Source organism: Brachyhypopomus gauderio, chromosome 16 (genome assembly GCF_052324685.1).
Source record: "Brachyhypopomus gauderio isolate BG-103 chromosome 16, BGAUD_0.2, whole genome shotgun sequence".
Taxonomy (NCBI): Eukaryota; Metazoa; Chordata; class Actinopteri; order Gymnotiformes; family Hypopomidae; genus Brachyhypopomus; species Brachyhypopomus gauderio.
Genome location: NC_135226.1, coordinates 18,932,736 through 19,070,001, shown reverse-complemented (window position 1 = coordinate 19,070,001; position 137,266 = coordinate 18,932,736). Strand labels below are relative to the sequence as shown.

The 137,266-nt window shown below is 47.1% G+C and overlaps 13 protein-coding genes and 1 long non-coding RNA gene across 33 annotated transcripts in view; 4 read left to right on the top strand and 10 right to left on the bottom strand.

Moving 5' to 3' along the window:
* Window positions 1–10,091, top strand: part of mark4b (MAP/microtubule affinity-regulating kinase 4b) — a 34,779-nt gene extending 24,688 nt beyond the window's left edge. The window contains exons 15-18 of one of the 6 annotated variants that reach the window (XR_013121588.1): window positions 1,509–1,784; window positions 2,794–3,501; window positions 4,279–4,315; window positions 6,563–6,612. Coding sequence is in view for 5 of the 6 variants with exons in the window: in XM_076976288.1 (XP_076832403.1) it covers window positions 1,509–1,784; window positions 2,794–2,876; window positions 4,279–4,315; window positions 6,563–6,896 (730 nt within the window). In the remaining variant the exon portion in view is untranslated. The other 5 variants (XM_076976288.1, XM_076976291.1, XM_076976289.1 and 2 more) reach the window with 5 other exon arrangements.
* On the bottom strand, window positions 9,717–13,353 carry ckmb (creatine kinase, muscle b). Its single transcript, XM_076976306.1, has 7 exons — window positions 13,195–13,353; window positions 11,807–12,016; window positions 11,378–11,532; window positions 11,118–11,250; window positions 10,709–11,004; window positions 10,398–10,587; window positions 9,717–10,239 (listed from the first exon to the last, which is right to left on the bottom strand). The coding sequence occupies exons 2-7, from the start codon at window positions 11,994–11,996 to the stop codon at window positions 10,061–10,063; spliced, it is 1,143 nt and encodes a 380-aa protein (XP_076832421.1). The 5' UTR covers window positions 11,997–12,016; window positions 13,195–13,353; the 3' UTR covers window positions 9,717–10,060.
* Window positions 13,354–17,894: 4,541 nt separating this feature from the next.
* Window positions 17,895–24,694, top strand: klc3 (kinesin light chain 3). Of its 8 annotated transcripts, none has more exons than XM_076976298.1 (13): window positions 17,895–18,246; window positions 19,611–19,837; window positions 20,062–20,292; window positions 20,475–20,550; window positions 20,721–20,949; window positions 21,046–21,133; window positions 21,231–21,332; window positions 21,543–21,716; window positions 21,816–21,915; window positions 22,349–22,398; window positions 22,491–22,621; window positions 22,788–22,854; window positions 23,754–24,694. In XM_076976298.1, the coding sequence occupies exons 1-13, from the start codon at window positions 18,099–18,101 to the stop codon at window positions 23,838–23,840; spliced, it is 1,710 nt and encodes a 569-aa protein (XP_076832413.1). In that variant the 5' UTR covers window positions 17,895–18,098; the 3' UTR covers window positions 23,841–24,694. The 8 variants fall into 8 exon arrangements, with proteins under 8 accessions (XP_076832413.1, XP_076832412.1, XP_076832411.1 ...); XM_076976297.1 differs by having other exon boundaries at window positions 20,718–20,949; XM_076976296.1 differs by having other exon boundaries at window positions 20,472–20,550.
* Window positions 24,695–24,899: 205 nt separating this feature from the next.
* On the bottom strand, window positions 24,900–32,545 carry ercc2 (excision repair cross-complementation group 2). The gene is made up of 23 exons (XM_076976293.1): window positions 32,389–32,545; window positions 32,114–32,213; window positions 31,949–32,026; window positions 31,777–31,839; window positions 31,543–31,656; window positions 31,133–31,249; window positions 30,906–31,022; window positions 30,611–30,734; window positions 30,428–30,524; window positions 30,181–30,314; window positions 29,906–30,074; window positions 29,548–29,666; window positions 29,355–29,424; window positions 29,029–29,098; window positions 28,358–28,459; window positions 28,181–28,244; window positions 27,721–27,842; window positions 27,516–27,608; window positions 27,259–27,331; window positions 27,080–27,150; window positions 26,835–26,978; window positions 26,601–26,744; window positions 24,900–26,240 (listed from the first exon to the last, which is right to left on the bottom strand). Exons 1-23 carry the CDS (start codon window positions 32,391–32,393, stop codon window positions 26,148–26,150), a joined length of 2,283 nt encoding a protein of 760 aa, XP_076832408.1. The 5' UTR covers window positions 32,394–32,545; the 3' UTR covers window positions 24,900–26,147.
* A 627-nt stretch (window positions 32,546–33,172) lies between these two features.
* LOC143477613 (cdc42 effector protein 2) lies at window positions 33,173–37,186 on the bottom strand. Its single transcript, XM_076976307.1, has 2 exons — window positions 36,964–37,186; window positions 33,173–34,979 (listed from the first exon to the last, which is right to left on the bottom strand). The coding sequence occupies exon 2, from the start codon at window positions 34,585–34,587 to the stop codon at window positions 33,790–33,792; it is 798 nt and encodes a 265-aa protein (XP_076832422.1). The 5' UTR covers window positions 34,588–34,979; window positions 36,964–37,186; the 3' UTR covers window positions 33,173–33,789.
* Window positions 37,187–41,383: 4,197 nt separating this feature from the next.
* Window positions 41,384–52,810, bottom strand: zc3h4 (zinc finger CCCH-type containing 4). The gene is made up of 14 exons (XM_076976310.1): window positions 52,530–52,810; window positions 48,525–48,756; window positions 48,310–48,417; window positions 47,894–48,155; window positions 47,612–47,760; window positions 47,397–47,493; window positions 47,172–47,308; window positions 46,698–46,799; window positions 46,388–46,499; window positions 46,089–46,198; window positions 45,528–45,988; window positions 45,069–45,382; window positions 44,658–44,900; window positions 41,384–44,165 (listed from the first exon to the last, which is right to left on the bottom strand). The coding sequence occupies exons 1-14, from the start codon at window positions 52,607–52,609 to the stop codon at window positions 42,559–42,561; spliced, it is 4,014 nt and encodes a 1,337-aa protein (XP_076832425.1). The 5' UTR covers window positions 52,610–52,810; the 3' UTR covers window positions 41,384–42,558.
* Window positions 51,540–62,977, top strand: sae1 (SUMO1 activating enzyme subunit 1). 2 transcript variants are annotated; one of them, XM_076976304.1, is made up of 10 exons: window positions 51,540–52,281; window positions 54,738–54,840; window positions 55,214–55,325; window positions 55,452–55,625; window positions 58,411–58,556; window positions 58,758–58,866; window positions 58,962–59,067; window positions 60,712–60,856; window positions 60,943–61,012; window positions 62,476–62,977. In XM_076976304.1, exons 1-10 carry the CDS (start codon window positions 52,227–52,229, stop codon window positions 62,566–62,568), a joined length of 1,113 nt encoding a protein of 370 aa, XP_076832419.1. In that variant the 5' UTR covers window positions 51,540–52,226; the 3' UTR covers window positions 62,569–62,977. The 2 variants fall into 2 exon arrangements, with proteins under 2 accessions (XP_076832419.1, XP_076832418.1); XM_076976303.1 differs by lacking the exon at window positions 51,540–52,281 and having other exon boundaries at window positions 52,831–54,840.
* Window positions 62,978–64,930: 1,953 nt separating this feature from the next.
* Window positions 64,931–73,899, bottom strand: bbc3 (BCL2 binding component 3). The gene is made up of 4 exons (XM_076976413.1): window positions 73,555–73,899; window positions 72,053–72,305; window positions 70,311–70,474; window positions 64,931–67,079 (listed from the first exon to the last, which is right to left on the bottom strand). Exons 2-4 carry the CDS (start codon window positions 72,291–72,293, stop codon window positions 66,978–66,980), a joined length of 507 nt encoding a protein of 168 aa, XP_076832528.1. The 5' UTR covers window positions 72,294–72,305; window positions 73,555–73,899; the 3' UTR covers window positions 64,931–66,977.
* A 5,807-nt stretch (window positions 73,900–79,706) lies between these two features.
* rad1 (RAD1 homolog (S. pombe)) lies at window positions 79,707–83,689 on the bottom strand. The gene is made up of 6 exons (XM_076977144.1): window positions 83,051–83,689; window positions 82,503–82,718; window positions 82,305–82,413; window positions 81,830–82,088; window positions 81,262–81,360; window positions 79,707–80,950 (listed from the first exon to the last, which is right to left on the bottom strand). Exons 2-6 carry the CDS (start codon window positions 82,695–82,697, stop codon window positions 80,773–80,775), a joined length of 840 nt encoding a protein of 279 aa, XP_076833259.1. The 5' UTR covers window positions 82,698–82,718; window positions 83,051–83,689; the 3' UTR covers window positions 79,707–80,772.
* Window positions 83,690–83,764: 75 nt separating this feature from the next.
* On the top strand, window positions 83,765–86,321 carry ift20 (intraflagellar transport 20 homolog (Chlamydomonas)). Of its 3 annotated transcripts, none has more exons than XM_076976868.1 (5): window positions 83,765–84,125; window positions 84,505–84,636; window positions 84,738–84,823; window positions 84,901–85,004; window positions 85,294–86,321. In XM_076976868.1, exons 2-5 carry the CDS (start codon window positions 84,510–84,512, stop codon window positions 85,415–85,417), a joined length of 441 nt encoding a protein of 146 aa, XP_076832983.1. In that variant the 5' UTR covers window positions 83,765–84,125; window positions 84,505–84,509; the 3' UTR covers window positions 85,418–86,321. The 3 variants fall into 3 exon arrangements, with proteins under 3 accessions (XP_076832983.1, XP_076832982.1, XP_076832984.1); XM_076976867.1 differs by having other exon boundaries at window positions 83,765–84,163; XM_076976869.1 differs by having other exon boundaries at window positions 83,775–84,163; window positions 85,110–86,321.
* On the bottom strand, window positions 86,060–86,823 carry tmem97 (transmembrane protein 97). Its single transcript, XM_076976866.1, has 3 exons — window positions 86,690–86,823; window positions 86,435–86,579; window positions 86,060–86,325 (listed from the first exon to the last, which is right to left on the bottom strand). The coding sequence occupies exons 1-3, from the start codon at window positions 86,801–86,803 to the stop codon at window positions 86,060–86,062; spliced, it is 525 nt and encodes a 174-aa protein (XP_076832981.1). The 5' UTR covers window positions 86,804–86,823.
* Window positions 86,824–87,160: 337 nt separating this feature from the next.
* Window positions 87,161–91,911, bottom strand: LOC143477966 (fibroblast growth factor receptor homolog 1). 2 transcript variants are annotated; one of them, XR_013121670.1, is made up of 12 exons: window positions 91,729–91,911; window positions 90,570–90,664; window positions 89,919–90,018; window positions 89,371–89,572; window positions 89,057–89,195; window positions 88,805–88,903; window positions 88,501–88,661; window positions 88,252–88,389; window positions 88,054–88,165; window positions 87,861–87,956; window positions 87,554–87,653; window positions 87,161–87,300 (listed from the first exon to the last, which is right to left on the bottom strand). XR_013121670.1 is itself a non-coding variant. In XM_076976865.1 (12 exons), exons 1-12 carry the CDS (start codon window positions 91,770–91,772, stop codon window positions 87,250–87,252), a joined length of 1,341 nt encoding a protein of 446 aa, XP_076832980.1. In that variant the 5' UTR covers window positions 91,773–91,911; the 3' UTR covers window positions 87,161–87,249. The 2 variants fall into 2 exon arrangements, 1 of the variants encoding a protein (XP_076832980.1); XM_076976865.1 differs by having other exon boundaries at window positions 87,861–87,960.
* A 741-nt stretch (window positions 91,912–92,652) lies between these two features.
* On the bottom strand, window positions 92,653–125,031 carry usp32 (ubiquitin specific peptidase 32). Of its 4 annotated transcripts, none has more exons than XM_076975771.1 (34): window positions 124,801–125,031; window positions 118,512–118,639; window positions 114,598–114,703; window positions 113,955–114,073; window positions 112,610–112,769; window positions 109,042–109,173; window positions 108,566–108,673; window positions 108,176–108,291; window positions 107,580–107,645; window positions 107,379–107,462; window positions 107,229–107,290; window positions 106,495–106,597; window positions 105,829–106,000; window positions 105,185–105,351; window positions 104,102–104,242; window positions 103,843–104,002; window positions 102,656–102,810; window positions 102,426–102,507; window positions 102,201–102,275; window positions 101,759–101,897; window positions 101,554–101,659; window positions 101,276–101,449; window positions 100,827–101,001; window positions 100,578–100,729; window positions 100,371–100,482; window positions 100,024–100,274; window positions 99,060–99,244; window positions 97,210–97,296; window positions 96,836–96,956; window positions 95,990–96,181; window positions 95,697–95,898; window positions 95,161–95,567; window positions 94,857–94,949; window positions 92,653–94,742 (listed from the first exon to the last, which is right to left on the bottom strand). In XM_076975771.1, the coding sequence occupies exons 1-34, from the start codon at window positions 124,856–124,858 to the stop codon at window positions 94,569–94,571; spliced, it is 4,764 nt and encodes a 1,587-aa protein (XP_076831886.1). In that variant the 5' UTR covers window positions 124,859–125,031; the 3' UTR covers window positions 92,653–94,568. The 4 variants fall into 4 exon arrangements, with proteins under 4 accessions (XP_076831886.1, XP_076831888.1, XP_076831887.1 ...); XM_076975773.1 differs by having other exon boundaries at window positions 103,885–104,002; XM_076975772.1 differs by having other exon boundaries at window positions 107,580–107,642.
* Window positions 125,032–126,893: 1,862 nt separating this feature from the next.
* On the bottom strand, window positions 126,894–130,544 carry LOC143477711 (uncharacterized). Its single transcript, XR_013121624.1, has 8 exons — window positions 130,369–130,544; window positions 129,056–129,225; window positions 128,238–128,498; window positions 127,822–127,872; window positions 127,657–127,699; window positions 127,498–127,562; window positions 127,313–127,421; window positions 126,894–127,204 (listed from the first exon to the last, which is right to left on the bottom strand). It is a non-coding gene; the product is annotated as an uncharacterized LOC143477711 (long non-coding RNA).
* Window positions 130,545–137,266: the final 6,722 nt, after the last annotated feature.

Genomic DNA, 137,266 nt, shown 5'->3' with positions numbered 1-137,266 from the left:
TTGGAAAACAGATGTGATTAAGTAGTTGTCCGTTTTATTGGGGAAAAACTTGTGATGGTGAAAATGTGGGTAGAGATGTAGAGATCACATCTTTTCTGAGATCACATCTTTAGAGATCATTACTGTGTAAACAGGTGTGGCCTCATTATTTTGCTAACTGATGGGTTTATGCTGGCTGTGATTCTGTTCTTTAGGGCCCCAGGATAACGATGCTTGAACATATTACCCCTTATATAGTGGACCGTTCTAAAGTGTAGGGTTTGTTTATATGTATTAACCTTGAAAGGACTCGTTCTTTCTTTTGGGTGCTGTACAAATCCCTGGTTAAAGGGCCACACAATGACCAGACAACTTTAGTTCAAATGTGTTAAATAATGTTCAATGGGAGGACAGACACAGTGTGAAGGTGCAAGCATGCAGTTGCTGGGGAAACAGAACTGGTTTCCAGGGTGCAGTACAGTCGGCACTGCACACGCAGACTGATCTCCGGTGGAGGTTTTTATGGGCCTGTGACTGTTCATGCATCCATGTCTGCGATCGGTCCAAATGTCTGATGCACGCTTGTTTTTTTTTTTGGAATGTGCTAGACCTACATGTCGTGCTTCAAAAATGATTTGAAAAACATTTAAGGTCAATGGTTTATGCTTTATTTTCATTTTTTGAAGCAGGTTATAAAAAAAAGACGAAGTGTCAGCTACTTGCGTGTTTAGTTGTGCAGACAAAAATTTGCTATTTGCAATTTGAGCAGGAACAGATCTCGTCACCAAATATTTCCATAATTTGTAGCTCTTGTGAAATCTAGATTCACTTTTATAAAAACATGACAAGTATAGAGGTGGTTTAACTCTTCTAGTACAAATAAGAGGGCTTTGAGCTCCTCAGAACCCCTCTAGGTGCTATAAAGACATCATTTGTTCTATGGCGGTGGGGGAGCTAAATTAGTAACTATGTTTCTAAGGACAGAAAGAGAAGTATGTTAAGTGTTCTGGTAAAGGGGATGTATTTACTGGACTGTTTGAATAAAGGTCCCTGTAAAAATCCCATAGAAAGAGCCTCTTTTCCTCTCACCATCTCTCACAGTCTTTCTCTATCTCACTTGGTGTGAGTGTCGACATTCACACGGAACCCACCAGAACATCACAGTCTCCTGCTCTCCGGTCCGACGTGCGGGGCCCAGGGCTGATTGTGGCCTGGTACAGAGCTTCCATACAGTGAGAGAAACCGAGAGAATGAGATACAGAAAGTGAAGGAGAGAACGTGAGAGAGAAAGTGAGCCTTCATAACTGAGTGACTCAGCATGCTACATTCACATTTCACAGAAACCAGGCAGCCGGACTCGCTGAGGGCCCCATCTGCTCTGATATCTGATCCCTTCCCTGCAGGCTTGTTATTGCACTCTGCGTGTGATGTACTGTTGACAAAAGTGCTCCCTCCCTCTCTCTCTCTCTCTCTCTCTCTCTCTCTCTCTCTCTCTCTCTCTCTCTCTCTCTCTCTGTCTGTCACTCCAGCTCCATCTCGCACCGTTTACCTCCAGCGTCGCCTTCCACGCACAGCATCAGCGGTGCCAGCGTGGCCACGCCCACCTCGGCCGAGCGCTCACGCCTCACGCGGGGCACCACCGTCCGCAGCACCTTCCACGGCGGCCAGCTCCGCGAGCGTCGCACGCCCACGCACGCCCCGCCCGCCTCCCCCACCCTCTCCCACGACGCCAGCCCCCTGCCCCACGCCCGCACCCGGGCCACCTCCAACCTCTTCAGCAAGCTGACCTCCAAGCTCACGCGCAGGTAACGGGAGAGAACAGAACCCCCACCACCTCCCCCCCCCCCCCCCCGCGGCAGCATGGGGACCCACGCAGAGACACTCAAAGCGCGCAGGCTTTAGCTGATGGACCCGAGACTTGAAATGTGCTTCTGAAAGGCTGTCGTCGGTCTCAGCCGTACTGTATGTGTGTGCCATACGGGACTGTTCATTTCATATAATCCAAGGCCGCGTCTTCCGGGTGTCGTGTCAGCGAGACGTGATAATCAGCGGACACGTTTCCTTCTACCCGTTGCTGAGTGAAATGTAAAAGAACGGGTGTAGAATTTAGCTGAGAGTTTATAGATTTGGGGAAATGTTGACTTGTGTGTAACGTTCTGCTAGATTTGTAGTGAATTCATTCCTGCTCTATTGTCCAAAGCACAAATGCGTCTGAACCCTTGATTGAAGCATTCGTAAACATGAATAGTCCAGGCTCGGTGAGAGACGGCTAAAGATCTCAAGAACTTGACTCAAAATAGCTGCCGATCTGTGGAATTGTATTCAAGTAAAATGCCTGGACAAATGTTGCCTGTTGCCAGTCGATGAAGCTAGGACCTGTTACATAAAATCTAGAGTGATTCTTTGATTTCTTGGAAGAAACCTTTTACGGTTTGATTAAGCATGTCTACAAGATGTCTGCTAGAGTTTGATTATGCATTTCCAAAGCCAACTGATTCAGATACCCTTCATGTAAGAGAGCTTCCTCTGTCTTTTACACTGCAGTAAGTCTTCCTCTAGCGTCTGTATCCGCTAATAGATTCTAACACCCCTTCACACTGGTCCACGTGTCTCTTCTTCTCACACTCGGCTGTGGTTGGTTGGGTGCTCTGTGTCTTTCATTTTTTTGCTTGTTTTTTCTTTAACAAACAGCTGCATCTTATTCCTCTGTCAACTCTCCTGCCTTCTCTCTCTCTCTCTCTCTCTCTCTCTCTTTCTCTCTCTCTCCCTCTCTCTCCTCCTGCTTTTTCTTCCTTTTCCCTCTCCATCTCCCAGGGTCAATCTTGACCCCACTAAGCGTCAGAGCTCAAACAAGTCCGTCTCGGGCTGCCCTCTGCCACACGGATCAAAAGCAGTTAGTAAGTCTTCTTCCCATCTCACACCCCCCGCCCCCTTCTATTCTCTTCCTCCTCCGTCTGTCCCGCCGTCCTGCACTGCTGGAGTTGGGTTGCAGCGCTCCCCCTTGTGGCCATTACGAGAAGCGCTTGCAATTACAACAGGAAATGCATGCGACACGTTGTCCGCTGCACTTTGCAGGGGCTTTGAGCTTTATGTAGATGGCTCGTGTGTGATTACCGAGGGGCTCTCTGCCCAGTGTCCTGCATCCATCTGTTTAATTGAGGTTTATTCATCTTATTCATCTCCACCACATGCGGCTCACTCACAGACCTGTGCCGGTCCAAGCTCGGCCTGCTGCGTGTCATGACTGATCACGTGACTCCTTTGTGAAAAGCCCTATTGAGACATGAATCTGTGATGTCATACCCCTCACTTGCTCTCCCTCTGGGCAGGTCCAGAGGCTTAAGACATCCAGTGACAGGCTTCTAGTGAACGATTTCTATCTGGTGTTATGACACACAATAAATGTGGCACATTTGACAGGAGCGCACAATGTCCAGTGTCCGATTTCAGTCGAGATTAGACTGATGTGAGCAGCTTGCTGCCTTCACAAGGCTCTCGTCCACAGCTTGAGGCTGACAAGAGGTGAGCGTTTGCATCTGCATGAAGGGGTAATCTAAGAGCTTACAGGTGCCGCGACAGAGAAAGGAGAACGCATCATGGCCTGGTGAACAGCCCTTCCACAGGCCGTGATGGTCTTCTGCTTTGTCATGGTCCCTGAAAGTTCGGTAAAGGATTGTGGTTGCTGCTTTGAGCTTTGGCGCCCTCAGGTGGCAGCAGGTGAAAGCGCATCTCGTACAGATCTCCATGTGTAGGGCTTCACTCTGTCGTGTGAACTGTCAGGTCATTTTGAATCAAGTAATAAATGTTTGTGTCTGTTTAGCTCTGATTGTTCATTTGAAATGTTATTCATTTTAGATATTATATAGACCACTAATATTTGGTTCATTTGGGAGAGTCGTTTTCTAAAGTTATGACAAGTCTCAAGCGTACTGCCACTAATCCATAAATTTTGCTGTCAATAGTATGTTCTTACGTAACTGCTTGATTTCATGGTCGTTGTTGTTTTTTCATTTGTTCATTTCATCGTTCTGGCAGGATGCTGTAGTTATGTCCCATTCTTTTAAAAGCATCCCTGATGTCAGCATGTGGTTTCTTGGTTTCCACTGTATGCCGTTTGCTCTGTTGTGATGTGTGTGGACTGCTTTTGTGAGGATGTTATCATGGCCCTTCACCACCTAGGGAGGGTTTACAATGTGAGCTTCCTTGATTGGTGGATTGAGTGGAGTGGGCGTGGCATCCTCTTTCATCCTATCAGCTAATTCCTAATGCAAGCCTTTGTCTTCCTCTTGAGGGTCACAGACGAACCTGAGAGAGGGTGCAGATCTCCGGTCACAAGGTGAGTTCGGGATCCTCAGTTTTCTTCTAATTCGTCCTCTCAGAATTAGAATTAGAATTAAGCAGTGCACCCGTTAGGATAAGACATTTTAACTGTTCATAACTTTAACTTAGATGCTTAAAAGGTAACTGAATCGGTAAAAAAAAAGCTTTTTCCCATAACGTTTATAGATACGAATATATATATACGTATATAGCTTAATAGCTTAACGTATATAGCTTACCTGAAGATGATATAAAATTTTAGCTTTCTCCACACAGGTTTTTTCAAAACCATTTGAAAAACGTTTTTAAAATCTAGAATCTCTATTCATAGTGCTTCTTGATCTTTAGCTACGAACTGTGTGTGCAAAACTGCCTCTAACTATTCAAAGTGATTTTCTCCACCTCCCTTGCAAAGCCCCAGAAGCAAAATATCAGGTTAAAAACACCAGGTAACGTCTGCCTCGTGCTTGGCCTCCGTGCAGCTCGGACGTGACCTGTGCACAAGCATATAGTAGTGTTGACTGTGTGCACTTTACGTGGCGTGCACTAATTAAACTTTAGGATAGACCCCCCTCCCCTCATCTGTCCTGCCCTTTTTAACCTGTAATAGCGTACAGTTCCCCTGCGAGTTACAGGTGTTGCTTGAAATTGAAACCCCGTAGTTTGGACATTCCTTGGAAGACCCGTTCATTTCCATCACCCCCCTTGCGTGTTTTTATTTAAGGACATGCTTGAATTTAATGAACTCATAGTGTCCATCTGTAGTTCCACACTACCTGCCTGCTGGTGTCATGCACTGCACCTTCACCATGTGACTGAGAACAAGCGTGCTTCGGAGTCTGTGCTGTCGACCAAACGTGTTTGTGTTCGTAGATTAAGTCAAATTGAGTTAACGTGCTTAAATGCAGCTACACAAACGCAACACCATGTCTGTGAAGCGTTTGTGGTGCACGGGAGAGAAACGAAGACGTATTGACTGAAGGAGAAGAGAAGCAGTCGAGTGGTTGGAACTCGCTGTCTTAACCTGTTTAGAAATTACTACCTTAACATTAACTAAACGAATTACAGACATGGACAAATGTGTTGAAACCCTTCCATAAGAAAAGAGGAACCTGCAGTTTTCTGAAAGAACTTGACACTGACAAAACTAATTGGTGATTGTTTTTTTACAGCATTTAATCAATTCAGTTGCTTTTTGATTCAACGAAATATTTTAAATAATAAAAATAGGTCAAAAGTGCCATCACCCATAACACATTTTTTTGTAGCGTTTAGAGGCAATCGCTGCAAACTGTAGCACGCGTTGAGATGTGTCTGTCTGTGTTGGGCCGTTCTTGGGTCGTTTGGTCGTTATCCTGTTGGAGAACTCATGAACTGTAGTTGAGACAGAGCTTTCTGGCACTGGGCTGTATGTTTTGCTCAAGAAGGTCTCAATGGTCTTGATATCATTGTGCTCTGCACAGATTCAAAGTGCCCCAGTTTTCCTCTGGCAGCCATGTTCCAAGGTCCCAGGGACCTTACGTTTCTGATGAATATTTGAAACTAGACACGGCAACGTCAGACTGCTTAGGAACGGTCTCATAGCTTTTTAACTCACTTGTCTACAAAGTCCGTACTGATCTCTCAGACAAATCTCCTTTACCTTTAAGATTGAACATCTTTAAAGATATTTATTAAAGAAATATCATGTCTTTATACACCTGTGCAGGCCATTTTCTAATATCTTTGTGGGGAAAGCAAATCTTGGTCTCTTTTTGTACTTTGCTTTATTCTGATATATGGAAGGCATGCAGTTACATTTGAGACAAGGATTCTTTCGTTGAGATATGAGTCCCAACAAATTTGTCCATGTCTGTGCATCTGTAAAACAAATAGTTGAAATCTGAACTTGAAATCATCACACCCAAATTCTGAAGTTAAGTATTTACTTAAATTATCTTACTTAAATTCTCATATAATGATGTTAATGATGACTTAAGCAATACCAAATATTCAGTGGTCATCCACGGGCTCTCAAGAACTCCAGTGCCTGCTATAAGGTATCAAGTAAAAGTGAATTAAGTCTAACCATTAATGTCAGAGCATGTTAGCTTGTTCAATTCTGCTCATAAATATATTCTCATATATATTTCTATCTCCCTTCCTCTCTCCACCCACATACACATCACCTCAAACTGCCCCCCACCCCCTTCGCCTCCCGTCATTTCACGTCCATTGCCCCCTCCCCCCTCCCCCGAATCTCCTCCCTTCTCTTCCTTCGCAGTCGCCATCTACCTGGGCATCAAAAAGCGCCAGAGCCCCGGACCCCCCGATGCGGCTGGGATGTGAGGGTACGGAGCCCGCGGGACCCCGCCGACGTGGTGCTGTCGCTGCGGGAGGCGGCGCAGGGTTGTGGGTGCCAGGTGCACCAGGCCGGGCCCTTCCTCCTCTCCTGCACGCACGGGGCCGCCGGGTCCCGGGTGGCGTTCGAGGCCGAGGTGTGCCACCTGCCCGCCGGCCCCACGGACACCAGCGGCGTCCGCTTCAAGCGCCTGTGGGGGGCGCCGCTCGCCTTCCGGGATATCGCCACCAAAGTGTCCAAAGAGCTGGAACTCTAAGGGTGTCTTGGTGGGAGGGGCTAGGCAGAGGCACGATGATGCAACAATGGGCAGCAGGCAGAGGAAGTGCCCGCCCCTTGAACCTAGGCTCCACCCCTGCCTTCTCTAAGCCTACACAGACACTAAAACACACCCAAACACAAAAGCCTTGTGCCTGCTACAGACAAGTCCTGCTGAGAAAACTCCCTTTCCCGCTGACATTTAGTGGGTGTCTTAGCCAAGTTCTATTCAAGTTTTTTCCAGACATTTGTTTTCTGTACATTGTCCCAGCTCTTTGTGTTTTTTTTTCCTATTAACAGCTGCTATTTAAATCATTTTGGATTCATGTTTTATTTGCAACAAAAACCTACATTTTTTAAGTTTTACCCCCTCCATCTTGAACTCATCAGTTATGAAACAGATGTCCCGAGGGCCTGCACTCTGTGTCTGTGGGTTCTTGTTTTTATTATTATGATTATTAACACTTTCCCGTGTGAAAAGCTGCCTAACCACAGGAGTAACGGCTGTCAAACGGGCGTAAAGTCCGTCTGAGCTGCCGGTGTGGGAGGGAGCGGCTGATCTTCTGAGCCACTAACCTTGTAGCCTTCCTCTGGTGTTTCTCCTGCATTTCTGCAGTTTTTCTTTTTATCCTTCATCGTTGTACAGTAGCACTTTAGGATTGAGTTGGCATCACTTTGAAGTACATTTTCCCTGTCGAATGGTACAGTGCACCCGTCGTGCCAAGTCAGTAACTCTGTTTTTCTTCTGTAAGTATTATGCTGGTAAGGAGCCTCTGTCATTTGGTAAAAACAGGAGCTGCACGGACACAACCGCCATTTTCCACTGATTTGATACGAATCCATTATCTTTAAACACCGCTGCATCTCCCCAGAAGAGCTCTGCACTGTGCATGTTTGGTTAGTACATTTGTATGAAACCCTGGACTGTGCGGACCTCCCTGTAGCTTCGGGGTAATCTGGGAGTCGTAGATGTACTATTTTTGATAATGTGATGAGAAGGGTTGGGGTGCTAAAATATGTCTGCCAAATTAGCCTACGATAAGTTCTCAGTACTGTTCATTGTAAATGACCTTGTTTGTACTCTTAGCTCAAAGTGCCCCTTTAAATTACTGTCATTATTACGTTTTGCTGTGATTGGTCATTTGAGTAATGTCTGAATGTTGGACTGACCACACTGTATCCCTCCGTAAGGACAGCTGTAGCTACCCAGTTCCTGTGAGCACCATTCTACAGTGATTTGAAAAGGCACAAGGGCTATCTGTAGAGATGTATGCGCCATGATTTGATTGAACAGTTTGCAAACCATTGAAAGAGTTATTGTTGTATTGTCTCTCACGACCGTACCAGATCCGATTTTCTTGAGTTACATAAACTTGAATCATTGCTGTATCAGTTTCTGTGTCCCAGTTTGGAAGATCTAAACACTCAACCGATTCTGTCCTTCTGTCTAAAGCACCGTAGTAAAGTCTCCTGGATTCATTCTTCACCAGTGACAGTACTGCTGTCATTGCAGTGACACCACTACAGTTGCACCTGTCACTCTTAAGAGGTCTAGAGAACGATCCCTTGGGTATTTTAATGCTAGAGACAGAATCTCTGTGTTAGCCTTCTTTTCCAGATTGTATGAGGTCACTGATCATCACACTATTCACAGTTCATCTGATTGTAGTCCTTAAAGATCTGTCACCCTGTTGACTCAGAGTATGCCAGTATGAACTATTCGTAGTCACATGTGACCTATGCTGTGTCTTTCTTTATCCTATCATATTCGCAACCCATTAAAACTGAATTTAATTAATGGTTAACAGATTAGCTGCTGTTCTGAACTGTAGAAGAGGTGAGCGTAGTCTTGGCACTCTAGCAGCTGATGGATGCCTGCACGTCCAGGATTTTACAACGCAAATTTAGTCAAATATATATGAAACCGGTAAGCTTCAAGAAAATGAAACAATTGATTTACTACAGAAGAGATTAAAATAACTGCTAATGACCAGTGAACGCCTGATAAAGACACTTTGTACTCCCAGAACATGTGTGTGGGTGTATTAATGTACATGGATGTGTGTGTGATTGTGTGTGTGTCTGTGTGACGGGAGTTTACTGTAGTGTGTCCTCAATCAGATGGTAAAAGGCAGGTTATGCATTTTTGAAAACACTGTGTAGTTTTTGGTCTGTTATTGGTTTAAAATGTTAAGTAGTCTTAGGTGGTTGGAGTCAGTTATTACAATAAATACTTAATCTTCGACTTTGTAAGACATAGATTAGCCTCTCCTGGTCACACAGCAAAACACCATGTCATGACATTGCAGTATAAAGTAGCATTAGACACCCAAAAAGGTTTTTTGTTTTTTTGTGCTGATTTTCCTAAATCTTCACTCCTCAACTACATGCAACATTTCACTATTTATTTTCTCAATATTTATGCAATTTGTGATGGATTGGGGAGGTAAGACCTGGTTAAGATGTCTTGGCTAGTGAGACATCATCGGTTTGCGTTAGCAATCATGCCCCCTTGAGGTCAATAACCACTTCCTGTCTCTCCTCCTGCTAAGATGACTCATTGCTTAAATATGTACAATTGTGTAGAAAAAGTAAATTATGATTGGTTAGTTTTGTTATTTTGAAAGTCTTAGATTGTTTCTGCCTTTAAATGTATAGAAAGGGGAATGTCAGATGAATAAACTCATTGAGTTTAGAAAATGCCTTATCAATTGCATTTTGTGCAGTATTAGAATTTTTACTAACGTTTCATTCTCACTGTGCATGATGACTAAGGGGTTTACAAGAAAACATCCGTGTATCCAGATGAAGTCACACCACCTTGATTGTTACATGGGGCTTTTATTTACTCATTTGTACAACCAAAAAAAATGTTTCGGTGAAGACAGCATAAGCAGAGTTTCCCCAGCTATGCGGCAGTTTGATCCCAGGATGTTACAGAAAGAATGGGAAAAGAAAAGAAAGATGGCAGGGATGACAGGAAAAAGAAATGGAAAAAGGGAAGAAAAAAGGTGACAGGAAAGAGAAAAAGGAAGAGAGGGAGCAGAGTGGAGTGTCTCTTGGAAATGTCAGGCGAGAGCGTTTCTCCTGCTTGCGTTGCATGAAGGGCGAAGGTTACTCGTTAGAACAAATACAAAAAAAAAAAAAAGAAGCGCTACTCCGACTTTACTTCTGGGCGGGGATCATGTCATCGATGGACTCGCCCTTCTCAAGTTTCTTCTCCATCTCGATCATGAGCTTGACGCCATCGACCACCAGCTGCACCTGCTGTACTTCGGAGGAACCCAGGCGGTCAGCGTTGGAGATGTCGAACACGCCGCCGACAGAGGCTGTGTCAACACCACCTGGACGAGACGTGAAAAGTGGAGATGAAGCTACAGGCCTACTCAAGGATCTCTTGAGTATTTGTTAGCACTGAAAACCGGTCCTTCGAGACGTGGAGTAGGACGTGGCTGGTCAGGAAGCGCCGTTCGAGTGGGTATGGCGTTTCGGCGCAACATACCTGTGCCACGCTTCTGTAGACGGAGTCTGGTGAGGATCTCCTCGAACTTGGCGTGTGTGCTGAGTTTGGGCAGCTTGACGTGCACGCCACCGCGCAGGCCTGTGCCGAGGTTTGAGGGGCAGGTCAAGATGAAGCCCAGATGCTCGTTCCACATGAATCCGTGGTTGTGCTTCTTGAAGACCTCCTCAATCTACTCAAGAGTAGGACAAAGAAACTGACTTCTCAGACATTCAGGCTACTATTTAATAAGAATATGCTATTATTATTATTATGTGATAAGTCTTTCAAGGTTTTGAATATCCGGTTCTTACCTTGTTCAGGCCAACACAGAACCTCTTGAAGACCTCCTTCATGTTGCCACCCTTCTGCATGGAGATCACACGCAGATGATCCTCCTCGTTCACCCAGACCAAGAAGGTCTTGTTGTCGTTGTGAAAGATGCCTCTTGCATCGGGCCAGTCACGGGCCATGCCGGACGCCAGCAGCAGAGGGGAGACGGGCTTGTCAAACAGGAAGTGGTCGGCGATCAGCTGATCCTGCTCCTTCTCGGTCATGTCCTTCAGAGGGTAGTACTTGCCCTTGAATTCGCCGTCCAGGGCGGTCATAGCTGTGAGGAGAAGGTGCCACAGTCTGCTTGGATGGCTCGCTGTAGAGCAGCTGGTCTACATGGGTGGGTTTGTCCCATATTTAGCTGGCGGTAGCTGGATGACTTAGACTCACCCTCGATGGACAGTTTCTCCACAGCCCTACGCTCGCCACGGCTGTTGTGGGGGGGGAGGGTGTAGCCCTTGATGCTACGTCCAGTACGCACACGGCTGCTCATGACGTAGTTGGGGTCCAGATCATCACCACCCTAAGAAGAATAAAGGGATGCCTTATCTTACCAAGGATTTTGGGAAAACAAGTTATGTATTTTAGGATCGGTTTGATTCCCCCCCATTACAGCTAAAAAAAAAGATTTTCACAAAGTGCTTCCACACCTTCAGGTTCTCCCAGTTCAGATCAGTGTGGTGCTTGTCAGTGGCCTTGTAACCACCATGACGGTCGGAGATGACTGGATCAAGGAGATCCTTGAAGACCTCATAGGACTCCTCATCACCGGCCACACAGCCCACAGTCATGATGAAAGGATGACCTAGGAACGGGAAGATGCATTTGCAGGTGCCAACGACTCACATAAATGCAGTGGAGTTGAAATGTCACTGAGTGCAGTGCATCCCCTACTGGAATTTACTGCATGTAATAAAAAAAAACCCAAAATAACTTCTACAGCTGAGTATCTTAACTGAATTGTTTGCAAAGCCATTACAGCAATGGTGATTGCTAAGACCAGTTTTGTTTTGTTTTGTTTTTTATTTTGTGTGTGTGTGTGTGTGTGTGTGTGTGTGTGTGCGCATTTTCATTCTTACCAGGGTTGTCCACACCAGTCTGGATGATGTCATCCAGAGTGAAGCCACTTGGGGTGGACTTGCTCCTCAGTTTTTCATAGATTTCCTTGGTCAGGGCCTTGGCCATGTGGTTGTTGTGGAGGGAGAGGTCCGGGTACTCGTCCTCCAGAGTAAACTTCATCTTATAGTCGTTGTGGCAGTTCTTGGTCATGATTGCACCTGTTGATTGATCTGTTCAGAAACAAACCACACCGGAGAACACAGCCATCATGGTGTATTCTTCTGCTACACAGAAAAGTGAAAGGAAAACTATCCCTTTTCTTTAGAAAAAAAAAGAGATTATTATTTGATTCAAAAAGGACATGCCATACTAGTTTTCTGAGCAAAAATGCTGGAAGTAGCTCTGTGCTTCTCTTAACAGTTAGGGCTAGCATGTTTTGTGACTTGTTCAACCCTCGTTTCACTGTAACTAGTGGTCTAACTGTAACATTGGCTTCATATTACCCCATAAAGTGGTGTGAGACAAGATTTGTGTGTGCTTAAAGGTATCGGACAGCACAAGATATTTTTAGCACGCCTGCCAAATCTTCACTCCACATACCATATATACCACTCTGGTTTCCAGAGGGGGGCAGGAGGGGGGGCAACTAGTTGGAACTAGATAGTCTAGTGAGCGAGGCTGTTTTTTTTTTTTTACCCCAAACTGAACCAAACCAACTATGCAATATCAAAAACCTTATCACAGAATGAAAACCTAAATGCTCCTGACAACACAGAATGACCTGAAATGCATAATTAACGTTTATCCCAGTATTCGTGCTCTTTGCTTTATGCTGCACGCATATTGTGTTTCAAAAGAGGATCGTGTGCCTGCACACATTAAAACAGACTCTAAATCAGTCTCACCGTGGTGCCCTTCTTGCTACAACAGCTGACCTTGCAAGCAGGTGTCACACACAGGGCTAATTCCAGCCACATGCAGCACTCTGTTCTACAACCATTGCACAGATTTAGATGAAACCTTTCTACACTCTGTACTCTGTACACCTCTGTACCTGCTTGAAACATTTTATCATTCTCTTCATGAACAAAATGGCTTAGCGTTTTCAAAATCCCAATATTCAAAATTCCAATATTCAAAATTCCAATTTTCAAAATTCCAAGAGAGCAAGTCCAGAAAAAAAAGGCAGACAATTTCAAACCACATTTAAGGTTCCACACTGCAGATGCTGAAGAGAGTTTAACCATTTTGTTGAGGAAAAAAAAAAAACGGAAAGTAACTTCAATTCAAAAACATTTAAAAACTTTCTTTAAATGTACATTTTTGATGCAGAAGCTTTTTATATTTCACCACAATATATTTCCCATTTCCCACCCAATTTGATCTGTAGAGCCACTGTTGCGTTTACCTGCACGAGAGAAAGAGGTAACAGTCCTTGGGATCAGAGCCTGTCCACCAAAGCCAATGTAGGGGTTGCCCAACTTTGCAACACGTCAGACCTTGGCTTATATACTCAGATGCTCAGTGCTCATTGGCTGATCATTGTTTGCAGGCTCTAAGCCCATTGGAGAGTAGCACTTGATGGCAAGTTTAGGTTCTAAAAGGAAAGAACCCACATCACAACACCCGAGACAGGGGGACAGCTGTCCCCTCCCTTTAGCAGTGGCCTGTCCCCTTCTTCTCTGTGGTTGCTCTGGAAACTGAGAGGCTCACAGAGAAACAACAGAGGTGCAAAATCCACTTCCTGTCTGCCAGGTTATGTAAACGTTTACGTGTCTGCGTGGATCCCACTGGTGGATCCTTTAACTGGAGAAGTCTGATTCCTGGAACTGGAATGAATGCATATTCAACCAGCAATCACCACAATCAACCAACATATTAAGTAATCTTTGTGTTTTTCTCAAAAACATAGGAAACATACTGGTAAATGCTAAGAATGCCACACCACTCTATCCTAAGGGAGGTTAATGTATTTATAATGAAAATTCGTAGAAGACATTGGACTGCTGACAAAGCTCTTTTTTAATGGGCCTTCTTACAACATGACGAATTACATCAGTCATATTACAGTGGAAAAACTGTAATAATTCTGCATAACAAATGCATTTCTATGTTAAGTAAAATACCCTGGGCACTTAAGTGCTATTCAGGGTTGGAAGTCAGAGGTGAGGCCTTACACTTACTGTGATCAGGACTGACCTCAGGAGTGCAGCCTCACCCCCTGTTGACCTCTAGTGGATCAGGTCTTCACTCGCTCCATATCATTGCTTAAGATCTCATCTCACTGCTGCATCATGACTGTTTACTGTACCGTGACTTAAAACCTTAGTGGGTATGGAGGGTGTAGAGGGGGTGTGGTGGGTGTGGAGAGTTTGACGGGTGTGGAAGGTGTCAGAGTGTGGAGAGTATGGAGGGTGTAGGTGGTGTAGAGGGTGTGAGGGTGCAGGGAGGGTGTAGAGGGTGTGGGGAGAGTGTGACAGGTGTGCAAGTGTGGAGAGTGTAGAGAGTGTGGGGAGGGTGCAAGGGTGTGGGGAGGGTGTGGGGAAAGTGTGTAGGTGTGGGGAGGGTGTAGAGGCCAGGACTTGTCTAGGCCAGGATCTGCCACCAAAATTAGCAACCAACGGAGCCCAGCTGCCTGGTACTGAGTGAGGACAGTTACATAAGAAACTGTTGCTGTTACACTCAAGGTTGGGAGAGGGTGGCACCTGATTGTGTGGGGGTCACCATCTGTAGCTACACTGCTCCAGTGAAATAGAGGCCATGCATTGTACTGATGACTTTCGAAGATTTATTTTCTCTCTTAGATACTCAGGCACAAACACATAAGCACCACAAATGTGTTGAAGTTGACTATGATTACTCAAAATGCAACATCTTTCCATTTAAATGGATTAATCTCATTCATAAATCTAAAACAAACACAGGGTAATGACCATGCACTGTTATTTTGGGGCTGCAAGTATTTTCTCTTCATCTGTGTTGGCTCTGACGAAATCTGATCATGTGACCAGTGGCACGTCCCATTAAATAAAACTGTTACATGAAGAGTACCTAATTTTTAAACAACTAATTCTTTAAAAAGCAACATTTTTGGACACACTGTCAATGTTATTTTCAGCTTAATCAATTAACAATTAAAATCAATTCAATCTACTTACTTTATGACCTCAAAATAATCATGGGTTTATGACAAAAGTAATGTAGAGAATATTGAAAATTTAATGAATGAACATTAAGTGAAACATATCTTAGAGACCGCTAAACCAACTTTCACCTCAGAGCAGGCTTGCTAACACTCTTACTAAGCTGCTTGGGGTGAAAGTGTCAGAAGGGGGCAGGGATCTCAGCAGAATGTCCCAAGCATGTGACAAGAGCTCTGTGTATGTGCAGAGGGTCATGGCTTGGCTCTGAACTCGCTGGTTATAGTTATTGTTTTAATGTCCAGAGAACTACCATATCTGTCCCACTGAGCTCATTTGATGTTGCTTGTCTACTATTTCCCTATAAAACCACCGTGCAAGGCAAAAAAAAACCCTAGAAAAGTTGTACCTTGTGAGATGAAATTAGAATACCTTCTGACACATGCAGTACACTTGCAGGACAAAACAACTTTTTTTGTCTCTGATACTGTCTGATAAAGTAGCAAAGAAATATATATTTAAAATGTATACTTTTCTGAGGGTTTAGGTTTGACCTCCTGGCTCCAAGGTTGTCCTGTTGTGCCAGTGTAAAGAAAAGTCTCATCTGGGCATAAAAACATTATCATCAGTTACCAGAGAGAGTAGCCTTGAAATGTCAACAAATGTGCATTTACAACATACAATATCTAACACTGCTTGTGCCAGTTCAACCTCATTCTTTGTGGATTTTTAAAGTATGGAATTAAGTCTTTTTTCAGTCCTCTATTAATTTTCATAACATGAACGCTTTTCTTAAGAGTTCAGAGTCCGACCTATATTTAGCATTCTGCAGATGATACCGTACGTCAAATGAGAGCACTTGTGTTTGAGGTTCATTCCTTTTACTGTGTGCTGGGCCTGTATTTTAGTGTCAGAACCAGAAATTCTCAACTAAAGTTCTGACACTGCAGCCTTGTCTGCCAACCCATCATCCAATTTAACAGCTTCTGACACGACTGTAACAAGCAGCGAATATAATAAGACGGGTTTCTGACTACATTTAGTTTGCAGCCATGTTTGTTTTTGTTTCTGTGTTACTTAAGATGCTTGAGATCACATGATACGAAGTATGAACAATATGAGTTTGACATTTCGATTTGTTTCAATTTTCAGCTTTCCTGATTCCAGCAAAATGTTGACAATCACAGTTTGAACTATGTGCACTTACACACACACGTGTCAGTGTTGTTGCATCTACCCATGAAAAAGCATTTATATAGGATGTGAGCATGTGAATGTAGGTTTGGTATAGTAGCCTCTTCCATTGAAACTGGAGCCTGAACACTGCCCTGTGCTGCCCGCGCTAAGTTTAGTGCTGGTCAGTTCCCCCATGCACAGTTGCCTGATTGAATTGCGTTGACTCAGCTCTTGGTCCGTCTACGCGTTTACCCGCCGCTCTTCCAGTGACCCCTGCCACCCCAGAGAGACCAGCTGCATTACCTCTGGAGGCAGTAGTGATCGTGGAGGCACTGCCTCTGAGGGAGGTTTTGGCATGGAGAGATACCATGCTGCCCATGACCTGTGTGGAGGTGATGAGGTATAATGTTTTTCACTGCTAGTGAAAATGCCTTTGACTGTGGTGTAAATGACACGTCACAGGTCATGCACAAACCTTCTGTGCAGATTCTCAGCACACCACCAGTATTTCTCCTGGCACACGAGGTCTCCATGTGCACCAACAGCTGTGTGATGAGTGTCAGCTGGTGCGCTGGGTGGTTTGACGCACATTTGTTGATTGCGTTCCCTGTGTTTAGCGTCTCTTCCACTGCGGCACGAACCTCATAGAATTGGGTGCACCGTGGAAAATGGCATTTTCCTCTTTCAACTCTCTCCTTACTGAAAAGAACCCGTAACGCTGAAGTGTGATTATCAGTTAATAAACCTCTGCTAACTCCACCTAAATCAACCAGTCTGCTACCACTGGGCTTTTAATGGTTAATGGAATTATTCCTATTTATCCTATTTTAATAATACTAATATATATATAGAAGAAGAAGAATGCATATTTCACAGATGGTTGGCACCTCAAGATCTGAGCAATGGAATTAGAGTCATGCAACATAAAAATACCAGCGTATGACCTGAGAATGTCAGTCTGTGACATGAGAACACCAAAGGAGGACATGACAAATGTGAAGCGAGAAAAGAGTGAATCAAACAGCTCAACCACACTTTTCCTTCAGATTCCCTTGTTGTACAACTATCCCCACTGACATTCCTATACTTCATTATAAATTGTTTGTTATATTAATGACTGTAGGCCAGATATAAATGTGAGAGCTGCTTCTGGTATGTCTTCAGACCTGATCAGCTCCCCTGTGTGGGAAGTGCAGTGCTACCCACACACCCCCAACCCAGAGCTGTGCTGGTCTCTCCCCCAGTCAGGCTGTCCTTACAAGGCACGAGTCCTCCGCCCACAGCACCCCTGTCCAGCAGCTGAACCATCAATTAGTTCTGCCTCGTATATCAGTCAGTGTGCAGTTGCTCCCCCGTCATTACGTTGCCACTATCTATGCCCAGTACACACACACCTTCCCAGTCTCCTCTCCAGCAGTGGCAATGTGACCGTTTCCTTGGGCACAAGTCGTTCCTGCTTCTTATTCCTACGGAGACCTGTGTCTATCTTAAATCTTCCTCTTCCTGGCCTCTTGCTTATCCCAGCTGCCAAATGGACTGGATCTGGACTCCTCTGCGCCCCTTACAGCTGTTTGCAAACCTTAAAGATCTCTTTGCAGAGTCATTAAAGTCAGCACTGGATTGTGGCTGCTTTGGCAGGCTGGTTGGTTTCTGCTTGTCAAACTAAGCAGGTCTGACAGCAGCCAGACTAATGTCCCTTATTTCACTAACGCGCGCGAGGCCCCTCCCTAAGCTGCTTTGTTGAACCTTTGCCAGTATGACGTAAATTAAAGACTCCTTCATTTAAATAATCCCTCAACACAGACCCCTCTCTCTGTAGACTGCTATAAACAAAATAACATAATTATTAGTGTCGGTCTACGCACATAGACCAAAATAAAAGGAAATGTGACAATACTAACTTTAGTTTAGTAAAAGTGTCCTGAATAATATACTATAATAAGAAATATCCTTCATGATTGCTCATGACATATCTTAGCAGCTCAGCAATAAATGTATGGCGAAGCAACGACGAGGGAATAATAAAGTCCTGATAAAGACAAAACGTTTATTGTCAGCTGTCGTAGGCTCGAGTAGCGGAAGATACGTGGCTACCGACACAGCAGAGAATACCTCACGTGTGCCTGGCGGGACTGACCGAGCAGGTAAACGGCAGCAGGTGAACGACTGTAACACCAATTTCCAGGATTTATATCTCTCTATTCCCATCATAGCTGCGGTGAAGTTGTTGGGGTTTTGTATTAGAACTTTAATTTATTTCGTTCGCCGTGCTGCACGACTTCCCTGTGGAAGAACTCTCCTCCTCTTCAGGGTGTTCAACAGGTAAACACACCTGTCCAACAAGGACACCTCGCTGACGGTGAAACTCTTACAGTTTGTGTATATTGCGTGGTTATAAATTTGTGTATATTACGTGCTTACTTGGTTATGAGGCAGTTAGTGTTTTACATGTATAATCTTTTTTAAAGCTTCGAGATGTAGTCTTAAGCATTGCTGTTTGTACATACTAATTTCAGGTCCTAGTAACATATAACATTTAAACTAAGCCAAAGTGACAAACGCGACCTTTGTTTTCGTTTTGTATTTTTCACTGTGGGATATTTAAACTGCCACGTAATCACCTGAGACAGGGAGACAGGTGTGTGGGGAAATTGTTTATTTAGACATCAACATGAGGTTTTGTGTCAATGCACCATGCTGCAGACCACTAATAATACGTTGCTTGTAGGAACCCAACAAACTCTACAGGAACTTTTTTAAATGTAGTAGTTTGGATGTTTTCTTTTATGTCTCAGATATTTACTTCTCTACTGATGGTGAATATGTTCTTTGGTATTGCAGTCTTTCCATTGCTCTATAGGGCATGATCTTAACAGCAGTTTGCCAGACCACCATCTCTGCTACACTGTGGTTTACCTGATTACTTCTTTAAGGGTGATATGAAAGTGGAGAGAATGAGGACATGGCAGGTTCTTGTAACTGAATGTTCAGTAATAATGTTTTTGGTAGAGTTTTTTTTTTTTTGTTTGTTTGTTTTTAAGCTGTTCCTCTTAGACAAGATTTTTGGGGAAGTGACACATTAAATAGTTGAAGGCATCACTGGGATGGTCAATGTTCCACTAACACTTGCATTTTGTTCACAACATGATCGTCAGACAGATATTCAGATATAATATTTTGAGATTTAATTCAACTGCCACTGAACAATACCAGCCCTTTCATGCATCCGTTTTAATGGCTTGCAAAAACATTTGCCTATAACATGACTCACACCTCCTGCTGCTGTTATGATGTTATGCTTAGGAGATGAAGACTTTTCTTTCTTTTTCTTCTTACATGGTCAAGTTCTTTATTGCAGTGGGAGGATCCTGTATCACCTATATATGATGTATATGAGAGTCAACCAGCATACTCTGTTTAATCCTCCTGGTTGTTTGGGTTTGTAATTCCTTGCCAAAGGAAGTTTAACGTGAACTCATCTCATGGCAGAGTCTCCTCCCCTCCTCAGAGCAGAGACCATCAGGGATGCTGTCGACGGAGGAGATCTTGTGCAGTACGCAGCAGGTCATCGTGGGGCTGGAGGCCCTGCGTAAAGAGAACCGCACTCTGCTCGACAGCCTGCAGGAGGAGCCGGAGAGGCAGCCGGGCGACGATGGTGGTGCCCTGCGGCAGGAGAAGACCTGCATCGTCTTACAGTGTCTGGAGAAGATCCAGCTCGGCCTGGGCGAGGCGCAGGTGGGCTTTCAGGAACGTCAAACATCTACAGCCTGACGCGGGAAGCTATCCCATCAAGGGTGCCAGTCCAGGAAGTGCAGAGTCCTGCTAAGTTTAGCCGCAATACAACTGACATTCAAATTAAGAGTCCCAACAAAGGCCTCGATTAACAGGGTCGCGTGTGTTAGATTCGAGTTAGAACTAAACCCTGTAGCTGCAGCTGAGCGTTCCGGTGTCGTCATCAGGTGATGATGGCCCTGTCGGCACACCTGGGCTCCCTGGAGGTGGAGAAGCAGAAGTTACGTACCCAGGTGCGACGCCTGTACCAGGAGAACCAGTGGTTACGTGACGAGCTGGCCACCGCCCAGAGAAACCTGCAGGAGTGCGAGCAGGAGGTGGTGGCACTGGAGGAGCAGAACCGACACTTGCTGTTCATGAGCAGCATTCGTAAGCACGACCTGGATGAGGCATCACCGGTGGGTACTACAAGTCCCACAAACCCACCAAACAGGAAGTTTCATGGCCATGTTTAAATGGCTCCGAGTCTGTATGCTTGTATGTTCTATGGATTAATTGGCTGTATAGTTCATAACATATGGAATGAAATTGGATGATACTGAACCTCCGTTTAAATTATTGTTTTATTTATGTCCAGCAGGAGAATATAAACGATTCTTCAACCAAAGAGACCCTTGATTACCTATTCCCCGCTGATGTAGAGGAGCAAGCACAAAGCAAGTGTCTCTGTGAACTATACACCGCAGGCCTGTTAGACTTTATCCTAGCTGGCACGTTTGTAATACCTTTGGCCCCTCGAAATGCCTCCTTGATGACTTCTTTAACGTACAGCAGGTAACGCCAAGGTTCCTTTTTCTCACCAACCTTTTTCCCGCCGCTCTAGCAGTGAGCGGGCCACGTCGCAGCTCGCTAGCTGCCACCGCGCAGCAGGGAGGCTACGAGATCCCCGCCAGGCTCAGAACCATTCACAACCTGGTTATCCAGTACGCCTCGCAGGGCCGCTACGAGGTGGCCGTGCCCCTCTGCAAGCAGGCGCTGGAGGACTTGGAGAGGACCTCGGGACACAGCCATCCAGACGTGGCCACCATGCTCAACATCCTGGCACTGGTGTACAGGTGAGGGAGAGGCTGGGACGTTGTTCGTGCCTGCTACGCGCTCTCTCCCGCTCCCACGAGTGTGTTTTTGGGGCGCTCATGTTTCTTTCTAATCAGGGACCAGAACAAATACAAAGAAGCAGCCAGCCTTCTGAATGACGCGCTGGCCATTCGTGAGAAGACCCTCGGCGTGGACCACCCGGCGGTGCGTGTCTGTGTATCACCATTACTCACACTCCACTCCAACGCTGTTATGGGATACATAAGCACTGCATTCACCTGTTCCTTTGCTAATTCTGCAGGTAGCAGCTACCCTAAATAACCTGTCTGTGCTCTGTGGCAAAAGAGGAAAGTACAAAGAGGCTGAACCTCTGTGCAAGAGAGCTCTGGAGATCAGAGAGAAGGTAGAGCAATCTGTTCAACTCAGTACCCACACGGCTGAAAATACACGCATGTCATGTTTCACACGTCAGCAGGGCTTCTGTTTATTCTGAATGCTTCATGTTCCCTTTCTAAGCGGTAAGGTACCTGGAGACACTCGTAGCAGTAAAAATAAAAAACGCGCTCATCCATTTGGACCACCAGCACCTAAAAGTGGCCCTTTTTCCCTGTAGGTGCTGGGCTCAGACCACCCCGACGTGGCCAAGCAGCTCAACAACCTGGCACTGCTGTGTCAGAACCAGGGAAAGTACCAGGAGGTGGAGGAATACTATGAGAGAGCCCTGCGGATCTACCAGAGTCAGCTGGGCCCGGATGACGCCAACGTGGCCAAGACCAAAAACAACCTGGTGAGGGCCTGGAGAGAACAATCCCACCTTACTTCCCGTGTCCAGCTGTGGGACACATCAGCGTGTCGAGTGTTTTAAGGATGTACCGTGTGTTTACAGGCATCGTGCTATCTCAAGCAGGGCAAATACCGCCAAGCCGAAGCTCTATACAGAGAGATCCTGACGTGTGCCCATGAGAGAGAGTTTGGATCAGTGGAAGGTAAATTCCTGACAGCTCTTCAGCTGATATATGTAGGTGACATGACTCTCCTATCAACACTTATTAGGCTGTATTGAAGGCCCCGTCCTACTTTTCTGAGGTTAGCAGTGCTTTGGTCCTTGTGTGGAAGCGCCGGGTTCCACATCCCGCATCTATAATTAGCTCTGTGTGTTTTTATTAGGAATTAGGGATCTTAAAGAGCCTTGTCATTTATACACAGCTCATAGAGGATGTAGGCAATTTTAAATTGATTGTGTCATTTTTTAAATCTCTAATGAGGTGCAGTCCTGTTTCTTGCAAAGCCGCTGTCTGGGCTTACATATGTGGGTGAGACCCAGCTCAGTTCACAGATTCGCCACGCGTTACATTTTAGTAAAATGTGCTTGTCGTGTTCTGTTGTTTTCTGTATCGCTCCTCTCTCCCTGACCTTCAGGACAGGGACGGGCGACGTGGGTCCAGACGGAGGTGGGCAGCACCAGACTGGTAAGCGCTGCTCTGACCGTCGTTCACCCCTGGGGTGATCATCGTTCGCCCCTGCAGATCACACGCCTCACGTTTCTCCTCTGTGGACGCAGGACGGCATGGCCGCTCTGAGACGCAGCGGTTCCTTCACCAAACTCCGAGACTCCATAAGACGGAGCAGTGAGAAGCTAGTGAAGAAGCTGAAAGGGGTCGGGACACTAGACGTGGCTCCCCGCACACAGGGGTAATGGACGGCCCCGTTACGCTGAACATGTGGGCCTTGCAGTTTGCAATGGGGCTGGGTGGTGCATTTAGACTGTGTTTTAGGGGGGGCAGAGGGCCCCAGAGGAGCTAATGTAGGTCTGAACAAAGCACTGTTTAACCAGCCGGTGACAATGTCTTTGTAACAGAATGAAAAGGACAAACTCCCTGGGCGTGCTGAACGTGGGAGTGAGAGAGAGTGTGGAGGCAGGAAGGGTAAGAGTGCTAACCTGCCCATGGCTACACACTTTGCTAGCATTAAAAAAAAGTAACAACTGAATCATAATTCCTAACCTTCTTGGAGGTTACACAAATCACAACCATTTTCTCCTAACACTACATATTTTTTTCACTTCGTTCTCCAACAAAGTGCTTGTACAACAGCTTATGAATGAATGTTCGATTTATATAGAGCCTTTCCGAATTCCCAAGGCGCTTTACAATTTAATACAAGTAGAAGTCACAAACACACACCGGCGAGAAGCAGCAGCCAATTGCACACAGCGTACTCTCTACCGGAAGCCACAGACTGAATGGGGTGCAGGAAGGAGAGAGAGGACAGACCCTAGTGGCAAAGCACCATCCACCACTGGGCATACAAGCAAACACACACAGTCAGACACTACTTTTTTATTGAACAGACACACACACACTCAGGGAGAATTTGTCAGGGACTGCCAATTTACCTAACCTCCATGTTTTTGGACTGTGGGAGGAAACCCACACAAGCACAGGGAGAACATGCAAACTCCACACAGAGCAGCCCAGACCGAGAATCGAACCCAGACCGCCTCGCTGTGAGGCGACAGTGTTAACCACCACACCACCATGCCGCCCTGAACAGACACACACTCAGGGAGAATTTGTCAGGGACTGCCAATTTACCTAACCTCCATGTTTTTGGACTGTGGGAGGAAACCGGAGATCCCGGAGGAAACCCACGCAGACACGGGGAGAACATGGAAACTCCACTCAGATAGGGACTTGAACCCAAGACCCCAGTGCTGAGAGGCAAACGTGCTAACCACCAAGCCACCGTGTTGCCCAGCTTAGGTGAGCTGATATCCCAGAATGTCTGTTACACTGAGCCAGTTAATTTTTCTTTTGTTTTGCAGACCTGTGGCAGACTGATGGACACCCGCACCCTCAGCTCCAGCACCCAGAGTCTAGCCCGACGGAGCTCTTTGGGTGGGGAAGGCTGACCCGGCTGACCTGCTAGAGTTGGCCACAGCAGCCCTATGCTAGCTGAGCACCTGTGTTAGCGCCAGGCTTCACGGACACCTCCCTCACTCAAACTTCACTTAGCCTTCCTTTACATTGACATGGAGAAAAATTAACACACTCCCTGGTCTAAAGGTACTTACATAAATGCTGTGGCATCTTCTCAAAGAACATTCCCTAACCAGTGCAGTGCAATTATTACATTTATAACATATTAGGATATGTAGATAAGGATAAAGTGGACCATCGTATATTGAAGATTCCTCAGAGGAGTGTCAGTGAAACAACAGATCTGGGTAAAACACACACGGTCATGAGACATATTATTTTTGGCAATAAAGCAGTAGTAGTATTGGCAACTAAGCGATTTTGCCGCTATGTTTAGTAAGTACTAAGACCTTCTCCCTCTTTTTAGGGGATTGTCAATTAGTGACTTTATCATGCCCCTCCCACCTACTGGTTCCAGTCTGGCCCACCCAGTTCAGATGGTCTAGAACCTCCACTGACACACGCACCTTTTTTAAAGCTTTTTTGAATATTCTTCAGATCTTGAAAACCAGTTGCACTATATCTTAACTTATTGCAACCAGCTATAATGCATTTGAATTTCACTCCGTTTTTACAGCATAGTAAGACGTGCTTTGAATGTCAAGCACATTTTAAGTAGTGCATCACAAAATATAAAAAATTGTACATATTCACTTATTTTAAAACTGATATAGCACTCTTCTTGTGCCAGTGACATAAGACTTTTATTTTCATATAGACATTTCAATGTTGTTTATTTACTAAAGTGTAGTAAATTGTCCCAATTGTGAAGTATTATGTGTGTGTGTGTGTGTTTAAGAAAGATCGAAAACTTACTAAGGTACAATGTAAAGCTACTCAAACAAATTTTCTGTCAGGAGGTATAAATATCCTAGCTGTACCTACAGATCAATATGAATCTATTTAATGTTAACTTTATATATTGACTTAATTAATTGATAATTGCGGTACAATAAGACAGAACAACCAAATTAAAGAGTCGTAGTGCTGTGAGTGGACAGAAGTTGGAGCTGCATCAAACTGTCCATGACTGAACAAAGTCGATTAATTCTGTGCGAGTTCACCCTTTACAGAGGGACGTGTGGTAGGGTCCTTCTGCGTGGAAGTCCATCAGTACTGAAAATGGCAAATCACATCAGCAATACACTGGATTTGTAGAAACTATCCGCATTTATTCTTTCCTTTTGTGTTGGAACATGAAAATACAATATCAAAGTATTTATAAAATATATACAGGTGACTAGGCTGTGAGTGGTGTGTTCGACACTCCGGGGTGAGCTCTAGGCTGTGAGTGGTGTGTTCGACGCTCCGGGGTGAGCTCTAGGCTGTGAGTGGTGTGTTCGACGCTCCGGGGTGAGCTCTAGGCTGTGAGTGGTGTGTTCGACGCTCCGGGGTGAGCTCTAGGCTGTGAGTGGTGTGTTCGACGCTCCGGGGTGAGCTCTAGGCTGTGAGTGGTGTGTTCGACGCTCCGGGGTGAGCTCTAGGCTGTGAGTGGTGTGTTCGACGCTCCGGGGTGAGCTCTAGGCTGTGAGTGGTGTGTTCGACGCTCCGGGGTGAGCTCTAGGCTGTGAGTGGTGTGTTTGACGCTCCGGGGTGAGCTCTAGGCTGTGAGTGGTGTGTTCGACGCTCCGGGGTGAGCTCTAGGCTGTGAGTGGTGTGTTCGACGCTCCGGGATGAGCTCTAGGCTGTGAGTGGTGTGTTCGACGCTCCGGGGTGAGCTCTAGGCTGTGAGTGGTGTGTTCGACGCTCCGGGGTGAGCTCTAGGCTGTGAGTGGTGTGTTCGACGCTCCGGGGTGAGCTCTAGGCTGTGAGTGGTGTGTTCGACGCTCCGGGGTGAGCTCTAGGCTGTGAGTGGTGTGTTCGACGCTCCGGGGTGAGCTCTAGGCTGTGAGTGGTGTGTTCGACGCTCCGGGGTGAGCTCTAGGCTGTGAGTGGTGTGTCCGACGCTCCGGGGTGAGCTCTAGGCTGTGAGTGGTGTGTTCGACGCTCCGGGGTGAGCTCTAGGCTGTGAGTGGTGTGTTCGACGCTCCGGGGTGAGCTCTAGGCTGTGAGTGGTGTGTTCGACGCTCCGGGGTGAGCTCTAGGCTGTGAGTGGTGTGTTCGACGCTCCGGGGTGAGCTCTAGGCTGTGAGTGGTGTGTTCGACGCTCCGGGGTGAGCTCTAGGCTGTGAGTGGTGTGTTCGACGCTCCGGGGTGAGCTCTAGGCTGTGAGTGGTGTGTTCGACACTCTGGGGTGAGCTCTAGGCCTGCTGGGCGATCTGAGAGATTTTCTGCAACATCTCGTCTGACTGCAGCTGCTCCAGGGTGAGCAGGGACAGGCCCAGCTGGTCCTCCTGCAACACAAGCCAAGCGAGAAGAACCAAACAGCTGCGTGAGGCACCAGAGAAAGAGAAATCACAGTATTTCAGTATTCACATACGTTCAGGTCTGGTCTGTATGTTTCCCGATTTAGAAATGCACAATTTGAGGTCACGCTCAAGTACGTCAGCGACGTCAGTGCAGTGTGTGTGTGCGCGCTACACAGTCCATGATCACCACACATCCTCTTAGGAGATACCCAACAAGCCCCATTCAGCAGAAAACGCCACTGTCGACTTAATGTGGCCCCGGGGGCAGTGTTTTATCTGGCTGTCTGAGGACGGGTCTGTGCTGCGTTTCTGTTTGGTGTGGGTTCAGCGGGGTACGGGCCATACCCGCCTGAAGGGCTGCGCCATCTGTCGTAGGAAGTGCTTGGAGAGCTGGATGGTTTCATCGATGGTGAGGTTGAGGCTTCCGTCTGTGATGTGCTCCTGGATCCATCGAGGAAGCTTCCCACGCTTGTCAGCTCGAGCATACCGCTGAGGGGGGGAGGGGCCGGGCGAGAGTGACGTAAGACGGGAGCCTCAAGTGGACAAAAACGCTCAGGAACGGTGAGGAGTTGGCCTCACCTTGTCAGCGAAGATCATGAGACCATAGTCGGTCTTGCCTCGGATGGCTCTGCCCACGCACTGGGCCGCATGGCGCATGGCGTCGAAGGTCAGGAAGTCGTTCTCGCGAATCTGAAACTGGTCTCGGAGATACTCCAACCGGGCCTGGTGGGCCCAGAACAAGAGGGAAAAGCAGTCGGTGCTGGTACCGCCATTTGAAAGTGGTTGACGACATAAGGGATGTGATGCAGAAAGAGTCTGCAGACCTTGAGAATTCGGCTCTGGGTGTAGACATAAGGCACTCCAAACATGATCACAGCTCGTCCAAAGTGATGAACTGAGGGTTAGTCAGAGGCAATTTTTTTTAGGTGAGAGTCTTCTAAATCTGATTCACTGTACAAAAAATCTCAGCTAAATGACAAGCAGTTAATTCCAGAATACTCACCAAAATCGATCCCTTCAGACACTTTTCCTCTGGCCACAGACAGCAAGATGGCACCTCTGCCATTTTCACAGGCCTGGACCCATTATGGCAGAAACCCAAAGTCATTAGAAGAAATATTTTTCTATGTAGCCTGATGCTGAAGAATGTCTAGTGCAAAATAAAGAGTCGCTATTCGTCCTGCTCGCTAATCAGGTCAAACCACACAAATATTTCCAGCCACATTACAGAGCTACAACAACATTCAGAGAAGTCCTGACCTCCTGATACTTCTCCAGCGCCATGCTGGTCTCAGCTGCGTCCTGCGTCTCAATGAAGATAAGCTTATTCCTTTGGATATTTTCCAGGATGCCCTACAGGAAGACAGAGCCCGAAAGCACACGAGAGGCTGTGTGAAGGTCCTTAAAAAAGCGTAGATTGTATTTAACTGCAGGAACAGTTCGTTTTTTTTGTGTCTTCACGTACCTGCTCATACCACGAAGCTACAATGTTTTCCATATAAATGTAACTCGTGAAAAAAGCCACGATTCCGTCGGGCACGATGGCGGACATTTCCAGAAGCAGGTTTCCGTAGTTGCGGATCACAGCTGTGGGTTGAAGTGCATAAACAGTCATGGCCTGGTGGTTAGGGAGCTGGTCTTGTGACCGGAGGGTCGTGGGTTCAATTCCCAGACCTGAGGCCATGACTGAGGTGCCCCTGAGCAAGGCCCTTAACCCTCAATTGCTCACTTGTATAAAAATGAGATAAAAATGTAAGTTGCTCTGGATAAGGGCGTCTGCCAAATGCCGTAAAAATGTAAATAAACGTGTCTCTTCACCGCTCAGCTCTGCACTTACAGACCTACTGCCCTGCAACGTTAAGCCCCTCCCCTAACCTCACGTCACACATATGAGAGGGAACCTTACTCAACAAGACTATACTCACCAAAATCTTCCCTGGTCTCAAACTTGGAACTCATTGCCACTTGGTCGTTACCCCGACCGACAATCTGCGAGACGTTTAAATCGACCATGTCAAATATTCACTCAAAGGGCTTTGACGACCTTCCATTCACAGGACGCAAAGGGTGATCCAAACACAAGCGCCCGACCGGACACTCACCAGAGGGCAGAGACAGGTGCGGGCCAGGGTCATCGTAAAGGAAGCCACGGTCACAGGGTGGAAATCGAGGATTCGGGGGTAGATGTCCAGTGGAGAGAGAGTCTTAACGAGAAGAAGTAAACAATATTACACCAAAACCCAGTGGACACTTATCCTGTATATTTGCATGCTTTGCATATTTTTGCATAAAATTTGCATATTTGCTTCTGGCAATCAATCAATCAATCAACCTTTATTTAAACTCGGAGTACATTGAGGGTGGCCCTCATTTACAATGTAGCCGAGGGAATACATGGGGAAGGGATTGTCATAGATAAAAGTATAACATGATTAAAAAGACCCAGCATTATAACAAGATATACAAGATGTACAAGATGTAAAAGATACCATAAGATAAAACAAGAAAAAATTTTTATATCTGATTATTAATTGCCATAAGTATAGAAGAGTAGGTCAGCACTGGTGCAGGCACAGGCAGGGACCATAAGCATGATTACATCCACCTGGATTAAACTGTATCCTGCTTTCTAACTTTGGAGAAAGTGTGTCCAGTACAAATTATTGGATTATACTCTTAGATTAGGGAACAAGGCACGCTTAATCTGATAATCAAATGTCAAACAGGGGTCCTGAGAGAGGGATAGAGGGTGGTAAGAGAGGTGAGGGTTTACCCCTGAGGTAATAATGACTGACTGGAACCGCTCGAACACTGGCTTTATGGCGATGGAGGGGTCCATACAGCTGGAGAAAACACACATAAACCGAAGAATGAAAAACTAGTGTCTTTGATTTGTGTTAGTGTTCAGAAACACTAACTCCGAATGAAGATTACTGAGTGAGAAAACAAAGTTTTTACTCCATAGCATTCTGAACATCCTCGTTGTGTAATTCATACAACATCCCTTAGGACAGATAATTAACATCAAGTGTAGTTCTCAGCATTCATAACCATTTTTTGTCCTTTTTAACCTAAGATGTGGCAATCATTTGAACTCACCTAAAGTGCAGAACAGGATTCGCTATTGTTGGTGTTCTGTCTTCAAAGGGCTCAATGATAATAGTGAAGCCTGGAAGACAAGAGATTTGCTTGCTTTCACACTGAAAGAGATTTAAGGTTGTGGTTTGGTAGTTAAGGTACCAAGCCTGCTTGTTGTTGGCAGTGGAATTAGAAGACAGGGCAGTTCCTTTACCTTTGCTGTAGGTGCTGACGAGAGTGGCAAAGTTTGATATCAGAGTAATGGCAGAGAAATCAGCGATGTCTGCAATCTCCAGGGTTCTGAGTAACGAACGCAGCCTCTCGGCACAGAATCTGTGGAGAGAGAGAGAAAGAAAGAATGTTCCACTCAAACATTTGATGATGGACACAACAAGAAGCTCAAACCTTGGCACACTTCTCTCGGCCTGTCAGTTCATTTAAACATCACTTGGTAAGATCATCTAGTCAAATTAGTTCAAGAAAGTGAAATCGTCCAAGATGACGCTGCTCTTTGCACGATTCGGCGTAGAGAGGCCACCGCGGGACGTACAGGACCGCCGGCCCGGACTCACCTGAGGGGTTTGCGGTCGATGCACACCTTCTCGTAGATGTCTTTGAGGAACTGCGGGGAGCTCTCCTGCACCACGTGGTGCACACGCAGGCGAGCTTTCAGGTACTCCAGGAAGCGTTTCATGAAGCCAATGAAGTGTTCCGCCGTGCGGATGCTGCCCGGGACCGCCTCTGCGGGGGTGGAGCCAACAACGACAGACAGGGCAGGGTTTTAGCATGGCATCGGCATCCTACACAAGAGCAATGAGACCTGATGTTAATAAAGCAGCAGACAGACCTTGGAGCACCTCATCCGGCAGGACGGGATTGGACATGTAGACGTCTGTTTCGCGGGCCACGTTGGCCTCTTTCAGCCCCTCCACCAACTTCCTGTACTCCTCTTGAAGTTTAGCAGCATCCGTTTCCTTTATTCTTCAGAAAAATAAATGGGCAGCCATCTTAGTTCCTCATGAAGACAAGAAAATAATAATGATCTGCATCATGTGACTCTACATTCCCCAATATGTGAATAAAGCCCGGCTGACCTCCGAATGGTGTTCTGTAGGGTGTCAACATTGGCCTGAGTGCGGTCTAGTGTCCTCCTCGTGATGTTGACGCTCATCGAGTCAATGCACACATTATCTGGGGAGCGAAGTTTACACTTAATCAAACACTGATAAATCCATTTTGTTCAAAATGACCAAAAGAACAGCTTGTGTGGTTCTTACCAATGTTGTGCGCTTCATCAAATACAACAACAGATTTTTTTGCAAGCTCTTTCGAAACCAGGTCTGCAATTTTTGGGTCCAGCAGGTAATGGTAGCTGTAAACAACTATATTAGCATGGAGAATCTGAATAAAACAGGAGAAGAGGAGCATGAATTAACAGGCTGCATTCACTTTGAAACGTTTATGTATTTTACAAATTAAAAAGGCAATGTCATCTTCAATAATACAGATACACACTGGATTGTGCTAAATTAAATGGTTCTTTTTGACACATTCTTCTACTAAAATACATACGGAGTAGCGAGCTATGTAGTACGGGCACCAGCCTCTTCGACGGCCAAACTCTTTCAAGTCATCTAGGTTATAAATCCCAGGAGGAATGGGCACCTGTCTGCCCACTGCATCAAACTCCTGCCCAGAAACAATAGGACATTCATAAATTAAAACAAGCAACAAAAATGTATACAATTTATAAAACAGGACACAGATGAAGACAATGCTTGCTTTTTCTGTAGGTTTACCTCAAAGAAGCGGCAGACAGGTTGGCTAGGGTTACTCTGACGCTGGGCTCGAATATACGATGCTGTCATACTGTGACATTTTCCATCCACCTCTTTGCCAAAGCGCAGGGAGCTAACCTGAAAACAGGAACAAGCAGGATCAGTTTCCTGGACAGCTTTCACTAGGACTGAATTACATAATCAGTAGTGAGTCTTTATTAAATTCAAATCAACGGCTTCAGACTTAACTGCATTAAATAATTTGGATCATTAACCAACAAAGACCTTGACTAGACAATCAGACACTGAGTAATAAAATTAGGAATGAATTAAACAGGAAAACGTACTGCAAAAAGACAAAGGTGCAATAGACAAACTGCTATTACAGATACGATTAAACTCTCCCATCACACTTGCGAGACAATATCTACCTCAGGGTGGATGCACAGATTTTTTCTTGAAGACAAGGCTAGTGCCAGGAAGTTATTTTTCTCTCCTGTTTCCTTGGAATAGAAGTCCATCAATTTCCTCAGTTCCTCTACTACCTAAGAAAAAAGGAAGATTCACCATATAAACTCAATTAGCCTTCAAAAACAGATTAACTGTACAACATACTTATACAGTAAATGCATATCATTTAAGCTGCTTAAAGAAAGACTACACACCTTCTCTATCTCAGGCACAGTTCGGGAGCAGTAGATCAACTTGGTGACCTCGAGAGGGTGAGTCTACGTGCCATGGAGGACGCAGAAAAGAAACAGTTTGCTGTAACCAGCTTGCCTGACATGCATCATTCACATGGCACAAGCATTATTGGGATACAACACAGGCACCCACCTTCTGATAAGCAACGATCAGGGACAGGAGCGAGATGGTCTTCCCAGTACCTGAAGGCATCTCCAGGACTCCATGACCCTGGGGACACAGCAGGGAGAAGGTTGTGCTGCCTGAAGGGGTCAGTTAGTGGTCAGTGGGTAGTTATATGGCCAAGCCCACACATACCTTGGCATCCAGGGTCCTCTTGAGCTCAAGCATATAGGAGTACTGCTCTGGGTAGATGTAGTCATACGGGAAATAGACTAACAGTCCGTCGATGTTCAACCTGGGGAAATCATTTGAAACAATACGTGCTGTTAAATGCAATAATATATACAGAACATTTAAGGGACTTTACAGGGACGGATGTGTCGGCAGGTTTGACTAGCGAGGGCTGATTAGCAAACATTGCTAAGACTTTTAAGTTAAAACAACGACTGCAAACCGTTATTGTTGCTCACTTCATTTTTATTGGTGGTGAAACGTTAAAGCGGCGTGCCACCTCCTTTTTAAGTGTTTTCTGTAACTTTGTGAATGTTGGTTACACCGCTAAAGCGACGTCTACTCTCTCAAAACAGACATGAACGCTGGCTGGCTGCTCTGTTTAGCGGCGCGTCGAAAACGCGTAAGTTCTCTTCGGCGACTGTGATTGGTTGGGGGCGTTTTAAACGGATGATTTGATTGGATTGGTTTGTTGCGCTGGAGGAATCGGAAGTGCCAACCCACAAACGCAACAAACAAGACCAAAGTAATCAATCATGAGCGTAGAGCCAGGGCTATGCGCGAGATTGTGGGGTGTGGATGAACTAATTATATAGACCAGTCTGACATCGTAACCACTGTAGATACATTTTTCTTGTTTGTTTGCTGTTTTGCATGCTGCCTTTTCAGCTACAATGTGCAATGCTCGGAAATTGCTGTTTTTATGTACCAGTATAACTTTAACATGCAGATCGATGCAATATATATGATTTAATATACTTGTTCATTGGAGACTGAAAACACAGTGGTTTGTAATATTTTATTTACATGGTAATCGTGATTATTTCGCATCTCACATTATGATAACATCAATAATGAAAAGCACTGTGATGTAATACTAAAAAAATAAAGTAAAAGCAACCTTTGTTAATAATGGTTTTTGGTATTTGAATTTATAGGCATTCTATGAATATGGACATCATTGACTCAGTTCATAAGCTAGTTACACTGATACATTTTTCTTAACCTAGCAAGACCACAGAATGCCAATAATTATTTATTTTGTCCCATTTTAAGATACAGCTCCAAAATACAATCTTCTTAAGGCAGCCAAAATCACAGTCTCTTTATCATCCATGTTGTTTATGTAAGTAAATGTACAAACCAAACAAAAAAGGTTGTTTAAGATTCTGCATCTCCTGTTTAAATCAGTCGTAACATAGTAACAGTTGTTTTTTTTCTTTGTTTATTAACAGTGACATGTCATAATCTCATGGGCCTTATCTTGTTTGTTTATTGTTATCACAGTGCTGGTTTTTTCAACACTCATACAGCAGAATGCTGCATTTTGCAATTACTTTTTTAAATTCTGTTGTGCATTCCAGATTAGTGATCTCTTGGTGATTTAATGAAACGTGTCATTCGCATGATCAAACAAACAACAATTTTTTTGGTCTCCATAAAGCATGTCAACCGTATCACCATAAGGATATTTTTTATAGTATCTTCATCCCGGGCAGTTCTATTGTAAAGATTGCAGTATGCAGTCATTCCATCATGACCCGTTCTTACAGTGTCAGATGTGTATTACCAGTTTGTGTGATCTTAGCAAGTTCAAGGTCATACACAGACCACTATGTTCCCAGAGGCCTTTACTCCACTCACAGCTTCCCCTGCTCCTCAGGGCTCTTGTAACGGTCCATGATCCCAAGAACGTCCTGGAGGATGGATGGCCCCAGGTCCAGATCCAGAGTAGCGAAGAACCCTGAGCATGACGAGGCGGGCGAGAGCGTGGGCGAGAACGCTGGAGGCTCAATGAACTCACAGCGCAGGTCTTCGTTGCTCAGGCCTGCGTCGGAGTCCAGGCTCAATCCTCGGCCCGGATCTGGCGGGCTGCCGCAGTCCGACGTGGAGTCATCGGACGAGGGCTCCGAGAAGGACCCGGTGGACGGCGCGAGGTGTCTCAGGATGGGGATGGAGGCAGACAGGGAGAGGTCCTGGCAGGGCTCCGTGACGTCTGCCTCCGCTTCCTGTTTCTGCTGCCCATGGGAGGGGTTCTCCCCCAAGTGCAGGCGAGGGGGCTTGGGAGGAGCTTGCTCTGGAGAAAGGAAGGAAGGCATGGAGATCGTGCTTTTGAGGAAAGATGAGCTGACACGGGAGGCGTAGCTGTGGTGGAGGCCTTTGGGCTCTGCGTCACACACCCCGTCGGGGCGCCGGCCCATTGCATCTGTCCCAGAATGCAGTGGGGGGGCGAGGGGAGGCAGCATGTCCAGTTTGCCTTGCAGGAAGCCAACGTCCCCAAACATGTCCCCCTCCCCTTCTGGCCCAACGTGGGCGCTGTGCTGCAGGTCCCCCAGCGGGGGGCTAATCATGTTCGCAGAGAGCATGTCCCTCAGTCTCAACGTCTTGCCCCGTTTCGGTGGCGAGGGCTTTAAATACATGGGTGTCTTGGCCGGCATTGTGTTCCCAGCATACAGGGTTATAAATGCTAATAGATGTTGTGATTATAAATCTGTGAGGTCAGGGAGTTATAGAAGGTCGTCTCCTTTTCCTGCCATTGGCCGATTCTTAATTATCCGTCTTTAATCAAACTGAGAAATAATTATATTGAATGTGGTGTGTTCTTTTTAGCCCTTTTGGTCAAAACTCTTATACTATCCCTGATTCTAGAGCTCAGTGTAGTAACACAATGCAGTGGTGATTATAAGCGCTCTAAAAAGTGAAGAGGCCATTTCCGTCTTTTTCAGTTTTGTTTGTATTTTTTGATGCTATAAGAAGATGGCTCTTCCGGCTGCCTGTGTTCCTGTGGGTCCCCGTGGGCCAGGAACTTCTGCACAGCTGTTGTTCGGGCCTATGGGGCACATGGAAAATAAAGGTCAATTTACCTCCAAAATAGTTATGTTGAAAAAGTGAAACTAGTTTATTTGTTTTCTTATATATATATATTTATATATATATATATAAATCATAAATATTGAAATAATGAGATGCAAGTGGATCTATTTAATGAGAAATTTATCTGAAAGCCAAATAAAGTCTTCATATTTTTACAAAAATGTAGAATAAAAAATAAAAAATCATATATCTCTTTTAAGCCTATGACCACATACCCTGTTATCACTGGACTTTGTGGGATAGTCACAAAGAGAGATACTGTTACCATAATATTTAGTTTAGTTTGCACCGTAAGGTGGTGAGAGCCTGATTGATATGCGTTTACTGATCCAGTACAATGTCATGATTGATAGCGCTAGATAAAACCATGTGAATTACTTAAATAAATGAGAGCGAGTTTCTCAGCGAGGTTCAGTGACTGTGCATCTGGGCCACACCTGTGCTTAATTGTAAAGGTCTTCTATGCTCCTTTATTTGAAAAGCCTGTGTTCTGTAATTTATTGACATTATTACGCAATGGAAGACTCCCCTCCTGCTCTAAACATGAGCCATATTCCAGAACAAACACAGAATGCTCTGATTACATTATGCTCTGATTCTTAACTATGTACTGCAGAGGTGAAATATTGCTGTGTAGCACAACAGGTTCTATCCCCAATTCCACCTGCTCACTGATGTGCTGTCTCATGTTAGTCTATAAGCTATGCTTACATCACTGTGCAGAGGCATGCAAACCCAAGATTAAAAGTGCCACTGTTTAGTCTACATTGCTGTTGGGGGTACAATGGGAAAAGTTCAAACACCAAACAGTCAGAAATGAGCTACGTGGAGATTCCCACTCGCAGTCTCTCCTAACAAATACGTGACAACACGACCAGACTGATAAATTGCCGCTCCGCTGTGTGTCTGTCTCCTTTGCCCAGCGAGGCATTTTGGCTGTGGAAAAACACTCAGCTGGAAGCCCGTGGGGGAGCAATTTGTGGTGACCAAGAAGGCCAGACACACCCCAAGGTCGCTGGTAAACTGTGAATGTTTAAGAGTGCTCTCTTCTCCAGTGCACCATGCGTTAAAACCAGCGGTTACTTTTTTATCTCTGTGTTTCTCAGGCCATATGTTTTCGCCATCTGAGCGTGCACACGGAGTAATGTGTGTCTGTTGACTCATGCCTCGTAAGGCTGGAAAAATGTTTCTGAAAGAAAACGAAAAGTGTAGTAAGACCTAGAGGTGGAGATACTGCACAGGCATGCGTTGGCTTAGTGTTGACCTACAACAATTGTCCATCTGAAAGGAAATTTGACTGAATTTTAAGGGGACCCGACTGCCCTCTGTATTTATACCCTACAGGTCACAACTCAGAGCAGTTCAAGTTGTGTTTATGTCACACCAACACACATCTCTTATGTAATAGGGAAACGCAGTTCCTGAGATCATCCAATTCCCGGATTTGAGCCATCAAGTGGATCTACAAACACACCCCAATCCCTACCACGATTAAATGTAATCATTACATGTAATAATTAATTATAATTTAAAAGTGAATCTTTAACATGATATGTATGTAGCTATAGTCTTTATTTAAGCATCTTCTCCCAATATAATAAGTCTATATTATAGATGTCTGTATAATAGAAAAAGTTTTCTCTAATAAAATCACAAAACAGTGTTTACATAACAATTACAGTTACAATTAAAAAGTTTAAATTGTGTTAGCGATCTGTTCCTGATCACAGATGGATAACGGTTTTGAACGGAGTAATCGGTGTTTTTGGAGGGGCAAATGTCCGCATGTTACACTTTTAACAGAACTCGCGACTCTTTAACAGATGTCTTTCATTCTAAGATTTCTTCTTACACTGAAACAGCGAGCAAATTACTATATTTAATATTGTTACACTATAATACATCTGATTAAACATTCACATATATGTAAGTGTACTTGCCTTTATTTATGTGTGTTGCTTTGTTTCAGTAGTCCACGCTTGCATTGGTGTAAGCAGGGCAGGTAAACCGATTAACGGAGATGAGACGTGAGGATCCAGCCACGGGGCGAGGAGAGGGAGCTCTGAGGAGGGCAGAGAAGCTGGACCTGCCCTGGGGGTGGAGAGAGGGGACCCTGTGTGTATAGAAAACGGAGCTGTCATAGGTTTCCCTTAACCAGAAGCTGTCTGTCTACAGTATGTTGGCAATTAGTCTCATTTCAGACTGCTCAGTCGTAGCATTACAAGTGCTTGCATGTTTTTTTTTCCGTTGCTGATACGGCATTGTGGTTATAGCTAATTAAGCACACGACTCCACTCTGCTGTAGGTCTGCTCAGTGAAGTTAGGGCAAATCAAACATGCCTTTTTCATTTATAGACCATACAAAGAGTCTAAAGCAGCGTCTAATAGCAATACGTAAACGTTTATTTGTGTTTAAAACATAATGAGACAAAAAAACTGGTGGTAAACAACCAGGAATTATTTGTAGGCTACAAAGTGCAAACGTGTCATCTGGATTAAAAATTGGACATATACGAGCAAAACCAGACTGAATCTTGGCTACTCATGGTCCTTTACAAACGACCATTAAATATCACCGAAAAAAACAATCAGGTTTTATTGTTTATTATTATCTGCAGAGGTGTCAATTCCAGGTTCAGAAAGTAAAAGTCCTCACCAGGATTCCACCAGGTAAAATTAGTGGAATCAACACAATCCAGGAAGCCTGAGCAAAATCCTGGTGAGGACTTTTACTTTCTGAACCTGGAATTGACACCGCTGATTATCTGAAAGACACACCAATTCATATCATAATAGTATTTCTTTCAAATCTTTACTGATCAGGTGTTGAACAGTGATGTTTATGTCAGATTAATAGTCTACTACAGTCTCATTCTAAAGTCTAAGTTCTAAAATCAAACTTAAGTTTCAACTTCTTAAGATTCATCATGGTATCAATAATAGCCCATAAATTGCGTTGGAGACACAGTAATACTCTTTCTCGCTCGTCAGCCACTAAGCCTAGCTCAAGCTCTCCATTTCCTGTACTGCCAGAATCTGAAGGTCAGATTGGAAACCCAAGGCGACCCGGAGCAGGTCCAGCCGCTGGTCGGCCTTGACGTGGTGGACATCCGCCCCCGTACAACGCTGCCGTGCTGGAATAAAGCCCTCAATAAGGGCCTTTGTCGATTTGACTGCCTTGACGTATACTGGCAACAGAGTATTCAACTGGAGAATCCCAGTAGGACAAGTGACCATGCAGAAGGAGAGTGACCTCACCAGGAGGAATTCTGGGAATTCAGTGAACAGGACCATGTGGTTGGTGTTAGGCCTGAGGCTCAGAACCAGGAGAGGGTGTCACACCATCCAGAGGTGGAAGATAGAATCTGTAACCCCCTTCTGTAGGACTATATAACACACTATAATGTAGGGGGCATAGAACATATTTATTCCTCTAACATTGAAATGAAATGTGCCATATTTTGTCAATTGTGATTTTTTACACCCCAATCGAAATTTGTCCTCCGCTTTTAACCCATCTGTGCAGTCAGAACACACACACACACACTAGTGATTACTAGGGGGCTGTGGATCACACGTGCCCAGAGCAGTGGGCAGCCCTAGCCCGGCGCCCGGGGAGCAGTTGGGGTTAGGTGCCTTGCTCAAGGGCACCTTAGTCATGGCCTGTCTGGGAATCGAACCCACGACCCTCCGGTCACAAGACCAGTTCCCTAACCGCCAGGCCATGACTGCCTGATCACATATTCAAATGTTTCTACATTTCCTCTTCATCTGTCTATTCCGTTTTTAAATGGTGGTAAACTCTTCTTTACAAATTATAATATCGCGGATAATGAGGGATACAATTATTGGTGTGAGGATGCTGTAAACATCTTAACCCCTGGCAGACATGTGATCCCTACACAGACCGTTTCTGACAGAGTTGGATTCTGGGAATTTATCAGACATTCATCCCACAAGCCATCCTTCACCCTTCCTTAGTGCTAAACTCAGCCTTGCTGGGCACCGGATGAGGGTACACAACAAAACACACAGAAATAGAACAACACAATGAGCCGGACAAGAAGGTTAACACAAGGATACACTGAATCCAGCCCACTCACAGATCATACCACTTTGGCTAATAATTGGTTAGAGTCAGCTTGCTCCCCCGAAAGTGCGACTACAGCGTCACAATCACAGAGGACCTGGGAAAAGCCACATCTGAACAGGAAAAGAAACTAGCAGAACTCATGGTCCATTTAACACAGACAGTTCCCAGGAGACAACGTGGTGGGGGGGGGAAGTGAGTCCATATAGTAAGACATATTGTGGGAAAAGGGAATCGTTTTAAATGTCATGTAGCAACTAATAGTTCTTATTCTGCGTTCTCCCCAAGGCTCTGCGCTGGCTAGATCTCCAAGGCTTCTCTACAAAATATGCGCAGTACACTTTAGTAAGTTCTGGTCGCCACCACAATCTTAGTGTCCGACACCTAAAGTGGAGGCCAAAGTACTTAAAACTCTTTTAAACTGTCCTTAAAATCTTATAATCTTTGTTTAAATTATGATATTGGAGAACCTTTACAGTCAGCATTTCACTATTATTTTTTAGTAATTTTCAAGCATGAACATAACATTGCATAAGCTTTCATACATTTGTCCAATTCAATTTGTCATCTCAATGGTGAAATGGGAGCAGACCACCACCTTACATTAAGATAGACTCCACTCAGTGGCCCAGTTCACCGTGTACTGGGGTTTATTCCCACCAAACGAAGCCACGGTTTGTTTTCAGGCTTCCTGAACAGACACGGAGTCTCTGTTCTACTGCTGCAGAAAGGAATCTTCTCAGGAAGGAGGAGAAGGGAGCAGGCAGAGAGGGTGGAACTCCTCAAACAGCAGGAAACGGGGTGGGGAGGGACGGGGGAGGTCAGGGCTGAGGTTGCACGGGAGGCACAAACAGGACGGTTAAAGACATTTGGCAAGATGTACGAGACTGAATTTAGAGACCCAGAGAGCGTTTAGCCCCTGATTACATTTCACCGCTCATGGGAGACCATTTCACCCTTCCTTAGAAAATCGATTTTACTCAGTGATTAGGTTTATCATTTGGGTCCAGAAAACCAGCGCATGTTGCATTATTGTAAATGTATAAAAATCCCAAATCTCCCACACACCGCACTCATCAGGTTTGGTCCAAATGATGCTGTTGTACACAGATACAGGACAGAGAAGCTTCTTTCTAATCCACACTGAGAGTGATGGACATTAGGCACAGAGTGCGTGTTATAAATATTTGGATTTTGTGTCATCACATGGCCCTATAGCACTGAATAAAGTTAATCAAACTTTCAAAGCATCTAAAACAATTTTAGACTCTTTAAAAGCATTCTTTAGAAGGATCTGCAAATCTGGAGATAGATAATTAGCATCAAATGAGAAAAAAGACAGCAACGCTTCTCAAACACTACCACTGTAAGTAAAAGGGGCTGACCCAGTTCAACTGTAAGAAGATCAAGAATGCTAAATATACTCGAGACTTCCCTCTGTGTCACGTTGCCTTAAGAGGATTATGGGTAAAAATAAATACCAGAGAAATCTTGTGAAGGCTCTGCTCAGTACCTTTAAATCAGGAATGAAAGGAAAATACTCAGACTGTGGCACAAGCTCAATTCAGGAAAAAAAAAAGCCTTGCGTGCTAGACAATTACAGTTCTGGAGTTTTGAACAAAGGAAAACAACCAAAACACTTTATATGCTCATAAAACAAATTTAGCTGTTTTTCTTTATTCCAGGCAAATTCCCCTCTGCTTAAAACGATCACTCCCTCATAATCTGAAGCAGGCAAATATAGAGTAGTCCAGGGTGTTGATAGGCTTTGAATACATTAGTATTCAATATATATTGCATGCAAAAGAAACTCAAAACTACTTTGGTTTTTACAACAAACCTTCCTATAGTTAATGATCAAAATATAGACTGACCAGATGCTTTTTGACTGATCTGGCCAATATAAAGTGGCTAGAACTGGGAAGATTTCTCAATCATGGTGTACGAGAAGCAAGTCAAAAGGCGTTTCTTAGCAAATGAATCAATGCCAAAGAAAACTTGATTGAGGAACTTCTTTGTTTTGAAGTCAGATCGGTCATTGTGATTGGTCTTGATGCACAGATTACTGCTGGGAAATTGTGATGGACATGAATAGCATGATGAGTAACCCATGATCCGGATGGGAGAACACATGCCCAGGAAAGTGGAAGATGAGTCATATATGGGTCAAAGAGAGAGGGAGAGAAAACTGTCAGATTAAAGACAGCTACGAGGAATCATCACAACCATTCTTAGCCTTATTACACAAGTATCAGAGTCCCAGGCCTTCCTCGTGTTCAATCTGATGCTGCCTTTATTCAACACTTCACAACCTTACCTACATTGAACGGTTACAAAATGTTACCTCTTGTCAAATATGGACACTTTTCAATATACAAAGCAGTTTTTCCCCCCCAAGGGCAAACCTAAACAAATAAAAACAAAAAAAAAAGTTGATTTGCTTATGTTGTCCTCATGAAAAGTCGCTTGTTCCGGGGCAAGGCGGAAAGAAGTCTTTTTACTGAGAGACAAACGTATTACATAATCATCTCTCACTCTTCAGCTCCCGTATATCAAGTCCATTTACACTGCAGATGGGAAAAAAATATTTATATACTGTACAAATATGTATATAGAATGATTCGTTTCAACTACAATGTGGACAAAGAAAAACCAGATTTCTCATAAGTATAAAAAATAAATTAAAATTTCACGTGACAAACACTTAACAGGGTTTTCGGGTTATACAGTTGTGTTACTCGGAGTAGGACCTGAGAACCCCAAGCACGAGAGAGGTGCCCACGAATGGCCTTTATAAAAGAAAAGAGGAAAAAAATAAACAACAGAAGGGCCTGGACCGACCCGGGCACAGACCACTGGAGAGCTAAAACAGTTTAAAACAAGCAAAATCGCCGACAGGACAAAATGCAGAAACGCGACGTTGCCAACATTGTCCAGTTAAAGCGCAGGGGAGGCAGTGCGTGCTCCCATGGGCTCGTCCTGATGAGAGCTGACCATAGGGGAGAGGGGAACCAACCTGCCCGTGCAAGATGGCTACGCCATTGGGGGTCGCCACAGAGAAGGGCTGGGAGTGCTCTATGGCAGTGTGTACGGGTCACCTTCCAGCTAGATCACTAAACCAGAGCCCACGGCAGCAGGCCGCAGACTAATGAAAACACATGTCCTTTCGAAAGCCCAGATTTATTCTTACACTTTGAGAAGAATTTAAAATGAACACATCTTAAATGTTTTCTCATTTGGTTTTAAAATAGACATATTTTATAGCTATCCCCCCTCCCAAAATCATATATCCTCGTCGTTTTCCTTTCCAACCCGTCCCAAGTCCTTAGAAACGTCTCTGTGAATACTGTGACGCAGGTACGTGGTGTTGCAGTGGGACTCTCCTGGGCATCACTGAGGCAGAGCGATCGCAAAGCCGTACGGCTGCAAAGCTCGATTTCGGAGTTCACTGACAGAAGGGGGAGGCGGTGGGGTCGAAGCCTTTGAAAACGTCCTTGAGCGAGGCACTGTCCTGCTCGGCTGCGTCCGGCTGGGCGGGGCTGCTGCCGCCAAACGGGCTGCCCGTGCCGCCGGGCTTGCCGGCCTGCTTGACCACGCTGAAGAGCGTGGACACGGGGAGGTTGTGGACACCCGCCGGCTGTTCCGCAGAGACGGAGCCGCCCTGGCCAGACTGGGAGGGCGGGCCGGGCGTGGGGGCTCCGGAGGCGGCCACGCCGGGGGACGGCGAGGGCTTGGGTCGAGGCCGGTTGTAGCTGTTGTATCGGTCCGTGGTCTGATCGCCGGTGCCCTTTTCCGGCTCAGGCTGATCCAGCGCGGACTTACGGACGAACAGCGGCTCCTTTGTTTTGGGTTTGGCCGGGGCGGAGGCAGCGTCCGTGGGTTTGGGCTCGGCGGGCGGGGCGGAGGCCTCCGAGCTTTCCGGTTTGTCCGAGCCTTGTGTGCGCGGGTCGTACAGGCTGATGCTGCTCAGAACACTACTGCTGGCACCGGCGCTGCCGCCCCCCACGCCTCGACCGGCCCCTCCTGCCGAAAGCAGCCGCGGGTCGTAGGGCGCGATCGTGGGCGCCGGAGGGGGCGGAGCAGGGGGGCCGGGCGCCGACGCCGAAACCGGCAGAGCCGGAGGTTCCGAGGGTTTCATGGCGGATTTCTGCGGCTGAAGCCGCGGGTCAGCCGCGGCCTTGCGGGTCACGCGGGGGTCCGCAGGCTTCTCGGCGGGGACGGATGCGGGGAGAGCTGGCGCCGGCGTGGACTGAGCGGGGCCCGACGAGGTGGCATTAACGGTCTTGAGGATACGAGAGAGCAGCTCAAAGTCCGGGAGGGAGGAGGAGGATGAGGAGGATTGGCCGGTCTGCTCGGGGGGCGGGGCCGAGGCAGGCATGGCGGTGGGCATGGCCGTGTGGATCTGCTGCTGGGCACGCGACAGCCGCGGGTCTATGGAGGCGACCGGCGGGATGCCGGGCGGCAGCGGGAGGAAGTCCTGCTTGGGGATGGGGACGGGGATGAGGTCTTCGGGACTCCACAACACCACCTTGGCGAAGGAAGGCTTGCTCAGCACCACGTCCTTCTTGATGTGACTGAACTGCTGGAGCTGAGAGCGGGGGTCACGGAGGGCCATGCCCATCAGCGGATCCAGAGGGATGGGCACAGGCTTGTCCCTCAGCATCCTCTCCCCCTCCTCTTCCTCAGTAGGGGCCGAGACCAGAGGGGGGGGCTTGTACACAAGCGGAGGCTCAGGTTTGGGGGGCGCGGCGGCCTGCCGGGCGAGGCGGGGGTCGGCGGGGGCGGATGGGGAGGGCGAGGAAGAGGGGTTGTGCTCGGGGGTCTGAGAGGAGTCTGTGGCACGCGCCAGTCGAGGGTCACGTGCCAGTCTGGGGTCCGCAGGCCTGCTGGGCGTCTGGGCCGGCGAGGCCTTCTGCAGCCGAGGGTCACTGGGGGCACTCTCGGCCTTCAGGGGACCCTGCGTTTGACTCTGCTGCCGTAAGGTTTTCAGGATCGATGTGACGCTGCCACCACCATCCTCATCTTCACTGGAATACCAATTTGCAGAATCACCTGGAATACAAAAGAGGCAACAGAACGCTTAATAAGAATTTGAAGATCCAATTTAAGGCTGTCCATCTAAAACAGAGGCAGCAGCTGCAAGGGCTTCCTGACCAAGAGCAGCCTCTTCAAAACTAAATCAAAAAACGTATTTTTGTGTATATACCAGTTTTTTTGTTAATCACATGTATAATAACAATGTGGACCATAGGTAAACGTTAAAAGTATGTGTGAGGATCAGAAAGCACCAATAATAAGCCAACTCCACTTCAACACGCATGCCTCAAACAGGCTTAAGAGGGAAAATCTTTGATTAAATGTGACGAAATTAACACCCTTTGGGCAACTGAAACATTTTAGGGAGACACGTACGTTGCTGCATACTTTTGTTATGCACTTTTTCAGTCTACAACACCAGCGCTGCTTTAACGGCGTTTGAGGGAGGTTTGACATATCTGCGTAGTATTTTGCATTGTGGTGGGACCTGACGTGGGTTGGCTGTACCTTCGTTATCCCTCTCTGTGCCTCCTTCGGCAAGTCTCCTGGCTCGCTCCTCCTCTTCCTGCTGCTTCTGTTGTATCCTCATGAACAGCACACGTTGAGCTGGGGGCAGGAAGTCTGGGACCGTTATCCCAGACTGGTTCGCCGAGCCCCCATTGGCCGGGCCCTCCATGTTCCCAGAGCTCTGGTTCCCTGAGGACTGATCACTAAAGTTTCCACTAGCTGCCTTGTAGCCTTGTAGTTCACCTATGACCAGAGGCAGAAAGTAAACATCAAATACTGAAGAAATGTACACAGTAAGACTCATCAATTAAACACCCCAGTTTGCACAATGCAACACTTAGCGGTACAGTCAATTTGGAATAAGCAATGGTGCGGTTGTCTGCACGGCTATCCCCCAGAAGATCAGCTCACCCTCTGGGCCTCCCCCTTCCTTTCCGACGCTTTGCTGCTGCTGGTAGAAATTGTCGTAAAAATTGCGACCGGGGCCAGTGCCCGGGGGCATCATGGGCGGGTTGGGAGGCCCCTCTCCTGGGCCAAAGTTCGGCATCATTGTCGGGGGCCCCTGGTTCATGTTCGGTGAACCCATGGGTGGCATGTCATGAGGTCCATTGGGCCCCATGTGTCCAGGTGGCACTGGACCAGGGAAATGAGGGGCACCAGGTGGTCCTGGGGGGGGACCCGAGGGTCCTGCAGTGCCTGCTGCAGCAGCTCCAGTGTTCGGACATCTGCATAGACAACAAATTTGAGTGGTAGGTCATTTTCTAAAAGTGTCGACCAGCAGGAATTTACAAACCACGTATGTACAGGTCACGAAAAAGACGACGAAACGTGCAACTGGCCCAAGGCCGTAAGAAAGGAGCGAGGACCTACCTGACACCCAACTTCTGTGCCAGCTGTCCGGTGGGTTTCACCACAATCTCAAACAGGGACGGGATCTTCTTGCCCATGTTGCCCCCACAGGGAGGTGGAGGACCCAGGGCTTGTGGAGGTGGACCGTTGGGGTTTGGAGATCCCTGGAAGGACCCTCCATCTGGGCAAGGTGCTGGAGGTCCAGGGCAGGGTCCCGGTCCCGGTCCTGGTCCAGGCCCGGGCCCGGGTGGAGGTCCAGAGCCGGGACACAGAGGCCCGTTAGGGGGCATGCTGCCCGGTGGCGGGGGCCCGGTCATGCCAAAGTCCATGGGGGTAGAGGAATCAGGGGGGCCTGGTCTAGGCGGCGTGGGGAGGAGGCCCACCCCAGGCGGGGGTTTGGGTAAGGGATTGATGCCCTGCTTTTTCAGCTCCTCCACTTCCTTCTCGTCCTCGGCACCAGCCTCCGCGTCCTCAGCGAGCATCTACAAAAACAGGGAAGCACTCAGCATGGGGAAGGGGGCAGACACGAGGAACGAGGGCGACACACGCGACGCACGTTCGCCACCAGAGGGGGCGCCTCACCTTGTCCAGGAGTTCTTTTGTGTCGTCTGTGAGAGGCTCGTGGGAGAACATGCAGTCGTCTCCGTTCACACAGTTGCCTGTGGTGTGGAACAGCTTGCATGGGAAGTCCCGTGCTGTCGAGTCAAGGAATATTCTACACCAATCTGAGGGTCAGCTACTGAGACCAGAACCACAAGAGCAACTTACGACATTTTTTTGTTTCATCACTATATCAACGATTTTGGTTAGTCTACTAGCAAATGGTACAGTTCATAATGAGTGAGTGAAATGGTGAATGAAAACCAAACAGGGCAGGATATCATGCATGTAGGGGCAGTTCTCCGCCCGGGCACAGAAGCCAGTGATGTAAAACTTGCACAGTTCTTTCTTCTTGGGCAGCTCGATGTCGTGGCTGAAGTTACAGTGCTCGCCCTGTTGATCACAGGCAACAATAACCACAGTAGTTAGCATCACTGGTAAACACTCATTATTGGGGATTAGTCTAATTGATCTCATTTAATACACTGACCTATATTAGAGTAGAAAGAAACCATTATTTGCCAACAAAGCCCCTGCATAATGAATTTAAAAACGACGATAAAATGACGCGCAGTGTGTCTGAATCCTTACCCATGTGCAGCGGCCCTCGATGTAGTACTTGCAGATGGCTTTGCCCTTCTTGTCCTGGCCGTGCTTATCCTGGTCGTGTTTCCTCTGGCCGCCACACCCATCCTACACAACACACAGGGAGACCGACTCATCACCTGCTGTTCTGAAAGGTGGATGGACTAGAGCAACAGCTGCCACACTGGACTTTAACAGCTGCCACACGAATTTAACTGCTGCCACACTGGACTTTTAACTGCTGCCACACTGGACTTTAAACAGCTGCCCTGCTGTTCACGCACTGCCCTCAACATACACAAGCCAGGCAGCCAGGATAACATTATCTAATCTCAAAAAGAGCAGGAACGGCTTACAAACTCAGAAAGCTGTCTCAGTTTCCAAGTTGAAATGGCATTCAAATGTTCCCACAAACATTTACTGAACTATGCAGTCGAGTGCATCTGCTTTAATGTACTGTGGACCAATTCTGGTTCTTACCGTCGCGTCCATATCACCGTTATTGTCTTCGTCGTGGCATTGGTCTCCTCCGCGGCCCCTCCCTCGATTCCTCCCTCTGCCCCGGTTCATGCCTCTCCCTCCTTTGCCCCGCCCACGACCCCGCCCTCCTTTACCACCTACAAATAGACAAGAGACTTTGAATAAACATGCTCTCTAGAACCAATTCAGCAACTTACTGTTCGGAAATTAATTTTTAAAGCTCACCACGCCCTCGGTCCTTGGATTTCCTATACTGGTTAAGTTCTTTTGAGTAATCATCATAATCATCATCCCCCATGTTGTCATAGTCATCCTCACCATACTGTGAAGTACAATTGCAAATTTCAAAAACCTCGAAATTTGTGAACTTATCAAAGTAAGAATAAAAACAGCCTAAGTCGGTCATCTGTAAACATGTTAATTGGCGAGCTGGAACCAACCTCCATATCATCTCCGTACATGCCATCTCCTTCATCGTTCTCTACTCCCATCTTCCCTCGTCCTCTTCCTCTGTTTCCTCCTCGACCTCCACGACCCCTCATGCCTCCTCTGCCACGCCCCCTCTGGTTCTTCATTCGCCCTTTACCACCTGTGGAGGGGGGGGGGGGGGGTTTAACGTCAAAACAATCAGCACTCAAAACCGCCCGCTTTACCCACAGGAGCTCGTCCTCTGGATGGCACGCGAGAGGCATTCGTGTCTTTCCAGGAGGGCGGATGGTTACCTCTGCCACGCTGGCCGCCCGGTGGCCCTCCACCACCTCCACCACCCTCTTTGGCCTTGCGGTACTGGTTAAGCTCCTTGGCGAAGTCGTCGTAGTCGTCTTCGACCATGTCCTCGTCCTCCTCGCCCTCGTAGTTGTCTTCATCGTACTCGTCGTAGCCGTAGCCCTGTTTGTCCATCTTCATGTAGTTGCCCTTCTTCGGCAGGGGACCCCCATGGCCGGGAGGGGGAGGAGGGGGAGGAGGGGGGTAGCCTCCGTGAGACTGAAACACAAAGATCACCGTCAAGGCCCCAGCCAACTGGAAAGAAGAGGCTTCCGCTGCTTTGACATCTACGACGACTTGACAGGAAAATTTTAAACAATTAAGGGGATTACATTAGTAAAAAAATTAAAAATAAGCAAAGTAGTTGACTCACTGAGGGTGGGTACTGAGGGCTGTATTCACGGTATTTCCTCTTCTCACTGGGACTGTAGTCCGAGTCGTCGCTGAAGTCCGAATGATCATCGCTGGACGAGGCATGCCGCTGTAACACACACAAAACAGACTTTAACAACGCTGCAGACCGACACACACACACATACACAGCGGACCTACTCCAACGCGTGGCGCACCAGCCACCCGGCTCAATACCTTGTGTTTCGATTTGCGCCTCTTTTTGGACCTCCGTTTCTCCTTCTCCCGCTCACGCTCCCTCCTCCTCTTCCTCTTGCGGCGGTGGCTCTTGTCCTCGTCCGAGTCGCTGCCGTGACGCTCCTTGCTCCGCCGGGGCTTCTCCTCCACCTCTGGACCCTCAGCGCTGGGCACCTCCACCTCTCCTCCATCGTCCTCCAGCTCACCCTCTTCCAGCTCCTCTTCATCCCGCCTGGAAGACGCACACACACACACAGCTGGACAATCACTAAACTGAAGCACAACTCTTATAAGAAGAGGGAAAAAGCACATATAAGATATTAAACACTGTCCCAGGAAATAACAGATACCTGAACCATGGACATAAGTGTATTAAAGTGGTTTTGCACACATGATTATGTTTCGGTTAGTTTAAGGGTCTGATTAAGGGTCCTTTTTGTCATACCTGACACGTACTGTAATTTGCATTTTGTCAGCTTGTGCTAACAGGATGTTATTGGGTTGGCTCAGACTACCCTGATGTGATGACTTTTGACTGCGCAAGAACAGGATTTTCCCTGAGTGAAACATTTACTACAAAGTTGTGTGACACTAGTTTACTAAAAGTCCTATTTATCTCACAGTGTAGAGAATCCAGAGCAGTGCCATCACACATTAACAGCCACAAATGCTGGTCCTCTCTCCAAAGACTAGAAGGACTTAATGCTTTACTGAACAATATGCAAAGACCAGACTGACGAGGGCACGTCTCAGATTCCTGAAACGGGATTCGCAGTCTGGAAACCTGTAGAAAATACAACTGCAGCAAAGGTATAGACCCAATAAAAGTAGCAAAGCTATACTACTGGAAACTTTTCCTTCAGCTTTCAGGGCTGCACCAGATTGGCACAGATTTGTAATAGTTCGAAGATCTGTCTGTCCATCTAGTCTGTGTGTTGAATGATGCAATGTACCAGTTTGGTTATGCCACATTGGGAGTGTCCAATATCCTACATGATAACACCCTGAGGAACAGTACATACAAATGTTTCTCTTAAATATAAAGCTAAGAAGTAAAATACAAAAGCATACGTGGTATTGAAAATATTCACACCACCTTAAGCTAATCACAAATCGCAACTGCAGACTATCCTTGTAATACTGATCACCGTTAAACAATCCAGAAGCAAATATGAAAGTGTTTGTCTCGGTAGGAAAGAGTGATCCTGTCACTACAGAATTCGGTCTGATGTGGATATGGACTAGTTCTGTGACACAACTGTGTCATATCACCTCTAAGAAACGTTCAGATAACTTCTGAATAAGCTCAACCATGTCTGCTCTTCTGAAACGTTGGCCTAAATAATACATTACCACGTAGGCACTGAATATCTGCTACACCCAAAACTGATTTCCATTTTATTAACACTAGTCATTCAAGTAAATGTGTCACTGAACTATTATTTGACAGACCTATTAAAGTCTTATCAATAAGAATAACTAGCTCAGTAACGTAGCGGGCAACTAGGACAACAAACAAAAGAAGTAATTCTCAAATACTTAACTTCTATTAACTACAATCCCCTGTCTGTTCACCCTTGTCACTGGGGAGCTGAAGAAACCAGCTTCTTGTATTTTAGAAACTTTTTGTATTTGTCACTGTAGTCAAGGACATGGCAACTTTATACACACACCTCCATTCCTAAGACCTGAAACTTGATACTTTTTACGTCATACAATACTCCAATCAGTCCAATATGCCTTGTTTGAATTACAACTGTATGAAAATGATAAGGTATTCAAACGTTTGCTGCCACAAATAAATCCACACCTCTCCCGATAACTGTCTTTGCCTGTGAGGTTGCCTGTACTGTGCTGATTGTGCCGTCCTATAGCTCTGGCTGCCTAAAGCCTGCTGTGAACTGAACAATTTTAAAGTGTTCGATTTTAAAGTAACTCAAAGGAAATGTTATGAAGATTTAGCTAAATTGTGTGCTTGGTCCTATAGTGAGCTGAAAATCTATACTGTTAGATATTTGAACATAATTGCATTTAACATAAAAATGTCATTGTGACATTAATGTAAGTAATGAGAGGACAATTTAGGATCTCTTATCATGCAGTTAACTCTTGAGTGAGAAGCTTGGAATAAGGTCACCCTAACAAAAAAGTATGAATAATCGATTTAGAGAATTAAGGCATGTTCTGATATAGTACGTTCACATTTTCATGCAATGATAAGAGCAACACTAATCAAACCAGACACAAGGACTACTGCAACTATACAGAGCAACTGAATCTATGGCCTCTACAATTCTAGGAACTGAACATATCCATACTACCTTTCAAAAGCCACAGAACTAAACATTTCTCCATTGTTATGGATCTCATGTTGCAATTAAGGGGTGATAAGTAATGCATTGGGTGTAAAATCACAAGATTTGGGAATCAGTGAAATTGTGAAACTGGTGTTTTTCTTTACTTTTAGGACCTTGAATGCTTTTGAGACTTTGGGAAAGCACTGAACCAAGAGGGTGTTTGTGAAAATACATGCTTCTCCTGAAACTGGAGAAACCGGTCTAACGTAATAGGAGTTTTAAATAGTTTTCAGTTTCCATATAGCTATATATACACAGAAAGATATACAGATATGTGTAACTTAAACGTAACTTGATGTTGAGTTTACATAAAGTAGGGCACCTAAAATACACCACAAGGAAGCACTAGGGAGGGGGAAAAAAGATGGCTAGTTACCTACTTTTTGCTTGTAGGGGAAAAACTTTTTTAGAAATTGAAAAGTAAAAACAAAATGGGGGGAAATATTGTTTGATGATCAATACAACATACAAGATAGCCAATTAATTTTGCTAAAAAAATAAAACTTACTTTTGAATTTAGCTTTGCTTTCGATTGTCTCCATATTATGCAAATATTCTTATTTAAATCTGAACGTTAATGTCTGAAAATACTACGCAAATCAACACTTCTTAGGGCCTTGGCCAGTGGGGGGAAAAATAGTGCGTAACTCATTAGCTACTCGGCTAGCTACTTAGCTTAGCTACGCACTTCGATGGCTAGTTAGCTCGCTAGTTAAATGCTAACGTATAATTTAGCATTAGCACGAGTCGGCCAAATTATATAATGATTAAAAAACTTAAGATTTATCTAAATCAGACTTTACGGTTCGTCCCGGGAAACCGCGACCGTCGGTAACGCGTTTTCGTGGTTAAAGCACCGACGTCTCCTCAAATGAAGAAGTGTGTCGGGCCGAACAAGAAACCCCCCCGGCTACCGTTAGCCACCCACAGGACGCGGCCAGCCGCTCGCTAACGTGGCTAAACCGCACTATTAAAAGAGTCAGAGTCGTTTTGTTGGTTTTTTGTCGTTACTTTGTGCATTTTTTTTGACAAGTCCGTCGGCTAACGTTAGCTTTAGCCCTGGCTACGCGACGCTAGCTCAAGATAGCACACACGACTAACGACACGGCGAGGGGGACTTCACCTCAGCCGCCCCGTGAAAGCTCGTCACGAACTCAAAAAACACTCACACAGGCTGCTGTTCTGAGGGAAGGAAAAAGTAAAAGTGAATTAAATTAAAAGTAACTAAAATTCGATTAATAAACTGTAGCTCGCTGATAGTGGAATGAACTAGCTGGCGTTTTACTCTCACTCTCTCTGTCGACCATTTTTTGGTTCTTGTGAGGAAGACTGAGTTACGTGATCAATGTTCTTTGCACGGTGGCCATTTAGTCCCCCGATGAAGGCAAGAGCTTCGCACCGTGAGTGGTAATTTTTTTTTGGTAAATTCTGGTAACTTTTCAACATGTCCCTGATTCGGGTAATGACCTTCCAGACTGCAACGTCTCAAGATGGCGTTCGTTACCTTGTTTTCCCAGAAAAAAGGAAGTCGACTTTTTAATCCCTTTTGAAAGAAAAAAAGCAAAAGAATACCCATGCTTTTTTGTGTTTAAAAAAAAAGAAGCAAAGGATAAATAAATAGTTGGATAGAAATATGATATTACTCGACCTTTCATCAGTGAGAAGGCTGTTGTGTTCGTGGTTGGCTGTTGGGGAGTTTGGATGGACAGTCATGCTTTCCACAGCCATTTCCTCTAACGTACTACATTCAGTGCGAAAAAATCGACTGGCTTATGCGTTACTTGACTTTGATCTACTTGTTGATTGATTTTTTAGGAAGAGTTTCAGTTCATAGCAGTTAATTCCCATTAACAGTTTTAAAAGAGAAACATGCTGAAACGTTCCTGAAGTTCTCTCCGTCCTTACAGTGGCGATGTGAAATGAAACTCGCTCGCTCAAAATGGCGGCGATTCTTCTCCGAGGAGAAGGGGCGGAGCTACCCGAACGTGACGTCATAGCGGAAAAGGCCGATAAACATTCGAAGGGAACGCAAAAGGGGGTGGCGTCAAATTTAACGCGCTCTAAACGGAGTTGCCTTGGATACGACCAATAAAGCAGGCTATTGTAATTATTCAGACCGTTAGCTACTCATTTTTTCCTTACCCAATTATTTTTAATTATTAATATTTAATATATTATATATATTTTATCATGTGTTAATTTTGAAAGTAATTTGACTAGAAAAGATATTGTAGGTAGTTGTGGAAATACCTGAAAAATCAATAATATAATATTTTGTTTGTTGGAGTCTTGTTGGTTCTGTTTACAAAAAGCTATGTTTGACGGCATGACCTTTTCACAACCCCGTCTCTCACACTGTTCACACATTTACTCAACTCCTCAAACCCGACATTGTTTACTATGCACTTTGCATAAGCTTGTGCACTCTCTGAGGCTATGAAATAAGACATTTGCAGGCTTACTAAGTTATCAAACATTACTAGGTAAACATGTCTAGGTAACCTGAACTGAAAAGATCAGCCCTGCCTCCAGTTGGAGCTGCTTGGAGCAGCTGTAGGGGGCACCTACCAGGGGGGAATTCTTATGAGATGCTAAAATCACCTCAAATAGGTCCTCTCAAGGTTGCGGAGCAGTAGATCTACTCTGGCCGCCCCAGATTTCACAACACCGCACCTTATTGCAAAATTGTACTACCACTGGTATTTGCAACATTGTTCTTTTGGTCACTAAACATATATCATGACCACAGGTGAGGATAGTGAAGTAGACTGACCCAGTACACAGAAAGCTTAGTTCTAGGACTAAGATCCTGCTTCACCACCACAGATTGATTCAGAGACTGCAAACACCATTGCTGCTATCCTGATACATCCAAAGGAGCTGGTCCACTGGTCCATGACTGAGATCTTAAGCCCCACTGTTGAGCAGATCCAGTGTAGACATTTCTTCCTGATGAGTGTGACTGCCTAATAACTGAAGTCCACTATCTCCCCACTATCTTTTTAAAAAATATACTTTCACACCTTTGGCATTGTATCCATGCCTTTGGGCTTCACCTACAGAAATGTTATTAAAACAATCCGATTGTAGTATAAAAGTAATCATATTTGTAGGTATAGTTTGCTTTTCCTGTATTGTCAGGGATATTATAATTTATAACTTTGTTGCTAACTGCCCACATTCCTGTCTGAAGCAATTTGCTGTCCTGTGCCGTGGATGATTGCACAGACGTTTTGAACTTTTTGCGTATTTTGTATTACGGTAATGAATTAAAACGAATTCATCAACTCAAAGTGTGTTCTTGAGTAGGCCTACATTCAAAATATGTACACACACACATTGTATTTTAATCTGTTTGCACCAGAGCGTCACAGGCCTGAATGAGTCAAACGAGAAAGAAAGAAAACAGCTCACTAATGTTTGCTGTCCTGACCACTACATTGGCCAAGAAGTCAACTTAGGGAGAATACTCTAGTTTACAACGTATATAAACACGGTTGTCAACATACCCACGGGTATGCTATTGTTATGACCCAAGGGTGCAGCCTAGACTTTTGAAACGTTATTTCGCAACCCACAAAGGAACATCGGCTAATGGCTGTAAAATGCGAACTAAAAGTAAAGTTTGACTGTGCTTTTGTCATCGTGTCAACCCGGGTTCATGTAACTAAAGCCCTTTGTTGTCCGCGGTCGCGCGCGCGCGCCCTCACGTCATCATCATGCGCCTTTTTGAATCGGACCAAGCGGGACTTTTCTCTTGCTTTGAATGGACGTCGTCAAAATCTGAGGAAGTTCTTTAATACGGCGTTTTTTTCCTGCGGCATTTGTGACGATATATATATTTTAAAATATTTAGAAATGATTGACATGATCGAAAAGGAGGACAATGTTATCACGGAGGAGGAAGCTGCCCAGTATGACCGGCAGATTCGCCTGTGGGGTCTGGACGCACAAAAGAGGTGGGAGCACGATCACGTTAGCCCGATCACGTTAGCCCGCCTGGCCAGCAGGAGTCCGGCCTGCTCATCCATACACACACGATCCCCCCTGTAGCACCGCGTTAACGTACAGTACGACTGTAATAACACACTGATGTGAAATGAATCCACTTAACCGGCTGTGAAGTATCGCTGTGGTCTCTACATGATTGATGGCTGGAGTTAATAAGCTCACCGAGCTGATGGATGAGTTTACTGCCCCTTCACTTGCGTTATATTTAAGATTATTTGTCATAAATGATTTGGAAATCTGTTATAAAACGTATATTTAAATAAGAATATGAAGGTTGTTTGTGTTGCGTATGAATAGTAATACGTAGGTTGTCCATGTCAGGCTGAGGGGGTCCCGAGTCCTTCTTGTTGGACTCAGAGGTCTTGGTGCTGAGGTGGCAAAGAACCTTATTCTGGCTGGAGTGAAGGGATTGACTCTCTTGGACCATGAACAGGTACACGTTCCTAATTCCTCTTCCACTCTTGCACAGTTAAACAATCCCTAGTCCAACAGCAATAAGGAACGTGCATGTGCACAGCTGGGAATATAACCCCTTGTATCCACTTTCCTGCACGTTCAGGTCACTGAGGAATCCAGACGAGCTCAGTTTCTGATCCCGGTGGATGCAGATGGTCAGAATCGGGCCCAAGCGTCCCTGGTGCGGGCGCAGTTCCTCAACCCCATGGTAGATGTGAAGGCAGATACCGATCAAGTGGAGAGCAAGTCCGACGACTTCTTCCTTCAGTTTGATGCGGTGAGTGTCATCGTTTGGGTTTGGCCGCACCAGAGCAGATGTTCTTCTGTCGGTTCGTTGCAGTGATGGTTTGGATGAGCTGTTTTTTAAAGACCTATGCAAGTTCAGAGTCCCTTTTGATGACAGGCTATTGAGCAGAAAACAGTATGCAAAAACGGTACCGATGCTATTTACATGCAGGCACTAGATAAGTGATTCTCCAAGTCAAACAAAGTTATCACATTACATCGAAGGTTTTGGTCCTACGTTTGGTGCTTTACGTTTCATTAAATGGTTTGAAGACATTCAGAGTGAACAAAACATATTTACTAATGGTGTTTTAGGAGGTATGTCATCCATAATGCATGCCTAAAAGTGCATTTCAGGCATAAATTGGCTTAACAGTGACTTAACAATTAAAGTAATAAATGAGTTATTTAAAGACCCAGGATGTGAGGATGGTTTGGAAGTTTTACCTTGCCTTGTTTGGTATTCAGTGGCATCTGTTTCTGTATTTTTAGATTTTGCTAAAACAACACATTATTTTTCCTTTTTTTCATTTCTATTAAGTGCCTGCTGTTTCCTTCCTGACCACTAGGTGGGACACTTATTCCATATTTCTGTTGGTGTTTGTAATAGAGGTTTGGATATGACTGCTTTGTTTTCACAGCTATTATTCACTGTTTGCAAGATGTGTTTCTCCTGAAATTCGAACAGATGTGAAAATATGAGTGTTAAAAACGCAGCGTTTTATATGTTGTAATAGAAGGTGATGAAACAGTGTAGTGTTTAATAACTGAGGAGAGAGAATCGTGGATGTTTTTGTGATATCAGCGTTAAATAGGAATAATGAGCATTACCCTTGTGCAGTTTCAGACACAGTTGGCTGCAGGCCAAGAAACAATGTGGATTTCCTTGGTGTATTGATGCTGTTTTGCTCAAAAACTGGACTTGGGGCCCATTGTTGTTTATGAGTGAATTTATCATCAGTCAGTAAATGTTCAAAGTGCATGTGAGCTGCCTCCCAACCCGTCTGTGTTTGCAAGCCATCAGAAATCTCCCAGTGGGAGTAGCAGGGAGAGTTGAGGCTGGAAAGAGATGTTGTGTGTGTGTGTGTGTGTGTGTGTGTGTGTGTGTGTGTGTGTGTGTGTGTGTGTGGTGGGGGTGGGGTGGGATGGGGTGTCTAGCACCGACAGTTTCGTTCTTTCATCTTCAACCATTGATATGAGAGAGATCCTCGTATGAAGAGAGGTAGGCTGCACTGTGTGTGAAGGGCCGTGCGTTGGTGACGGGGCGTCTGCTGTTTCCCACTGTCTGCCCGTGACTGGCAGCTTTTACTCAAGGGGAAAGTTGTTCATTATGTAGATGAATTCAGTCTCGCGTCTTCAATGGCCACCTGTCTTCAACGGCCGCGGCGCGACGTGTTAAAGCGCCCGAGTCTGTTAGCAAGGAAAGAGGAAGACAGCTCATTAACCTGATGTATTCACGTAGGATGGGACGAGGGAGAGCCTGCCGCCTTCTGTCCTTCCTAGCTATGATTAAATCATAAGCTTCTCCAAGGGCTTTTACATCAGTGCGTTTTTAAGATCATTATCTCCGCTCCTAAGAAAAATGACATGTGGAGCAGGTCATCTCGGAGCGCCTACATATTTATTTTAGTTTCTCTCTTTCTTTATTTAAAAAAAACATTTCCTCTAGATGTCACTGTTTGATTATTGGGATGTGGTTGGGTTATGGCCCAGACCGTGTGACAGAGGAAATGTGTGTGTGTGTGTGTGTGTGTGTGTGTGTGTGTGTGTGTATTTAAGGCCCTGATCCCTGGTTTCCTTTGTTGCGAGCACCCCTGTCCTGTTTGGTCTGCGTTAACGACAGTGGGTTAAATGTCACGTGACACATGTCCTCACAGCCGCCAGAGCATACGTGTTCTTTTCTGAAAAGCATCATCAGAGCTCCTCGTTGGGTTACGTAACATTCCTCCCGTGTGTTTTTTGAATATCTTGATTTTAACGTCCTCGGCGTTCAATGCTTATCAGTTAATAAGGGCCTCACGGGTGTTCAATCTAGAGAAGTAAACAACAATTGTATGACCGTAAACAACCTCCAGCCTCAACTGATAAAATGACGGTGCACTCTGCTCTGCTAGGAGCCAGCGCTGTTCTCTCCATGGCCCAGAGTGTATCAGCATCTCCAGAGTAAATAAAACACCACCCCTCCATGCCAACACGTTCTTATCACCCAGTCAAAGTGGGAGAGGCCTGGCTCGGTGTATGGGATATGGTGGGCCGAGCCCTCTTGTCACATATTCATTATTATATGCACTCTTTTCTCTAAAATATCTGAATTTGATCGACAGGAAAGTACACTGTGGTCCACACACACACACACACACACACACACACACCCCTCCCCTCTGTTGGTACAAGTTATAAACCGGGAGGCGGATTATATCATGAATAGTAGTTCATGTTCTGTCTGGTTTAGAGAGATAACGAAACTTCGACGGGATGGAGCACAGATGATAAGTTCTGAATAAGGATTTGAAACACATTAGCTAACATGCAGTGAGAGAAGAAGTCCTGAAGCTGATAAGGAGAAACTGGTGACCTTAAGAGATCACCAGAGTCGTTAAAAGGTGACCTCTACAGAGGTCACGCTGATCTTACATATTCAATGGAAGCATAAGTCCAAAATCGCACTGAAAACCGATGAGTAAAAACAAACTTCAGAAATATTAAGTAGGGAGGTTGTTTCCTTGTTATAACCTGTTATAACCTGTTGTAATTATTGGGAACTGTGCTGCTTCTAGGTTTGTCTGACGGGCTGTTCCAGAGACCTGATGGTGCGCGTCGACCAGCTTTGCTCGCCTAGAAACATCAAGGTCTTCTGTGGGGACGTCTTTGGTTACCATGGATACATGTTCTCGGACCTTGGCCCGGAGCATCACTATGTGGAGTATGTAACTTTCCGCTTTGGAACGTGTGCTACTGCGTACGAAAACGTGTGCTACTGCGTACGAAAACGTGTGCTACTGCGTATGAAAACGTGTGCTACAGCGTGCGAAAACGTGTGCTACTGCGTGCGAAAACGTGTGCTACAGCGTGCGAAAACGTGTGCTACTGCGTGAGGTGCTGACGTCTCGCCCCTCACATTCAGAGAGAAGCCGAAGATGGTGAAGGAGCCTGATGAGGAAAGTGGACCCAAAGATGGACCCAAAGTGAAGAAACCCAAAGTTGACCCTAACGAGACCACCATGGTGAAAAAGGTATGTTCGGAACGTTCGCCTTCATCGTCGCCCGACGCTCAACTGAGCTCGTGGTCCGTCGTCTCCATTCACGTCTGTTCTCTCCCCGTATGAAGACGGCCAGTTTCTGCTCCCTCAAAGCGGCTCTGGAGGTGGACTGGGTGAGCGAGGAGGACAAGGCCAGCCTGAAGCGGACCCCGCCGGACCTGTTCTTACTGCACGGTACCTGAACCCCCCCCCCCCCCCCCCCACACACACACACACACACTCTGGTCTGGCTCTGTCCAGGAGGAGCAGTGTAGCCCCGCCTACGCGTTTCCATCATCAGCTCTCTGACCAGTTAATCTCCACTGAGAGGGTGCACATGAATTGTCTGTAGACTGTATTCATTACTTCACCAGACACACACACACACACACACACACACACACACACACACACACACACACACACACACACACACTGTAGTCACAGTGGAGTTAGTTAGTGTTGGCTCAGGGATGTGATCAGATGACTGTGTTTTGCATAACCTAATATGTTTATTTGTGGGTTGTTTGTACGTCAGTGATGCACTATGGGTGATGTTATAGCACATTGAGACACATGGCGCTCTTTCTCTCCCTCTCTCTCTCTCCCTCCCTCCCTCCCTCATCCCCTACTCCATATGTCAGGTTTTCTCTCTTTTGTCTAATTATGGAAAACGTCGAAATCCTGTTCAGTGTTTGGTTACACTGGGCATGTTCCACTGACGAGCGTTAACCATTTTCTCTAATGAGTCTTTTTATGCGAGCTTATCTGTCGTCCCCATAGAGGGCATCTCGTTTTCCATCACTTGCTGCCCATGGCCAGTCATGTGCGGTGACTCCGAAAGCGAAAAACACGCCGTCTCCGCCCTCGTCAAAAAGGGCAGCCGCGTTGGCCTCAGACGCACCGGCAGGCCCCTCCTCCTCAGGGCAGTCGTGAATCAGTGGAAAGAAAAACATGTCCTATTTGTGTGCCGAGCAGCGGGCGGTTGGAGACGACATTAGAGCGCCTGTACGTGCGGAGACGCAGCCCGGCAGCTTTTGAGGAAGAAGCGTTTCCTCCGTCCCATCTGGCTGCTTCAGCGGAGGGCAAATCTGCTCCCTCGGGGGGGCAGATATTGTGTCACTAATATGAATCTTTCCTAAACCTCGGTGAACGGTGTTTGATGTAGTTTCCACAGTGTGGGAGAGCTAAAAACTTTTAAAAATAAACATTTTTGTGCAGCGTCTCTTGAGTCTCTCACCACTGACTCTATATTAAAAATATAAGCAGTTGTGAAAAGAGATAAACAGACACCGATACTTATTTGATGTATTGACATATGGATCAGAAGCGCTGGTAACTACAGTATCCTGCCTAAGCTTGTCAGGCAGCTACGACTCTCAGAGGTCAGATATGCAAGCTGTTAGTTCTTGGGGGTGAAACCAGTTGAGAGAACGTCTCTCGAAGAGAAGCGCTTGCCCAGCTGAAGGATTTTTTTGTCTGAAACTTCCTGTTTCTCCAGAAACCACACACACACGCGCACAGACATCCACACACAACATACACATAGTGCCTGTGTTTGTTTTCATGTCTGTGTGTCTGTCTGTCTCTCTCTCTCTCTCTCTCTCTCTCTCTCTCTATATATATATATATATATATATATATATATATATATATATATATATATATATATATATATATATATATAAACAAATATGTAAATGTCATGGGTTAGTGCTTGGTAACATTGCCATCAAAACCATCAAACAAATCCAAATCACAAATCCACCAATGACCAATCAGCATTGTTTCCAACACCCGCCCACTCCAACACCCCTCTCCTCCTTCCTGATCCCACAGTGCTGCTGAAATTCCGGACAGACAAAGGTCGCGACCCTCACCCGGGCAGCTACGCCGAGGACTCCCGCCTGCTCCTCCAGATCCGTGACGACCTCCTGGAGGCCATGGGCGTCAGTCCGGACCTGCTGCCCGACTCCTTTGTCAGGTGCCCCACCGATCCGGCCCGGAGTGGATGCCACCAGCACCGGTGTCCCCAAGCACTGACCTGCTGTGTGCGTTCTGTCTTTACAGCAACTGTTTCTCGGAGATGGCCCCGGTGTGTGCGGTGGTGGGGGGGGTGTTGGGACAGGAGATTGTCAAGGTAAGACCCCACACACCTTCTGCAGCAGGGCCAGTGGCAGGGAGCTGCTACAGGAACACGTGGGGCGTGCACAACGAGACACGCTCATCAACGTTTAGCATCTTTAAGTCTATGTAGTTGATTTTTATTAACTATAACTTTGCTTTTGTTTTCATATAATTTTTTTTACATCGTATATGAGTCAGTCTCATCCCTCAGTAGAAGAATTACTTAGCAGAGAGAAAATTACTATAATAATAATAATTAAAACCCTTGGTTATATTTATGTAGATACAGTATATATCCTTATTATAGATATACTAGAAACATTTATTCACAATTGGTGTAATGTGAGGAGATGGGAAACCCTGTGTTATATGGAGATGGCGTCTCCAGGTGTAGTGGTTGTAGCTGTTTGGTTGCAGCCAGCTGATGATTCGCCAAACACGTAGCCAATCAGGTGAGCTTCGGCCACGGGCACGCGTCCTATCACAGTGGTTCATGGACGGATAAGTGTGTGAGTTAGTTTATATAGGATTTAAGTGTTTGACTTTTTTTATGTTTACAAAGTATATAAAAGTGGGATTTTGTTTAGATTTCTCATTTATGTTTATTTATTTATTTTCACATCATTCTGTGAATTGAGCATTTAAATATCAGCGTAATGAGCCAAGCTCGTATACATTTTTCTATTAGCAGCTAAAGCAGTTTTTTCATCATAAAATGGGGCAAATCATTCTTTTCTCGTGTACAATGGAACGTTCCTGAGATGAAAGTGGCTTTTCTGATCAGGGTCTGTGTGGACCATATGGCATCTGCCCTCGCCGTTGGAGTCTGGGATCTGTCCAGACCTTTTAGCTGCTGACACATTTCAAATGCCAGAATCGAAGAGGTAACATTCTGGTCACTGATGAAATCCAACTCCGGCTGTTTGAAATGTTAGCGCACAAGTCCACACAGGAATCAAAATAGTCTGAGCGAGCCACGCCCAGCGAGCGAGCCGCACACGGGTAGTTGGGTGTGCGGTGGTCGTGTCTGAGGTGGTGTTGAAGCTCGGTGTCGGCCGTGTTCACGCAGGGTGCAGGTGAGGCACCGTCAGCCTCGCGTAGTGCTCTGTAGGTCCCGGCGACCGACGGAGAGTGACCTCATGCCTCAGACCGGGCCGTGCTGGACTGGTTCTGGGGGAGGGAGTGTACAGCGTGGCTTCACGGGCCTGGACAGGCCGTGGACCCACATGGTGGTGGAGTGAAGCCAGTCTGTCTGGCCGTCTTTTTGCATGATGAAACATGTTGCAACTCCTACACGGTGTCCAGCACGTCGGCCGCCATCGTCAAGCCAAGCGCCAGTACCGCCAGTCACACGGGCCACTCTGGCATCTCATCTGGGACACATGAGTCCTCATGACTGCTCTGTGTGTGTGTGTGTGTGTGTGTGTGTGTGTGTGTGTGTGTGTGTGTGTGTGTGTGTGTGTGTGTGTGTTTAAGGCGCTGTCCCAGAGAGATGCCCCACACAGGAACTTCTTCTTCTTTGATGGGCTTAAAGGCAGCGGGGTGGTGGACTACATTGGAACCAAATGAACGCAGAGCAAACCAGGAGACGCGTTTGAAGCGCAGGCCCTCAAAGCACCATGGGAAACGGAGTCCTTTTAAGTGCTGCAAAGAAGCAGAAATTCTGGCTGTTAATGGACTGAAATTTTCAAAACTGTAAGCAAAGCTTTGATGCCAGGAAGATGTCAGGCAGGTGGTCAGAGTTGGGTTCTTTTTTGTGTGTGTGTGTGTGTGTGTGTGTGTGTGTGTGTGTGTGTGTGTGTGTGCGCGCACCCGCGCCCACGTGTGTGTGTGTGTGTGTGTGTTTATATTCTCACAAAACACCCACTTATATCCTTTTTCTCCTCACAGTTGTGACAGTCAACAATTTACATGGCAAATTTTGTGATTTTACATTTTGTAATTAAAAACATCAAATAAATAGTATGCATATGGGTGATCAATGTTTAAAGCGTTATTTAATCATCTGAACTTTTTTTAAAATTTATTTAAGAAGCTGTATGTTTCCTCCTTACTATTATATATATATACACACACACACACAAACACATAAATACATACGTGCATATATACATACATACACGCACATGTACACTCACAGTATGAAGCTTATTCCGCAAGGGAGAGTTTCTGGATGGCACAACAACACGTCACGTGGAAGCCGGCAGGGGAGAGGGGGTAAACACCTAAGGGAGATGAGTTCATTGTTTGTATCAAGAAGACCATTAGCGGTTACATAACTCATTTATGACCTTCACCGAGGTGAATGTGGTGACGCAGATTGGCTGCGTGTGCCTGGTGACTCACCGGCAGCAGAGAAACAATTAGTGTTTTGATTGGGCCGTTTTTCCTCTTAGCCGGCGAGTCCTGCTTCTCTGGTCGGACCTGCTGACATTCCAAGAAGTTTGAGTTGGTCAGTACACATTGGTGTACAGGAGACCAATTTTGCGTGATTGCAAATGGCTTAAAATACAGTGTTGTTTAAATATTAATGGGAAATGTTAATATATGGATTACTGATAATTGTGCAATGTATATGCAAATCGAGTGCACAAGGAGGTCGTTGCTCAGTAAACATGGCCTAAGCGCCAGACAGACATTCAGCCAACCTGTAGCCGACTGGTTAGACGGGTCTGGCCGGTGCCATGGGTGTGTGCTGGTTTCTCTCGCGGGTGAGAGTGACTTCATGCCAGTCTTGGTCAGGTTTCACAAATGTGGCCACAAGTCTGGCCAGCAGTTTTGCTGCCGTGGAGTTTACATGGAATTTGAGCTATTTAGTGTAAAACCTGCTCATGTTAATGCATATGTGAACTGCTGTTTGTAATAGTAATAAGTGCATTTTAGTGAAGGGGCGTCTCACAGTCCTGATAAGTTCTCATTTTCACTTTGGTTTGGTAGTTCCATCTTGTGCAATGCCCAGTTAAAACGCTGCCATTGGCTGTAGCTGCAGGAAGCGTAGGCTGTGATTGGTCCTCGTCCTGCTGGAGTGCAGTAATGAGAACATGTCATTTTTGGACTGGACACCCGTCAGCATGTCGAACTCCTCCACGTACGTGCCGAGCTCTGTCTGTCTGTCTGTGTTGACATGCGTGAAGCAATGTGGGGATTAAATTTGAACTGGGTAGCCGTGAACCAGTAGCAGTGATAGACTTAAGATCGCTCTTGAATGAGGAACTAAACACGTAAAAGTCCCCCGATTCCAAAGAACCAGTTCTACGCCTTGATTTTCTAATGTTCGTCACATGAGTAATACATTGTTGCGCACCAAGCAGGCAGCATATTTTCAGATTATTTAAGATTATGGAAATGTTTGTACCCTTAGGAAATGGAAATACTCCATTAATGGAATTAATTATTAATGAAATTAATAATTCCATTAATGGAAATCTTCACTAATACAGGTTTCAGATAGTCCTGGACTAAACAATTAACAGAATAAATTTAAGTTTTAGTCAAATACTAGGTTATCCTGTACATGAACACGTAAAAAGAATCAATTCACTCATAAATACTTTGAGAATTATATTTATTTTAAAAAGGCAAAAGGGAAAAAAAAACATACCAAAATTCATATTAGAAAATTCACATAGAAAAAAGTCCAAACTGCAAATGTACAAGGTTTGAAAGTGAGGATGACTTGATCTTGAGAGTAGTGTGATGTTCACAGTACACATAAGGCCTTTTCCCCTCAAGCAGGGAGTGTATCAGGGAACACACCTATGCATGAGACATCAGAGTGGCCACGCCCCTTGTGGTCTACACCATAGAGTGGCCACGCCCCCTGTGATCTTCACCACAGAGTGGCCCTGGCCCCTGTGATCTACACCACAGCATTGGTGACACAGGAAGTCATGAGACAGGCAGTCATGAGAAGACCTCATACTCCATATGCTTGGAGATACAGTACCCACATAAAAAAACAACTTTTTAATCTTTTTTTTTTTTTTTTTCATAATTTACCCAGAGATTGTAAAAGTGGTTTGTGAGGGGAAGCTCTTTGAACAAAACCTTTGTCAGATGCACCGTTGACGTCCATGAAGGACTTATGGCAACACACCGGCAGCTCCATAAAAGCCCCCAAAGAGACCACCATCTGAAGGCAGCGGTGAGCCCTTCATATGCAAACCGGAAATACCGTTCTTCAAGTATAGAAGATCAGGCTCAGTTTCTGCAATTGGTACCCTGACTGCACCAAAGTCATGACCATTAATTACATTACAGCAGAACAATTTGGTGTGTTTTGCTCATTCTTTGAGTTTTGCTTAGGGTAGTGGTTACAGATTATATTGTGAAACTGATCATCCAAAAAAATACAGTGTGGTTCCTCAACCAAACAAAACCAAAACCATATCTCCATTCTCACTCTGCCTGATCAGATCTGGGGGAGAGGGACACTTGCTAACAACTCATAAAAAATAACTTCAAACGTTTATTAACATTAAACCAAATATTTCATTTTACCTTCTATTCATTTTCTAAGGACCAAGTGTAGAAATGGACATACAAAATAAATAACTTAACCCATGCTCTCTCAGGCAATGATATATCACATATTTGCTCACTGTCTAAACTTGTTTGTAAATTCGTTTAAAAAAAAAAAAACAAGGTCCAAATTAGATTTCTGTGAACAGTCAATTATCAAATGAATTCGCATACATGTTTATTACCTTTCAGCATTGGTCCAAAAGGTTCCTGAAAACAAACCCGCACTGCTTTTGATCAAGAACAAAAAAACAAAGAACTGTTAAGTACTTAAAGGTTTCGTCAAAATATACACAATACATGAGAATGAGAACGGCCATCTCCTTCCACCTCTCACCAGTCGCCATTTTCTCCCCAAAATATTTACATCCATTTATTACAAATATTAACACTGCTACCCAGCCATGTGGAAAACCCATGGTCTGCCCCACAAAGGCTTCCGGCCCCAGTCCGTGTTCCTCCATTGGAGGTGACCGATCGATCTTTGAAATGAGTGGTAAATTTCATGTTCCAAAGTTTAGATGCACGAGGGAGCTCGCAGGCACTGACCTTTGACCCCACCCCCCCACCCTCACCCTCCCCTGCACACTTTCCAGTGATTGCCCCCGGTGTATGGAGCATGTGCGGGTCTTTTAAAGGGTGGCGTAAGGCACATTCGCTGTAGTTGGGTTCACAACTTGAAATGTCTGCCCTTTTACGCCCAACGGCCTCCTCCGTCATATTACGTGACCCTCTTTCCTCAAGTGGTGTGTGGGGACATGTGTCCTGCGCCCCCCCCGCCCCTTGACCCCTGACCCCCTGCGCAGCAGTATTGCTCTGTAAAGCAGCTAAGAGCATCTCCCATATCACATACAGCATTTCAGTGCCTGAGGAGTTACAACACAACCCGACCTTCTAGTGCTGCCTAACGGCTCGGAGACTCAGAAGTTTGGCGTTGGATGGGAGGCACGTCGGTGCCTCGGCCCTGAAAAGACACGTGGGTACGAATGAGCGCTGGTGAAGTTGCACGGGGTCCGTCGGACGTGTCCTGGGATGTGCCGTGACAGCAGAGCAACGGATGGGAACCACGCGGCCTGCATGGCTGACCCTAGTGAACGGCTGCTGTCCTCCGAGCATCCAGGCAGTTAGGCTCATCTCAGCAGTTCTGCGGACGCAGACCGATTGTGCTTCACAGTTTAAAGATCCAACGAGGCACACGTACGTCGCCCAACACACCCCCCTCCCACCGGGACACACGCTTCAGTCTCATGCTACATGAAAAATCCCAAGAGAGACAGAAAGGAAAAAAAACTCCGTGTACACATGCACAGTGCGAGAAACTACACGGACAAAGAAAAGTCGGGGACCCAGTGCATTCTGGTCCAGCAGAGAGGATCCTGAGCCCAGTGCAGTTCGCTTGGTGGTTGTGCTGGGGAGCGCCAGCGCCCCCCTGTGGTGGTCTCCGGCGACCCTCCCGTTCATCTGAGGCCGTGCTGGTAGAGGGTGCTAATGGTGTCGGCGAGGAAGGCCACCAGGCCGCGGTACACGCCTCTCCAGTTCTGCCACTGTGCCACATCGTTCTGAAACACAGGCAGAGAGAAGGCGGGTGTGAGCGATTGGACGGCTAGTGGTGGTATTGGGCCGAAGCCAGGTGAGACCAGTGCGAGGTGAGACTGGTGAGACCAGCGCCAGGTGAGACCAGCGCCACGTGAGACCAGCACCATGTGAGACCAGTGCCAGGTGAGACCAGCACTAGGTGAGACCAGAGCCACGTGAGACCAGTGCCACGTGAGACCAGTGCCAGGTGAGACCAGTGCCAGGTGAGACCAGTGCCACGTGAGACCAGTGCCAGGTGAGACCAGTGCCACGTGAGACCAGCGCCAGGTGAGACCAGAGCCACGTGAGACCAGTGCGAAGTGAGACCAGTGCCATGTGAGACCAGTGCCAGGTGAGACCAGCACTAGGTGAGACCAGTGCCACGTGAGACCAGTGCCAGGTGAGACCAGCACTAGGTGAGACCAGTGCTATGTGAGACCAGTGCGATGTGAGACCAGTGCCATGTGAGACCAGTGCCATGTGAGACCAGTGCCATGTGAGACCAGCACCAGGTGAGACCAGCACCAGGTGAGACCAGAGCCTGGTAAGACCAGCGCCAGGCGAGACCAGAGCCAGGTAATACCAGCGCCAGGCGAGACCAGAGCCAGGTAAGACCAGCGTCAGGCGAGACCAGAGCATGCGACCGTGTGCTTAACCGCGGCATGAGGAGCTAGCTGTAAAGCCAGCAGCATGTCTGCGTGTGTCCGCCCGCGCTCAAAGCTCTCTTCTCTGCGTCTTCGAGGAACAAACATCTCATCACAAATGGAATGTGCCTAGTGTCATTCACACAGCAGCAGACACATTCTCCACTTCTTAACAACATCACAAGCAACGGCGTTGAGAATGTGCGCACGTTTGTGAGGCTGTCCCGGACAGTCAGTGTCTACCCAACAGTCGGGAGAGCGTTCAACAGCTGCTCTGAGTCATTATCTAAAAATAACTACACTCTACAGCCAGGGAGGGTGGGGGTGAGGGTGGAGGGGGGGTGGGGGAGACAGAACAAGAGGACAGACAGACCAACTGCCACAGAGCGGGTCCCGACACACCTACAACACCACCAAGTATCTAGGGCAGGTAGGGATATCAGGGCGTAGTCAGGAAAACGCACCCGCCCGCACAAGTGTCACATGACCGCCCCCCAAGGCTCACCGTCGCCGCTCGCCAACCATCACCTCCAGCCGAGCTGTCGCACGTCTCCACCCTGAGGCCACCCCACCCCCACTGGCTGGAGATCGCTCTCATCTCAACCAGACGCAGGCACCGAACCGCCTCGACGTGGATGAACTCCGTCTTCTCGACCATTACAGGAAACTGCTGTCACCGGCCGTTAGTGCCCTCACGTCTACGTGCCCTCACGTCTACGTGCCCTCACGTCTACGCCGCCGTTAGTGCCCTCACGTCTACGTGCCCTCACGTCTACGCCGCCGTTAGTGCCCTCACGTTTACGTGCCCTCACGTCTACGCCGCCGTTAGTGCCCTCACGTTTACGTGCCCTCACGTCTACGCCGCCGTTAGTGCCCTCACGTCTACGTGCCCTCACGTCTACGCCGCCGTTAGTGCCCTCACGTTTACGTGCCCTCACGTCTACGCCGCCGTTAGTGCCCTCACGTTTACGTGCCCTCACGTCTACGCCGCTTCCCTCTTCGTATACTGTCTTAAAAAAATACGCTGATCAACAAAATCTCGTGTCGCTTCTGTGTGCTGCCTGTCAAACAATATAACAAAACGTGACTGGTCATACATTGTCTATAAATAACGTTAGACAATGGCTACAGTGACCCACTCGTGACACAGGCCCCGTGCATAAGCTCACTACTGATAGTGGGAAAAGGGGAACCGGTCACAAGGACTTGTTGAACTCTTGACTCCGGATGGTGTCAGAGAGCATGAGACAGTGAGGGCGTTGAGCGAGGGAGAAGGAACTGAACAGTGGTGAAGTGGACAGAACAAACGGAGGAGGTTCTGCTCTGCCGGGCTCACGTGGCTGTAGTGGAAGGGTACTCGCCTACACACACACACACACACACGTGTTACACACCACACACACACACTCGGCTTGAGGAAGTCCCTGCGATTCCTGTGCTGGTTCCAGAGTAAACAACACCCGTGCGCGGTTAGAAACACACGCTATACTTTCCGAGTGCAGCAAGGGGCTACGGATGGCGGTACCAGACACGCTACGCCCACGCTACGCCCAGCTCTGCAAACAGCTGCGGCAGTACGACCCGTCCGACCGCCTCACACACGCCTCGCTGGGGCACCGTCCGGGGGGGGTAGGGGGGGGGGGGGTGTGGGCGTGCGCACGTGCGTGTGCGAGACAGGGGGAAGCAGGTGGGAGACGGGCCGGTCCACCGGGACATGTCCGCGCGCGTGTGCCTGCCGGGGCGCGCTCCGTGCTGCTATGTGTGCGAGGGAGTGTTTGTGAATATCTGAGGCTGTGTGTGTGTGTGTGTGTGTGTGTGTGTGTGTGTGTGTGTTGCTTGTGTGGGCAGGGGCGGGAGCAGTGTGGTGACATCATACGTGTTTGTCTGAGGCGAGGAGGGGGGGGGGGGGGCTGTGGGTTTGCGTGGGGGAGGGAGAGATTAGCCTCTGTTTACTCCCTGCTCTCTCCACAGACTTGAGTCCTCACGCGATACGGCAGGGAGTGCAACAGAGAGAGAGAGAGAGAGAGAGAGAGAGAGAGAGAGAGAGAGGAAGGAAGGGAGGGGGGACAAAGAGAGAGAGATAGAACAAGAGTGCGAGCATGAGAGAAAATGGGAGCGAAAGAGGGAGGAAAACAAGAAAAGGCAGAGAGAGAGACAGAGACAGGGTCAGACAGAGAGAGAGACAGAAAGAGAGGAAGAGAGAGAGAGACAGAGAGAGAGAGACAGAAAGAGAGAGAGAGAGAGAGGTGGGCATCGGGTTCAACCACAATTGGAAACTTGACTCCAGTCACAACACTAGCCATGGTGAATATTGCATTGATCCATTTTCCAGAAAAGTCACTGGAGGGTATAGACTCTCTCTCACACTCTCTCTCACACACATACACACACACACTCTCTCACACTCTCTCTCTCACACACACACACACACACACACACACACACTCTCTCACACACACATTTCCAAAAACACGTGCCTGGTCACACCCATTCCGCCCAGTCACACACATCCCAGGCCCGAGCGCACGGCGTAGCGTGACTACGGTTCGCCCCACACACACAGGCCCTCACCCTTCTCTGTAGGTAAACTGCGTTCATCTCATCTCCTATGGTCCTCAGCTGGATGGCCACGCGGGCCACCGCGCGCTCCTCTGGTGTGGGCTGTTCCTCGGCCGGCAAGACGTCCTGCAGGAGCTGGAGCATCCCGCCCACACAGGACCGCTCCTCCTCGGGACCTGGAGCGGAGGCAGGGGAGATGACATCACCATCCGAAGGTCATAGTTCAAAAAGGCGAAGAGGTTATGATTTCCAGACCGAATCTGGCCAGACGCTGCGGGTCGTTAAGGATGCCGGTGCGTCGAGCCGCCCCCACGGTTACGGGACAGGTGCGGGAATACAGCCAGGACGCTGTTTGTGGGTCGTGCCGCTTCGCGACCCCTGCACGGCCACCACACACACCCGGCTGCACCTCCACCGTCATCTAAACCTCCGAACACCCGCGGGACCGGACACTCGGCTCGCTGACCTGACCGAACGCCCGAATCACAGGGATGGAGCAGACCGACCGTCTAGCGGGGGCCGTTACCATGGCAGCTGCCTGCCAGCTCGGGCGGCCACCCATCCCCCACCCGCAAAAAGTCACATGCTCCCGCTCGAAAGCAAACCCTCAAACGTCCGCCAAGTAACCCCCCCCCCCCCCCCCACCCCCACCCCGGGGTAAAACACACGGGGCACTTCCCCACTACAGCCCTGCCAACACGCTTCTAGATTCTCCTTCGAAGTTTGCGTGTAATCTCTTAATCTGCTTAGCGGGGCCAGAGTGCGTGCGTTTGCGGTTTGTGTTGCACTCTGTGTGGACTCTCTGCCGGTTCTGCTGTCAATAACACTCGGGTCGTTGGGTTTGCCTCTCAGACACTGATCTAATGGTGCTGAATTCTCTTCAGTGGCCCTGGTACTGTAGGACTGCTGGAAGGATACCAGTAAAATATGCTTACGTAATGTCGTGCAATTTCGCGCGTGCAGTAAAGTTTGCGGTTGAACAAGTGCACAGAACACAGTACACAAAATGGACCCCGGTGCGACCTGTGCCACTGATAATACATAGATTAGAAATGCCAAAACAGAGACTATGACTCAGGTGTTTCAGAAATCCTTGCTTGACTTGATCGGGCTGCACAAATAGCTCCACGAGCTCAGGAAGCGCACGGGTGCGGGTCGGGTCTGATCCGTAGGAGGAGGTGACTTAACAGGGCCGGGGAGAGCGGGGCTGCTCTGGCTTGTTGCCAGGGTAACTGTAAGCCGGCGCAGCCCGAGATGGAATTCAGCCATTGGTGGACAGGAACGAAGGGCAGGCAGCGATAGGGTGGACAGCGCGGAGATGGGCGGGACCGGGAGGAGGCAAGCAGCCAAGAGCTTTTAAAAACGGGGGGCGTGGACAGAGAAATACTAGGAGGGTTCAACCGAGGCTACGGAGGAGGAGGTGATGGAGTGATGAAAAGAGATGAGATACAGTGAAAAACAAAATCACTGCTGATACTGAGACACAGAGGGGACTGTGTTGAGTGTGGTGGTACAGGGTGACTGTGGTGAGAAGGTGGCGTTCAGCATGAAGTCGCCTGCACCAGACATGTCTCAACATGCCTCTTTTGGCCAGAGAGCAAGGGGGGGGGGGGGCAGAATCTGGAGAGCAGGCCAAGCTCGCCAAACGCGCTAGCAGCCAACACTGTCCCTGCTAAATAAAACGTGTTCTGTTTTTAAAGCACGCTGAATGAAAGCACGCCATTGTCACCAGCAGTGGGCGACGGTCTGCGTACCTGCGCGGTGTCCGACTGAGTCTTCCTGCCGGGGGGCCGCGGACGGCGCGTCTGGTGGTGGGACGAGCGGTACCGGCGCGGTGCTCTGGGTGCTCTGAGCGGTACGGCGCGGTCTCGACCGGGCCGGGGCCACCTGCGGGACAGGCTGCGTGTTGGGCCGGGCATCCCGACGCAGAACCTCCATCCTGCAGCTCTGGGGACTCTGTCCGTCCACCCTGCTGTCCGTCTGCGGTCTGGCCATAACAGACGCTGCCTAATACGAGGGAAACAGCGATGCTTAGATGCGAAGATCAGTGTGTAGCTCGCTATAATGGAACCAGAGCTTTGCAGCTTCTATCACAAAAACCATCCTGGCTCCGACAAATCAAACACCCGTCTTATATCTCATCAAATCTAAGATGCGGGGAAATATGTGACGGAGGTTGCAACTAAAATAATCACAAACAAACAATCGCAGACTTCCGTCAGGGTTAAGAGCAAAATCTGAAAAAAATGTAATCTAGTATTTGCCCTAAGTACTAATAAATAAAACACACAAGTGGTACATTCCATTGCCTTAAATATAAGAGATGCAATAAATAGAAAAGCAAATACATTGAGACCCACTCGAATTTATCTTCTTTTTCTCGTTTGGCCCAGCGAGCTGCGGGACTAAGCCTCCCCGCGAGGTGGCGCGCGACCGTCGCGTGCGCGGAGTGTTTGTAAACAAATCCGTGCAAGTATGGACAGACCGCCGCGCGCGCTCTTGGAACCCACGGCACGAGTTTAAATCAGTACAGTGCGTGCAGAAAAAAAACGACGAATATGATCACGTTCCTAATGTTCACAAATATTAGTCATTCTGTTCAACGCCTATAATAAGTAAATATGACATTTCCACATTGCAACATTGCTTAAGATTTTATCACAGTTTCATTTGGCTACATCGCGTCGCTTAAAACGGAAATTATGAAGCACTGGAAAAGTAGCACATGCAAATGGTTAGGCGAAACAACCGTACCGCGAAGTACAGAGTTTAGAAAGGAAAGAGTGGGGGAGAACACGCTGGAAAAGTGACAGTTAGTCTAACTTACACTGTGAAATACAGCAAATTGGTAATTCTGATGGTCTTCGGGGCTGTTGAACAGTGAAATGCTTGTCGAGCGCATAGTATCCACAATAGTACTGATCCAGCCTATTTAATATCGTACATTTATACAGCTGTGACCAAGTGTATGTGCTACACAAACGCGCCGTGTCGACACCGGTTTGTAATCTAAAATCATGCAGGATTGTAGTGGTAGCCCTAACACACCAAGCTAACAGATACAGATTTCAGATTTAACACAGTGGACACTCATGCTTAGACAACATTGATCCATATGAAGTGCTACACACTGAACCGATGTGATCATCAATACAACGAGCAAGCTTTCATTTATCGACCCAACACAATCACGGTCCGTGGTTTACAGACAGGCAAAACATTAATTGTAATGCTGGTAAAATACTACCGCTCTCACCTGTAAAACAGTTGCTTAGAATCAGTAGATATTACTCCAGTGTTGAGTTTGACTGTGGTCGATGCTGGCAGGACACTTGTCTTGGAAGTCGAGCTCATATGCTGCTCAGTAAGTGTTGCTTTCATGCATTGGTCCACATAAGCGCTACTCCACTTATTTCGTACGATTTGCTCGATTTACCAAGTTAGTCCGTTCATGGCACGCGATTGTCAGTGTCGTCAATATCCGCGGTTTGTCAAAACATCGACGCGCAGGGATGATGAAACTCTATTATTGATTGTGCCGCCTCAGAAATGACAGCAACTTGCGCTCTCTCCCGCGAAGTGCTCGCTCTGGCCACGCCCTCCGCGACGACTCTCCACAACAAGTCCCGACATGCTCGTCACAGCGGGCCACGCGCTGCAGCGCGCGCCTCCCGCGGTCAAGGCTGTGTGCAGGAATCGACGCGGCGCTGCTCCGCGCGCGCCCCTCCCGCCCGTTTTGCCCGTCTGTTTGCGCGCTTCTGAAAGGTTGCAACATTGACTCGACACCTACGGCGTGTGTGGCTCATAAACTAAAACTCGCGTCTTTTTACACGTTGGTGTGTTTTCTGAGGTTGAAAAATGTAGTTCACAAATTGTTAGGGGTACATCTTGGTAATTTGATCAAATTAGCTATGCAAAGTTTACATTTTTACTACTTTTCTGAACTATGAAAAGTATGCTATGGGTTAAAATAATCTCTATAATAATGGCAACAGGTCGAATCCACTAAAACCTAATGCTTTTTCTACATCAGTGAGTTCATCACAAGGCCTGCTGTGGAATCATAACAAATACATGGCAAATTATTATTGATTCCTTTGTATATTGGCGTAATAGCCAGCTTATTAAGACAGGCTTACATATGTAATATGTTATTTTGAAATGGTTTGTACTAGATTCTTGCAAACCGATGTGTTTTGCATGAATGTCAAGCAGACCTAATTTTGTATTTTATTGTTCTGTGTTAATTACGCTTTCATGTTGTGCATGCAAAGTTAACAAATTTTAAATTTTGTAAACTATAATATAGGCTATGATACGTAGGCTATCCAAAAAGTAACATATGTAGGCTATATACACACTCTAATAACACCACTTCTATTAATTAAATATGCTAATTGTCAGAGGGCGGTGGAAATTCCCCGTTACGACTCTTTTGACCTTCGGAGTGTGTCCTGCATAACTGTGGCTATTGTGCCTGTATGCAGATACGTCGCGCATGGTCGGACTTGGGTTGCGTATAGAGCTAATCGCCTGGAAATAGCAGCTGGTCATTAGAGGAGCTCGAGACACAGTGTCAGATTAGGGATGTCCTATTTTACATAAGGGGAATCCCCGTGCAGGTACATGTCTGGGCAAACAACTGGGATCGGGCAAAGTTGCATGGGCTCTATCACAGTGGCAGGACCTGTAGTATGTTTCCTATGCCATTAATTATCTCAGTACTACATAAAATTACAAGAATATGTTACACAGGATTGTTTTACGTAATTAATAATTAGTGCATGTAAAGTGCCTGGTAGCACCTTAATATTCATCTGCAATCTTCTAATTCCCTGATATTCTGCTTCTGTAAACCACACATACAAAAGCTCTGAGCAACATAAAAATTTTACTGCATATTTTTTACTGACATCCTTCCATCAGTACATACCACACAACAAACACATTTACAGGCCCATAAAGATCTGAATCGGCAGAATGCAGCGGTGTAGGAGACCAACTGGGTTGTACTGAAATGCATGGTGTGAAATCAAAGCTGCCACTGTAGACTAGAAAATCACGATGGAATTCAGTCACAAAAGTGCACTGAAATAACGATGCTGTAAAGCTTATATACCACTGCATGGACAGGACAGTGTTTTACGACGGAAGGCTCATAAGAGTGAAACACAGACATGTGCACACAGGCAGTGATCTAAACATCACGCCTGTGATGTTCTGTGGAGCTTCGCCGTGACTCAGACTGAGAAAGTTGATTATGTCTAACTGTGCACTTGCACAACAACACCTCGCACCAATATCCATATCAAATATCCAAACCAGACGGACCACTACGCAAATTTACTTTCACTAATTAATTTAACTAAAAGGTTTTTTAAGAGAAGAGAGTATGGGTACACTCCTGCACGTTGGGACATTTGAGGACTTGTGTGTGTGTGTGTGTGTGTGTGTGTGTTAGCTAGACTTGTAACCAAAACAGCATTTCACATAGTTCTGTATACAACAAGAGCCAGGCTCATGTTTAGTTTATCGCAATGACATCATCCATTACCTGCCCCCCCCCACTGGATATCTGCTAAAGTCAAACTCCATCTCCAGCACAACAGCCAGACTTCCCTCCACTTTCACAAATTAGTTTTCATAGCCGCCATCATAATTGCCTGCTGAGCAGCGGCTGTCAAAGGTGAGTGAGTGAGGTGCAGGCTGCAGCTGCCTCTTTTCATCATGTAATGGGACGGTGTTGAGAGACAGACCAGAGGAGACGACACGCGGGTGGAGGCCCCCCCGACTCCACCGCACACGGGCGGAGGCCCCCGACTCCACCACACAGCCGCAGACGGCACTTTGCGGGTCAGTCGGCGGGATGGCGAGCACTAAAAGTGGAGACTTTGCTGTATCTGCTGCTGACAGACTGTGCAGCGTCAAACACTCATGATGCTGTCAAAGGGGTAGAGCTGTATTAGACTAACAGTGGGAGCCATTTTGGACAGGCGGATGTCATTCTTGTCTACTTACGTACTTGTTAAATAATGTACACTTTTTAGAAATATGCTATAAATTGTTTTTGTTTCACTTTACCGGTTTCTTAGAAAACTTTCCACAAACAACACTGAGAAAGGTGACAAGCAGGTTTCGGTCATGTCTGGTGTCGATCACAGTTTCATTATGTTTGTGGTTAAGTAGTGGTTTACATTAACTACAAGTGCAACACATCAGACATGACATCATGGTAGAAAGTATGGGTTTTTATGTGGAAAAAAAAACACTTTCATCTGTTATCTGCATGCAGGTCGATGCAGGATATGCAGAAGGAAACAAATATTCAAACTGAGACTTTTTTAATCAGTTACATTTTTATCCAAACATGGAATGTTCTTACAAAATTGGACAACATTAATCATATATGGGGATGTTAAGTATTGCTGGTAAGATGTGGACATGAGCAAATTGTTTATTTTCACAGGCCCTGTGAGACAATAGTCATATTTCTACAGTATTTCAATCTATGTTGAGATTGAAAGTGTAAAATCTAGGAATTTTATCCAAACCATTTTCAAGTGTTCTGTATATGTGTATGACCACATAAATGACATATAATAAAGTGACCAGCTCTCCAAGTCTCTATGTACATTTGACTGACAGTTGTTCATTCTGCCACAAGCGGAAAAAAAGAAACCCTAGTATGTTACAGTAGCGTACATAATCTAATAAAGAACCCATTTGTGTTCGATATCTTATGCCAGTGGAGATCTAGCAGAACAAATTAAATTGACACATGCTGTCCCTAACAGGTAGGACACGTCTGGAATGCATTATAATCCCAGGTAATAATGCAAGTCTTGTCTGCTGACCACCTAATCCTGGTTGTAATATGTCCAAGGTCCTGGTAAAACAACTAAAAGTTCTGAATTACATCCTCAAATCCGAATGCTAAATGAGTAAACGTTGCACTGGAAATATTTTCACCCACAACAGGAACATGAAACAGCAAACAATTTAAGTTGTGAATGTATACTTCACTCGATATTCCTGAGCAAAAAGCTTTTACTTTTTACTTTTATGACCAGCACTAAGGGAACAGATGTTACAATGGCCCAGGGTTTGCTTAACTTCCTTTAATTGTAAAACGCGATCTGTAGATTTTCAATCTTCGGGCCGCCTTATCGACCTTAACTAAAGTTCGCAAATACATCCTTTGAAACCCGATGCTTATGCATGAGATGAGTGGATTATCTCAGCAAAGGTAAGCCATGCTCATGGGGGAGAGGTTTTAAGTTAAAGGTGCACCATCATGACCTCATGATCATCAGGATGGATCATCTCGCATGTAGCTGCAGAGAGAGCAGAGGCCCGTGGAAAGGGAGGAGCAGCACTCATGGGCGTCGATAGGATTGATAATGGTGTCACTAAGTCCAGCTGCCGCTTTTGTGACCTCATGTGACAAACACAGACCCATCTAACAATGGCCTGTTTTCATAGGGGTGTTTTTTTTAACACAATGCGGAGGAATACCACACTTGTGTGTGCTAGGTTTCCCATGTAGGGAGTCCTTCCACTTTGATAGACTGGATTTTGCGTTGTTTTATATAATAAATTTATATTATGATACTATAAAATGCATAGATTTTTTAATTTTTAATATTTTTTTCAATTAAACAAATTATATAACTTTTAATCTGTTGCATATTTTCAAGCCTCAAATATTTATACACCTTAGACTATTAGTTCTATTACTGTACAGCACTCTAGTGAAAACATACACAGAAGAATCACAAATGTCTGCATTTAATAAGACTGCATCAGCACGACATCCTCACGTGCTCTACTAACAGTGCATTAACATTGCGTATCCAGTTCCCAGTGGGCACAGATCCACGATGCACGTAATGCTGTTGCAGGAATATGTCCACACTCACCTTCTCTGCACATATTATCTCTGGTTTACCTTACAAAGGTAATTAAGTAGCAATTAAGTCACACACTGTGAAGTTTCTTGTCTGACAGCTGACAGCAGCCTCAAGTGTGGTCAGCTCAGTCAATGAAGGCGTCTGAGCACCACTAGGGAACAGGTGTCTTGTTTACTAAAATGAACAGGGCTGAGAGGAAAGTGGCTGTCACACAGAAAGCTTTCTGAAGCTAATGTAATGGAAAAATGTCTCAAAAAAAATACTTGCCCAACCATCACGCCATACAGCGTATTTCCATATCTTCTTTTTTTAATGATCTCTTCCACCTTTTGATGTAGTTCCGATGACTCACTGTCTCTAGTGACGCGCTGAAGAAAGAGGGTGTATGTCTCGTTGACTCTCCTGGGCTCTCCTGTTGCTAATTGTTGGACAGCCATAACAATTAGGTCACCTCGGAGTGTGTGTTTACAAAACCTACCAGTCCGAACCTGATACCCTTTGACTCACGTTGGGTGGCCACAACACACCAGGCACGTTGGGCCGGTGAAGTGTCATAACTACCTCACTTCACTACCGAGCTTGTTTTGGGCCACACACAGCAGCACCGTCCCTCTGACACGACCCGCTTTAACTCGGATCAAGTTTCCAGCCCATATCCAGTGCTGCACAGAACTCAGTCTGAACTGTTCTGTTTGGATGCAGTAAGTTACCGGATACCTATTAAACTGCCTCACAGCCTCTCCGAAGGATACTTTAATTTGTATACAACGTTTGTTCACTGCCTTTACCACTGTGGTCCATAATTGGACTTTTGCCATAGTGTTAATTACTGTGTGACTGGGCTGTACTGGGAAGATAGAGAAAACCACCAGACAACCATCATTTAGGTGATCCCTACAACGGTGACCCAGACTCACTTAAAAACTATATGTTGGTCAAAAGTATCAGGCTACATAACGTGTTTTTAGACCTACATTAGTAACCCAGATGGACACGCCATTAATAGAAGCAGAGAGGGAACATGGCACCGGTGTTTTTCACTCCTCTGCCCAGAAACAGTGTCGCCTCCACAGCTGCAAGTGTCCAAACGATTGGCTGCACCAGGATGGTGGTGGAGGGGACAGCCAGATCCATCATCAACCTGCCATTAACGCACACTCTCACCTGCCATTTATTTATGCTGCACTGTGCAGATCGTTTGGTGATAAAACGTAAACGAACTCGAAACGCAAATAAAAAAAATAGTGGTTAATACGTCGCGTAAAGTGAACTTTCATAATTCGCCCGAAGAGGACGCTAGTACCGCGTGAGGCGACGTATACGCAGTTGTGTAACGTTGCTGCCCTCTGTCGGTCACAAAGACACTTTCACCTTGAATTAAGTTGATCATGTCATGCAGACCCCATGGACGGCTGAGTAAAATAGCAGAGGGAGGAAACCACATCAAAAGATAAATATATTCAAATGTTGGTTTAAGTCATGCTTAACACACGCAAAAAATTATATCCCTGCAATATATCCTCTGGACGAGACACTCGTTTGAATCAGGAGACTGGTAGACTGAAAGACAATCACAATATATATATCAAATTAGACTTATTGATGCTCAGCACCTGAATGTGTTTAGAATCATACAGCTAATCCGGTATGAAAGAAGAAAAAATATTCTGCCAAACATTGCTCTAAATTAACCATATTGCTACAATAACAAATGAGGATGAGTTGAAGTAATAATCTTTAGAAATCTCAATGTAGAAGACCCAATAGCATGGTCATCTAATTTAAGCCCACACCCCTATGACAGAAACCTTTAAAACATCGAGTTCAGTCATACTGAGGACATCCAGCTGTATGTTCACAAGGACAACTGCATTCCCATTGTCTGACATTTCACATTTCCACCATCTTTCCAGACACAGACAATGTTTTTCTTATTCATGACCGTGTCAGTAATGCCTTAAAAATACATGATAATACATGAAGAATGTTAACCACACGTGTAATCTTAAAGGATACAGATTTAACAAAACATCTTTCATTGTGCTTCTACTTTAATCTTATTTTGGGGGTTAATTTTAATAGATCATAACAACTAGTTTGATGACTTAGCTGATGGATTTAATAATCATACAGTATCAATCAGTTGGTATAACAGTCTCACACTCCAAGAACTTCTAAATGTTTTGAAAACCGCTGAATTACTTAAATGAAAACCGACAAAACTGTAATCATTCTAACTCTATATTACATAGTCAAATTATATTATACATATACAAGTTCCCTATTAGGGAATTGCTGTAGTAACTTTATGACATAGTATATTTTAAAAGTCGAGGATTAGTTCATTAAGCAAATCATTTGTTCCTAGAAATATGACATTTGTGAGTTGTATGATTTGCTTAATGATCTACTAACAACAACAAAAAAGAACGTCGATAATCCAACGGGAGATTATCCCATTAATCCAACGTGAGATTATCCCAATAATCCAACGGGAGAACTCCGTTCACATGTGTAGGGCAAAGCCAGCTTTGGGTTCACAGAACACACTTCATCTCGACAGTCTACTCTTCATCAACCTCTTCGTCTGGGCAACAGTAGTATTCAACAAAACAAATTTGTCCATCGTCATTCCGTACAAGATACTGTAAGGAAAGGAAACCTCGACTGTCCGTTCTCACGGACACCTTACAGGACAGAGCCAAGGCCTTGGTAGAGGGCTTCAGCAGCGACATCTTGTACCTGTGTGAAAGGGTAACAGAACACCAAAATACACTCATATCACTCAGTGGTTACACATAGTCTAGTAGGTTTTTCAGTAGGTAATTTTGTTACATTGCATTTTTAGACCCGTGTAGAAACAAAAGTGTTCAAGATGTATCTGAATACACACAAACCCATAAGCTATACCAGCCAAAGCTTTTCTTCAGTGACATTTAGACTACCTCCTGCCATGTGTCTGTCATCTACAAGGAATTTGCCTCCTCGTGCTGTCAAAAATGCACAAGTCAACACACCTATTGACGTTGGGATTCACTTTTGAATCATCATACCTGTTAGTCTGTGTCTTAGTGCACTGGAAGAGCTCCATCATTTCAGAGTCTTTGGGGTAGTCATAATGAGCATTCCCAGAATTCCCAAATGTGGACAATCTGGAAAGGAAATCCAAAAAAGATTAAAATCGATTTGAAAATGTGGAATCAGTTCTTTTGAACTGAAGAGTGAAGAGTATTGGCAAATGTTAACATAGTTCTTAAAATAACGCAGACATAATACAATACAGTAAGAACAGATGTACCTTCATCCCATACAACAGCCCTGGTTCATAGCCATGCGAAAACACAGTTAAATGTTTCACTGATGAATTTGGAAATAAGTAAAGGCAACAGTGTTCACAAAGAAAGTGGTAGCACGGTTTCTCCTGTTCTCTATGGTTACATGACTTGTATTGATAAACTGACTGGCTTGCACATTACAGATGCTCTTTCTCCCCATATGCCAAGGGGCGAGAACATTCAGTGGCCCAGCACGTCTGAATAACCTAGCTGTCAGGACACAGGTATGCATTCATATTCACATTATCAACATTGTAATATTGCACCATGCAAAGAATGTCTGCACCTGAAAAAGGGATGACTCGGTGACATGGTTAACTGCAGGACCTCACTGGTCATATCCAGCTCTGAAAACGCCTCTTTCAGGCTGTCTGACTGAAGTATCACTTTGTTGGTGACATTAGTGCTACAGAAATCAAAGTCGAGAGGCTCCTCGGGTTCCTGGGTGTTGATCTTGCAGACGGTAACCACACCTCCCTCTTCCAGGAACAGGGTTAGCGGGTAGCCATAGCCATTGTAGCACATTCTGAGAGCTGTGCTCACTCCTTAACAGCAAAGAATAAGAAGAAAAAAAAAAACACAAAGTGACCTTCATGCAACACACACAGACTCAATTTCATATATGAATCTAGACTGCTAACATAGTTTACTGTACTGCTGTAGTATATAACAAACCATGGCATGATAGTAAGTGATGCACTACACTCCAAAAGCACAGGTTGTACCCAGCACAGGGCACCACAGCAGCCTGCAATACTTGCCTGGAACTGTGCTACCCCCAAAGATGGTGAGGCAGTCCAGAAGCACAGTTAGGTTTACCTGAAACCCAATTACATCCTCTTTGATTGTGAATTCCTGAAATATGTCTGCCTACAAGACCAGAAAATGAAGGACTGTTAAATATTTTAGCAGTTTTTCAAATTGACAATATTTCCACATATTGTACTTAGAAAACCAACCTGAATGAATGCATTTGCTTGAAGGCATTTGGAATCTTCTACAGTAACTTTTAAACCATTCTGTGTTGCATTAAATATTGCATGATCTTTGAAGGATATGGCTTTCAGGATGTTGGAGAGGTTCCTCACGTTATCCAAGCTAGCTATTAGGATGTACTCGTCACTCTCGGACTGGGACTGGGTTGACAAAGGCATGCTTCCTTATAACGCCAAAACCTGAAATGACATTAGTTGGGCTCATTACAACCAAAATCACCTTAGAATATCAACCCTATAGTCGTGTTAAGTGTGGATCTAATACCAAAATCAACAAGAATATTGCAAGGACAGGCTTCGTAAATGCAAATATTAAATCACTGACTAACGATACAACACAAAATTTAATTTCACGCATTTTTCGTTGTCTCCGAAATAAAATCTTGCTAGCTAGCAGTTAGCAAACTAGCTAGCTATCTTGACTATCTTTTTGATCAAATGTTCAAATGCTCAAAAAGTGTGATTGTACATTGTTCAAAAACACAAGTAGTAATAGCAATGGTTACACTTACTTGACATCTGACAAAAGGGTTAAAACTCCTGTTATCAAAACCATCCACACTTCTAGGGTCGCCCTTTATTTACTTCACCGGTACTGGTGTTCGTTGTTCCCGCTTGTGTCGCTGGCATGCGCTGTCGGTCCACTTGAGTATACTATCTGTACTTGAGTATACTATCTGTACTTGAGTATACTATCTGTACTTGAGTATACTATCCGTACTTGAGCATACTATCCGTACATGAGCATACTATCTGTACATGAGTAAACTATCTGTACATCAAATCAAATATACCTGGATATGAATTGCAAGTCTTCACAAATCCAGGGTAATTTTATTATTTCCAAATGTTATACTGCTTTATAAGATAAAAATAAACAAAACTTAGTTGCAAATATCACTGAACACTAAAGCCACTAAGATGCCTCTTCAGCAGTTATTAAAACCCAACGCTAATGAACGAAATTATGTGGACTAGGTTTTATATTTTAGGTTACGTTACTGTAACCGTATTTTATTCATTTTGTTATTATTATTTAAATGTATTACATTTTTTATCGGTTTCATCTATTAGCCTAGCTGTCATACTGGGGATGGTTTATTACTTGTTGATCTAAATAATTTAGTTGAAAAAAATATTTATACCGTAACTTCCGTCTAATCGACGATTTCCAAACGACCGGAAGTTGAATACTGTTCTACAAAAGAAACATCCGCCCGAACGTAACAGGGATGCCGGGCTGATGCAGCTTAAAAGAATGGGATAGTCAGGGGGTTAATTCCTTAACACCGGTCATACAAAACATATTGTACATTAAAATTTTGCTTTCCACATTTTTTTAAGATTCAGAAAACAGTACTATCTGGAATAATAACCACATTAGGAAAGTCTGAATGCGCTGTGTAAAAACTTGAGTTAGTATTTCGGATCGTGGTCCCCCCCCCGCCGTCCGTGTGGAGTGAGACGAGCCGAGCGTCACCCTGGCGACACACAGGAGCGGAGGCGCAGCTCGGTCGGTGGGAAACTCTGTGCCACATAACCGAGTGGAGACTGGAGGAGTGATCACCGACCTAGCGGCTTTATTAGGCGAGAATCTCTCATTCTACACGTCTCATATCGGTCCAGTAAGCTTCAGAACCAGTCTGTTTTCTATAATTAAAGGTCCACATAGTTTATTAATTAACATTGATCAGCTCCTTCGCTCTTGTTTTGCTAGCCTAGCAAGTAGCCTGTCCGGCTAGCGCGCGCGCGCGTGTGTGTGTGTGTGTGTGTGTGTGTGTGTGTGTGTGTGTGTGTGTGTGTGTGTGTGTGTGTGTGTGTGTGTGTGTTAGCTGATGGCGGCTGCAGCTCTCCCAGTGAGAGTGTGTGCAGTTACCTCCGTGTTATCACAGGATAATCCTTTATTTAAACACACACAGTGAGTGTGCGACCTTTAATTGTGTTAATATGATATTTTACCCAACAGGTGTCATGGCTAATGACCCACTGTCTGAGGCTGGGCTTCATTACGATGAACTCAACAAGTTGCGCATACTTGAGCCTGATGTTGGCCAGAAGACCACAGAGCTTAAGGAGGAGTGCAAGGACTTTGTTGACAGTATGTTTGTCGTACTCTGTAAATATCATAATAATTATGACCAAACAGTTTCTTTTTCCAGTAAAGTCAATGATCCAACCCTATCACTTCTCTGAAAATAGAAATTGGCCAGTTTCAGAAGATAGTGGGTGGACTGATTGAAATGGTGGATGAATTGTCCAAGGAAGCAGAAACGGAGAAGTTGAAGGTATATGTTGTAAGCACATAAAAAAATGCGTTACATTTAAATCAGTTAAGTCGATGTGACGTGTTAATATTTTATAGGCCATAGGAGCCAGAAATATGCTGAAGTCAGTTGCAAAGCAAAGGGAGGCCCAGCAGCAGCAACTTCAGGCTCTGATCGCGGAGAAGAGGATGCAGCTAGAAAGGTAGGTGATGTACGGCATGTTGGTGTCGTGCATTCATATCTGTCCACACACATCCATAATTACTGTCTCGTTCCTATTTAAACATCCTCTGCTGCTCTTCGACAGGTATCGGATTGAATACGAAGCTCTTTGCAAAGTGGAGGCAGAGCAGAATGAATTCATTGACCAGTTCATTCTACAGAAATGAGCACGTGTCAAGTGTGTAGAGATGATGCTGTGGTTGACTCAGTTCTTTTCAGGAATTCACTATGATTGACAGGTCATTTATTTCTTTACATGGTGTTAACAGGCGTCCTTCCGAATACCTACCTGCACTTCTCCGTTTAAACAACAAACTACTCCATCAAGGCCAGTTCAGGGGTTGTAACATATGTCAAAAACAATTACATGAAAAATATTTATATAGAAATTGATATTTATACTATTTATATATATATACAAAATTGTAAATGTAATTTAATATCTTTTGCTACATGTTAATACAGTATTTGCTTCTTACTGTAAATAATTACAGCCTTAAAATGTTTTTCTGTATATTATGTTCTTTTTGTGATTTGAATCATTTTTATATTGAGCCTTTTAATTTCCTGAAATTCTTGATTGTCTGTTCATGGGACCACAACAGAGGCAGAAATTCAGTATGTTTAGAACCAAACAGACCATTCATTTATTTCTTTACACCACATTATTCAAACCTTACAAAAATGAAGCAACATTACTTTTACAAGCACCTTGTAAAGTTGATATATATTTGAATTAAAAAACTTGAACATCTCGGTCTTCATTTTATAAATCAAACAGCATTCTGGGGGACAGCACTTTGTTTTGAATCAGTTCAGAAGACCAAATTAGGTCACCATGAGTTGAATTAATAGGAAAATAATCTATAAACATTTCAGAAAATTAGTTAATTCTCACTTTAGTTTATTAAGATTGTATTTAACTTCATAAGGCACAGTAAATAAAAACAGGTCGATTCTTTGTGTTGTAAGGAACACTTAAAGAAAAGGGATGTGGAAATCATAGTAAATGAAAAAAGCTGAAATAAAACAAATCTATTTGTGTTTCTTGGACTTTGATGAAGCTTTTCCACCTGGAGGAGAGGAGCAATACGCGGAGCTACACAGCATGGTGAGTAGCAGCAAGACGGGAACGACGAGATACGGCGCGTAAATGGACACAAGGGTCAAACGCTCCTGTAACGTCTGTGGACCCGCCGGAGGAAAGTTATGGAATAAGATGTGACCCAGTATGGGGATTAGACTGGTGGCCACATGGGTGGAGTACACGATGACCGGAGTCCTGATCCATCTGCAGTTGCCTAAAATAAAAAAAACACCTTGCTGACATCACAGGAGAGCGCACAGGTTTTATACGAAACAGGCTGGACATCATCCCTGTAATTAATGTTTTGATCATGCGTTACTGACCTTTTAAAAATGCATACACCGCCACGGGAAAAAACGGCAACTGAAGAAGTGCTTCGCAGTATATGAAGGATCTGAACCAGACAGGCGGGTCCAGCACCATCGGATCTTTAAATTCGGAAGCATACCACTGCAGCAAGTTTTTCAGCTGCAATACACATGATTATTGGAATGAACGATAACGATGGCACTGTGGTTTAATATAGATGTTACTACTAGATCAAGACCAGAAGATAGCTCAACAAACCGAGAACTTACTGATTGAGGATACACTCGTTCAGGCAGCAGTGCTTGAAGATCAATGAAAAGAGTAATGGGGATATGCGACGCAAAATAGATGAGAAATATTATTTCCAAAGTCCTAAGTAACATTTTATAAAAGTAAAAACGTGTGCAAGTCAATTAAATGGAACCTAAGTGAACATCCAGCGGTCTCCGCAGGCAGCGTTAAAACCAAAGGGGAAAACGTACGAAAGGCAACGTTGCATAAGGTCTCCCTATCGCTCTTCCTATTGGATGATCGTCTCGCTTGATCAGGATGGGGGCGGGTCATTGTTTGAACTTTGGTTGACGTTAGTAGAGCATAGAACAGATTTTCGACCTTTGTTTTAAAGAGCCAGTTTAATTAGGAAACACCATTGACCACTGAATAAGAGAAAGTGCGATGTAAAATCAAACTGAATAAAAACGGGAAAAAAAGTATTTAAACTGAATGACTGTCCAGTTCTTCAAAATGTTCCACTGTCCATGCAGGACTAAGAACTTGTGTGCTTTTTGCTGATCCTTGGTGGGTCAGTCCTGTTCGTGATGTTGAATATTTAGTTTGTTGCTGTATCCATCAATGTACGGCTTGCCACATCCACGTAATCCTGCAACACAGATGACGGCCTTTCATCACGCATCTGACAACAGTACGGTCACAGAGGGTGACCACACGTCCTCTTCTAAAGACCTACAAAAATGTGTTTGGCTGGGATTTCTAAAGTGAGTTGGGCTCTCCTCTCATGCTGGTGTTTGCTTGCATACACTCTGACTACCTCCTTTTTGAAAACCAAAATCTGATCACCCTGATTAATATAAGAAAATAAACAAATTAATTCATTCTTTCATTCATTCACCCACCGTGTCATTCTCAATGACATCCTCCAAGATTCTGACCAGGTCTGAAAAGGACGGTCTGGCAGTATATGGATCCAACCAGCAATCTTTCATGATCTGCAGTCTGAGGAGGTAAACATCAGATTCCTCTCAGTGAGAACATGCAACGTTTTCTTTAGCAGTTCTGGAGCTGGACCAGGTGAGTAAGAGTACAGAAAGGTGAACTGTACTGTAGAGTACAAAGGTACAGCTGGACAAACAACACGGTCTTTGAGATCATGACGTCCCAATCTCAAGGCCGAATAAAGAGATAAGGTGGGCCTACGCTTACATCTCAGGACGGCAGCTCTCCGGGCATGCATTCCGGCGGCCAGCACAAATATGATACACCACTTCCTCCGACGTCTCCAGATTGGGGTAAGGCAAGCTGCCTGTGAACAGTCCCCACAGTTTTATTTTTGCGGATTTGAATGAGACTTTAGGTTGGACTTGTAGATAGGGCTATTGTATGCCACATTACTCACCAAAGGTCTGTAGTTCCCAGAGTACAATGCCAAAAGCCCACACGTCCCCCTTGAAGCTGTAGTAGTTGCTGCGGAAGTACTCAGGAGGGTACCAGCGTAAGGGCACACGTTCCTAGGAGAACAAGGCCACGTTCAAAGCTTCGTGAGGAGGCTTTAACGGTTTAAGGCGCTGTGCGGCTGTGCTAAATGCTGACCGACCCTGTGATGCTTTTTCCGGGTGCTGCGTCTGCTTCTCATGCACGTCAGGTCCCTGGCCAGGCCGAACTCCGCCACCTTGACTTCCCACGGGAAACGGCTCACCAGAATATTCCGTAAGGCCAGGTCACAGTGCACCACCTGTAGAACGCACAGAAGAATCCAGAACACAGGGTGTGTCGCTCTCCCAACACCCACCACATCTACAAGGCTGTGGGAAACACGTTTGACGCTTGACCCAGGAAGTGATACCATTTTGGATCGCAGGTGCTCCATCGCCAGGGCGATGTGGTAGGAGGCGATGGTGAAGAGGCTCTGTATCTCGGGGTCGTCTCGCAATTTCTCCTGATGCGTCTGGACGAAGTTGCGGAGGGTCCCGTAACTCACGTACTCCATGATCAGCACAAAGGGCTCTACCAAGCGGGCGGGGTACCGGGAGACTTGCATCAGAAACGTGACTCGTCACCGCAGTGAAACTGCAGTGTGTGTGTAATAAGTGAAAATGTTCTGCGCTTCATTTTCAACAGTGGAGCGGAGGCTCGTCTTGGACTCTCACCCTCTGTAGTGTTCCACTCAAGCAGCTGAAGAACATTCTTATGGTAGACCAGCTTTCTCATAATAGACACCTCCGTCTGTATGTGCTTAGGAGTGACACCTAGTGGCGACAAGCCACATAGACATGTAATTAAACTAAGGCAAAAGCAAAGTGTGACAGGATACATCACAATCTCACGCTAGTTTCTGTTGCTTTTAATTAGCTGCTGACTTGCACACTGCAGTGTAATAGTATTTGGGGGGAATTTCTTACCTTCTTTAGAGATTTTGCAGGTGATGAGTGAGTGCCCCTTGCACGTGCCTCTCAACATTTTGGCCTTGTAGTACGCTCCCTCTCTCCCGGCCTTGATTAGCTGGATGAGGTTTAGATCCGACTTCATGACTCTGGGGTTCTGAAGACACAGAGCCTCTAATATGTTACGGTTCGTTCACTTTTCGTCTGCATTATGCTCATTCACATTCCTCTGTCTGAACAACACAGCGGTGTGTGGAGGGTTCGTGTGGAATTTCCCACAGAAACCAAAAAACGACCAATCTTAACCGTGTGTGATGTACGGCGCGTCGGACCTGTTGCGGCAGTTTCCACAGTAACCGGGTGCTCTGCCTGTTCTTCGCTCTTTGGAAGTGAGTCTCTGTAGGACCGCTCAACGGCGGTATGACGGTCACGTCCTGCGGGGCGGCGCTAGACGCAGGAGGGGAGGTGTGGGGAGGCGCGAACGCCGGCTTCTTCGGCTGGAGCCGCCGGATGGTTTTCCTTAGAGCTCGATACCTGGTGAGGAGGATTAATAACTTCTCAAACCTGGTCCTCAGAAGATCTCAGCCAGTACAGGCTTTTGTTCTGGACCAGCACACAGCATGGCTGAGCCAGATGAACTGTGGTCTACAGCCATGCCTTCGCTAGAGTACAGAGGGATCAGAAATAGGCTAGCAAACACAACCACAACCACAACCAGGATTCCACACATCAGCTCATTGGTCAAGACCTTCTGGAGGTTAATCGAAAGGGTCAGAAAGGACAATACCAATCTGAGTGACGGAAGGAAGCACTTGAGAAGTGATGGCAAGTGCCACAGATCTAAACAGATTGTGAGTGAAGACTTTCTGATCCAGTTTACTTTTTGATCCACAAGATCCCGCAGAAAACGGTGAAGAGGGCAGTCAGAGCTGAGACGCTGATGAGAACGTAGTGTGTGTGGTCCAGAGCACCTTCAGAATCTACAGAAACAAGACGCATGGGAAAGGTCATGTGACATACCACAACAAACAGGAAAACAAATGAGGCCACATGCTGTATACCAGACCTGGTCTTAAATATCTTGCCTGTGATATCATATCCCCCCTGCACCTCTGCCCCCGCTCCTGTCCCCGTCCCCGTCCTCGTCCCCACCCTCGTCCCCGTCCCACAACAGGCTTTGTTTAAGATGACGAGCCTTTTGTCCTCATTATTTTCTTTTCAGTAAATGAAATGTGACTGGATTTAAATAAAACATTTTCAGTCACCGAAATGCATTCAGGTATTTATGTTCAGCTAAAGTAGCAGTAACGAAAAGTGCTGTTAGTGGACACAGTGTTGAAATCGTGAGAAATAAACTCTGTGTTGTTCCAGTTGAACTACAGAGAAAGCAGTGTGTACCAGCGTAAACATCAAGGCACACTCCCCGTCCTTCCTGCTAGCATCTCCAGCCTGTTAATACCTACATTGTGTCTCATTAATTGGAGAACATCCCCACCCACTAGGTTATGTTAAAAGCGATATGTGCACTTACTTGTTGAATTACTACAAGGTGCCATACTGTGTTCCCTTAAGTGGACGATGGCGTCGGCTCCGGATGTCCCAGCTCTTAAAGAGGAGTTAGGAGAACTAAAACGAAAGGAAAAAAGCTCTTCAACCAACCGAGCAATGTGTTAATTAGAAAGTAGCTTGTGAGCAGCCATTTAATTGGTTTGCCTAAGTCAGTAACACCATACAAAGTAATAACACAAGCATAGCACAGGAACCAGTAGGCTTGGTAATAGTCACGCGATAGATACGGCATGAAGAAAGACAAGAGACAGGTTTGCTGAAATAAACCTGTACTGTAACTAGATTTAATTATGTGGCGACAACAACAGTGATTAATTAATCTAATCAAACTTGGATTTAATACATTTTAAATTGGTGATTTTCCATGGATCACCGCTTTATAAACTTTTGGCATTCTAAAGACGCTTCTTTAATGAACCACTCTGGACGCTTGTCCCAGAGTTGAGATTATAGTGGGAACTGTAGTGAGGTAGAAGAGGTTTCCAGTGAAAGGGAATGTTTTGGACAGAGGTGCATCATTAGCTCTGTGACCCAAGTGTTTGTTATATTCATGCAAGAAAGTCAACATAGTTCACGGAAACTCCATCTTCACACAGCTGACGAAAGACCACTGTCCGAAACATCCTGTTTCTCTGGAAACGTACTTCTCTGCAATCTGACCATTTTTATCACCAGAACCACCATTGCTTGTTTTAGCATTAAATTTAAAGCAGGAATAATTTGAAAAGGGAATTCATGTAAAACCAAACCTAAAAGGCACAGATGAATAATAATAAAAAAATACTAATATTTATCCCAAACTAAACATCTAGGAAAATGACAAAATTCTAAATTCTGACACAAGAATTCTGCAAAACAGATGTGCCCAAATCTATAACATCCTATTTCAAACCAAAGGAAGACCTTCAAAAGTGTACCATCTGCAGAGGAAATAATGGATACGACTTTCCATTAATTTAAACTAACTGGAAGTATAAACACTTACGACTTAATTACTTTCTAAGGTTTCCAATCTAGCAGTTCAAACGACCTCCAACCCTGGATCAGTATAAAAGCGCGTCGTTCATATGATCAGTGAACAGTTCTTCTCCTAAACCCGTGCGTGTGTGGGGAACACTCACCTTCTTGATGTTGGAGCGGAGCTCCCCAGACCACTCTGACTCATCTCATCTCACTTGCTGCTCACTTGACCTTCTCGCCAGGGTGAATGACGACCGCTGGTGGCCAGGTGCAGCGGACGAGCGCGCGCGTGTTGGGGAACGGTAGCGGTGCGTGAGCAGCGCAAAGAGCGCGAGGGGAGGGGAGGGATAGGGGGGGGGGGGGCTTGAGGCCGGCCGACTTCCTGACAGGCACGCGGCCTCTGCTGACAAAAGAGGCGTGTCTGACAACACCGGCCAGCTAGAGTCTCACGGAGAGGGGGGGGGGGGGGGGGGGTGGACCGGTGAGCACGCGCTCCTAGGGGCTCCGGCGCGAGCGGAGGGGCTTCTGCAGCGTTTCGGGGAAGACGCGCCTGTGGCGGTCTGCACTGCAGCACTGGAGCTGCACACCTGCGGTTTCCTCTGCTGCTCCCTGCAGAAAAAGGCGCCTGACGCAAAACGCAAGTGCTCGACTTCTCTTGCAAACGACACCAAGAGACGACAGCGGCTGTTCTGTTGCATCGGATGAATTTAATTGGTTGCTTGGATATTTGTTACAGACCAACGGCATCACTTGATATACATCTACATTTTTACAGTTCATTTTCAAATACATCCTTGTTGTAATTGGCATATTTACAAAATGTATGTACATTTAATGTCAGTGCAATGTCTTTTTATTATTTAAACACTTTACAAAATAAAGTTCATTAAATTAATATATTTGTGCCAATTAATTTAACAAAACTAAGCAGAAACAAAAGTTACATGTCAGTAGTCGATTGCACTACCTGCCAACCAATAGTAATTGATTTTTTATGAAGTATTAATAAATTATCCCTGTATCAAAAAATGTCTTTAAAAGTCATGTGAATATTTGTAGACACAGGCTGGTGAGGGGGGGGGGGGTTTCCAGCAAGCCACTCGTTACGCCAAGCAAACGCCGATTTCAAAGTGAGCAGAGTGAATTACTGTTGTCAAACACAGACATATTCTTCCCATCTAATGCTCAATACAGCATTTTTCATTTCAACATTGGGACATCTCTTCATTAAAACACTGCTTAAAGCTGATATAAATTATTTGCAAGATGATTCACAAGTCTAATATTTGACTAATAAATTACATTAACACAGTTGTGTTTAATTTAGTTTTTTTTACAAGAATTAAGCATTTTCTTGTTGCCAAATACTTAAATAAATCATAACACAGTTTTAAAGTATTGCAGAAATTGTGGGGTCCAACGTGAAGCACTTTCCCAATTCCAGACCCAGTGTAATGACCACTTTACTCAACTCAAATGACCACTTTACTCAACTCATCAGAAGTAATTTGGTGGGTGGGTTCAGGGGCTTGAATGAGTCATTGTTTTAAATTAACTTTCACAGTGTTAAGATGGCTCTGTAATGGAGACTCTCCACAGAGGTGCTACAACTATGGCATGGTTTAAAGCCACACAACCTGGCTACCACCAGTGCTACTTCCGCTCAGTGTGGGGCCCTTATAAGGTTTGTCGTGCTGACAAGTCGTTCACAGAACGTTGGCCTCATAAACCGCCACTCTCTCACATTCTGCCACCAGAACTTAGTTTTGTTATTCAACGACACCCGCTGCGTTAGAAACTTTGCCACGATACCGTGACACTGTTTCGCGAGAGCACCCTCCTCAGTCACGCACGCATTTGGCTACTGTACTGAAGTACCACCACGATTTTAGCAGGAAATAAAGTGACGACAGGAACATTCTAATGATACTGATGATGATGACGATGAATCATAGTGAGGTATGATGACCAGGTGTTATTAAAACAAATGTCACTGAAAAATAAAAAAGTCCTCAGGATAAAACGTGTTTAAGATAGCAAATTAACGAGATATATACCGGCTCGCAGAGACGCTTGGTCAAGAGACACTGCCAACCCGAGATATAAATGAAAAGTCAGCGGTGATGTTCTGCGTGGTTCAGGTGCTGCGGAGGGAATTCAGCAGTGGCGTGTGGGCTGGTACTTGAGCAGGTCAGCAGTGCTCTCGCTCCCCGATGGGAGCCGTTCACGGACACGCGCTTCAGGGATCGCAGTAATACTGTCTCGCCGACACCCACTTAACGATCAACGGTTGTTGGAGAACAGCAACAACAAAAAATAGAATGTGAGGTAGTGTACGACCTTCAATTCTGGTTGAAAGAAAATCCTTTGGAAAGCGCAAAGCCCGCTAAGCATTAGTTTCAGTCCGAACAGAGTTAGAAAAGTATCTTTCGTCCAATAACAACATCCCCCTGTTGAGTTTATGATTCAGGTTGGAATCGGCCGTCCGAGTCTGGCTTGTATGATTTCTGCCTATTGTTATTACACACAAACATGAAAGAAATGGGAGACGCCTGCCCTCACAAGTTGATCAATACACGAGTATAATTTCTAACATGACATCAAACTTGGGATTTGGGGTTTGAGTGTGGCAAGAAACAACAGAACTTAGTGAAGGGATGTGTGTGCAGCGGAGGACATCTGTGCTGATGTGGTGGTGTTCTTATTCACTCCTCCACCTTCTCCCTCTCTCACGCCATCCCTCCACTCCTGTGGTCCACCTTCCACAGTAGTGGTTAAGCTCCCGGCCTCCTCAAAACGGGTCGAGAGAGACGTCACCTCCGAGCTGAGCTGTGCTTCGAGTAATCGACGCTCCTCGGTTTCAGTCGGGCAGCCTTAGGTCGGCCGCATGAGTGTTTGAGTTTTTGTTGCCATTTTGTGGCACAGTAAAGGGGGGGGGGGTGTGGGCGTGGCAGGCGCATACTGAGAAATATAAGTGCCTTTAAAGTGGAAGAGCATGACTTCACTGAAGCACGCAGTACTTCTTATAGTCCGACTCGAAGTCCTCGTCCATACTAGTAGTGTCCGCCATCTTTTTGCCATCAGTCTTGGGCAGGAACTGGGAGTAGTCCACTCCTTGCTGCTCATAGAAGAGGATGTAGGCCGAGTCCGTGTCGATCTCTTCCGCGTGAACCTCCTGGGAACGGGACAGAGGCGGACGTGAGCTCTTGGCGGTCGGCTCTCGCTCAACACGGAAACGGGAGAGGCGCGAGAGGTGAGAGCGTGCGCAGACGAGGCCGGGAGGCTTTACCTTACAGCTGCTGTCGTTGTAGCAGTACCATTTCTCATTCGGGTTCTTCGCATAGGTCACGTAGTGGCCCCCTCCCAGAATTCCTGAATGACACTGCGGAGAGAAACGCGTTTGCATGGGAAATAAACTTCGGCAGTCTCCGTCACGACAAGGAGTGCACTTTACAAGGCAAACACATATTATACACACATTTACAAACTGCTGCAAACTGTTAAACCAACCCATCGTTCTCTTGTTTATTATGAAAGAAACACACCAGCCAGAGTGAGTCCATTAAAAGGACGAGCACACAGGAGAGACTCACTGAGATTGCATATAAGTTGTACAGGGGCTCCGGGCAGACGTCAACTTCGTGCTGAGAGGTGGTGTCCGTCTCTGCGTTGTCTTCGGAGTGGCCGTTGGTCTGACCGCCCTCCTGACCCAGCCCGTTCATCACCACCACGTCGCAGTCGCCGCTCGACGTGTCCCCCGACCAGGAGTCTTGCGTCCCAGGGTCCGCGGCGGCCGGAGGTTGGACCGGGGGCTCGGCCTCGGGCTCCGGGCCGCCTTCCTTGCCGTCCAGGTTCTCCTTGCTGTTGGAGAGGCGGTGCCTACCACCCAGCTGGGGCAGGCGCAGACGGCTCTGTTTGCGCCCCGCCCCTTTCGGGCTGCCGCTGGGACTGATGGTCCGGCCCAGGGAGCCACTCATCCTCCGTATGGAACTGGGCGTGCCTAGAGGGGGAGGGGCAGGACAGACGACAACCCTTCACATCTCACCGGGACATTTTCAAGCCTCAGCCAAATTCAACCGTCTTAGGAGAGAGGAACCAGGAACCAGGTGTGTCGTTCGGGAAGACAGACCTCGGCTGGAGACGGGAGAGGCGGAGGGGACCTCTTCCGCCAGGCCCTCGCTCTGCGTGCTCTGAAGGCCACGTGTGCTCTGGGAGGCGTCGCGAGGGGCCAGGAAGGCATTCGGGTTGAAGCCCTCCTGCGGGAACTTCACGATCTTCTGCGACTTGATCCAGCGCCCGTTGACAAACTGGAAGCGCTTCAGGTGAACAATCTGATAAGACGGGAAATAATAAAACCAAAATCACCATGACCAGCGAGAACAGGACGCGTGTAGAAGGTGCGGGCGGGAACCGAAGCTCTACCAGGATGGGCGGGAGTCTCCACAGGTCCAGCTTCTTGGTGGCCAGGCGGTGGGTCTTGCACTTGGAGCAGTAGTAGAGCTCATCTTCTCCCAGCTCCTCCTCGCTGGTGAAGGCCTTCAGACAACTGTCCAGACTGATGGGCACGGCCTGGGCACGCCGGCTCTGCTCCACACTGGCGTGCTCCTCCACTATCTATCACACACACACACACACACACACACACACACACACACACACACACACACACACACACACACACACACTGCACTATGACTACTTAAACAACTCATTCACAGTGGTTTACCAGTCCAACAGCATGGATAAATGACAAACGTGCCAATTGTTTAAACTTTTGCAACATGGATTCAAATCCAAGACGTTCACAGGGACTTCCTCTTGGCAGGAACCTTGAAATGTGGCATAATCTGTGGTGTCTGGATTCACTGTCAGTTAACTTTAAGTAAACCTGCATCATGAGTAAATAAGGGCACTGTCTGAATGAGCAGTGTTCGCAACATGACCACACTAGCTTGAAACAGGACAGATTCTCATTCTTCAATGGCACAAGTGCAGCTTATGCTCTTTCCTGGAATCTGCTAGATCAGCAAGATCACTGGATCACTGGTTAATCTCAGTTCAAGATCACTGGATAATCTCTGTTCAAGCACAGGATGACATTCAGACTGACTCAACGGCCAACTCCCTCCCATAGGTAGATTTACACTGGTTATTATCACAATGTTAAGAGTCCTGCTTATACACGGACACCCATGGCAACATGTGCAGCCATGGTAAGGCCTGCGTGTCAAGGCCTGCGTGTCCAGGCCTGCGTGTTACGCGGCTCACCCGCTCCTGAGAGGTCTGGTATCGGAGGTGCAGGGCGGTGGGGTCCCAGTCCACTGCGATGTAGGCGTTGCCCAGCGACGCTCTGTCCTCTGTGCAGTCCACTGGGCAGCCTCGGCAGAACCTGGCAGAGACATGGCAGCCCACGTCAGAATCACCCCACACACACACACACACACACACACACACACACACACACACACCTACATAAAAAACTCTCTCTCTCCCTCTTACTCCCACCCACACACACACACACACACACACACACACACCTACATAAAAAACTCTCTCTCTCCCTCTTACTCCCACACACACACACACACACACACACACACACACACACACACACACACACACACACACACACACACACGTACCTGTACCAGGGGCACCAGGCACAGGAGTTGCCGTCCTTCTGGACCACGCGCAGGGTGAAGGGGTACTGGTAGCCCATGCTGTCATCGCTTCATTAGCACCACGTGGTGTCGGATCAAAGGTCCCAGCAGCGCAGAGGAAGCGCAGGGCAGCGTGTGAGAGCGAGACACAAACACTGAACCACAGCTGACTGCAGGACGTCTGCCTCAGGCTGAAGCATCAGCCACTACAAATCTCACAGTATGCAAGATGCATGTTCAAAGTGTAGATTAGGTAGCTCTCTGCAGACACCGTGTCTGTGAACGCGTCTGAGCTAGCGTGCTCTCTGCAGGTGTAAACGCGTCTGAGCTAGCGTGCTCTCTGCAGGTGTAAACGCGTCTGAGCTAGCGTGCTCTCTGCAGGTGTAAACGCGTCTGAGCTAGCGTGCTCTCTGCAGGTGTAAAGGTGTCTGAGCTAGCGTGCTCTCTGCAGGTGTAAACGCGTCTGAGCTAGCGTGCTCTCTGCAGGTGTAAACGTGCGTGTACGAGCTAGCGTGCTCTCTGCAGGTGTCTGAGCTAGCGTGCTCTCTGCAGGTGTAAAGGTGTCTGAGCTAGCGTGCTCTCTGCAGGTGTAAAGGTGTCTGAGCTAGCGTGCTCTCTGCAGGTGTAAACGCGTCTGAGCTAGCGTGCTCTCTGCAGGTGTAAACGTGCGTGTACGAGCTAGCGTGCTCTCTGCAGGTGTCTGAGCTAGCGTGCTCTCTGCAGGTGTAAAGGTGTCTGAGCTAGCGTGCTCTCTGCAGGTGTAAAGGTGTCTGAGCTAGCGTGCTCTCTGCAGGTGTAAACGTGTCTGAGCTAGCGTGCTCTCTGCAGGTGTAAACGTGTCTGAGCTAGCGTGTTCTCTGCAGGTGTAAACGTGTCTGAGCTAGCGTGCTCTCTGCAGGTGTAAACGTGTCTGAGCTAGCGTGTTCTCTGCAGGAGTAAAGGTGTCTGAGCTAGCGTGCTCTCTGCAGGTGTAAAGGTGTCTGAGCTAGCGTGCTCTCTGCAGGTGTAAACGTGTCTGAGCTAGCGTGCTCTCTGCAGGAGTAAAGTTGCGTGTACGAGCTAGCGTGTTCTCTGCAGGTGTAAAGGTGCATGTCTGAGCTAGCGTGCTCTCTGCAGGTGTAAAGGTGCGTGTACAAGCTAGCGTGCTCTCTGCAGGAGTAAAGGTGCGTGTACGAGCTAGCGTGTTCTCTGCAGGTGTAAAGGTGCATGTCTGAGCTAGCGTGCTCTCTGCAGGAGTAAAGGTGCGTGTACGAGCTAGCGTGTTCTCTGCAGGTGCAAAGGTGCATGTCTGAGCTAGCGTGCTCTCTGCAGGTGTAAAGGTGCGTGTACAAGCTAGCGTGCTCTCTGCAGGTGTAAAGGTGCATGTCTGAGCTAGCGTGCTCTCTGCAGGTGTAAAGGTGCATGTACAAGCTAGCGTGCTCTCTGCAGGTGTAAAGGTGCATGTCTGAGCTAGCGTGCTCTCTGCAGGAGTAAAGGTGCGTGTACGAGCTAGCGTGTTCTCTGCAGGTGTAAAGGTGCATGTCTGAGCTAGCGTGCTCTCTGCAGGTGTAAATGTGCGTGTACAAGCTAGCGTGTTCTCTGCAGGTGTAAAGGTGCATGTCTGAGCTAGCGTGCTCTCTGCAGGTGTAAAGGTGCATGTACAAGCTAGCGTGCTCTCTGCAGGTGTAAAGGTGTCTGAGCTAGCGTGCTCTCTGCAGGAGTAAAGGTGCGTGTACGAGCTAGCGTGTTCTCTGCAGGTGTAAAGGTGCGTGTCTGATCTAGCGTGCACTGTGCAGGTGTAAAGGTTCGTGTCTGAGCGAGCGTGCTCTGTGCAGGCGGAGGGCGGTTCTGACCAGTCTTGCGCGTGGTTGCTGGCCTCTTGCGGGGGCAGGGGGCTGGCCAGGCGGGACACCTGCACCCACACGGCGTCGTACAGGTCCTTCTTGCTGGTGCACACGGTGCAGGGTACGATGAGAGGCATGCCGAACAGACTGGGCCTGTTCTTCTGAGACGACAGGAAGTACAGCTCCGTCCGCATCTAGGGGCGGGAGGGGCGGAGACGTTGGCACCACGGCAACGGTCATGACAGTCAAAGATGGGTGAGCGTGAGAGGATGGGAAAAGGAGAGGACAGATGATAAAAACACTAGAGGGAGGAGCCAAGTTTCTACTTCCATCACAGGTGCCTGGCAACGGTCACATAGATGTCTACAGCATCTCAACATCATCTCACTAAGCAAAAGATACATCCTTCATACTGACATCGATTTAGACATAATCGAGACTCTCGAACAAAGCACGGTTTTTAAATGGGTGTCCTGGCATTAAATCTATTGTGTTTAATGCATCGCTGAAAACACAGATTTATATACTATTATAATAATCACGTGTAGCCATAACAATACATTCATAATAATGACATAGAGACATAGTATTTAAAGGTGATAATAATGACGTGGAGGCAGGTTGATCAGGCAGGCGTCACCACACGGCTCTGGGGCTGCCACCATGCTGCTGGCTGGTTAGCGTTAACGAGGTTGTAAAGTGGCTAGTCAGAAATCGCGCACACGCTTATTTCAACAATGGCACTCGGTCGGTCAGCCTAAATGCTCCTTAGCCAACAGACGGTCCAGCAAACAGAAAACCAACACAAACATAGAGAAATAGAGAAATGTTTTTGGCAGAGATAAAAACAGATAGGTAGAGAAAAGACAGACGGCTAAACAGACAGACGTATATTTAGACAGACAGATACAGGACATATAAATGCATAAATAAAGCAGAATAAAAGTGGGGGTGGGGGGGGGGGGGGCGCTACCATTTTCCTGTGCATGGCGATGATGTATCCGGTGAAGGGGCTGTCCTGCACGGGCGTGGCGTGGCCGTTGAGGATGCCGTTGGCGAGGCTCTTGTCCAAGCCAGATGGCACGGGCGTGCTGGGCGATCCGTTGGCCAGACTCCGCTCGGCGCGGGCCGGCGTGCCAGCCGATCCTACCGTGCCATTCGGAATGAGGCCAGGTCTGTCAGCGTGGCCGCCAACGATGCCGCCATTGGGCACGGGGCAGGTGTCTGAGGAGGACACGTTTACAGGGAATGAGACACAAAAGAGCACAGAGGAACGGAGCACAAAGGCGGGGGGGTTCTCCGGCGGCGGGTTCTCCGCACCTGTCGGCGTCAGGGAGGTGACGGAGGTCGGAGAACCGGGCACAGGGATCTCGAACGCGCACAGGAAGCCGTTCACGCTCAGCCGCACCTTCTGGTTGTCCTGAGGGAAGTTCTAGACGCACAGGAACATCCGATAAGAAGTTCCGTCTCCAGGCCCAACACGACGCACCTCCGGCGGAAGGCGGGGGGGTGAGGGGCGCGGCTCACCTTGATGTTGGATGCGTGGACCTCAGCCAACAGGATCTGGTCCGGCTTCAGAAAACACAGCTCACTCAGCTGCTTCTTCAGGCCCGTGTACTTGTCGTCCATGTTCAGGCGGAGGCCGTAGCGGGCCGGCGTGCAGCCGTCCAGTTTAATCACTGCCAAACAGAGGAGTGAGACAGGTGAGAGCCACATCTCCCCGAGCGAGATTCCCGCAGCCAGGCAGGTGTGTGAGGAGACGCAGCTGCTCCTGACCTGTGATCTCCAGGTGCATGGAGCTGTCCATGGGCAGGGGCAGGGACAGGAAGTTGAAGGGGTCGAAGCGAGCGCTGATGTGGCCACACGTCTTGCACTTGACTTGGGACTTGAGCTGGCCGTGGAACAGGTCCACCACGATGGAGCGGTTTCTCCTCAAGTGGTTGTCCCAGGCCTACACACACACACACACACACACACTCTTCACCACATACTGCTGATCTAGTTAATTCCACAGGGCACAGCAGTTTTATGCACTGCCTACACGCCTCAAGCTGTCTTTTCATTAGCGCGGCAGCTATGCGTGTGCATTAGGGCCGTCTATCCCTTAAGGAGACTCTGAGCAGTGATCTTCACCCAGCCTGTCAGCACGGGCCGTCTCGGAGCACGGGGGCGGGGCGGAACATTGGGGGAGGGGTGGAGCATCAGGGGAGGGGCGGAGCACTCACCTCGGTGGCAACCTCCGTGTCTGGTCGCCCGTCGCTGTCCTTCAGCTCCACGTAGGGCTTCTCGTGCACGCGGTTCAGGTCCTCGTGGAGGCCGTCCAGCAGGAACGCCAGCAGCTCCTGCGAGTCCTGCTGCTGGAAGCCGTTAAACCTCGGCGCATATTTGGCTATGGTCCACTGCGCCGGGCAGGAAACACAGACCTTAAATCACTGGGAGAACGCAGCGGGAAGAATCCCGACAGCTGCCCCGCGAGAGCGGCCGGGGCCAACAGGAAACTCACCCTGAGCTTCAGAGGAGCGACGTTCTTCTGCGTTCCGCTCCACAGCTCCTGGACCAAATCGCCGTAGCACTTGGCCATGTGACCTCGCATTCCTATGGGATTGGTCCTGTCCAGATAACGGGTATGGCTGATCAACACAGCTAGACCAGGAAAGGTCAGCGTTTTCAGCAGACGTGCCGTTAAGTGAAAAGCCTGGCGCGCTCACCTGTTCAGCTCGTACAGGTGTCTCCCCGAGATGAAGTAGTCGGTGAGGGGTTTGGTGTTACTCACGCACTGGATGCTGGAGTTCATGAAGCACGTGTTGCCAAGGTTACTCAGACCCGTGGCGCCTCTCTCTGTAGGGACTACACGGGCACGAAGCAAAGCGCAAAAACGTTACAAGACACGTGGTACACACGCGTTATGCTACTAGGAACTTCAGGCATGTTCTCGGATGACACTGGAATGCCCTAGCAGACATACAGCCTCTCGTCAGTTCTACATTGCTTGCTGTGGGCCTTCCCTGGGCGTCTGCTGCCTGACACCGGGTAATGATCTACTCTGATACGGGAATAGTTCTGGCACTTTTGCATGTGAAGAATTGCAAACACGTCAATCTATGATGTTTATCTGAGAAAAACAAAAACAAGACGATCCCTGGACGTTACCTTTGTGTCTGTCGATTTTGCTGCTGTTGGCGATAAAGGACATCTCCTCCGGCCAGCTCATGTCTTTGTTTCGGACTGGCAAGAGAAGAGGAAATAAAAGCACCTCAGTCTTTTTTGCTCCGTCCTCCCGATCATTCTTTTAACGCGTCCTCGCGGTTCCCTCGCACCGCTGAGCAGCGGGCAGGAGAACGCGAATAAAAAAGTCATAAAAAGTCACACACGTACCCTCGATCACCAGGTGCTGCTCATCTTCAATTTTCAAACTTTCTAAAGTGTGATCCTCATCGTCGAGAAGGGTGAGATAATTCTGAGGAGTGTTGAGCACCAGCGTTAACACACCACACCTTACACATAAGACCGAGCGTGAGCTCATGCTGCTCACGCTAACAAGCCCACGCACGGTACGGGGTAGGTACGGGCCGGTATAGGTCAGTATGGGCCGGTACGGGCCTCACCTCGCTGTTGTAGAGCCAGAGACGCATGTCTTCCCCTTTGATGCGTAGCCGCTGTGACAGGTAGTCGTGGATGTCTTTGATGGTGCCCATACGGCTGAAGCAGCCCGTGTAAGCCAGCACGCGCTTCAGGGGGGCGTTGGGAGAGGGCACGTTTCCTGGGGGGGGGGGGGGTGGGAAATGACCTCAGCGTTCTCCAGAAGGCCGTTCTGCAGAACACGGCTCCATGAAAGCCTCCTTGAACATAGCCTTGCTACCATATGGGTACTACAGAGCTGAGAGTCTACACGCTGTTTCCGAGAGGGCACTTGAGCTCAAGTGTGCGTACGTGATGGGTCTGAGGTGCCAGCACAGGGGTGAGAAGGGAGCTTGTCATTTATCAGACACTCACTCACTTTTTAACAGTGGCAAAAGGCAAAGCACCTGCAGACGAATTCAAAGACACTTTCTTTTGATCTATCTCTGAAATTCAATTCAATTTTTGGTCATTAAAGCGAAGGGTTTTTGTTTATTTAATTTAATTTGCAACAAAAGCGAGGATTAGTTGTAAGGTAGCAGCAAGAAAGGGCAAAGGTGATTTTAAAGGCACCAATCAGCCATTAGTCTGGGTGATTAAGGAAACAAAGAGGTGAAAAAAAAACAAGCCTGTTTATGTTAAAATTTCCAAAACCCCCCTGTGCAAGATCATTAGTTGCAAATCAACCGGAAAGAAACACCACCCACGTCTACCCATAATGCACTTCCCGTCTGGCAGGAGAGGCAGCGCTGTCACTGAGAGGAGAATCATCTAACCAGGTCCAACGCAGCCGGGAATCAGATAACCAAAACGTGATTAGCGTCTCTCTAATGGCCGGCATCAGACTGCCTCAGCACTGCACAATCAGGTTAGTGGCGTGTTCTGTGTCTTCTTTACCCACTGCTTTTCAGAAAACATAATGAGGTTCTTAACCAAATGAATCCTGGTACCCAAGAACACCACGGGCGGGCTGGGAGTGTTAGCAGGTGCGCGTGGGCGGGCGGAAATCAGAACTGCGATTGATCAGGGACTTTCAAGCGCCGCGGGTGAGAAATCTGCAACGTTCACCAGGCCAAATCGCCAACAGACACGCTTTAGTAGATTAGGTTGCCCGGGCTGGGCGGGGCCGGCGGCTGGTGGGCGGGGCCTCTTTCTTGCTGCAGTCTTACGTTACCTCTGGGCAGGTGTGGAGGGAACATTCGCAGGCTGGTCATACCCATGTTAACCCAGATGTTGGACTGGGGGGCCCGCGAAGCCGGCTGCTGCCGTAGGAAGAGCAGGTAGCGTGGGAAGAGTTCCAGCTCGGCCTGCTCAGAACCACCACACCGGATCACCTGCAGGGCGGAGGAGAGGTGGTCAGACCGCGGACGGAGAACCTGACCCACAGTGAGATCATGGTCCAAGTAAAATGGATGGACTTGCATGGCACGTACCGGTCTGGGCAGGCTGAGGTTGGCACCGTACCAGTGGTACAAGGCCCGCCACACCGGCTCTGGTACGATCTGAAAGTCACGACTAGCCACCGGGTCCGGGCATCGTTTCAGGCGGCCGCCCTCCATGGTCAACGTAGGCGCCTGCAGGGGAAGAACACAGGGACGTAGCGCTCGCTGTCGCTGCTGACCACCACCGCCGTGGCCGCTAGCACCATCGGCGTCCGTGTTTTTTAGAGATAAGGTGAAGATAGCCAGGGCGTAGACGCCAGCTAATCAGCCCAGTGCTGAAAGCGCGTGGCAAATCGCTAACACGTTTAAAAAGGCTTGTTTTGACTGTGCTGTTGAATAACGGTGAATAATCCCTCCCGACGCCACGAGGGACTCGGTAACCGTGACGAGGTGAGATTACAGGGACACGGTGGGCTGTTTACAAACAAAACCACCACTGAGCCTCAGGCGGATCCTTTACTCTTGAAAACCTGCATCGTTTGAGCATGACTTCTAGAGGAATCTCAGCTCGCCACTCTTGAAGCATCACAGGCTCCCAGTGGTAGAACTAAACTGCATGAAGCCAAAGCAATATGAAGGTGTCATCTCCCCACACAGCGTTCTGCCACCGGATGGCGGTGAACGAGTTGTAAATTGGGAGTTGTGCACCGCAGCTGTTGGGAAGCAGCTCCAGCGTCCGTGAGCCCGAGCTGGTACAAACGAATCGGCATTATTCTGCTTCAAATGCTGCTCAGGAACTAACCCGTAATCCGTAATCCACAATCTAGAACACACGCGCGTATGCCGGGCTTTCTTTTTTGTTTGCAGTGATGCTCAGCTATGATTGACCTGCCCGTCAGCCATTGAAGGCATCTGTACAGTTCATGCGTGCCATAAAGAGGCAGTGACACGCGTTCAAACGGCCGTCGTGTGGCCTGCTACGCTGGTGACGTGCCACAGTATGGAGGTGAGTAGATGTTTCAGCTCCGAGAGGCAAGGGTGCGGGCGGGACCGTCTCCGTACCGCTCTCCCGTCCGCCGTGTCCAGAAAGCAGAGGCTGTGATCTGATTCCCACCCACACCCCCCCAGCCCTACCTTAATGGGCTCCGTGGTAACCAAGGGCTGGTTGTCGATGGCGCCAGGCCTCTGCGCGGGCAGGTGCCCGTTGGCGGTGGGGAAGCTCTGGTGGTTGGTTTCCAGGGCGACGTGTTGCCGGGCGAAGCAGATGTCCGTAGCGGAGGCGCTACCGTGCGGCATGTGACCTGGGGAAGTGACATCGCGATATTGCCGTCAGAGGGAAGGGACATTTTCTGCAGACAAACACGGCCTACGTGTGGCAGCTCTCAACACTTCTGAGTACTGAAGTTCTGACTAATCCCGCCACTGCTGAATTCAGTGGACAGAGAACGCTTGGTTCAAAAGGAAGAGACAACTGAACTCTGGCCTGGTACTGGTGGCACTAACAGGACAGGAATGAGTAGATTATATGATTTTATCTTCTGAATGAGTGCTGAACTAGTAATGTGCAACCGTGACACTTGTGAACGTTCTTTGATCTTTGTCCAAGCTCACCTTCCAGACCGAGAGTTCGCAGTTCCGTTTGCGCTTCGTTAAAAAGTTAGCCAACAGCCGTACGTTGTGAACGGTGTACGCGACTATGGTTGTGAATGCATGCGGTTATCTACGGTGTAACGGCCTCTCGGACCCGAGCGACGGTCAGAGCAGGAGAGCCACCTCACCGTTGGAGGTGCAGCCGGAGATCTCCCAGCTGCCGTCCGGGTGCTCGTGTCCGGGGGAGCTGTAGGAGCGGGCCACTGTGCCGGCTCTGGCCACGCCCGGGTCGCTGGACTGGGGGCTCCTGCTAGCGCCGCCCTGCAGGCCGGGCTGCTCCACCACGATGGCCTGGTTGTCCTTTCAAGACAAAAGTTACACTGGGGGACATGTAGAAACACTCTGCTGTGCTAAACAACGGGCATCTGTTGTCCCAATATTGGCCTTTGAAATACTGATAGTGCAGAAGGTGCAATATGCAAATGAGCCCAACAAATCACTTTTTTTTTTGCCGTTTGCTGATTAATCACCCTGATTAATGAAACGTTCCAGTTGAGCAATCTAGGGCTCTGACCAATCACAGCATTTACGTGACCCTGTAACGGTGAATAATCTAGTTTACAACAATACATACCTGTATTAACCTGGGTCACAAGGAACCAAAAGTGTGTTTTAATGTATAACAAAATGCATCACAAATCAGCACATGTGGTAGTAATATGATAATAGTGTTGTGTGTCTGTGTGCGCTTGTGTGTGTGTGTGTGTGTGTGTGTGTGTGTGTGTGTGTGTGTGTGTGTGTGTGTGTGTGTGTGTGTGTGTGTGTGTGTGTGTGTGTGTGTGCGCATCACTCACATATTTAACGTAATCCTTCCACAGCTGCCACCACTGCATGGAGATGAGGAACCAGCTTTGCCCTGTCAGCAGACCATGCCTGCTCTCTCTGTCTAACCAGCCCCTGTACACACACACGCACACACACACACACACACACATACACACACACACACACACACACACACACACACACACACACACACACACACACACACACACACACACACACACACACACACACACACTTGAGACACAGCCAGGCCAAACTACACACAATATATATGCACTGGCACATTTTCTCAGCTCATAATTTAAAAAAATCTACATTTTTGCATAAACTGACATAAAACTATAAGAAATTACTGCAAATAAAGAATACTGGTTACACTACAATTACATAAAATGTTAATAAGCCTGAACTGCTAACTATAACAACGTGCCTTCGAAATGTTGCCATTAAAATAATGCATTTGATGGCACTAGGATAGTGATCTCTACATTCGAAGAATACTGAAAGGGTTTTCACAGACAGATAAGCCAACGTCAGGAGGCTCTAGACACATTTGTCTTATAAATTAAAAGTCATTATCTTTTATCAACACAATTATCACCAAAGGATGATGAGATGTAGAAGACAATTCACGAGAGCCAATTTCAAGCCCCAGTGCTGTAGTCAGCAGAGAGGCAGGCGTGAGCGGTGAGGTTAATGGAGGTGACTGGTAGATTTAGAGTGTGCGCTTCTCCGGACCGACCTGATGATCTGGCCCTCTTCCTCAGGCGTAGCCGGCCGCAGACCCAGCACGATGTGGCACACCTGCGTGGAGAAGCATCAGATCACATGCTTGAACGCAGCCAGCAGGTCTCGGGAACGTGAAGGTCTGGGGGGTGGAGTGTGGGGGTACCTGGAAGAGCAGGTTGAGGAACTCTGTGGCGAGGGTGCTCTTCACGCTCCATATCTGGTAATCTTCCAGCGTTAAATGCCCTTGCTGTGGGATAGAGCACACGGGTGGGTCAGCGTGGCGGGTATGGGGGGGGGGATGAGTCTGCACGTGGTCTAAAACATCTCCCCAAGTCAAGCAAACGAAGATGAGAGCTGCAATTACTTCTGTAGTGTCGTGCGTCCTCAGGATATCTTCTACGATGTCTGAAACACTGGAAGGCAGTTCCTGCTGAGGAAGAGACAAGGGACGTTAAGCCAACGGTGGCCTGATAATCAGGAAACGCCGCACACCACTTGTGCGCTGTGATAGGCAAACTAGGGTCAAATAACTGCAGAGCGAAAAACCACCAGAAGGAACCTCGCAGATGGAATGTGTGGAGGCTACAGTGAGAGGATTACTTCAGCTCTGTCTCACCAAGATAACTGCGAGACGTTTCTTGAGATGATGTCATTCGGAGGCCCAAACCCAATGCTACTGTCGCAAACATCCTCGATTTCCTACGACCAACGACAAGGACTAGCACTGCAAACATGAGGGTTCTGTGACATTTAAAGCGTCCGTGCGGTGAGCTATGCGTAATAACTCGTCGCCCAGATGCTTTAAATGTCACAGACGAGAGGCTAAGTCACCTACTGCCCGACACTGATCTTGCCAAACCAGCTTTGGTTTCGCAGATAAAAGCCTGACCACAGCGCTAACGCGGTCTGGTGCCCGGGCCTGGCGGTGCGCGTCTGCGGGGCCCGTCACGGAGGACTTACGGGAAGGGTGACGGTGCGGTTCTCCTTCCACACCTCCAGCAGGGCCACCACCATCTTGTGCACCTCGTCGCGGGACAGGACGCCGTCGCGATCCACGTCGAACACTTTGAAGCAAACTGCGACAGAGAAGGTCAGGAGCACCTTAGAAGCGAAGACGCGACAAAACGGCCGTCGTCTCAGCAGTGCTGAGCAACAAAAGAGCATCAAATGAGCCACTTAAATCAGAGGATGGTTGCATCAACCAAAACGGATTACAGTGCAAACAGAAAAGCTATGACAAAGAAAAGAAAGGTTGTCAATTCAGAGAGCGGCGGAGGAAAGGGCTATAAAGACAACCTTTGGCAATAAAAGCCACTTTGTTGAAGAGATTGAAGAGGTGGGACTGCTTACATTTTTGCCTCTCAGCTACTGGCCCCCGACAGCACGCAGAGAGGCCGCACGAGATCTCCTTGAAGTCGATGTGATTGTCCCGATTCTCATCAAAAGCATGAAACAAGCCTGAGGAATGGCAGAAAATGTCAGCGTCCACTCAGATCTTCCCATTTAAAGACATTTATGTTTCAACCCAATCCCCCCGGGAGAGGAATCCAGTCCGCATTTCTGTTACATCTCCAATCCCAGTCCAGGAATCCAGGTGTTGTTTACCTGGCTCCTGGGCATTATTATCTGGGCTAGAACAAAAACCTGGACTGCTCCGAGAATCGCTGTGCAAAGGTAAAATCTGCATGACCAAAGCCAGGCTCTCCTACATACAGTGACTGGTCATCAACATGGCAGTGGGTGGCGGTCAGTACACATCAGAAGTACATGGGTGTGTCGGTACTGCTAACGCTAACGTTGTTTCACCTGAAAACAGCCACTGTTACCTTCACTCAGAGAGGCATTAATGGGGGGGGAGACCAGAGGGACAAACGTCTCCAGGTCGAATCGTCCGGTTCTTGACTGGGCCTTCAGCAGCCAATAGCGCTTCTCCAGGTCAATGATGTCAGACTCTTCTACTGCGAGAGGCAAAACGGGAAAATTCAGCGTGGAATATGAATCCTCACCGTGACATCCTTCATTCCACAGGAACATTAACAGATAAGCGAGCCAAACCTGCGATTTGCTGAATAAGTAAATGCTCATTTGCATGGTATCTTTCCAAGCAGAGCTATGAGGCGCTTTGCATTGAGAAAAAAATTTAAAATAAATAACATACATAAAAACCCAATAAACAAGACACAAAAAATTATTTGTGTGAAAACACACATGCTAAGTCCTTCTGGTGCTTCTAAGAACACGAGCCTTTGAACTAACCCAAGCCACATCACAGCCTAAATCGGCTAACCGTCCAAATATCGTGACCCAAAAAACGAAAAACTCTCTCCATTTGCCATTTAGAGCAGAATGTGATCTTGTTTCAGGAAGATGTTAAGTTACTGTTACATAAGAGTAGTGACCGCAAAGACAACGGACAGACGGATCAGAACAGGGCGTCAGGATGGGTTACGAGGCCCTGGGAGTACTCCCCTTTAATCTGCATAATCTTCAGATTAGGCTAACAGGATTGTGCTGTTTACAGGCCACTCACCAGCAAGCACAAGAATCAGGTTCCTGTGCCAAACGCCAGGCACCTCTCAGCTTCTGTCCACTGTTTCCAAACATTACAAGACAGAGCACCGGCACCGAGTATAAACACAGAATACACAACGCTGCACCCTGGGGACGTCTGTGGGCTGGCCAACCAGAGCAGCAGTGGAGACACACACACACACACACACACACACACAAATAGCTCGGCTCGACCTCTGCAGCTTCAGCGTTTATCACGAGGGAGTCAGAGGTGCTGCTTTCGATGGGGTCTGTGGCTGAAGGTGTGTGTGGCTGTGTGTGGGTGTGTGTGGCTGTATGGACGGGGAGCGAGGTGCACGCGTGAGGAACTGAAAGCCCATCGATGATCCAAACCCGTTCAGACCAGGAGCAGGACGGACACGGCCAGCGCCGATTAGCTCGGAGCGTCCTGAGGAGGCTCGCCGTCATATAGACGCGCGTGAACACCGGTTCAGGACGAGGCTTCCCACGGCCGGCGTGGCAGGGTGGGCGGGTCAGATTTAGTGAGGGATTTAGTTTAGTGCATTAGTGGGCACAGATAGCAATGGCCATTGTTGTGGAGGGTTGGTGTAGAGGGCTGGGGCAAAGAGCTGATGAGTTCAGCAGGAAAGCGTATCTGTGGGGGCCACAAGTAGCTGCTTGAACATAATGCATGACTGCAGGTGGACAACTGAGCGCTAATCCATAAAACTCATTACGGGCCGCACGGATGAGCCCAGGACCCAGTGGTCTGTCTCCGCACCACAGACGCCCGTCTCACTTCACACAAATGTGACCCAGACCAAACAGTCGGAGGAGCGGGTCCAGTATCGCTCCGAGCACAGCAGACCCGGCCTCGGTCCCGGTGCGGCAGGTCCGTGGCGTGCTGGCGGCTGAGAGGCGGGTGTTTTGGAGGAGACGGGCTGCGTATCGGTCACGCTGCGCCTGTCTACCTGAGCTGATTAACGGGGGTAGACACGGAGCTGAACACCTCAGCACTGCACCGTCTGAAACCGGAGCCAATCACCTTTTACTAACGCCTCACACGCAAGACCAAAACCTAAATGCTCCAACACAAATAAAGCGATCTAGAAGCGATTTTAATTGACTAATTAACTAAGAGGCACTAATTTAGATATTACACCGTTTTTCCGTGTTAATCTGCGACACGTAAGAAGAGCGTGTCACGTTTGAAGGCAGCAGAGATGCCGCCTCGTGATCAGGGGGGTGGAGGCAGTACCCACCTAGAGGAGCCACGCCGTCAGAGTGGCAGCAGAGGACACACACCATGTCCCCATGTCCGCCTCAGCCTGTGGGGGGCGCCGCTGCCCGCAGTCAGCGCCGAATGGGCCGGCGTCATGCCGGGGAAACGCGTGAACCCACTGTCGAACGCACCGTGACGGAGCTGACCTCCGACACGCCAGCTAGACACCGTGTTCCCTGTCCGGTGGGCCCTTCGTAGGAGGAGCGTCGACTAAAGCGAGCTCGCGTTGTTAAGAGGATAATCTAGAGAAGACATAAGATCATTGGCCGTCTTCGAGGTTCCCCCTCTGATTGGTTTAGGACGGCGGTGATCTTTCCAGCTCTTTGATTGGATCAACAAAATCCATGTCTGCATTTGTCAGTTGCTTCCTGTCTCGCACGGTGCATTTTGCCCATCAGACGAAGGTGACGGGGAGGGCGAGGGCAGGGCGGGGCCCTCCGCTGCGTCTGCGGGATGAAGTCCTGCCTCGCGCCCTACCCTGCAGCGTCCTGATCTCTGCGCAGCGCTCTCCGAACTTTTGGGATTAAATGTGAAAAGACACGAGTGAGATGGAGAGGAGGTAAGAGCGTTTGTGCTGACCCACTGTGACGATCCCACCGCCTTCAAACATTCAAAACTCTAATGAGGAGCTTATTGATTATTTGTCTTTGTGCGACAGTCAATCACCAAATACCGATTTTTCCCTCAGCATGTACAAATCTATACCGTTCTAAATCACAAATCCAGCGTTGAAGCTTAGCTGTGCATCTTATTAATATGCATTTACAAGTCAACCAATCAGCAGTCTGGTTTTTCCCCCACAGCAAAATAACGAAGGAGGACGAGAGGTTTGGGGACGCGGTTCAGGCCTCTGTACAACAAAGCTGCAGTGAAAATATCTGCACTGCACAGACCACGGGCCCTGGATCACAGACGTTAACGTTTACAACATCACAAACGCTGTGTGACCACACGTGGGAGAAGCCCGTGTGATCCTGAGCACGTGAGGACACGTGGGGTCCAGGAGGTGCTGTCCGCTGGAGACCGAGAGGAGACCGGCCGCGTCCGCTGGGTCCTGGGAACAGCTGCAGAACTATGGAGAGATGTCTCCAGAGCCCTATGTGCACATATGTGTGTGGGTGTGTGTGTAGGTGTGTGTTAGAGTGCGAAGTGGGAAGTGCAGACTGTCACGCGGACGCCTCTCTCTCCCCGCAGAGGAGAAGGTTTCGCCGGCGGCTGTCTGCTGTCAGGGGAGGGGGGCCGCTCTGCCTCTCACAGACACCTTCAGCGGGGGGGGGAGCAGAGGGGGAGGGGCCCCCAGCGCCCACTTCATCAGCCTCACAAACAAAGAGTCTCATTGATAAACTGTAAACCTAGAGGAGCGGCTGGCTTACCCCCAAATAACATCAACATTTCAGCCGCTTTGTCAACACGGCGCGCGCACACACAAACACACAAACACAAACACACACACACTGCAGTCTTTTTCCTCTCCCTGCAGACCTACTACCAGGCACCATATGTCAGGGGGAGCTCCAGGCGGGTACAGGTGCTGGCGTCTGCCCAGGCAGGATACCGCTCGCTCTGCTCGGGAGCCCAGGGTGCCGGGCGGCTCCACTTACAGTGCGTGACTCCGGCCAGCGTCTGGTAGAAGGTGGGCGTGTCGCTGTCGTCCGTCAGGGTGACGCTGACCCCGCCCGACAGCAGCCAGCGTGAGAAGGTGAAGGCCTCCTTATTCTGCAGCAGCCAGCTCCTGAACCTCTCGTAGTTCACCTTCTCGCCCTGACAACGAGAAGCAGGCACATCCCGTCACGTCAGGCCGCTGGAGCGGGTGCGCTCGACCGGCACGCGCACCCGTAAGGAGCCGGCCACAGCGCAAGTTAAGGTAGCGAGCGATCAGAAGGCTTGATCGGATGACGGGTCTCCTTGAGGTCTCAGATTGTAGGATGCCTTCCTGTTAGCCGTTGCAATACACTGTGAAAATCTGACACGCACTCTCATAAAAACAAGTGTTGTAACATATGGTGTGATATGGTGTGATATTACACAGCACACCAGTTCTGTTTTTATCATTTGTAAATATTTAAGATTTAAAGTTACTTTAAACAACTAATCACTATAAAATAAGTACACTGTAATAACCATCTTTACTACACTTGTATTGCCTCCTGCATCGGTAAGAAGTGACAACGCCCTCGGCTACACACACCAGCACACACACTACGACTGCTGCTCCCCCCTCCCTAAAAGGGAGATCTGTTTGAAATGGAGTGAGAGAAAGACAAAGAAGAGGGAGAAACAGCAGGAGAAAAAGAGACAGGTAGAGACAGCTAACGAGACAGAGAGGGTTAGGGTTAACCCTAACCCAACTCTGGGAAAGGGGGGGGGGGGGGGGGGGGTGCGGCATCTGTCAGAGTAGCATTAACCGAGATCTTTGACACCAAATGATAAACTGGGTTAAACATTTGCACCATCACCTTCCAAACTAGGTAACAAAAGGAGCTTCGCTTATTAAAGGCTCCGGGCAAAAGAGAGGCTGAACAGGGCAGGTCTGAGAACAGTCAGCAGCGTAGAAACCAATGGGCAGGCAGAGACTGGAGTTAAAATTAGAAAGCTCCTTCTAATCCAGTTAGCACCAAGCCAACACCACACGGGACCGCTCGGCCCTGAAATATCAGTCCTCTCTGCACGAGTGTCTCACTCCTGAGGCGGCCCAGGAAGAGAGGGCCTCTAATTTTGTTTTGTTGTCTCTAAACATGTTTTGGGTAATGCCAGAGTGAAGAGGTGCCTGAGTTTGCGGAACGTTCTTCACACGCTTTTCTTTCCGATGGAACTTCTGTTTCCCGTCCAGCCGTCTCTTGGTTCTGGGAGGCGAGGTCAGTGGGCCAGTGGGAGGGGCGGTAAGACAGGAGAGGGCGTGGTTAACACGTGAGTGGGAGGGGCCGGAGGGCCAGGCGTGAGACTCACCTCTGAGAAGCACTTCCTCAGCGAGGGGGGCACCTCTCCGTCGACGGCACGCAGCATGTTCTCCACCTCCTCCCGCACCACGCAGCTGCCAGAGTCGCCGGCAAACAGGCCGAAGATGTCTGCAGAACACGGAGACGGCTGTCAACACGCGCACGTGGACCGGCTTGGGGATGCACACGCACCCACACCTGCATGTACGCCCACACGCTGTGCACACTCAAAACCCCCCACATACTTATACACGCATACTCAAACGCTCGAACACACACACACACACACACACACACACTCACACACACACACACACACACACGGGGAGGGGAAACGTCGCCGGCTGTCCCGGGCTCGGGAGCAGAGGCCCGTGAACATTCTCACGGCAGCCTGGGGCTCGATGCCAGGCTATTTTTAAAACGCCAGTGCAGCGCGTCCGCGGGGAATGTAGCGCGGCTTAACGCGCCACAGGCGTAGAAGCTCCGGGCTTATCGGCGCCACACCAGGGGGTGTGTAAACGTTCCGCTCAAGGGGGACGCGTTTGAAACGCTGCGTGTGCGGAGGAGCCGGTGTTTACATTTGGATTTTTACATTTACATTTGGATTTTTACATTTACATTTTACATTTACATTTGGATTTTTTTTTTTTTACATTTGGATTTTTCCTCATCTCGTCCTCTGGTCAGCAGCACCAGGCCCACGATGAGGTTGTTGAAGTGGAGCCCCTTCGACGTGCCCCCAAACGAGCTGTAGATCACCTGGACAGGACAGAACAGAACAAAAGCACGACGTTAAGCTCCGCCCCTAAAACGACAGGCCACAGGTGCCAACTTGTAGGGCGGAGGGAGAATATCGACGTTCCCATTTGTCCGCAATTTTTCTTTGGCAGATCCAATACCCGATATTTTAAATAACAAGAGCAACCGTATAAATCTATGGTCTATCTGAGCACATGCACCCTGTGTAGCTGCATCAGTGATGATCTGTAGTTGTTCATTTAGGGCTCCATTCACCACGTCACCTTTAACCCCTTCAGCACAGCGCTGGGCCAGTGCTCCCAGGTCCGTCCTTAGAAAATCTCCATCACACTGTTTGGTACCGTTATTAACTTGATTCCCAAATGGCATTAAAACAAAATCAATATCTGCTTCAAATTGACACTAGAGCCATGGCAAGATATCAGTCCACATATGCAAAAGTATTTTAGTAAATGGGATTCAAATTGAATTGCATGTTTGAAACAGAAGACTAAGAGGATTTCACTGTATCAGTGTACATCTATATACACTACAGAAAACTCTGTTCACTCAGCCGCGCCGGAGTATAATTGCTTTCTGCTCAGAGCAGGGGAAGTGTGTGTTACTGCAATGACACACACACGTCAGAGTGGCAGTGTATGTCTGCCACAGGGAGGGATGCATCACGGAGCCAATTTCTGTGTCTCCCTCAGTGACAGACGATCTCTGGGTATGACACATACAAAAGCAATTTCCAAACCCAATCGCTTGTCTTTCCAGGAAAAAACAAGAAACAAAACAAAACAAACCAACCAACAATCAAACAACCAAATACCACGCCCATTCACCATGGCGATCGCTGAACCGTAACTCCGCCCATGCTTACTGGATGTGAAGCAGGACGTGATGAAGGTGATGGTTCCTGCACCTCCAGCGGGAGCAGGAAGTCAACGTGGAGCTGTGCTCAATGGGAATGGTCGGAGACGGATGGGTGGGCGGGGCCGGCCAGACGGTCGGCCATTCAGGGGCGTAAATGAGTCTGGGCTGGGCCAATCGGATCAGTTATCAGCGGGGTGGAAGGAAGTTAGCGGGCTGGCTGAGGAGTTACGGACACAAGGGTCGTGGATGGCGTCGCTCTCTACCGATTGGTGGAAGGACGACCATCCCACCTACCCGCCCGCAGCCCACCAATCGAGGAAAGGCAGGAAGCACTCGTTTCCTCAGACAGGGCAGGGCGTATGCAAATGCAACGGGTGGACATCTGAAAAAAGGGCGTGGCATGCTGCCCTTACTGCGCTGGGACCTCAATGACGGTCGTAGGTCACGACAGGTCACGGCAGGTCACGGCAGGTCACGGTTGCTCCTCAAACAGAACAGACGTGTTGGTAGAAGCATCACATTAATCAGGCTGATTTAAACCCATCTTGAGATAACCCGCATTTGTTGGTTTTTTCCCCCCCTCATCGCATATTTTAAATTCATACATTAAAATTCATGCAAATTCATACATAAATTCATGTTTTTTTTTTTACAGTTAAGTTTTTGGACTGGTTGTGGACATTAGAGTACAGAGTGCAGTTCAACTTGAGCAAATACAGAGAATGCAAATTTGTTAATTCCGAATATTTTTCTGTTTTCGAGTAAATAATACATTAATATTAAATAAATATTCATTGAGACAAACCCCAGAGATATAGCTGGGAGTTAGGATGTGCACTAACACTGCTCTCTTTTCTATATAATTTTTAAAAACTAATGTCAAATGTTTTTCCTCTCTCAAACGGAGGTGCTGCTATCTGCTGAGAATGATGCTATGTGCACAAACTTTACATATGTTACAGATGATGAATGACAGAATGCCACATCACTTCAAAACCAGCCAAGACTTGGCACTATAAATAGCGATCTATTTTAGTTTGGGAAACAAAGAAAAAGTTCATATTTCATCACCAAGCATTATCATCAGCATTGGCCACTGAAAACAGTCAACTACTATCTGCTTCAATATTGTACTTTTTATGTAGTGGACAAGGTTTTTTTTGTCATAATGTGCATATAAGAACATTACGACCACCTACAGATTAGTCCAAATCAATCACCCCCTTGGCTTGGATGACATTAGCGAGACGTCATGTGACTATATCGGGTGACAGAGGGAATCCAGAGGCACTCGTGTCCGTTCCAACCGCAGCAGAACACCGAGGTCCTTCAAACCTCAGACCCGTATGGTTGAGGGTCAGCACGGAGAACCTGATGATCCAGGGGTTTCCAGGTGCTGCCAAGTACCCGTTGGTGTTCAGAGACTCGGACAGCGGTTTCAGTGGTCCAAGGACACGCCAGGAGAACATACCCCAGACATACCCCACCAACACCACCACCTGCCCCACCACCACCACCACCACCACCACCAACACCACCACCACCTTGACCATGACAACCATCCTGCCCCTTGCTAAAGCTAACTGGTGTGCTCATTTATTGATATACACTGTGGGATCTGTGATGTCCCAGGCAGAGGTCGTTCCAAACCAGCGGTGGTCATAATATTCTGTTATGACTATGTATATACAATGCACGGCATTCTTGTAGCAAACTGTAACCACTGGACTGTGGCCATCTATGAGAGATGGTCGTCGTTCCTGAACTTGTCTTTTGAAGACGCATGAAGTTGTCTTCTCATATCTGTACTGAACCTCAACTGAAGAGGAAAGACTTTAAGACGCATGAGTCAGTAACCGCTGCCCTGTGCCAGCGTTTAAAGCGCCAATCAAACCCGAACGACCAAACATACCATGACTGACTTTTAGTGGTTTCCATGACAACCGCCATTTTCAGGCAGAAGTGGCGAGAAAGCGGCAGCTCTCCGGGAGGCAGTGCAGCGCCCCCTGGAGGGGGGCAGCAGTCCTGCAGGGGGGCAGCAGTCCTGCAGGGGGGGCCGCCTGGGTCTCCGGGCTGGGAGGGCGAAGCACTGAGACGTGTGAAGACGGTGGTGCTCAGAAACATCACACAAGATCAGACGATGACTACGTGGCCACTATCGTCGCTGGGTCCCTGTTCGGACACGGTGGCATCAGTGCGTCAGGAGCACCTGGGTCCCTTCAGCACGGCTCGCCGTCAAGACACACGGGTGTCAGCGCAAGCCCCCGCGAGGATTAACGAACCCAACGCGAAAGCACAAAGACGAGCATCAGAGACACGGACGCTTCCTCCGCGCTGTGATTCTCGGCCCCACCGAAAAACTCCATCGTCTCACGGAGAACTGAGCGTCTACCCGGGGCAACAGGAACAGACCGTCCTAAAGCGTTTGAAAGGATTGAGATTTTGGGCCCGTACGCTGGCCCTAAACTCAGCAACACTTCTCATGAACCGTCTGGCTGTTTTGAAGTTTAAGATCCTATGCGTAAATGAAGGGATGTGGGGACATCGGAAAGCCATGACGAAAAGACCCTCGAGGAAAACGCACCTCCGTCAGACAGACGTCAATGCCACGCATGAAGGGGCTGGCAGTAAAACACATTTTTTCCTTCCTAAAACAGACTCTGAAGTTGTATACAAATGTAAAACAACCCCAAACAGAGAGACAGTACTTTGCTTGCAATAAGGGCCAGACCAAGCAAACAAATCGCCTCCATTAGACCTACAGAGGCCCATCCAGGTGGAATCATGTGTACAACCTGGAGGCCCCCGGTGACTCAGATGGGGACATTGTTGTTGTTGATGACAAAATATTTACAACGAGCTACAAACTGACTAGCATGAGGCGGAGTTAAGGAAGGGTGGGGGGGTGGTGACGGATGAAGTCCTGACGGCACTGTGGAAGTGGGCTTACCTCCGCCACCTTGGGGGGAACTCCATCGCCCAGCACCTCCCGGTAGAAGCTCTGCTGGGTCATGTAGGCGGACAGGCCGCTGGTCCTCTTGAAGGCATCTTTCAGCCGCTTCAGCTCCACATCGGTAACTAGGGACACGTAGAGAGAAGGGTCACAAAACCAGGGTGGGGGCGGGTGTGGGGGTGAAGGTGGGGGGGGGGGGGGGGCTGTATATCTGGAACCCATCTGAATGAGACAGCAATGGCGGTGTGCTGCGTTTAAGAATGTGAAAACTGCACCGGTAAAAGGTCGCCATCGTTGGCAGAGTTTCAGCAGCACGTACACGCTGGAGTCAGCGGTTCTGGCTTAATTGCACGAGTGTGTTTGTGTGTGCGCACACGTATACACATATATACAGTATTATATCTGTTTGCATTGCTCAGTAAACTCAAGGAAAGAAAAACGATCTACTCTTGAAACTTAAGAAGGCCATGGATGAATGTTATGATTTAAACAACTCCTTGTTCCAATAAAAACTGGTTCATCCTCCTAGAAATTCAGAAGCACTATGATTTTTGACCTTTGTCCGAAACATCCTGTTTCTCTGGAAACCTTGTGTACAAATTTTTGTACTAATATGTATATACAGTACACACACACACACACACACACACACACACACACACACACACACACACACACCTTTACAGCCCTGCACTCATCCCAAAGCCTGTATTTAACCCAGACACTCTTAGCCTTGCAGTGCCTGGTGCAATCCATCACAGCCTGCTCATAAAGCAAAGTGCCACTCAGTTCCTGCAGAGCACAGAGCCCCGCCCCCACTAAACGAGAACCAATCACATCAGCACAGAGCCCCGTTCTCACTAAACAAGAACCAATCACCTCAGCACAGAGCCCCGCCCCCACTAAACGAGAACCAATCACCTCAGCACAGAGCCCCGCCCCCACTAAACGAGAACCAATCACCTCAGCACAGAGCCCCGCCCCCACTAAACGAGAACCAATCACCTCAGCACAGAGCCCCGTTCTCACTAAACAAGAACCAATCACCTCAGCACAGAGCCCCGCCCCCACTAAACGAGAACCAATCACCTCAGCACAGAGCCCCGCCCCCACTAAACGAGAACCAATCACCTCAGCACAGAGCCCCGTTCTCACTAAACGAGAACCAATCACCTCAGCACAGAGCCCCGCCCCCACTAAACGAGAACCAATCACATCAGCACAGAGCCCCGCCCCCACTAAACGAGAACCAATCACCTCAGCACAGAGCCCCGCCCCCACTAAACGAGAACCAATCACCTCAGCACAGAGCCCCGCCCCCACTAAACGAGAACCAATCACCTCAGCACAGAGCCCCGCCCCCACTAAACGAGAACCAATCACCTCAGCACAGAGCCCCGCCCCCACTAAACAAGAACCAATCACCTCAGCACAGAGCCCCGCCCCCACTAAACGAGAACCAATCACCTCAGCACAGAGCCCCGCCCCCACTAAACGAGAACCAATCACCTCAGCACAGAGCCCCGTTCTCACTAAACGAGAACCAATCACATCAGCACAGAGCCCCGCCCCCACTAAACGAGAACCAATCACCTCAGCACAGAGCCCCGCCCCCACTAAACGAGAACCAATCACCTCAGCACAGAGCCCCGCCCCCACTAAACGAGAACCAATCACCTCAGCACAGAGCCCCGCCCCCACTAAACGAGAACCAATCACCTCAGCACAGAGCCCCGCCCCCACTAAAGCGTGAGCCAGTCAGCTCGGCCGCCATACACCCTGCCCACTGCGAGTGTGCCTCCCACTTCAGAGCAGAGCGACCCCCCCCTGCTGTAGCCTCAATACTTCCTGACAGGAGAGTCCCTCTGTGGAGGGTGGTGGTGGTGGTGGTGGAACTGCTCTGGGCCTGGCTGAGGTCACAGCCCCTCCCCCCTCCAGAACAGATCCACCCCCAAACTTCACCTTTCCCTTCCTGCCCTTTGATGTCACCGTGATCTATTTGTAGAGGCGCCGCCATGTTTTATGGCCGAGCGAACGGCGGGGACCAGGCGCGGTCGTACGTTTTCTGCCCTACCTCGACGGAGGTGGTGTGTGTGTGTGTGTGTGTGTGTGTGTGTGTGTACGTGACGAGCCCAGCGACATGGGGGCTGCAGCATTCGGACCGGCAGCCTCTGGCCGGAAGCTGTGCCCAGGGCTGGAGAATGGCGGTCACCCCCCGGCCTCTGGAGGCCTGGCGCAGCCCGGACTCGGAGTTGCGGGTCGGCCTCTGGAGAGACGCTATTCTCCTGCAGGGTGGAGCCATCCGCGGCAAAGACACAAGCCGGCGTCAGCCAGCTGCCACTTTGGACCCTTGCGACACGTTCTCCACATTATAAAAGAGCTTTTACTACCGACAAAGCGTTTAAATCACACAATGATCTAGGTCAATAATGCACTCCTCCCTGACAGACAATGCAAACATTAACCATCTCCTATGGCAGGAAGGAAGCAGATATTTTTAGGTAATGGCAACACAAGCAACTACATTTTTCATGAACTTAGGACAGAAGGCAGAACAAATGGGAAAACATTAAGGGGAGTCTCATGGCTGGCCAAAGGTTCCTGAGATATTTCCAAGTACGATACAAAGTTGAGCTCCACGGGTCTCCTGTGTCAAAGGTCTGGGAGCACGGAGTAGGTCTCCGCGGTGAGGCAGACAAGAGGTAGCAAGCTTTCTTCAGACCTGCGTGGTCAGACGGGCTTTCACAAACACGTTAACGCCCCAGCTGACGCACCAATATGTTTTAATGCAATAGAACACAGGAAGACATCCGATTATTCTGGCTGCTGCATTAGCGAGGGGTGGTATCTCTCAGCGAAGTCCCGGGGCCATGATGATGATATAAAGCTCCGCCCCCTCCCCACCTTACCCACACACACAGTGACGTGTTGACACTGCAGTAGTGCCTGTGAGGAAACTCTGTCTGTTGCCAGGTCGTTAAGGGTCAACTAAATCTTTGGCACTGGCAATTTCCAGGCTTGAGTGAAAATACAGAAGTGTTAGGCAAGTCATAAGACCGGTTTCCGCGGCAGATTATTCCGACCTCTAGCGCGAGACCACAGCTGCTTGGCTAGGCGTAAAGGGAACAAAAAAAAAAAAAATCAAACAATGAATGAGAGTTACGGCGAATTGAATTATCCAAATAATATCGCTGGCTGATCGCTCCCTGCGCGTGGGGCGGAAACTCATCAAACACAAATGAAACCTCGCAGGCCAAAGCCAAAGGGGCGTTCGAAGATGAGGAGCGATCCTGAATGCTCACAACGCCAGCCACCGCCGCCTCGTGAAGACCAGCTCTAATCGCCACGCTGCCAGCTAGCCGTGCGCGTCGCTTATTGAAAAGAGTACTGCGGAATATTAGACACGTTCATAATTCTTTAAAGATTACGGCTAATTAGGCTCCCAAAGAAGGATACGGGGCTGCTCGTTACCACGGTGGAGAAAACCAGGGGCGAAAAAAAAATAAAAATAAAAGGATTTCCCACTGGGGACTGGCATGACAGTTCATCACTTTGAAATGACAGCCACAGCGACAACAGAACCGCATAAACCGACTGCAGGAGTCTTCCTGCCGTCTTTGATTCCCTCCGCTTCCTAGCCGTCACTTAGAAAAGGGGGATGGGGTGGAAATTCTCCGACACTCTGCCTCATTCTGTGACTTCAGCCTTCAGCATCCGTGATGCTGGATGCATTCAAACCAATTCCAGCACTCCGCTACCCAGAAACATGACCTACTTTGAGTTACCAGCACGCTCTTCATATGAAAGTGGCTGTAACCTACAATTGGAAGTCCAGGCCTGGTTCTAAGGAGAGGGCTGGCCCTTACATGCCACTCACACAAAGAACCGCTGATTTCCCGACCTAAGACTGGGTTATCTCAGTGGTGCTCTCTGTAATCTCCCTACGCAGAGCTCTCGGTCATACTGAAACGGAGACAACGTAGCTCACCCTAGTCCGGAGAGAGTCAGAGCTGTCAGCTGGTGCGGTGGTAGGGGTGAGGGTTAGGGTTCGCTGGTCTGAACATCCCAGAATTCTGTGACGCTGTTGCTCCAAACAAGCTTGGATATTCATGAATATGTGCTACAGAGGTTTGAACGACATTGTTATTAACAGCAAGAAAACTGCTTTATTTTACAAATCTCTCTGAGCTACGCCATACCCTGTACACTGAAGGATATTGTTGTCAAAACACAGTAGGTTATTGTAATAAACCAGGCTGAGAATCCTGCAATCAGACCTTTTTTAAAAAAAGCCAACAAACATCTATTTGTACTATGATGGTGTGACAAAAACCAAACCACCAGGCAACACAACCACGAAGCCACACCAACTCTACATTCTGCTAGGGGGCAAATGTGGTAATTCCACAACAGGTAACCAGACAGATGACGGCCAACTGTCATTCTCACGTAGATAGAGGCATTCGCGCCTCATGCTTCAACAAGTTGAGAAGAACTGGCATAAAGACCCGGGAGGGTGAAGTTACCGCACATGGACCTGTTCTTCTCAAGCCCAGACATAAACAACTCCAACAGCACCACCCGAGAAAGGGGCAATCGAGGTCAGCGGTGTCAGTGAGTCAGGCTTCCCCGATCGCTTTCCGCCTCGTCACGCTCATGTAAATCAGCGGGTCCGTGCGTGGGGAGAGAGAGATAAACAAAGACGCAAATGAAGGCACGCAGCTCGTCCAAGCCAGCGTCGGTCTGACGGCCGTCTCGAGTGCATCTGCGCTGCGTGAGTGACCCTGCTGACACAAACACCCCCCCCCCCCCCCCATCAGGCTCTGCTGGAGTCCTGGCCCCAGGGCACATAATTCATCTCATCAAATCAGAAGCAGCGTTTAGTACCGCGTTGTTCATCAGGGATCTGGCATGGTTGCAAATTCCAACCACGGGGACCCTTACGTCCTCCCCTTTTTATGACCTAGTAATAAATCAGTATGTAGAACATTAATAACACGCATAAAATGTGTTTCTAGAATATCCTTTAAGTACGCAGTTCAAACTAAAGTAAAATAGACAAGATTGCAGGATATCATTGAGGCTGGAACAGGTCAGATAGGAATATTACATTACAGAATCGTGACTTTATGTCAAGCAGCTTCAACAACTAGAATCTGTTTTTGGTAGCCACACAAACATTACGTTGAAGCAGTTAACCCATTTTTATGTTTGGATCATTGTCACGACTGCTAAGCAAAGAACCACAGAATTTGTCCGTCTTTCCCCCAGTAGCTGGTGATTGAGTATGTCCTCTGGGTGGAATTATTCTTAAATTCAATCAATAGGCTATCGCACCGGCCGTCGGTAACAAATCAGTATAAAGAATGAATGGATTTTGAAGGAGTCTCTTGCACTTTACTGACCAACACACCTTGCCCTCAAGGCCACTTCAAACACGCCACCTGTCAAATGACCGTTCAGTAGTGTGTTCTTATAAAGACAAAGGACGTGCAATTACACCTCATTACAGAAGTTTATATCAGTGTATAACTAACCCCAAGGACGTCCTGTCCAATATGGCACAGTGGGATATACGATCTCAAAATCTCAAACACAAGGGTCACACCTTGTCCCTCTATAAACCAGTGAACCAGTTGAATTAATAGTGCGTTCAGAAAGAAGATCATGCACCAGAGTGTATTTTTAGTGTTAAAAAAAGCCCCCCAGCGCAGGCAGGTGTCCCCCAAAGTCCCCCAGACTGACCCGGGTGAGGAGTAACGGGGCTGGGCTGCAGGGGGCAGTTTCGCCGCTGCCCCGACACGAGGAGGGGCAGGACAGCTGCCAATCCGGCTGTAAACAAACTTGCGTTGCGATCAAGCGCACAAGACAAACGGCTTTAAAAACAAAGTATTTAGATCGTAGTTTATAGCCAAACGACACATTTGAGTCCCAGCACACACGCCACGGCCGGAGGAGTTAGGACACAGGGGCGAGGTAGGAGGGAGCGGGGAGAGAGGGGGGAGAGACGTCGCCTCTCCTGCCCAGCGCGCAGTGGAGCAGCGCGGCAGCCCAGTTGGGTCACGGACGTGCCCGTAACCGGCCCCGCTAACGCCCTCACGCCGCATAACGGTGACTCTAAAACACGTTATCTTCACTCGGGTGAGCTGGAGGGCTAAACGAGCCCCCCGGTTGAGGTCTGTCAGCGGCGCGCGAGCTGCGCGCGAGCTCGGCGCGAGCGGGATTAGCTGGCCGGCTAATGCTAACCAGACGCGGAGCTCCGCAAATCTGTGCCGGAGCGACTCACCTCTTTTGACGGCTTCGTCGTACGAAAGGAAGCCTATCCGCGACTCTTTGGCCCCCATGCTGCCCTCATTTCACTGCGAACTTCGATGTTCGGCCGGAGGAACGGTCGCCTTGTTTCGCCCGACACCGCCCACCCGGTTTCCCCGTTTTTATGTGTCGCCTCAGCGGGTCAGGTAGCCGCTGTGGGCAAAAAGTGTACTTTGGTGCGCGCGCGGCGGCGTGTGGTGACGCGCGCCGACGCGCCGCCGACGCGCCGCGCCCCCCCGCGCCGCCGCGCCGACGCCTCCATGCTCGGTCACGTGGGCTCGGGTTGTAAGTCGCGTATTATAATAATAAAGATGCGAATGTCAGTTTACTGTAGCAGCGGGCGGGCAGAAAAGGGTTGTGAAAACGTAGCTAGCTTTCTGGTTCTCTTTAATTGTATTGTAAAGCTAATTATAAATTGCTGCGGCTGAAATGTTTTGCATAAATGTGTATAGATTATCCCCTAGACCTGGACGGGCGGTTATGACGGGGGTTTACACTGTATCTGATAAACATTTTGATTTGAACATTTTGAACATGGCTCGTATTCGTAACGATTCTTATCTTTTGTTTACTTATGGTATTTACCATTTCAATATATTATATCGATTGGTTAGGTAATACTTCCCACCGCATTATTTGTCAATCTACAATGTCTATTTCTATGAATAAATGGATGAACAATACCATAAATGTAGGTTATAACGGAATGTCTCCTTAGGGACATGCGTACACCACAGGCGGCGCTTTCAGCGTTTGTGTTCCCGACTACGCTCCTTTGGCGCCCTCTTGCGGTCGCTCGCAGAAATATCAATGGAAAATGCTTAATGTGTCCGGTAGGTGGCAGTACGACGTGTAACGCAGTTTAGTCTTCCACAGGCACAAGAGTACCTGGCTGCAGACCTCCAGCAGGAGGCACCTCCACGCTGGGGCAGGAAGTGACGCACCTCCACGCTGGGGCAGGAAGTGACGCAGCTCCAACGTGAGGCTGGAAACGGAGACGCGTCTGGCGAAACGGGTGTCCTTGTATGGATTTACGATTCAGATTTACATAAATAATATTTTGCTTCGCGTTTATGTTTATCTATGTATCGATTTATTAACGTGGGGCTGGAAACGGAGACACGTCTGGCGAAACGGGTGTCCTTGTATGGATTTACGATTCAGATTTACATAAATAATATTTTGCTTCGCGTTTATGTTTATCTATGTATCGATTTATTTTTATTTATATTTTATAAAATATCTTTGATATTAGCAGAGCCTAGATGAATGGAACTCAATGCTAGAAATACCGATTAAAAACAGCTAGCTAACTATCCACTGGGCCAGGACAGATGAACGTATTGTGCTTAAAAGCAAAAAAAAACAACAACTTTCCTCTATATTTCAATGTAGTAAACAGGTTTAGGCAGTAAAGACGCTAGTGTATTAGTGCTACTGTGAGCTCACTGGTGCTGGAGAGGCACCCAGATCATGTTAAGGTTTAAAACGATTAAAAACGTTAAATAATATTTGTTACTGAAACACTAGATATTGTTCTGTGTTGAGAAAATTGCTCAAAATAACCCATATGATTCTAAAAAGTGGGATATTATTTTGTATATTATCTGTAATGTTGATCGGTTGTTCAATAAAACAGTATAATAAAAATTTGTGGTTTTCGTCTGTAATTTGTTTTTGTAAAACAACTATAAAAGTGTGTGTACATACACACCCTTGTTACCCATGCCAATTCATTAAGACTTTTGTTTTTCAGCAAATTTGCATATCTTGAGCAGCTATTTGTTAATTGAAAAGCCAATTGTATGACACTCTTACACTACCTAATATTAAATAAAACGAAAGTCAGTCAGATTCAGAAATGCAATATGCTGTTCTTCCTTTAGACTTACATTTGCATATTAGCAGGAAAACTGCAAGTGCATCTTTACAGTTATTTTCTCACCCATCTTTATAACCAAGTATTTTTGGCAGTATATTTCATTAAACAGGCCATTACATTTACAAAACGGCAACCCCCTCACCACCCTAACAGGCACACAATCAATAATATCAAGGTTCTTTTTTTTACTTTTTATTAAATGTTTGATACACATTGTATTTTGTCATTTATTTAAAACCATGGCATTGACACAGAGACCCTGTTTGTCAACACATGCTTCCAAAAACAATTCCATGTCCTCTCCATATTCAAATTGGAACATGAACGGTTCCTTGGTCTCTGGGCCATCTCCCTTCATAAGCTCAATGAGGGAATCTTTCCGGTCTTCCTCAGTCTGTGTCAAATATATTGGCATTGTTACATGCCCCCGTAACTGTGTGCGGTTCTGGCTGATCCATTTCACAGCTGTGGAAAGGTCCCTTACAACCGCTGGCTCCTTCAACAGAAAAATAATCAGTACAGTCTTAGTGAAAATCAGAGTGTGTTGCCATAGTTACATTATGTGGAATTGCAATTCAGGTTAGAGATTCTGTACTGCACTGACCTGATCAACTTCTGCACGCTTGCGTTTTTTAAGTTTTGAGACCGGCACATGGTGGCCTTGCAGGACAGCATTGGATTCCTCTGTCCAATGAGCAAAGAGTTTGCCAAAGCTTGAAAATAGAAAAGTCCTGATATTGGTTACACTTCTAACATTAAGGCATTTTTCTCAAAGCAATCAAATCATACCTGTCAAGTTCAAAGTTTTCCATTAAAAGCAGGCACCACCATTTCCGCAATGAGGGCATGCCATTCTGTAAACATACAAAAGTATTGTAGTAGTAAAATTTGCTACATTTGAACATCTTTTGTACAATTGATCCTCTTTAATAGTTCCAAGTTACTTACAATTGTGTAGTCAAAAGGGGCATCCAATGCCACATAACGCAGACTGCAATTTAAACACATGGAAGTTTGTATTATATATTATAATTTGGACAACTACAATATAATATTACTATATTATAGTTCAAAAGTTTAAAACCAAAATGAATTACATATAACATGTCGTACCATTAGCATGAAGATCCCACAGTCAAGCCCATAGTCTTGGCTTGGAAACCCCTGTAGAAACAATAAACAAAAATCCAATATAAAATGTATGGGGAGAGATTATTGTCATTAGCAATCATGTTACACACACGAACACACACACACACACACACACACAGACAGAAACAGAGAGAGACAGACAGACAGAGAGAGACAGAGAGACAGACAGAGTGAGACAGACAGAGAGACAGACAGAGAGGAATGCCACCAAATACCCCTTTTCTTATAAGATTACCAGCATATATAAATTACACCCTCTAAAATTTAATTCCAAAATAGGTTTGTACTTATTTTTAGATGAAATGACAAAATGGTATGATTATAAAATTACACTTTTTAGAAAAGTAACTACTGCATTCATGCATAGAAGTACATACCTCCAAGTCAAAGCCATTTTTTTCCAACCATTGCACTGGATGCAAGCTTGGTATTTGATGGGGAAGGTACATTCAAAGACTGGTGTGAAGACAGAGAAGAGATCCTTGCTGGAGAAGATAAAGGTAGTGTGTTCAAAGACACCTCACACAAACACAAGTGTTTTTCCATATCATTCCGGCGTATTACTGTGTTCTGGCAGAAAGGACAGTGAAAATGACCCTCTGTCCGGCATGATAATCTGCATTTTAACAGATGTTTGTCTGTAAGATAAAAAAAGAAACATTTTAAAGCATGATGGGAGTAAAATTAAACATCTCTGAAAACCAGAAATAATTACGGTAAATGTGTTTTGTGAAATGTAATTCAGACAATGGCTATGGAAAAGGTCAGAGTTTTAGGGTTGTTTCCAGCTGTATTTACATATTATAACCATATTCTATATTTTTGTATCCTTCGTCTAACTTTCCACAACTCTATCACAGAACTCTTGAAAGCATCTTTCCAACCATGGTGCTACTAGTAGTGGAGTCAATTATCCTGGTGTGTGATTTGGAATGTGATTGGTTGAACCTGAGAAAGTTTATAATGTTTACTCTAAGGGGCTCATTACTTATCTAAAAGAGGTATTTCACTAATTATATCATTTTTCAGATTAAAATGTGTAAAACCATCTGGAAAGTTAGACATTTATTTACATTTTGGTATAACGTGGCAAAACGCAAGGATTTCAGTAGGATATGAATTCTTTCTATAGGCTCTGTATGCACATTTAAAAGAACATAGATGATGATTGAAAATAAAGATAAGCTTTGCGTACCTTTGTATTTTATCCCATTCTTGATATGGGCGTCCACATGTCTGTTGGATCTTCCCCTTTGTTGTTGGTTTGAAGGTTGGGCAAAGAGGACAGTGAAACAGTTTTCTGCAACATGTGTTGCATTCTTTGAGGTTCGGTTGTACACCAGCATCACAGATAGAAGGGTGCATCTAAAACCCAGTGATTAATAAGATTAATTGGACATTTATTTTATTGAAATGTTATAATGTTATCATTCTAAGGTCAGCAATATATACAATATATGAAACATTTTATATTTACACCTAACAAAAAACTACAGTATTGCAGCATACAGAGGGTAGTGCATGAGGTTTCATGCAACTGTGTCCATCAAAATCCCAAACGGATATGCATTCCCATAAATTTCAAATTCACTGACTTAATATAATCTGAAGATCCTTAAAAAATTTCCATTTGTAAAGCAATATTAAATTACCTGGAAATATTTATATTGTTTTAAAGCATGGGATAACTAGGGTGATGTATATGGATCAGCTTATGACACTAAAGTAACATGACCTAGACCTATTATTTATGCACACAAATAAACCTATTACAATACACGTATGTTGTGCCAATAAAATTAATATACTGACATGATTGTCCATCTAAATATTAATTACAGCAACATTGGTTTGACTAAGTCACAGAGTTGCCAACTCTCAAACACACGCATTTGACCGTCTTCACCAGTGGTGTAGTCCTAAAAAAATAAGTGGGGGGGTCGCGTGATGGCGAGTGTAAGTTGTTGAGCGGGGGGTGGCGAGTGTAAGCCACAAATTAAGTATTATATCGCAATAAATCGATCGCCAGTGGTTGGCGAATTACTAACGCGTCAAGTTTAAACCTAGCTTTGAACGTAACAGTCTTAGCAAGAACAACACCGGTAACAAAATAACATTTTTAACACCGGTTAAAATAAGTGAGGGGACGGCGTCCCCCGCCCCCCAACTACACCCCTGGTCTTCACACGCTCACACGCCATACATCCGATTTCTCACGCCGGAAAAAAATCTAGTTTATTTACCTCTGATCCATATGTATGATTCAATGAGTTACTAGTTCACTCTGGCGGCAACACCTGGTGATCGATCGATCTCAATATAATACTTAATTTGTGTCCATTTTACACCCCGGGTAACGTTCGCCAACCTTTGGCCAACGTTACCCTACCTAGCTAACAAACAGGTCTCAATAGGCTTTATTTTTTATTTAGCTTTTATTCACTCAAGCTGTAGAGTTCAATAAAATATATACTAATTAAATAAACTATTTTACCTTAAGATACTCACCTTCATTCAAAAGTAAGGAAAACCTTGAGACGGGTCTGGCTGCAGCGAGGTACTCTTGCTTGAAAACTTTACTATTGTACTGTTGTAATTTCGTCACTTCCTGCCCCAACATGGAACTGCGTCACTTCCTGCCCCAGCGTGGAGGTGCGTCACTTCCTGCCCCAGCGTAGAGGTGCCTCCTGCTGGAGGTCTGCAGCCAGACCCGTCTCTCCACAGGACCCACCGTAACAGAAGAAGACGTCTACGCCCACGTGTGTACTCTTCTATGAGGAGCTTTGACGTTTGTTGTGGGGAGTTACAGCGGAAACGTTGTTCAGATGTTCCTGCTTTTGTGTTTAAGTGTGCAGGAGAACTGTTTCGGTTTGAAAGGGTACGTGTGTTTGTCTGGCCTTATCTATCACTAACAAAATGCCATGTCCAAAACATGACTACGTGGCTTGTATGGGACGTTTGTTTGTGTAGTTATTGGGAGTTTGTGATGGCATAGGGTACTGCGGTAATTGTGGTTCTGGTGGGTTCATGTCCGTAGGTTACATTTGGACTGCAGTAGTCTTTTACACCAGGCATGAAGTCAGTGAACCAGCGATTTTGATAATCTATGTATTTCATGTACCATATTAGATGGTAGGTGAACATCTAGTATTGAACATGGAAGCTATGAACATGTGATTCGAGTTTCATTGTTGGAACTGGAACGTTTCCTTTAGGGACAGTAGAAAGGTTCTGGATGCAGGCAGTGTTGGGGGTTTGTTTTCTCTCATACACTAGGCCTAAGCTTAGACATCTGAAAGTAAAATGTTTACTTTATTTATGTAAATGAAATAAATAATACATGTACTGATACAGAATTGCTTTCTAAGGTAAATAAAGAATGTGACACGCAAAAATTTCAGATGTCTCAGACTGACTTTATTTGAAACATTTCCATGTAACTGTACAGCATTTCCAAGTCTCTTAAGCTAGGAACTGAAAATTAAATATCTAAATAACATCAGAGGACTCAGAGTCTTCTAAGATAAGATAAGATAAGATAAGCCTTTATTAGTCCCGCAATGGGGAAATTCACAATTCCCAGCAGCAAAGTGACAGTGGTACAAAGTGACAAAGTGACAGTAGTACAGAGGACAAGACTCCAAACTTACATTGATACATATATACATAGAATATAAGCGAAAAGAACTATAGGCAAAAAGTGTATTGCTAACGAGAGCAGTGCTGATTGTACAGTCTAACTGCAGCAGGGGTGAAGGATCTCCGGTAACGCTCTGTAACACACCTTGGGTGACGCAGTCGGTCACAGAAGGTGCTGCCCAGAGCTGATAAAGTCTCAAACATGGGGTGGGATTCATTGACTATAAGAGTTGCCAGTTTTTTTAGCATTCTCCTTTCTCCCACCACCTGTACCGTGTCCAAGGGTTCTCCCAGAACAGAACTGGCCTTTCTAATCAGTTTGTCCAGTCTGTTCCTGTCTGCATTAGTGATGCTGCTGCCCCAGCACACTACTCCATAAAAAAGGGCTGATGCCACCACAGTGTCAAAAAAGGTCTTGAGGAGTGGCCCCCGCACTCCAAATGACCTTAGTTTTCTTAATAAATAGAGTCTGCTTTGACCCTTTTTGTAAAGTGCAGCAGTGTTGTCCGACCAGTCCAGTTTTGTGTTTAGGTGAACACCCAGGTACTTGTACGAGTTCACCATGTCGATGTCCGTTCCCTGGATGTTCACCGGTGTTGGGTGAGGGTGACTGCGCTTTCGGAAGTCCACCACCAGCTCCTTAGTTTTCCCAGGATTTATCTGGAGGCGGTTAGCTTGGCACCAATCCACAAAGTTCTGAATAACCAGTCTGTATTCTCGATCGTCCTCATTACTGATGAGACCGATAACAGCTGAGTCGTCTGAGAACTTTTGGAGGTGACAGTTCTGTGTGCTATACCTAAAGTCTGCAGTGTACAGGGTGAAAAGGAACGGTGCTAAGACAGTTCCTTGTGGGGCCCCTGTATTACATACCACCAAGTCCGACACACAGTCCTGCAACCTCACGTATTGTGGCCGATGTGTAAGATAGTCCAAAAATTCTGAAGAACATATAAAACTGATCTATGCTGAACCATAACATTTCAATTATATTACAAGTTTTAAAAAGACATCGCCATTTCCATTTTCCTCTGGTGCATCTTCCTATTCCCCTAGGGAGTTTTTCCTTGCCACTGTCGCCTTTGGCTTGCTCATTAGCTCGGTCTGCGGTGGGGGCGGCATGGCCGGGGTGTAGCCTTCAACAACGGCCACTCAACTGCGTCTTCTCAACTGCATACTCTCAACTGCGTACTCTCAACCTGCTTCCATTCAACAGCGTCCGCTCACCTGCGTCCACGCAACAGCGTCTGCTCACCTGCGTACGCTCAACAGCGTTCAATCACCTGAGTCCTCTCAACTGCGTAATCTCTCCTGCGTCCACTCAACAGGTGATCAAACGCTGTTGAGCGGACGCAGGTGAGTGGACACAGGTGAAAGTACGCAGTTGAGAGGATGCAGGTGAGTGGACGCAGGAGAGTACGCAGTTGAGTGGACGTAGCTGAATGGACGCAGGAGAGAGTAGTCAGTTGAGTGGACACAGGAGAGAGTATGCAGGTGAGAAGACGCAGTTGAATGGATACAGGAGAGAGGACGCAGGTGAGGAGGCAGTTGAGAGGACGCAGGAGAGAGTACTCAGTTGAGTGGACGCTGTTGAGTGGACACAGAAGAGAGTATGCAGGTGAGAGGACGCAGTTGAGTGGACGCAGTTGAGTGGATGCAGGAGAGAGTATGCAGGTGAGAGGATGCAGTTGAGTGGACGCAGGTGATCGAACGCTGTTGAGTGGACGCAGTTGAGGGGACACAGGAGAGAGTACGCAGTTGATTGGACGCAGGTGAGAGTACACAGTTGAGAGGATGCAGGTGAAAGGACGCAGGTGAGAGGACGCTGTAGAGTGTGTCTAATCGCCCGCATCCTCTCACCTGCGTCCATGCAACAATGTCCACTCAACTCCGTACTCTCACCTGAGTCCACTCAAACACGTCCTCATACCTGCGTACTCTCTCATGTGTCCACTCAACAGCGTCCGCTCAATTGAGTGCTCTCTCCTGCGTCCATGGAACAGTGTCCGCTCAACTGAGTACTCTCTCCTGTGTCCACTCAACTGAGCACTCTCAACTGCATACTCTCTCCTGTGTCCACTCAACAGCGTCTGCTCAACTGAGTACTCTCAACTGCGTACTCTCTCCAGCGTCTACTCAACAGCGTCCAGTTAACTGCGTCCTCAATTGCAAACTCACCTTCATACTCTCTGTGTCCACTCAACAGCTTCAGCTCAACTGTGTACTCTCAACTGCGTACTCTCCTGCGTCAATTCAACTGCGTCCACTCAACTGAGTACTCTCTCCTGCGTCGATTCAACTTCGTCCACTCAACTGCGTACTCTCAACAGTGTACTCTCTCCTGTGTCCACTCAACAGCGTCTGCTCAACTGAGTCCTCTCTCCTGCGTCCACTCAACTGCGTACTCTCAACTTCATATTCTTTCCTGCGTCCATTCAACGGTGTCCTCTCTCCCCTGTCCACTCAACAGCGTCCTCTCACCTGTGTAATCTGAACTGCGTACTCACCTGCGTACTCTCTCCTGTGTCCACTCAACAGCGTCTGCTCAACTGAGTTCTCTCTCCTGCGTCCACTTAACTGAGTACTCTCTCCTGCATCCATTCAACTGCATCGACTCAACTGCATACTCTCTCCTGCATCCTTTCAACTGCGTCCACTCAACTGAGTACTCTCTCCTGCATCCACTGTCCACTCACTTGCAAAATGTCAACTGCATACTCAACTGCGTACTCACCTGCGTGTTCTCTCCTGTGTCCACTCAACAGTGTTTGCTCAACTGAGTACACTCAACTGCGTACTCTCTCCTGCGTCCATTCACTGCGTCCACTCAACTGAGTACTCTCTCCTGCGTCCATTGTCCACTCAACTGCATCCTCTCACCTGCATAATCTCAACTGCATACTCAACTGCATACTCACCTGCGAACTCTATCCTGTGTCCACTCAACAGCGTCTGCTCAACTGAGTACTCTCTCCTGCGTCCATTGTCCACTCAACTGCATCCTCTCTCCTGCATCCATTCACTGCGTCCACTCAACTGAGTACTCTCTCCTGCGTCCATTGTCCACTCAATTGCATCCTCTCACCTGCATAATCTCAACTGCGTACTCAACTGCATACTCACCTGCGAACTCTATCCTGTGTCCACTCAACAGCGTCTGCTCAACTGAGTACTCTCTCCTGCGTCGACTCAACTGAGTACTCTCAACTGCGTACTCTCTCCTGTGTCCATTTAACTGCATCCACTCAACTGAGTACTCTCTCCAGCGTCCACTGTCCACTCACCTGCGTAATCTCAACTGCGTACTCACCTGCGTACGCTCTCCTGTGTCCACTCAACAGCGTCTGCTCAACTGAGTACTCTCTCCTGCATCCACTCAACTGCGTCCACTCAACTGAGTACTCTCTCCTGCATCCATTCAACTGCATCGACTCAACTGCGTACTCTCTCCTGCATCCTTTCAACTGCATCCACTCAACTGTGTACTCTCTCCTGCGTCCATTCAACAGCATCCACTCAATTGCGTACTCTCAACTGAGTACTCTCTCCAGCGTCCACTGTCCACTCACCTGCGTAATCTCAACTGCGTACTCACCTGCGTACGCTCTCCTGTGTCCACTCAACAGCGTCTGCTCAACTGAGTACTCTCTCCTGCATCCACTCAACTGCGTCCACTCAACTGAGTACTCTCTCCTGCATCCATTCAACTGCATCGACTCAACTGCGAACTCTCTCCTGCGTCCATTCAACAGCATCCACTCAATTGCGTACTCTCAACTGAGTACTCTCTCCAGCGTCCACTGTCCACTCACCTGCGTAATCTCAACTGCGTACTCACCTGCGTACGCTCTACTGTGTCCACTCAACAGCGTCTGCTCAATGAGTACTCTCTCCTGTGTCCACTCAACAGCGTCCACTCAACTGAGTCCTCTCACCTGTGTAATCTCAACTGCGTACTCACCTGCGACCTCTCTCGTGTCCACTCAACAGCGTCTGCTCAACTGAGTACTCCCTCCTGCATCCACTCAAGTGAGTACTCTCAACTGTGTACTCTCTCCTGCGTCCATTCAACTGTGTCCAATCAACTGAGTACTCTCTCCTTAGTCCATTGTCCACTCAACTGTGTCCTCTCACCTGCATAATCTCAACTGCATACTCACCTGCGAACTCTCTCCTGTGTCCACTCAACAGCGTCTGCTCAACTGAGTACTCTCTCCTGTGTCCACTCAACTGAGTACTCTCAACTGCATACTCTCTGCTGTGTCCATTCAACAGTGTCCACTCAACTGCGTCCTTTCACCTGCGTAATCTCAACTGCGTACTCACCTGCGTACGCTCTCCTGTGTCCACTCAACAGCGTCTGCTCAACTGAGTACTCTCTCCTGTGTCCACTGAACTGAGTACTCTCAACTGCATACTCTCTCCTGTGTCCATTCAACAGTGTCCACTCAACTGCGTCCTTTCACCTGCGTAATCCCAACTGCGTACTCACCTGCGTATGCTCTCCTGTGTCCACTCAACAGCGTCTGCTCAACTGAGTACTCTCTCCTGTGTCCACTCAACTGAGTACTCTCAACTGCATACTCTCTCCTGTGTCCATTCAACAGTGTCCACTCAACTGCATCCTTTCACCTGCGTAATCTCAACTGCGTACTCACCTGCGTACGCTCTCCTGTGTCCACTCAACAGCGTCTGCTCAACTGAGTACTCTCTCTTGTGTCCACTCAACTGAGTACTCTCAACTGCATACTCTCTCCTGTGTCCATTCAACAGCGTCGACTCAACTGCGTCCTTTCACCTGCGTAATCTCAACTGCGTACTCACCTGCGTACGCTCTCCTGTGTCCACTCAACAGCGTCTGCTCAACTGAGTACTCTCTCCTGTGTCCACTCAACTGATTACTCTCAACTGCGTATTCTCTCCTGCGTCCATTCAACTGTGTCCAATCAACTGAGTACTCTCTCCTGCGTCCATTCAACAGCGTCCACCCAACTGTGTCCTCTCACCTGCGTAATCTCAACTGCATACTCAACTGCGTACTCACCTGCGTGTTCTCTCCTGTGTCCATTCAACAGCGTTTGCTCAACTGAGTACACTCAACTGCGTACTCTCTCCTGTGTCCATTCACTGTGTCCACTCAATTGAGTACTCTCTCCAGCGTCAATTGTCCACTCACCTGCGTCCTCTCATCTGCATAATCTCAACTGCGTACTCAACTGTATACTCACCTGCGAACTCTCTCCTGTGTCCACTCAACGGCGTCTGCTCAACTGAATACTCTCTCCTGCGTCCACTCAACTGAGTACTCTCAACTGTGTCCACTCAACTGAGTACTCTCTCCTGCGTCCATTGTCCACTCAACTGCATCCTCTCTCCTGCATCCATTCACTGCGTCCACTCAACTGAGTACTCTCTCCTGCGTCCATTGTCCACTCAATTGCATCCTCTGACCTGCATAATCTCAACTCCGTACTCAACTGCATACTCACCTGCAAACTCTATCCTGTGTCCACTCAACAGCGTCTGCTCAACTGAGTACTCTCTCCTGCGTCCATTCAACTGCGTCCAATCAACTGAGTACTCTCTCCTTAGTCCATTGTCCACTCAACTGCGTCCTCTCACCTGCATAATCTCAACTGCATACTCACCTGCGAACTCTCTCCTGTGTCCACTCAACAGCGTCTGCTCAACTGAGTACTCTCTCCTGTGTCCACTCAACTGAGTACTCTCAACTGCATACTCTCTCCTGTGTCCGATCAACAGTGTC

Bases quoted from the DNA above. Each gene is read 5' to 3' on its own strand.
- ckmb (XM_076976306.1), bottom strand. From the start codon at position 11,996: ATGACCAAGAACTGCCACAACGACTATAAGATGAAGTTTACTCTGGAG. The intron at 11,251-11,377 runs GTGTGGAAGCAC...TATTCTTCTTAG, and splicing joins TGAACTGGGAGAACCTGAAG to GGTGGTGATGATCTGGACCC. The intron at 10,588-10,708 runs GTAAGAACCGGA...ACTCTTGAGTAG, and splicing joins TCTGTGTTGGCCTGAACAAG to ATTGAGGAGGTCTTCAAGAA.
- rad1 (XM_076977144.1), bottom strand. From the start codon at position 82,697: ATGCCTTTGTCAACCCAGTCCCAGTCCGAGAGTGACGAGTACATCCTA. The intron at 81,361-81,829 runs GTGCAGACATTC...TTTCCTTTCCAG, and splicing joins CCGAGTCATCCCTTTTTCAG to ATTGTCCACATTTGGGAATT. The intron at 80,951-81,261 runs GTATGATGATTC...CCTTTCACACAG, and splicing joins ACTAAGACACAGACTAACAG to GTACAAGATGTCGCTGCTGA.
- klc3 (XM_076976295.1), top strand. From the start codon at position 18,099: ATGGCGAAGCAACGACGAGGGAATAATAAAGTCCTGATAAAGACAAAA. The intron at 21,916-22,348 runs GTAAATTCCTGA...CCTGACCTTCAG, and splicing joins AGAGTTTGGATCAGTGGAAG to GACAGGGACGGGCGACGTGG. The intron at 22,399-22,490 runs GTAAGCGCTGCT...CTGTGGACGCAG, and splicing joins AGGTGGGCAGCACCAGACTG to GACGGCATGGCCGCTCTGAG.
- tmem97 (XM_076976866.1), bottom strand. From the start codon at position 86,803: ATGTTACTTAGGACTTTGGAAATAATATTTCTCATCTATTTTGCGTCG. The intron at 86,580-86,689 runs GTAAGTTCTCGG...TGTGTATTGCAG, and splicing joins AACGAGTGTATCCTCAATCA to CTGAAAAACTTGCTGCAGTG. The intron at 86,326-86,434 runs GTCAGTAACGCA...TTTTTATTTTAG, and splicing joins GGTGTATGCATTTTTAAAAG to GCAACTGCAGATGGATCAGG.
- LOC143477966 (XM_076976865.1), bottom strand. From the start codon at position 91,772: ATGAGTCAGAGTGGTCTGGGGAGCTCCGCTCCAACATCAAGAAG. The intron at 88,904-89,056 runs GTAAGAAATTCC...TGTCGCCACTAG, and splicing joins CTGCAAAATCTCTAAAGAAG to GTGTCACTCCTAAGCACATA. The intron at 87,301-87,553 runs GTGGGTGAATGA...TCTGTGTTGCAG, and splicing joins ATGTCATTGAGAATGACACG to GATTACGTGGATGTGGCAAG.
- ift20 (XM_076976868.1), top strand. From the start codon at position 84,510: ATGGCTAATGACCCACTGTCTGAGGCTGGGCTTCATTACGATGAACTC. The intron at 84,637-84,737 runs GTATGTTTGTCG...CTCTGAAAATAG, and splicing joins GTGCAAGGACTTTGTTGACA to AAATTGGCCAGTTTCAGAAG. The intron at 84,824-84,900 runs GTATATGTTGTA...AATATTTTATAG, and splicing joins CAGAAACGGAGAAGTTGAAG to GCCATAGGAGCCAGAAATAT.
- usp32 (XM_076975771.1), bottom strand. From the start codon at position 124,858: ATGGGGGCCAAAGAGTCGCGGATAGGCTTCCTTTCGTACGACGAAGCC. The intron at 102,508-102,655 runs GTGAGGCCCGTA...AACACTCCTCAG, and splicing joins TCTGGCTCTACAACAGCGAG to AATTATCTCACCCTTCTCGA. The intron at 96,182-96,835 runs GTGAGCCGCGTA...TGTGTGTGATAG, and splicing joins ACCAGACCTCTCAGGAGCGG to ATAGTGGAGGAGCACGCCAG.
- zc3h4 (XM_076976310.1), bottom strand. From the start codon at position 52,609: ATGGCTGTGGAAAGCATGACTGTCCATCCAAACTCCCCAACAGCCAAC. The intron at 47,309-47,396 runs GTGAGCTTTAAA...GTCTATTTGTAG, and splicing joins ATCCAAGGACCGAGGGCGTG to GTGGTAAAGGAGGGCGGGGT. The intron at 44,166-44,657 runs GTACAGCCAACC...TTTGTATTCCAG, and splicing joins CACAGAGAGGGATAACGAAG to GTGATTCTGCAAATTGGTAT.
- ercc2 (XM_076976293.1), bottom strand. The intron at 30,315-30,427 runs GTCAGCCGGGCT...ATTTTTCTGAAG, and splicing joins CTACAGAACACCATTCGGAG to AATAAAGGAAACGGATGCTG. The intron at 29,425-29,547 runs GTAAAGGAACTG...CTTGTCTTCCAG, and splicing joins CGTCAGCACCTACAGCAAAG to GCTTCACTATTATCATTGAG.
- sae1 (XM_076976303.1), top strand. From the start codon at position 54,476: ATGGCTGTAAAATGCGAACTAAAAGTAAAGTTTGACTGTGCTTTTGTC. The intron at 55,626-58,410 runs GTGAGTGTCATC...TGCTGCTTCTAG, and splicing joins TCTTCCTTCAGTTTGATGCG to GTTTGTCTGACGGGCTGTTC. The intron at 61,013-62,475 runs GTAAGACCCCAC...TGTGTGTTTAAG, and splicing joins TGGGACAGGAGATTGTCAAG to GCGCTGTCCCAGAGAGATGC.
- LOC143477613 (XM_076976307.1), bottom strand. From the start codon at position 34,587: ATGCCGGCCAAGACACCCATGTATTTAAAGCCCTCGCCACCGAAACGG.
- bbc3 (XM_076976413.1), bottom strand. From the start codon at position 72,293: ATGGCCAGACCGCAGACGGACAGCAGGGTGGACGGACAGAGTCCCCAG. The intron at 70,475-72,052 runs GTACGCAGACCG...CCTCCGCTCCAG, and splicing joins CTCAGTCGGACACCGCGCAG to GTCCCGAGGAGGAGCGGTCC. The intron at 67,080-70,310 runs GTGAGGGCCTGT...CCTGTGTTTCAG, and splicing joins CAGTTTACCTACAGAGAAGG to AACGATGTGGCACAGTGGCA.